Below are 144,179 nucleotides of genomic sequence, written 5' to 3'. Positions count from 1 at the left end.
CACCAAATATATATTATATACTCTACATAAAATATCAATGTCCACCAAATATATATTATCTACTGTACATAAAATATCAAATTTCACCAAATATATATTATATACTGTACATAAAATATCAAATTTCTCCATATATATATTATATACTGTACATAAAATATCAAATTTCATCAAATGTATTATATACTGTACATAAAATATGAAATTACACCAAATATATATTATATACTGTACAGAAAATATGAAAGTACACCAAATATATATTATATATTGTACATAAAATATCAAATTTCACCAAATATATATTATACACTCTACATAAAATATCAATGTCCACCAAATATATATCTACTGTACATAATATATCAAATTTCACCAAATATATTTTATATACTGTACATAAAATATCAAATTTCACCAAATATATATTATATACTCTACATAAAATGTCAATGTAAACCAAATATATATTATCTACTGTACATAAAATATCAAATTTCACCAAATATATATTATATACTGTACATAAAATATCAAATTTCTCCAAATATACATTATATTCTGTACATAAAATATCAAATTTCATCAACTATATCATATACTGTACATAAAATATGAAATTACGCCAAATATATATTGTATACTCTACATAAAAAATTAAAGTCCACCAAATATATATTATGTACTGTACATAAAACATGAAAGTACACCAAATATATATTAAATACTGTACATAAAATATCAAATTTCACCAAATATATATTATATACTCTACATAAAATATCAAAGTCCACCAAATATATTTTATCTACTGTACATAAAATATCAAATTTCACCAAATATATATTATATACCGTACATAAAATATCAAATTTCCCGAAATATATACTATATACTGTTCGTAAAATATCAAATTTCATCACATATATTATATACTGTACATAAAATATGAAAGTACATCAAATATATATTACATACTGTACATAAAATATGAAACTACACCAAATGTATATTATATACTGTATATAAAATATGAAAGTACACCAAATATATATTATACACTGTATATAATATATCAAATTTCACAAAATATATATTATATACTGTGCATAAAATATCAAATTTCACTAAATATATATTATATTCAGTACATAAAATATCAAATTTCATCAAATATATTATATACTGTACATAGAATATGAAATTACACCAAATATATATTAAATACTGTACATAAAATATGAAAGTACACCAAATATATATTATATACTGTACATAAAATATCAAATTTCACCAAATATATATTATATACTCTACATAAAATATCAATGTCCACCAAATATATATTATCTACTGTACATAAAATATCAAATTTCACCAAATATATATTATATACTGTACATAAAATATCAAATTTCTCCATATATATATTATATACTGTACATAAAATATCAAATTTCATCAAATGTATTATATACTGTACATAAAATATGAAATTACACCAAACATATATTATATACTGTACATAAAATATGAAAGTACACCAAATATATATTATATACTGTACATAAAATATCAAATTTCACCAAATATATATTATACACTCTACATAATATATCAATGTCCACCAAATATATATTATCTACTGTACATAAAATATCAAATTTCACCAAATATATATTATATACTGTACATAAAATATCAAATTTCTCTAAATATATATTATATACTGTACATAAAATATCAAATTTCATCAAATATATAATATACTGTACATAAAATATGAAAGTACACCAAATATATATTATATACTGTACATAAAATATGAAAGTACACCAAATATATAATATATACTGTACATAAAATATGAAAGTACACCAAATATATATTATATGCTGTACATAAAATAGCAAATTTCACCAAATATATATTATATACTCTAGATAAAATATCAAAGTCCACCAAATGTATATTTTCTACTGTACATAAAATATCAAATTTCAAAAAATATATATTATATACTGTACATAAAATATCAAATTTCACCAAATATATATTATATACTGCACATAAAATATCAAATTTCATCAAATATATTATATACTGTACATAAAATATGAAATTACACCAAATGTATATTGTATACTGTACATAAAAAATTAAAGTACACCAAACATATATTATGTACCGTACATAAAATATGAAAGTACACCAAATATATATTAAATACTGTACATAAAATATCAAATTTCACCAAATATATATTATATACTCTACATAAAATATCAAAGTCCACCAAATATATTTTATCTACTGTACATAAAATATCAAATTTCACCAAATATATATTATATACCGTACATGAAATATCAAATTTCACGAAATATGTACTATATACTGTACGTAAAATATCAAATTTCATCACATATATTATATACTGTACATAAAATATGAAAGTACATCAAATATATATTATATACTGTACATAAAATATGAAACTACACCAAATACATATTATATACTGAACATAAAATATGAAAGTACACCAAATATATATTATACACTGTATATAATATATCAAATTTCACAAAATATATATTATGTACTGTGCATAAAGTTTCAAATTTCAATAAATATATATTATATTCAGTACAAAAAATATCAAATTTCATCAAATATATTATATACTGTACATAGAATATGAAATTACACCAAATATATATTATATACTGTACATAAAATATGAAAGTACACCAAATATATATTATATACTGTACGTAAAATATGAAATTTCACCAAATATATATTATATACTCTACATAAAATATCAATGTCCACCAAATATATATTATCTACTGTACATAAAATATCAAATTTCACCAAATATATATTATATACTGTACATAAAATATCAAATTTCTCTAAATATATATTATATTCTGTACATAAAATCCCAAATTTCATCAAATATATAATATGCTGTACATAAAATATGAAATTACACCAAATATATATTATACACTGTACATAAAATATGAAAGTATACCGAATATATATGATATACTGTACATAAAATATGAAAGTACACCAAATATATATTATATGCTGTACATAAAATAGCAAATTTCACCAAATATATATTATATACTCTACATAAAATATCAAAGTCCACCAAATATATATTTTCTACAGTACATAAAATATCAAATTTCAAAAAATATATATTATATACTGTACATAAAATATCAAATTTCAGCAAATATATATTATATACTGTACATAAAATATCAAATTTCATCAAATATATTATATACTGTACATAAAATATGAAAGTACATCAAATATATATTATACACTGTATATAATATATCAAATTTCAAAAAATATATATTATATACTGTACATAAAATATCAAGTTTTACCAAATGTATATTATGCACTGTACATAAAATATCAAATTTCATCAAATATATTATATACTGTACATAAAATATGAAATTGCACCAATTACATATTGTATACTGTACATAAAAAATGAAAGTACACCAAATATATATTATATACTGTACATAAAACATGAAAGTACACCAAATATATATTAAATACTGTACATAAAATATCAAATTTCACCAAATATATATTATATACTCTACATAAAATATCAAAGTCCACCAAATATATTTTATCTACTGTACATAAAATATCAAATTTCACCAAATATATATTATATACCGTAAATAAAATATCAAATTTCACGAAATATATACTATATACTGTTCGTAAAATATCAAATTTCATCACATATATTATATAATGTACATAAAATATGAAAGTACATCAAATATATATTATATACTGTACATAAAATATGAAACTACACCAAATATATATTATATACTGTACATAAAATATGAAATTACACCAAATATATATTATATACTGTACATAAAATATGAAAGTACACAAAATATATATTATATACTGTGCATAAAATATCAAATTTCACCAAATATATATTATATACTCTACATAAAATGTCAATGTAAACCAAATATATATTATCTACTGTACATAAAATATCAAATTTCACCAAATATATATTATATACTGTACATAAAATATCAAATTTCTCCAAATATACATTATATTCTGTACATAAAATATCAAATTTCATCAACTATATCATATACTGTACATAAAATATGAAATTACGCCAAATATATATTGTATACTATACATAAAAAATTAAACTCCACCAAATATATATTATGTACTGTACATAAAACATGAAAGTACACCAAATATATATTAAATACTGTACATAAAATATCAAATTTCACCAAATATATATTATATACTCTACATAAAATATCAAAGTCCACCAAATATATTTTATCTACTGTACATAAAATATCAAATTTCACCAAATATATATTATATACCGTACATAAAATATCAAATTTCACGAAATATATACTATATACTGTTTGTAAAATATCAAATTTCATCACATATATTATATACTGTACATAAAATATGAAAGTACATCAAATATATATTACATACTGTACATAAAATATGAAACTACACCAAATGTATATTATATACTGTACATAAAATATGAAAGTACACCAAATATATATTATACACTGTATATAATATATCAAATTTCACAAAATATATATTATATACTGTGCATAAAATATCAAATTTCACTAAATATATATTATATTCAGTACATAAAATATCAAATTTCATCAAATATATTATATACTGTACATAGAATATGAAATTACACCAAATATATATTAAATACTGTACATAAAATATGAAAGTACACCAAATATATATTATATACTGTACATAAAATATCAAATTTCACCAAATATATATTATATACTCTACATAAAATATCAATGTCCACCAAATATATATTATCTACTGTACATAAAATATCAAATTTCACCAAATATATATTATATACTGTACATAAAATATCAAATTTCTCCATATATATATTATATACTCTACATAAAATATCAAAGTCCACCAAATATATATTTTCTACTGTACATAAAATATCAAATTTCAAAAAATATATATATATACTGTACATAAAATATCAAATTTCAGCAAATATATATTATATACTGTACATAAAATATCAAATTTCATCAAATATATTATATACTGTACATAAAATATGAAAGTACATCAAATATATATTATACACTGTATATAATATATCAAATTTCAAAAAATATATATTATATACTGTACATAAAATATCAAATTTTACCAAATGTATATTATACACTGTACATAAAATATCAAATTTCATCAAATATATTATATACTGTACATAAAATATGAAAGTACACCAAATATATAATATATACTGTACATAAAATATGAAAGTACACCAAATATATATTATATGCTGTACATAAAATAGCAAATTTCACCAAATATATATTATACACTCTAGATAAAATATCAAAGTCCACCAAATGTATATTTTCTACTGTACATAAAATATCAAATTTCAAAAAATATATATTATATACTGTACATAAAATATCAAATTTCACCAAATATATATTATATACTGCACATAAAATATCAAATTTCATCAAATATATAATATGCTGTACATAAAATATGAAATTACACCAAATATATATTATACACTGTACATAAAATATGAAAGTACACCGAATATATATGATATAGTGTACATAAAATATGAAAGTACACCAAATATATATTATATGCTGTAGATAAAATAGCAAATTTCACCAAATATATATTATATACTCTACATAAAATATCAAAGTCCACCAAATATATATTTTCTACTGTACATAAAATATCAAATTTCAAAAAATATATATTATATACTGTACATAAAATATCAAATTTCAACAAATATATATTATATACTGTACATAAAATATCAAATTTCATCAAATATATTATATACTGTACATAAAATATGAAAGTACATCAAATATATATTATACACTGTATATAATATATCAAATTTCAAAAAATATATATTATATACTGTAGATAAAGTATCAAATTTTACCAAATGTATATTATACACTGTACATAAAATATCAAATTTCATCAAATATATTATATACTGTACATAAAATATGAAATTGCACCAAATACATATTGTATACTGTACATAAAAAATTAAAGTCCACCAAATATATATTATGTACTGTACATAAAACATGAAAGTACACCAAATATATATTAAATACTGTACATAAAATATCAAATTTCACCAAATATATATTATATACTCTACATAAAATATCAAAGTCCACCAAATATATTTTATCTACTGTACATAAAATATCAAATTTCACCAAATATATATTATATACCGTACATAAAATATCAAATTTCACGAAATATATACTATATACTGTTCGTAAAATATCAAATTTCATCACATATATTATATACTGTACATAAAATATGAAAGTACATCAAATATATATTATATACTGTACATAAAATATGAAACTACACCAAACGTATATTATATACTGTACATAAAATATGAAAGTACACCAAATATATATTATACACTGTATATAATATATCAAATTTCACAAAATATATATTATATACTGTGCATAAAATATCAAATTTCACTAAATATATATTATATTCAGTACATAAAATATCAAATTTCATCAAATATATTATATACTGTACATAGAATATGAAATTACACCAAATATATATTAAATACTGTACATAAAATATGAAAGTACACCCAATATATATTATATACTGTACATAAAATATCAAATTTCACCAAATATATATTATATACTCTACATAAAATATCAATGTCCACCAAATATATATTATCTACTGTACATAAAATATCAAATTTCACCAAATATATATTATATACTGTACATAAAATATCAAATTTCTCCATATATATTATATACTGTACATAAAATATCAAATTTCATCAAATGTATTATATACTGTACATAAAATATGAAATTACACCAAATATATATTATATACTGTACATAAAATATGAAAGTACACCAAATATATATTATATACTGTACATAAAATATCAAATTTCACCAAATATATATTATACACTCTACATAAAATATCAATGTCCACCAAATATATATTATCTACTGTACATAAAATATCAAATTTCACCAAATATATATTATATACTCTACATAAAATATCAATGTCCACCAAATATATATTATCTAGTGTACATAAAATATCAAATTTCACCAAATATAAATTATATACTGTACATAAAATATCAAAGTTCTCCATATATATATTATATACTGTACCTAAAATATCAAATTTCATCAAATGTATTATATACTGTACATAAAATATGAAATTACACCAAATATATATTATATACTGTACATAAAATATGAAAGTACACCAAATATATATTATATATTGTACATAAAATATCAAATTTCACCAAATATATATTATACACTCTACATAAAATATCAATGTCCACCAAATATATATCTACTGTACATAATATATCAAATTTCACCAAATATATATTATCTACTGTACATAAAATATCAAATTTCTCCAAATATACATTATATTCTGTACATAAAATATCAAATTTCATCAACTATATCATATACTGTACATAAAATATGAAATTACGCCAAATATATATTGAATACTCTACATAAAAAATTAAAGTCCACCAAATATATATTATGTACTGTACATAAAACATGAAAGTACACCAAATATATATTAAATACTGTACATAAAATATCAAATTTCACCAAATATATATTATATACTCTACATAAAATATCAAAGTCCACCAAATATATTTTATCTACTGTACATAAAATATCAAATTTCAAAAAATATATATTATATACTGTACATAAAATATCAAATTTCAACAAATATATATTATATACTGTACATAAAATATCAAATTTCATCAAATATATTATATACTGTACATAAAATATGAAAGTACATCAAATATATATTATACACTGTATATAATATATCAAATTTCAAAAAATATATATTATACACTGTAGATAAAGTATCAAATTTTACCAAATGTATATTATACACTGTACATAAAATATCAAATTTCATCAAATATATTATATACTGTACATAAAATATGAAATTGCACCAAATACATATTGTATACTGTACATAAAAAATTAAAGTCCACCAAATATATATTATGTACTGTACATAAAACATGAAATTACACCAAATATATATTAAATACTGTACATAAAATATCAAATTTCACCAAATATATATTATATACTCTACATAAAATATCAAAGTCCACCAAATATATTTTATCTACTGTACATAAAATATCAAATTTCACCAAATATATATTATATACCGTACATAAAATATCAAATTTCACGAAATATATACTATATACTGTTCGTAAAATATCAAATTTCATCACATATATTATATACTGTACATAAAATATGAAAGTACATCAAATATATATTATATACTGTACATAAAATATGAAACTACACCAAATGTATATTATATACTGTACATAAAATATGAAAGTACACCAAATATATATTATACACTGTATATAATATATCAAATTTCACAAAATATATATTATATACTGTGCATAAAATATGAAATTTCACTAAATATATATTATATTCAGTACATAAAATATCAAATTTCATCAAATATATTATATACTGTACATAGAATATGAAATTACACCAAATAAATATTAAATACTGTACATAAAATATGAAAGTACACCAAATATATATTATATACTGTACATAAAATATCAAATTTCACCAAATATATATTATATACTCTACATAAAATATCAATGTCCACCAAATATATGTTATCTACTGTACATAAAATATCAAATTTCACCAAATATATATTATATACTGTACATAAAATATCAAATTTCTCCATATATATATTATATACTGTACATAAAATATCAAATTTCATCAAATGTATTATATACTGTACATAAAATATGAAATTACACCAAATATATATTATATACTGTACATAAAATATGAAAGTACACCAAATATATATTATATATTGTACATAAAATATCAAATTTCACCAAATATATATTATACACTCTACATAAAATATCAATGTCCACCAAATATATATCTACTGTACATAATATATCAAATTTCACCAAATATATTTTATATACTGTACATAAAATATCAAATTTCACCAAATATATATTATATACTCTACATAAAATGTCAATGTAAACCAAATATATATTATCTACTGTACATAAAATATCAAATTTCACCAAATATATATTATATACTGTACATAAAATATCAAATTTCTCCAAATATACATTATATTCTGTACATAAAATATCAAATTTCATCAACTATATCATATACTGTACATAAAATATGAAATTACGCCAAATATATATTGTATACTCTACATAAAAAATTAAAGTCCACCAAATATATATTATGTACTGTACATAAAACATGAAAGTACACCAAATATATATTAAATACTGTACATAAAATATCAAATTTCACCAAATATATATTATATACTCTACATAAAATATCAAAGTCCACCAAATATATTTTATCTACTGTACATAAAATATCAAATTTCACCAAATATATATTATATACCGTACATAAAATATCAAATTTCACGAAATATATACTATATACTGTTCGTAAAATATCAAATTTCATCACATATATTATATACTGTACATAAAATATGAAAGTACATCAAATATATATTACATACTGTACATAAAATATGAAACTACACCAAATGTATATTATATACTGTATATAAAATATGAAAGTACACCAAATATATATTATACACTGTATATAATATATCAAATTTCACAAAATATATATTATATACTGTGCATAAAATATCAAATTTCACTAAATATATATTATATTCAGTACATAAAATATCAAATTTCATCAAATATATTATATACTGTACATAGAATATGAAATTACACCAAATATATATTAAATACTGTACATAAAATATGAAAGTACACCAAATATATATTATATACTGTACATAAAATATCAAATTTCACCAAATATATATTATATACTCTACATAAAATATCAATGTCCACCAAATATATATTATCTACTGTACATAAAATATCAAATTTCACCAAATATATATTATATACTGTACATAAAATATCAAATTTCTCCATATATATATTATATACTGTACATAAAATATCAAATTTCATCAAATGTATTATATACTGTACATAAAATATGAAATTACACCAAACATATATTATATACTGTACATAAAATATGAAAGTACACCAAATATATATTATATACTGTACATAAAATATCAAATTTCACCAAATATATATTATACACTCTACATAAAATATCAATGTCCACCAAATATATATTATCTACTGTACATAAAATATCAAATTTCACCAAATATATATTATATACTGTACATAAAATATCAAATTTCTCTAAATACATATTATATACTGTACATAAAATATCAAATTTCATCAAATATATAATATACTGTACATAAAATATGAAAGTACACCAAATATATATTATATACTGTACATAAAATATGAAAGTACACCAAATATATAATATATACTGTACATAAAATATGAAAGTACACCAAATATATATTATATGCTGTACATAAAATAGCAAATTTCACCAAATATATATTATATACTCTAGATAAAATATCAAAGTCCACCAAATGTATATTTTCTACTGTACATAAAATATCAAATTTCAAAAAATATATATTATATACTGTACATAAAATATCAAATTTCACCAAATATATATTATATACTGCACATAAAATATCAAATTTCATCAAATATATTATATACTGTACATAAAATATGAAATTACACCAAATGTATATTGTATACTGTACATAAAAAATTAAAGTACACCAAACATATATTATGTACCGTACATAAAATATGAAAGTACACCAAATATATATTAAATACTGTACATAAAATATCAAATTTCACCAAATATATATTATATACTCTACATAAAATATCAAAGTCCACCAAATATATTTTATCTACTGTACATAAAATATCAAATTTCACCAAATATATATTATATACCGTACATGAAATATCAAATTTCACGAAATATGTACTATATACTGTACGTAAAATATCAAATTTCATCACATATATTATATACTGTACATAAAATATGAAAGTACATCAAATATATATTATATACTGTACATAAAATATGAAACTACACCAAATACATATTATATACTGAACATAAAATATGAAAGTACACCAAATATATATTATACACTGTATATAATATATCAAATTTCACAAAATATATATTATATACTGTGCATAAAGTTTCAAATTTCAATAAATATATATTATATTCAGTACAAAAAATATCAAATTTCATCAAATATATTATATACTGTACATAGAATATGAAATTACACCAAATATATATTATATACTGTACATAAAATATGAAAGTACACCAAATATATATTATATACTGTACGTAAAATATGAAATTTCACCAAATATATATTATATACTCTACATAAAATATCAATGTCCACCAAATATATATTATCTACTGTACATAAAATATCAAATTTCACCAAATATATATTATATACTGTACATAAAATATCAAATTTCTCTAAATATATATTATATTCTGTACATAAAATCTCAAATTTCATCAAATATATAATATGCTGTACATAAAATATGAAATTACACCAAATATATATTATACACTGTACATAAAATATGAAAGTATACCGAATATATATGATATACTGTACATAAAATATGAAAGTACACCAAATATATATTATATGCTGTACATAAAATAGCAAATTTCACCAAATATATATTATATACTCTACATAAAATATCAAAGTCCACCAAATATATATTTTCTACTGTACATAAAATATCAAATTTAAAAAAATATATATTATATACTGTACATAAAATATCAAATTTCAGCAAATATATATTATATACTGTACATAAAATATCAAATTTCATCAAATATATTATATACTGTACATAAAATATGAAAGTACATCAAATATATATTATACACTGTATATAATATATCAAATTTCAAAAAATATATATTATATACTGTACATAAAATATCAAGTTTTACCAAATGTATATTATACACTGTACATAAAATATCAAATTTCATCAAATATATTATATACTGTACATAAAATATGAAATTGCACCAATTACATATTGTATACTGTACATAAAAAATGAAAGTACACCAAATATATATTATATACTGTACATAAAACATGAAAGTACACCAAATATATATTAAATACTGTACATAAAATATCAAATTTCACCAAATATATATTATATACTCTACATAAAATATCAAAGTCCACCAAATATATTTTATCTACTGTACATAAAATATCAAATTTCACCAAATATATATTATATACCGTAAATAAAATATCAAATTTCACGAAATATATACTATATACTGTTCGTAAAATATCAAATTTCATCACATATATTATAAAATGTACATAAAATATGAAAGTACATCAAATATATATTATATACTGTACATAAAAAATGAAACTACACCAAATATATATTATATACTGTACATAAAATATGAAATTACACCAAATATATATTATATACTGTACATAAAATATGAAAGTACACAAAATATATATTATATACTGTACATAAAATATCAAATTTCACCAAATATATATTATATACTCTACATAAAATGTCAATGTAAACCAAATATATATTATCTACTGTACATAAAATATCAAATTTCACCAAATATATATTATATACTGTACATAAAATATCAAATTTCTCCAAATATACATTATATTCTGTACATAAAATATCAAATTTCATCAACTATATCATATACTGTACATAAAATATGAAATTACGCCAAATATATATTGTATACTCTACATAAAAAATTAAAGTCCACCAAATATATATTATGTACTGTACATAAAACATGAAAGTACACCAAATATATATTAAATACTGTACATAAAATATCAAATTTCACCAAATATATATTATATACTCTACATAAAATATCAAAGTCCACCAAATATATTTTATCTACTGTACATAAAATATCAAATTTCACCAAATATATATTATATACCGTACATAAAATATCAAATTTCACGAAATATATACTATATACTGTTCGTAAAATATCAAATTTCATCACATATATTATATACTGTACATAAAATATGAAAGTACATCAAATATATATTACATACTGTACATAAAATATGAAACTACACCAAATGTATATTATATACTGTACATAAAATATGAAAGTACACCAAATATATATTATACACTGTATATAATATATCAAATTTCACAAAATATATATTATATACTGTGCATAAAATATCAAATTTCACTAAATATATATTATATTCAGTACATAAAATATCAAATTTCATCAAATATATTATATACTGTACATAGAATATGAAATTACACCAAATATATATTAAATACTGTACATAAAATATGAAAGTACACCAAATATATATTATATACTGTACATAAAATATCAAATTTCACCAAATATATATTATATACTCTACATAAAATATCAATGTCCACCAAATATATATTATCTACTGTACATAAAATATCAAATTTCACCAAATATATATTATATACTGTACATAAAATATCAAATTTCTCCATATATATATTATATACTCTACATAAAATATCAAAGTCCACCAAATATATATTTTCTACTGTACATTAAATATCAAATTTCAAAAAATATATATATACTGTACATAAAATATCAAATTTCAGCAAATATATATTATATACTGTACATAAAATATCAAATTTCATCAAATATATTATATACTGTACATAAAATATGAAAGTACATCAAATATATATTATACACTGTATATAATATATCAAATTTCAAAAAATATATATTATATACTGTACATAAAATATCAAATTTTACCAAATGTATATTATACACTGTACATAAAATATCAAATTTCATCAAATATATTATATACTGTACATAAAATATGAAAGTACACCAAATATATAATATATACTGTACATAAAATATGAAGGTACACCAAATATATATTATATGCTGTACATAAAATAGCAAATTTCACCAAATATATATTATACCCTCTAGATAAAATATCAAAGTCCACCAAATGTATATTTTCTACTGTACATAAAATATCAAATTTCAAAAAATATATATTATATACTGTACATAAAATATCAAATTTCACCAAATATATATTATATACTGCACATAAAATATCAAATTTCATCAAATATATTATATACTGTACATAAAATATGAAATTACACCAAATGTATATTGTATACTGTACATAAAAAATTAAAGTACACCAAACAAATTTTATGTACTGTACATAAAATATGAAAGTACACCAAATATATATTAAATACTGTACATAAAATATCAAATTTCACCAAATATATATTATATACCGTAAATAAAATATCAAATTTCACGAAATATATACTATATACTGTTCGTAAAATATCAAATTTCATCACATATATTATATAATGTACATAAAATATGAAAGTACATCAAATATATATTATATACTGTACATAAAATATGAAACTACACCAAATATATATTATATACTGTACATAAAATATGAAATTACACCAAATATATATTATATACTGTACATAAAATATGAAAGTACACAAAATATATATTATATACTGTACATAAAATATCAAATTTCACCAAATATATATTATATACTCTACATAAAATATCAATGTCCACCAAATATATATTATCTACTGTACATAAAATATCAAATTTCTCCAAATATATATTATATACTGTACATAAAATATCAAATTTCATCAAATATATTATATACTGTACATAAAATATGAAATTACACCAAATATATATTCTATACTGTACATAAAATATGAAAGTACACCAAATATATATTATAAACTGTACATAAAATATCAAACTTCACCAAATATATATTATATACTCTACATAAAATATCAATGTCCACCAAATATATATTATCTACTGTACATAAAATATCAAATTTCACCAAATATATATTATATACTGTACATAAAATATCAAATTTCATCAAATATATTATATACTGTACATAAAATATGAAATTACACCAAATATATATTGTATACTGTACATAAAAAATTAAAGTACACGAAATATATATTATGTACTGTACATAAAATATGAAAGTACACCAAATATATATTAAATACTGTACATAAAATATCAAATTACACCAAATATATATTATATACTCTACATAAAATGTTAAAGTCCACCAAATATATTTTATCTACTGTACATAAAATATCAAATTTCACCAAATATATATTATATACCGTACATAAAATATCAAATTTCACGAAATATATACTATATACTGTACGTAAAATATCAAATTTCATCACATATATTATATACTGTACATAAAATATGAACCTACATCAAATATATATCATATACTGTACATAAAATATGAAACTATACCAAATACATATTATATACTGTACATAAAATGTGAAAGTACACCAAATATATATTATACACTGTATATAATATATCAAATTTCACAAAATATATATTATATACTGTGCATAAAATATCAATTTTCACTAAATATATATTATATTCAGTACAAAAAATATCAAATTTCATCAAATATATTATATACTGGACATAGAATATGAAATTACACCAAATATATATTATACACTGTACATAAAATATCAAATTTCACCAAATATATATTATATACTCTACATAAAATATCAATGTCCACCAAATATAGATTATCTACTGCACATAAAATATCAAATTTCACCAAATATATATTATATACAGTACATAAAATATCAAATTTCTCCAAATATATATTATATACTGTACATAAAATATCAAATTTCATCAAATATATTATATACTGTACATAAAATATGAAAGTACATCAAATATATATTATATACTGTACATAAAATATGAAAGTACACCGAATATATATGATATACTGTACATAAAATATGAAAGTACACCAAATATATATTATATGCTGTACATAAAATAGCAAATTTCACCAAATATATATTATATACTCTACACAAAATATCAAAGTCCACCAAATATATATTTTCTACTGTACATAAAATATCAAATTTCATGAAATATATACTATATACTGTTCGCAAAATATCAAATTTCATCACATATAGTATATAATGTACATAAAATATGAAAGTACTTCAAATATATATTATGTCCTGTACATAAAATATGAAAGTACACCAAATATATATTATACACTGTATAAAATATATCAAATTTCACAAAATATATATTATATACTGTGCATAAAATATCAAATTTCACTAAATATATATTATATTCAGTACATAAAATATCAAATTCCATCAAATATATTATATACTGTACATAGAATATGAAATTACACCAAATATATATTATCTACTGTACATAAAATATCAATTTTCACCAAATATATATTATACACTGTACATAAAATATCAAATTTCTCCAAATATATATTATATACTGTACATAAAATATCAAATTTCATCAAATATATTATATACTGTACATAAAATATGAAATTACACCAAATATATATTATATACTGTAGATAAAATATGAAAGTAAACCAAATATATATTATATACTGTACATAAAATATGAAAGTACACCAAATATATATTATACACTGTGTATAATATATCAAATTTCACAAAATATATACTATATACTGTGCATAAAATATCAAATTTCACTAAATATATATTATATACAGTACATAAAATATCAAATTTCATCAAATATATTATATACTGTGCATAGAATATGAAATTACACCAAATATATATTATATACTGTACATAATATATGAAAGTACACCAAATATATATTATATACTGTACATAAAATATCAATGTCCACCAAATATATATTATCTACTGTACATAAAATATCAAATTTCACCAAATATATATTATCTACTGTATATAAAATATCAAATTTCTCAAATATATATTATATACTGTACATATAATATCAAATCTCATCAAATATATTATATACTGTACTTAAAACATGAAATTATACCAAATATATATTGTATACTGTACATAAAATATGAAAGTACACCAAATATATATTATATACTGTACTTAAAATATGAAAGTACACCAAATATATATTATATGCTATACATAAAATAGCAAATTTCTCCAAATATATATTATGTACTCTACATAAAATATCAAAGTCCACCAAATATATATTTTCCACTATACATAAAACATCAAATTTCAAAAAATATATATTATATACTGTACATAAAATATCAAATTTCACCAAATATATATTATATACTGTACATAAAATATCAAATTTCATCAAATATATTATATGCTGTACATAAAATATGAAATTGCACCAAATATATATTGTATCCTGTACATGAAAAATGAAAGTACACCAAATATATATTATATACTGTACATAAAACATGAAAGTACACCAAATATATATTAAATACTGTACATAAAATATCAAATTTCACCAAATAGATATTATATACTCTTCATAAAATATCAAAGTCCACCAAATATATTTTATCTACTGTACATAAAATATCAAATTTCACCAAATATATATTATATACCGTACATAAAATATCAAATTTCACGAAATATATAGTATATACTGTACGTAAAATATCAAATTTCATCACATATATTATATACTGTACATAAAATATGAAACTATACCAAATACATATTATATACTGTACATAAAATGTGAAAGTACACCAAATATATATTATACACTGTATATAATATATCAAATTTCACAAAATATATATTATATACTGTGCATAAAATATCAAATTTCACGAAATATATATTATATTCAGTACAAAAAATATCAAATTTCATCAAATATATTATATACTGGACATAGAATATGAAATTACACCAAATATATATTATATACTGTACATAAAATATCAAATTTCACCAAATATATATTATATACTCTACATAAAATATCAATGTCCACCAAATATAGATTATCTACTGCACATAAAATATCTAATTTCACCAAATATATATTATATACAGTACATAAAATATCAAATTTCTCCAAATATATATTATATACTGTACATAAAATATCAAATTTCATCAAATATATTATATACTGTACATAAAATATGAAAGTACATCAAATATCTATTATATACTGTACATAAAATATGAAAGTACACCGAATATATATGATATACTGTACATAAAATATGAAAGTACACCAAATATATATTATATGCTGTACATAAAATAGCAAATTTCACCAAATATATATTATATACTCTACACAAAATATCAAAGTCCACCAAATATATATTTTCTACTGTACATAAAATATCAAATTTCACGAAATATATACTATATACTGTTCGCAAAATATCAAATTTCATCACATATATTATATAATGTACATAAAATATGAAAGTACTTCAAATATATATTATGTACTGTACATAAAATATGAAACTACACCAAATATATATTATATACTCTACATAAAATATGAAAGTACACCAAATATATATTATACACTGTATATAATATATCAAATTTCACAAAATATATATTATATACTGTGCATAAAATATCAAATTTCACTAAATATATATTATATTCAGTATATAAAATATCAAATTCCATCAAATATATTATATACTGTACATAGAATATGAAATTACACCAAATATATATTATATACTGTACATAAAATATGAAAGTACACCAAATATATATTATATATTGTACATAAAATATCAAATTTCACCAAATATATATTATATACTCTACATTAAATATCAATGTCCACCAAATATATATTATCTACTGTACATAAAATATCAATTTTCACCAAATATATATTATATACTGTACATAAAATATCAAATTTCTCCAAATATATATTATATACTGTACATAAAATATCAAATTTCATCAAATATATTATATACTGTACATAAAATATGAAATTACACCAAATATATATTATATACTGTAGATAAAATATGAAAGTAAACCAAATATATATTATATACTGTACATAAAATATGAAAGTACACCAAATATATATTATACACTGTATATAATATATCAAATTTCACAAAATATATACTATATACTGTGCATAAAATATCAAATTTCACTAAATATATATTATATACAGTACATAAAATATCAAATTTCATCAAATATATTATATACTGTGCATAGAATATTAAATTACACCAAATATATATTATATACTGTACATAAAATATGAAAGTACACCAAATATATATTATATACTGTACATAAAATATCAATGTCCACCAAATATATATTATCTACTGTACATAAAATATCAAATTTCACCAAATATATATTATCTACTGTATATAAAATATCAAATTTCACCAAATAGATATTATATACTGTACATATAATATCAAATTTCATCAAATATATTATATACTGTACTTAAAACATGAAATTATACCAAATATATATTGTATACTGTACATAAAATATGAAAGTACACCAAATATATATTATATACTGTACTTAAAATATGAAAGTACACCAAATATATATTATATGCTGTACATAAAATAGCAAATTTCTCCAAATATATATTATGTACTCTACATAAAATATCAAAGTCCACCAAATATATATTTTCTACTATACATAAAACATCAAATTTCAAAAAATATATATTATATACTGTACATAAAATATCAAATTTCACCAAATATATATTATATACTGTACATAAAATATCAAATTTCATCAAATATATTATATGCTGTACATAAAATATGAAATTGCACCAAATATATATTGTATCCTGTACATAAAAAATGAAAGTACACCAAATATATATTACATACTGTACATAAAACATGAAAGTACAACAAATATATATTAAATACTGTACATAAAATATCAAATTTCACCAAATAGATATTATATACTCTTCATAAAATATCAAAGTCCACCAAATATATTTTATCTACTGTACATAAAATATCAAATTTCACCAAATATATATTATATACCGTACATAAAATATCAAATTTCACGAAATATATAGTATATACTGTACGTAAAATATCAAATTTCATCACATATATTATATACTGTACATAAAATATGAAACTATACCAAATACATATTATATACTGTACATTAAATTTGAAAGTACACCAAATATATATCATACGCTGTATATAATATATCAAATTTCACAAAATATATATTATATACTGTGCATAAAATGTCAAATTTCACTAAATATATATTATATTCAGTACAAAAAATATCAAATTTCATCAAATATATTATATACTGGACATAGAATATGAAATTACACCAAATATATATTATATACTGTACATAAAATATCAAATTTCACCAAATATATATTATATACTCTACATAAAATATCAATGTCCACCAAATATATATTATCTACTGCACATAAAATATCAAATTTCACCAAATATATATTATATACAGTATATAAAATATCAAATTTCTCCAAATATATATTATATACTGTACATAAAATATCAAATTTCATCAAATATATTATATACTGTACATAAAATATGAAAGTACATCAAATATATATTATATACTGTACAAAAAATATGAAAGTACACCGAATATATATGATATACTGTACATAAAATATGAAAGTACACCAAATATATATTATATGCTGTACATAAAATAGCAAATTTCACCAAATATATCTTATATACTCTACATAAAATATCAAAGTCCACCAAATATATATTTTCTACTGTACATAAAATATCAAATTTCACGAAATATATACTATATACTGTTCGTAAAATATCAAATTTCATCACATATATTATATAATGTACATAAAATATGAAAGTACTTCAAATATATATTATGTACTGTACATAAAATATGAAACTACACCAAATATATATTATATACTCTACATAAAATATGAAAGTACACCAAATATATATTATACACTGTATATAATATATCAAATTTCACAAAATATATATTATATACTGTGCATAAAATATCAAATTTCGCTAAATATATATTATATTCAGTACATAAAATATCAAATTCCATCAAATATATTATATACAGTACATAGAATATGAAATTACACCAAATATATATTATATACTGTACATAAAATATGAAAGTACACCAAATATATATTATATATTGTACATAAAATATCAAATTTCACCAAATATATATTATATACTCTACATAAAATATCAATGTCCACCAAATATATATTATCTACTCTACATAAAATATCAATTTTCACCAAATATATATTATATACTGTACATAAAATATCAAATTTCTCCAAATATATATTATATACTGTACATAAAATATCAAATTTCATCAAATATATTATATACTGTACATAAAATATGAAATTACACCAAATATATATTATATACTGTAGATAAAATATGAAAGTAAACCAAATATATATTACATACTGTACATAAAATATGAAAGTACACCAAATATATATTATACACTGTACATAATATATCAAATTTCACAAAATATATACTATATACTGTGCATAAAATATCAAATTTCACTAAATATATATTATATACAGTACATAAAATATCAAATTTCATCAAATATATTATATACTGTACATAGAATACGAAATTACACCAAATATATATTATATACTGTACATAAAATATGAAAGTACACCAAATATATATTATATACTGTACATAAAATATCAATGTCCACCAAATATATATTATCTACTATACATAAAATATCAAATTTCACCAAATATATATTATCTACTGTATATAAAATATCAAATTTCTCCAAATATATATTATATACTGTACATATAATATCAAATTTCATCAAATATATTATATACTGTACTTAAAACATGAAATTATACCAAATATATATTGTATACTGTACATAAAATATGAAAGTACACCGAATATATATGATATACTGTACTTAAAATATGAAAGTACACCAAATATATATTATATGCTGTACATAAAATAGCAAATTTATCCAAATATATATTATGTACTCTACATAAAATATCAAAGTCCACCAAATATATATTTTCTACTATACATAAAATATCAAATTTCAAAAAATATATATTATATACTGTACATAAAATATCAAATTTCACCAAATATATATTATATACTGTACATAAAATATCAAATTTCATCAAATATATTATATACTGTACATAAAATATGAAATTGCACCAAATATATATTGTATCCTGTACATAAAAAATGAAAGTACACCAAATATATATTATATACTGTACATAAAACATGAAAGTACACCAAATATATATTAAATACTGTACATAAAATATCAAATTTCACCAAATAGATATTATATACTCTTCATAAAATATCAAAGTCCACCAAATATATTTTATCTACTGTACATAATATATCAAATTTCACCAAATATATATTATATACCGTACATAAAATATCAAATTTCACGAAATATATACTATATACTGTTCGTAAAATATCAAATTTCATCACATATATTATATAATGTACATAAAATATGAAAGTACATCAAATATATATTATATACTGTACATAAAATATGAAACTACACCAAATATATATTATATACTGTACATAAAATATGAAAGTACACCAAAGATATATTATACACTGTATATAATATATCAAATTTCACAAAATATATATTATATACTGTGTATAAAATATCAAATTTCACAAAATATATATTATATTCAGTACAAAAAATATCAAATTTCATCAAATATATTATATACTGTACATAAAATATGAAATTGCACCAAATATATATTGTATCCTGTACATAAAAAATGAAAGTACACCAAATATATATTATATACTGTACATAAAACATGAAAGTACACAAAATATATATTAAATACTGTACATAAAATATCAAATTTCACCAAATATATATTATATACTCTACATAAAATATCAAAGTCCACCAAATATATTTTATCTACTGTACATAAGATATCAAATTTCACCAAATATATATTATATACCGTACATAAAATATCAAATTTCATGATATATATACTATATACTGTTCGTAAAATATCAAATTTCATCACATACATTATATAATGTACATAAAATATGAAAGTACATCAAATATTTATTATATACTGTACATAAAATATGAAACTACACCAAATATATATTATATACTGTACATAAAGTATGAAAGTACACCAAATATATATTATACACTGTATATAATATATGAAATTTCACAAAATATATATTATATACTGTGCATAAAATATCAAATTTCACAAAATATATATTATATTCAGTACAAAAAATATCAAATTTCATCAAATATATTATATACTGTACATAGAATATGAAATTACACCAAATATATATTATAAACTGTACATAAAATATGAAAGTACACCAAATGTATATTATATACTGTACATAAAATATCAAATTTCACCAAGTATATATTATATACACTACATTAAATATCAATGTCCACCAAATATATATTATCTACTGTACATAAAATATCAAATTTCACCAAATATATATTATATACTGTACATAAAATATCAAATTTCTCCAAATATATATTATATACTGTACATAAAATATCAAATTTCATCAAATATATTATATCATGTACATAAAATATGAAATTACACCAAATATATATTATATATACTGTACATAAAATATGAAAATACATCAAATATATATTATATACTGTACATAAAATATGAAACTACACCAAATAATATATTATATACTGTACATAAAATATGAAAGTACACCAAATAAATATTATACACAGTATATAATATATCAAATTTCACAAAAATATATTATATACTGTGCATAAAATATCAAATTTCACTAAATATATATTATATTCAGTACAAAAAATATCAAATTTCATCAAATATATTATATACTGTTCATAGAATATGAAATTACACCAAATACATATTATAAACTGTACATAAAATATGAAAGTACACCAAATGTACATTATATACTGTACATAAAATATCAAATTTCACCAAATATATATTATATACTCTACATAAAATATCAATGTCCACCAAATATATATTATCTACTGTACATAAAATATCAAATTTCACCAAATATATATTATATACTGTACATAAAATATCAAATTTCTCCAAATATATATTATACACTGTACATAAAATATCAAATTTCATCAAATATATTATATACTGTACATAAAATATGAAATTACACCAAATATATATTGTATACTGTACTTAAAAAATTAAAGTACACCAAATATATATTATGTACTGCACATAAAATATAAAAGTACAACAAATATATATTAAATACTGTACATAAAATATCAAAATTCACCAAATATATATTATATACTCTACATAAAATATCAAAGTCCACCAAATATATTTTATCTACTGTACATAAAATATCAAATTTCACCAAATATATATTATATACCATACATAAAATATCAAATTTCACGAAATATATACTATATACTGTACGTAAAATATCAAATTTCATCACATATATTATATACTGAACATAAAATATGAAAGTACATCAAATATATATTATATACTGTACATAAAATATGAAACTACACCAAATGTATATTATATACTGTATATAAAATACGAAAGTACACCAAATATATATTATACACTGTATATAATATATCAAATTTCACAAAATATATATTATATACTGTGCATAAAATATCAAATTTCACTAAATATATATTATATTCAGTACATAAAATATCAAATTTCATCAAATATATTATATACTGTACATAGAATATGAAATTACACCAAATATATATTAAATACTGTACATAAAATATGAAAGTACACCAAATATATATTATATACTGTACATAAAATATCAAATTTCACCAAATATATATTATATACTCTACATAAAATATCAATGTCCACCAAATATATATTATCTACTGTACATAAAATATCAAATTTCACCAAATATATATTATATACTGTACATAAAATATCAAATTTCTCCATATATATATTATATACTGTACATAAAATATCAAATTTCATCAAATGTATTATATACTGTACATAAAATATGAAATTACACCAAACATATATTATATACTGTACATAAAATATGAAAGTACACCAAATATATATTATATACTGTACATAAAATATCAAATTTCACCAAATATATATTATACACTCTACATAAAATATCAATGTCCACCAAATATATATTATCTACTGTACATAAAATATCAAATTTCACCAAATATATATTATATACTGTACATAAAATATCAAATTTCTCTAAATATATATTATATACTGTACATAAAATATCAAATTTCATCAAATATATAATATACTGTACATAAAATATGAAAGTACACCAAATATATATTATATACTGTACATAAAATATGAAAGTACACCAAATATATAATATATACTGTACATAAAATATGAAAGTACACCAAATATATATTATATGCTGTACATAAAATAGCAAACTTCACCAAATATATATTATATACTCTAGATAAAATATCAAAGTCCACCAAATGTATATTTTCTACTGTACATAAAATATCAAATTTCAAAAAATATATATTATATACTGTACATAAAATATCAAATTTCACCAAATATATATTATATACTGCACATAAAATATCAAATTTCATCAAATATATTATATACTGTACATAAAATATGAAATTACACCAAATGTATATTGTATACTGTACATAAAAAATTAAAGTACACCAAACATATATTATGTACCGTACATAAAATATGAAAGTACACCAAATATATATTAAATACTGTACATAAAATATCAAATTTCACCAAATATATATTATATACTCTACATAAAATATCAAAGTCCACCAAATATATTTTATCTACTGTACATAAAATATCAAATTTCACCAAATATATATTATATACCGTACATGAAATATCAAATTTCACGAAATATGTACTATATACTGTACGTAAAATATCAAATTTCATCACATATATTATATACTGTACATAAAATATGAAAGTACATCAAATATATATTATATACTGTACATAAAATATGAAACTACACCAAATACATATTATATACTGAACATAAAATATGAAAGTACACCAAATATATATTATACACTGTATATAATATATCAAATTTCACAAAATATATATTATATACTGTGCATAAAGTTTCAAATTTCAATAAATATATATTATATTCAGTACAAAAAATATCAAATTTCATCAAATATATTATATACTGTACATAGAATATGAAATTACACCAAATATATATTATATACTGTACATAAAATATGAAAGTACACCAAATATATATTATATACTGTACGTAAAATATGAAATTTCACCAAATATATATTATATACTCTACATAAAATATCAATGTCCACCAAATATATATTATCTACTGTACATAAAATATCAAATTTCACCAAATATATATTATATACTGTACATAAAATATCAAATTTCTCTAAATATATATTATATTCTGTACATAAAATCTCAAATTTCATCAAATATATAATATGCTGTACATAAAATATGAAATTACACCAAATATATATTATGCACTGTACATAAAATATGAAAGTATACCGAATATATATGATATACTGTACATAAAATATGAAAGTACACCAAATATATGTTATATGCTGTACATAAAATAGCAAATTTCACCTAATATATATTATATACTCTACATAAAATATCAAAGTCCACCAAATATATATTTTCTACTGTACATAAAATATCAAATTTCAAAAAATATATATTATATATTGTACTTAAAATATCAAATTTCAGCAAATATATATTATATACTGTACATAAAATATCAAATTTCATCAAATATATTATATACTGTACATAAAATATGAAAGTACATCAAATATATATTATACACTGTATATAATATATCAAATTTCAAAAAATATATATTATATACTGTACATAAAATATCAAGTTTTACCAAATGTATATTATACACTGTACATAAAATATCAAATTTCATCAAATATATTATATACTGTACATAAAATATGAAATTGCACCAATTACATATTGTATACTGTACATAAAAAATGAAAGTACACCAAATATATATTATATACTGTACATAAAACATGAAAGTACACCAAATATATATTAAATACTGTACATAAAATATCAAATTTCACCAAATATATATTATATACTCTACATAAAATATCAAAGTCCACCAAATATATTTTATCTACTGTACATAAAATATCAAATTTCACCAAATATATATTATATACCGTAAATAAAATATCAAATTTCACGAAATATATACTATATACTGTTCGTAAAATATCAAATTTCATCACATATATTATATAATGTACATAAAATATGAAAGTACATCAAATATATATTATATACTGTACATAAAATATGAAACTACACCAAATATATATTATATACTGTACATAAAATATGAAATTACACCAAATATATATTATATACTGTACATAAAATATGAAAGTACACAAAATATATATTATATACTGTACATAAAATATCAAATTTCACCAAATATATATTATATACTCTACATAAAATGTCAATGTAAACCAAATATATATTATCTACTGTACATAAAATATCAAATTTCACCAAATATATATTATATACTGTACATAAAATATCAAATTTCTCCAAATATACATTATATTCTGTACATAAAATATCAAATTTCATCAACTATATCATATACTGTACATAAAATATGAAATTACGCCAAATATATATTGTATACTCTACATAAAAAATTAAAGTCCACCAAATATATATTATGTACTGTACATAAAACATGAAAGTACACCAAATATATATTAAATACTGTACATAAAATATCAAATTTCACCAAATATATATTATATACTCTACATAAAATATCAAAGTCCACCAAATATATTTTATCTACTGTACATAAAATATCAAATTTCACCAAATATATATTATATACCGTACATAAAATATCAAATTTCACGAAATATATACTATATACTGTTCGTAAAATATCAAATTTCATCACATATATTATATACTGTACATAAAATATGAAAGTACATCAAATATATATTACATACTGTACATAAAATATGAAACTACACCAAATGTATATTATATACTGTACATAAAATATGAAAGTACACCAAATATATATTATACACTGTATATAATATATCAAATTTCACAAAATATATATTATATACTGTGCATAAAATATCAAATTTCACTAAATATATATTATATTCAGTACATAAAATATCAAATTTCATCAAATATATTATATACTGTACATAGAATATGAAATTACACCAAGTATATATTAAATACTGTACATAAAATATGAAAGTACACCAAATATATATTATATACTGTACATAAAATATCAAATTTCACCAAATATATATTATATACTCTACATAAAATATCAATGTCCACCAAATATATATTATCTACTGTACATAAAATATCAAATTTCACCAAATATATATTATATACTGTACATAAAATATCAAATTTCTCCATATATATATTATATACTCTACATAAAATATCAAAGTCCACCAAATATATATTTTCTACTGTACATAAAATATCAAATTTCAAAAAATATATATATATACTGTACATAAAATATCAAATTTCAGCAAATATATATTATATACTGTACATAAAATATCAAATTTCATCAAATATATTATATACTGTACATAAAATATGAAAGTACATCAAATATATATTATACACTGTATATAATATATCAAATTTCAAAAAATATATATTATATACTGTACATAAAATATCAAATTTTACCAAATGTATATTATACACTGTACATAAAATATCAAATTTCATCAAATATATTATATACTGTACATAAAATATGAAAGTACACCAAATATATAATATATACTGTACATAAAATATGAAAGTACACCAAATATATATTATATGCTGTACATAAAATAGCAAATTTCACCAAATATATATTATACACTCTAGATAAAATATCAAAGTCCACCAAATGTATATTTTCTACTGTACATAAAATATCAAATTTCAAAAAATATATATTATATACTGTACATAAAATATCAAATTTCACCAAATATATATTATATACTGCACATAAAATATCAAATTTCATCAAATATATTATATACTGTACATAAAATATGAAATTACACCAAATGTATATTGTATACTGTACATAAAAAATTAAAGTACACCAAACAAATTTTATGTACTGTACATAAAATATGAAAGTACACCAAATATATATTAAATACTGTACATAAAATATCAAATTTCACCAAATATATATTATATACCGTAAATAAAATATCAAATTTCACGAAATATATACTATATACTGTTCGTAAAATATCAAATTTCATCACATATATTATATAATGTACATAAAATATGAAAGTACATCAAATATATATTATATACTGTACATAAAATATGAAACTACACCAAATATATATTATATACTGTACATAAAATATGAAATTACACCAAATATATATTATATACTGTACATAAAATATGAAAGTACACAAAATATATATTATATACTGTACATAAAATATCAAATTTCACCAAATATATATTATATACTCTACATAAAATATCAATGTCCACCAAATATATATTATCTACTGTACATAAAATATCAAATTTCTCCAAATATATATTATATACTGTACATAAAATATCAAATTTCATCAAATATATTATATACTGTACATAAAATATGAAATTACACCAAATATATATTCTATACTGTACATAAAATATGAAAGTACACCAAATATATATTATAAACTGTACATAAAATATCAAACTTCACCAAATATATATTATATACTCTACATAAAATATCAATGTCCACCAAATATATATTATCTACTGTACATAAAATATCAAATTTCACCAAATATATATTATATACTGTACATAAAATATCAAATTTCATCAAATATATTATATACTGTACATAAAATATGAAATTACACCAAATATATATTGTATACTGTACATAAAAAATTAAAGTACACGAAATATATATTATGTACTGTACATAAAATATGAAAGTACACCAAATATATATTAAATACTGTACATAAAATATCAAATTACACCAAATATATATTATATACTCTACATAAAATGTTAAAGTCCACCAAATATATTTTATCTACTGTACATAAAATATCAAATTTCACCAAATATATATTATATACCGTACATAAAATATCAAATTTCACGAAATATATACTATATACTGTACGTAAAATATCAAATTTCATCACATATATTATATACTGTACATAAAATATGAACCTACATCAAATATATATCATATACTGTACATAAAATATGAAACTATACCAAATACATATTATATACTGTACATAAAATGTGAAAGTACACCAAATATATATTATACACTGTATATAATATATCAAATTTCACAAAATATATATTATATACTGTGCATAAAATATCAAATTTCACTAAATATATATTATATTCAGTACAAAAAATATCAAATTTCATCAAATATATTATATACTGGACATAGAATATGAAATTACACCAAATATATATTATACACTGTACATAAAATATCAAATTTCACCAAATATATATTATATACTCTACATAAAATATCAATGTCCACCAAATATAGATTATCTACTGCACATAAAATATCAAATTTCACCAAATATATATTATATACAGTACATAAAATATCAAATTTCTCCAAATATATATTATATACTGTACATAAAATATCAAATTTCATCAAATATATTATATACTGTACATAAAATATGAAAGTACATCAAATATATATTATATACTGTACATAAAATATGAAAGTACCCCGAATATATATGATATACTGTACATAAAATATGAAAGTACACCAAATATATATTATATGCTGTACATAAAATAGCAAATTTCACCAAATATATATTATATACTCTACACAAAATATCAAAGTCCACCAAATATATATTTTCTACTGTACATAAAATATCAAATTTCATGAAATATATACTATATACTGTTCGCAAAATATCAAATTTCATCACATATAGTATATAATGTACATAAAATATGAAAGTACTTCAAATATATATTATGTCCTGTACATAAAATATGAAAGTACACCAAATATATATTATACACTGTATAAAATATATCAAATTTCACAAAATATATATTATATACTGTGCATAAAATATCAAATTTCACTAAATATATATTATATTCAGTACATAAAATATCAAATTCCATCAAATATATTATATACTGTACATAGAATATGAAATTACACCAAATATATATTATATACTGTACATAAAATATGAAAGTACACCAAATATACGTTATATATTGTACATAAAATATCAAATTTCACCAAATATATATTATATACTCTACATAAAATATCAATGTCCACCAAATATATATTATCTACTGTACATAAAATATCAAATTTCACCAAATATATATTATATACAGTACATAAAATATCAAATTTCTCCAAATATATATTATATACTGTACATAAAATATCAAATTTCATCAAATATATTATATACTGTACATAAAATATGAAAGTACATCAAATATCTATTATATACTGTACATAAAATATGAAAGTACACCGAATATATATGATATACTGTACATAAAATATGAAAGTACACCAAATATATATTATATGCTGTACATAAAATAGCAAATTTCACCAAATATATATTATATACTCTACACAAAATATCAAAGTCCACCAAATATATATTTTCTACTGTACATAAAATATCAAATTTCACGAAATATATACTATATACTGTTCGCAAAATATCAAATTTCATCACATATATTATATAATGTACATAAAATATGAAAGTACTTCAAATATATATTATGTACTGTACATAAAATATGAAACTACACCAAATATATATTATATACTCTACATAAAATATGAAAGTACACCAAATATATATTATACACTGTATATAATATATCAAATTTCACAAAATATATATTATATACTGTGCATAAAATATCAAATTTCACTAAATATATATTATATTCAGTATATAAAATATCAAATTCCATCAAATATATTATATACTGTACATAGAATATGAAATTACACCAAATATATATTATATACTGTACATAAAATATGAAAGTACACCAAATATATATTATATATTGTACATAAAATATCAAATTTCACCAAATATATATTATATACTCTACATTAAATATCAATGTCCACCAAATATATATTATCTACTGTACATAAAATATCAATTTTCACCAAATATATATTATATACTGTACATAAAATATCAAATTTCTCCAAATATATATTATATACTGTACATAAAATATCAAATTTCATCAAATATATTATATACTGTACATAAAATATGAAATTACACCAAATATATATTATATACTGTAGATAAAATATGAAAGTAAACCAAATATATATTATATACTGTACATAAAATATGAAAGTACACCAAATATATATTATACACTGTATATAATATATCAAATTTCACAAAATATATACTATATACTGTGCATAAAATATCAAATTTCACTAAATATATATTATATACAGTACATAAAATATCAAATTTCATCAAATATATTATATACTGTGCATAGAATATTAAATTACACCAAATATATATTATATACTGTACATAAAATATGAAAGTACACCAAATATATATTATATACTGTACATAAAATATCAATGTCCACCAAATATATATTATCTACTGTACATAAAATATCAAATTTCACCAAATATATATTATCTACTGTATATAAAATATCAAATTTCACCAAATAGATATTATATACTGTACGTATAATATCAAATTTCATCAAATATATTATATACTGTACTTAAAACATGAAATTATACCAAATATATATTGTATACTGTACATAACATATGAAAGTACACCAAATATATATTATATACTGTAATTAAAATATGAAAGTACACCAAATATATATTATATGCTGTACATAAAATAGCAAATTTCTCCAAATATATATTATGTACTCTACATAAAATATCAAAGTCCACCAAATATATATTTTCTACTATACATAAAACATCAAATTTCAAAAAATATATATTATATACTGTACATAAAATATCAAATTTCACCAAATATATATTATATACTGTACATAAAATATCAAATTTCATCAAATATATTATATACTGTACATAAAATATGAAATTGCACCAAATATATATTGTATCCTGTACATAAAAAATGAAAGTACACCAAATATATATTATATACTGTACATAAAACATGAAAGTACACCAAATATATATTAAATACTGTACATAAAATATCAAATTTCACCAAATAGATATTATATACTCTTCATAAAATATCAAAGTCCACCAAATATATTTTATCTACTGTACATAAAATATCAAATTTCACCAAATATATATTATATACCGTACATAAAATATCAAATTTCACGAAATATATAGTATATACTGTACGTAAAATATCAAATTTCATCACATATATTATATACTGTACATAAAATATGAAACTATACCAAATACATATTATATACTGTACATTAAATTTGAAAGTACACCAAATATATATCATACGCTGTATATAATATATCAAATTTCACAAAATATATATTATATACTGTGCATAAAATGTCAAATTTCACTAAATATATATTATATTCAGTACAAAAAATATCAAATTTCATCAAATATATTATATACTGGACATAGAATATGAAATTACACCAAATATATATTATATACTGTACATAAAATATCAAATTTCACCAAATATATATTATATACTCTACATAAAATATCAATGTCCACCAAATATATATTATCTACTGCACATAAAATATCAAATTTCACCAAATATATATTATATACAGTATATAAAATATCAAATTTCTCCAAATATATATTATATACTGTACATAAAATATCAAATTTCATCAAATATATTATATACTGTACATAAAATATGAAAGTACATCAAATATATATTATATACTGTACAAAAAATATGAAAGTACACCGAATATATATGATATACTGTACATAAAATATGAAAGTACACCAAATATATATTATATGCTGTACATAAAATAGCAAATTTCACCAAATATATCTTATATACTCTACATAAAATATCAAAGTCCACCAAATATATATTTTCTACTGTACATAAAATATCAAATTTCACGAAATATATACTATATACTGTTCGTAAAATATCAAATTTCATCACATATATTATATAATGTACATAAAATATGAAAGTACTTCAAATATATATAATGTACTGTACATAAAATATGAAACTACACCAAATATATATTATATACTCTACATAAAATATGAAAGTACACCAAATATATATTATACACTGTATATAATATATCAAATTTCACAAAATATATATTATATACTGTGCATAAAATATCAAATTTCGCTAAATATATATTATATTCAGTACATAAAATATCAAATTCCATCAAATATATTATATACAGTACATAGAATATGAAATTACACCAAATATATATTATATACTGTACATAAAATATGAAAGTACACCAAATATATATTATATATTGTACATAAAATATCAAATTTCACCAAATATATATTATATACTCTACATAAAATATCAATGTCCACCAAATATATATTATCTACTCTACATAAAATATCAATTTTCACCAAATATATATTATATACTGTACATTAAATATCAAATTTCTCCAAATATATATTATATACTGTACATAAAATATCAAATTTCATCAAATATATTATATACTGTACATAAAATATGAAATTACACCAAATATATATTATATACTGTAGATAAAATATGAAAGTAAACCAAATATATATTACATACTGTACATAAAATATGAAAGTACACCAAATATATATTATACACTGTACATAATATATCAAATTTCACAAAATATATACTATATACTGTGCATAAAATATCAAATTTCACTAAATATATATTATATACAGTACATAAAATATCAAATTTCATCAAATATATTATATACTGTACATAGAATATGAAATTACACCAAATATATATTATATAGTGTACATAAAATATGAAAGTACACCAAATATATATTATATACTGTACATAAAATATCAATGTCCACCAAATATATATTATCTACTATACATAAAATATCAAATTTCACCAAATATATATTATCTACTGTATATAAAATATCAAATTTCTCCAAATATATATTATATACTGTACATATAATATCAAATTTCATCAAATATATTATATACTGTACTTAAAACATGAAATTATACCAAATATATATTGTATACTGTACATAAAATATGAAAGTACACCGAATATATATGATATACTGTACTTAAAATATGAAAGTACACCAAATATATATTATATGCTGTACATAAAATAGCAAATTTCTCCAAATATATATTATGTACTCTACATAAAATATCAAAGTCCACCAAATATATATTTTCTACTATACATAAAATATCAAATTTCAAAAAATATATATTATATACTGTACATAAAATATCAAATTTCACCAAATATATATTATATACTGTACATAAAATATCAAATTTCATCAAATATATTATATACTGTACATAAAATATGAAATTGCACCAAATATATATTGTATCCTGTACATAAAAAATGAAAGTACACCAAATATATATTATATACTGTACATAAAACATGAAAGTACACCAAATATATATTAAATACTGTACATAAAATATCAAATTTCACCAAATAGATATTATATACTCTTCATAAAATATCAAAGTCCACCAAATATATTTTATCTACTGTACATAATATATCAAATTTCACCAAATATATATTATATACCGTACATAAAATATCAAATTTCACGAAATATATACTATATACTGTTCGTAAAATATCAAATTTCATCACATATATTATATAATGTACATAAAATATGAAAGTACATCAAATATATATTATATACTGTACATAAAATATGAAACTACACCAAATATATATTATATACTGTACATAAAATATGAAAGTACACCAAAGATATATTATACACTGTATATAATATATCAAATTTCACAAAATATATATTATATACTGTGTATAAAATATCAAATTTCACAAAATATATATTATATTCAGTACAAAAAATATCAAATTTCATCAAATATATTATATACTGTACATAAAATATGAAATTGCACCAAATATATATTGTATCCTGTACATAAAAAATGAAAGTACACCAAATATATATTATATACTGTACATAAAACATGAAAGTACACAAAATATATATTAAATACTGTACATAAAATATCAAATTTCACCAAATATATATTATATACTCTACATAAAATATCAAAGTCCACCAAATATATTTTATCTACTGTACATAAGATATCAAATTTCACCAAATATATATTATATACCGTACATAAAATATCAAATTTCATGATATATATACTATATACTGTTCGTAAAATATCAAATTTCATCACATACATTATATAATGTACATAAAATATGAAAGTACATCAAATATTTATTATATACTGTACATAAAATATGAAACTACACCAAATATATATTATATACTGTACATAAAGTATGAAAGTACACCAAATATATATTATACACTGTATATAATATATGAAATTTCACAAAATATATATTATATACTGTGCATAAAATATCAAATTTCACAAAATATATATTATATTCAGTACAAAAAATATCAAATTTCATCAAATATATTATATACTGTACATAGAATATGAAATTACACCAAATATATATTATAAACTGTACATAAAATATGAAAGTACACCAAATGTATATTATATACTGTACATAAAATATCAAATTTCACCAAGTATATATTATATACACTACATTAAATATCAATGTCCACCAAATATATATTATCTACTGTACATAAAATATCAAATTTCACCAAATATATATTATATACTGTACATAAAATATCAAATTTCTCCAAATATATATTATATACTGTACATAAAATATCAAATTTCATCAAATATATTATATCATGTACATAAAATATGAAATTACACCAAATATATATTATATATACTGTACATAAAATATGAAAATACATCAAATATATATTATATACTGTACATAAAATATGAAACTACACCAAATAATATATTATATACTGTACATAAAATATGAAAGTACACCAAATAAATATTATACACAGTATATAATATATCAAATTTCACAAAAATATATTATATACTGTGCATAAAATATCAAATTTCACTAAATATATATTATATTCAGTACAAAAAATATCAAATTTCATCAAATATATTATATACTGTTCATAGAATATGAAATTACACCAAATACATATTATAAACTGTACATAAAATATGAAAGTACACCAAATGTACATTATATACTGTACATAAAATATCAAATTTCACCAAATATATATTATATACTCTACATAAAATATCAATGTCCACCAAATATATATTATCTACTGTACATAAAATATCAAATTTCACCAAATATATATTATATACTGTACATAAAATATCAAATTTCTCCAAATATATATTATACACTGTACATAAAATATCAAATTTCATCAAATATATTATATACTGTACATAAAATATGAAATTACACCAAATATATATTGTATACTGTACTTAAAAAATTAAAGTACACCAAATATATATTATATACTGTACATAAAACATGAAAGTACACCAAATATATATTAAATACTGTACATAAAATATCAAATTTCACCAAATAGATATTATATACTCTTCATAAAATATCAAAGTCCACCAAATATATTTTATCTACTGTACATAAAATATCAAATTTCACCAAATATATATTATATACCGTACATAAAATATCAAATTTCACGAAATATATAGTATATACTGTACGTAAAATATCAAATTTCATCACATATATTATATACTGTACATAAAATATGAAACTATACCAAATACATATTATATACTGTACATTAAATTTGAAAGTACACCAAATATATATCATACGCTGTATATAATATATCAAATTTCACAAAATATATATTATATACTGTGCATAAAATGTCAAATTTCACTAAATATATATTATATTCAGTACAAAAAATATCAAATTTCATCAAATATATTATATACTGGACATAGAATATGAAATTACACCAAATATATATTATATACTGTACATAAAATATCAAATTTCACCAAATATATATTATATACTCTACATAAAATATCAATGTCCACCAAATATATATTATCTACTGCACATAAAATATCAAATTTCACCAAATATATATTATATACAGTATATAAAATATCAAATTTCTCCAAATATATATTATATACTGTACATAAAATATCAAATTTCATCAAATATATTATATACTGTACATAAAATATGAAAGTACATCAAATATATATTATATACTGTACAAAAAATATGAAAGTACACCGAATATATATGATATACTGTACATAAAATATGAAAGTACACCAAATATATATTATATGCTGTACATAAAATAGCAAATTTCACCAAATATATCTTATATACTCTACATAAAATATCAAAGTCCACCAAATATATATTTTCTACTGTACATAAAATATCAAATTTCACGAAATATATACTATATACTGTTCGTAAAATATCAAATTTCATCACATATATTATATAATGTACATAAAATATGAAAGTACTTCAAATATATATAATGTACTGTACATAAAATATGAAACTACACCAAATATATATTATATACTCTACATAAAATATGAAAGTACACCAAATATATATTATACACTGTATATAATATATCAAATTTCACAAAATATATATTATATACTGTGCATAAAATATCAAATTTCGCTAAATATATATTATATTCAGTACATAAAATATCAAATTCCATCAAATATATTATATACAGTACATAGAATATGAAATTACACCAAATATATATTATATACTGTACATAAAATATGAAAGTACACCAAATATATATTATATATTGTACATAAAATATCAAATTTCACCAAATATATATTATATACTCTACATAAAATATCAATGTCCACCAAATATATATTATCTACTCTACATAAAATATCAATTTTCACCAAATATATATTATATACTGTACATAAAATATCAAATTTCTCCAAATATATATTATATACTGTACATAAAATATCAAATTTCATCAAATATATTATATACTGTACATAAAATATGAAATTACACCAAATATATATTATATACTGTAGATAAAATATGAAAGTAAACCAAATATATATTACATACTGTACATAAAATATGAAAGTACACCAAATATATATTATACACTGTACATAATATATCAAATTTCACAAAATATATACAATATACTGTGCATAAAATATCAAATTTCACTAAATATATATTATATACAGTACATAAAATATCAAATTTCATCAAATATATTATATACTGTACATAGAATATGAAATTACACCAAATATATATTATATAGTGTACATAAAATATGAAAGTACACCAAATATATATTATATACTGTACATAAAATATCAATGTCCACCAAATATATATTATCTACTATACATAAAATATCAAATTTCACCAAATATATATTATCTACTGTATATAAAATATCAAATTTCTCCAAATATATATTATATACTGTACATATAATATCAAATTTCATCAAATATATTATATACTGTACTTAAAACATGAAATTATACCAAATATATATTGTATACTGTACATAAAATATGAAAGTACACCGAATATATATGATATACTGTACTTAAAATATGAAAGTACACCAAATATATATTATATGCTGTACATAAAATAGCAAATTTCTCCAAATATATATTATGTACTCTACATAAAATATCAAAGTCCACCAAATATATATTTTCTACTATACATAAAATATCAAATTTCAAAAAATATATATTATATACTGTACATAAAATATCAAATTTCACCAAATATATATTATATACTGTACATAAAATATCAAATTTCATCAAATATATTATATACTGTACATAAAATATGAAATTGCACCAAATATATATTGTATCCTGTACATAAAAAATGAAAGTACACCAAATATATATTATATACTGTACATAAAACATGAAAGTACACCAAATATATATTAAATACTGTACATAAAATATCAAATTTCACCAAATAGATATTATATACTCTTCATAAAATATCAAAGTCCACCAAATATATTTTATCTACTGTACATAATATATCAAATTTCACCAAATATATATTATATACCGTATATAAAATATCAAATTTCACGAAATATATACTATATACTGTTCGTAAAATATCAAATTTCATCACATATATTATATAATGTACATAAAATATGAAAGTACATCAAATATATATTATATACTGTACATAAAATATGAAACTACACCAAATATATATTATATACTGTACATAAAATATGAAAGTACACCAAAGATATATTATACACTGTATATAATATATCAAATTTCACAAAATATATATTATATACTGTGTATAAAATATCAAATTTCACAAAATATATATTATATTCAGTACAAAAAATATCAAATTTCATCAAATATATTATATACTGTACATAAAATATGAAATTGCACCAAATATATATTGTATCCTGTACATAAAAAATGAAAGTACACCAAATATATATTATATACTGTACATAAAACATGAAAGTACACAAAATATATATTAAATACTGTACATAAAATATCAAATTTCACCAAATATATATTATATACTCTACATAAAATATCAAAGTCCACCAAATATATTTTATCTACTGTACATAAGATATCAAATTTCACCAAATATATATTATATACCGTACATAAAATATCAAATTTCATGATATATATACTATATACTGTTCGTAAAATATCAAATTTCATCACATACATTATATAATGTACATAAAATATGAAAGTACATCAAATATTTATTATATACTGTACATAAAATATGAAACTACACAAATATATATTATATACTGTACATAAAGTATGAAAGTACACCAAATATATATTATACACTGTATATAATATATGAAATTTCACAAAATATATATTATATACTGTGCATAAAATATCAAATTTCACAAAATATATATTATATTCAGTACAAAAAATATCAAATTTCATCAAATATATTATATACTGTACATAGAATATGAAATTACACCAAATATATATTATAAACTGTACATAAAATATGAAAGTACACCAAATGTATATTATATACTGTACATAAAATATCAAATTTCACCAAGTATATATTATATACACTACATTAAATATCAATGTCCACCAAATATATATTATCTACTGTACATAAAATATCAAATTTCACCAAATATATATTATATACTGTACATAAAATATCAAATTTCTCCAAATATATATTATATACTGTACATAAAATATCAAATTTCATCAAATATATTATATCATGTACATAAAATATGAAATTACACCAAATATATATTATATATACTGTACATAAAATATGAAAATACATCAAATATATATTATATACTGTACATAAAATATGAAACTACACCAAATAATATATTATATACTGTACATAAAATATGAAAGTACACCAAATAAATATTATACACAGTATATAATATATCAAATTTCACAAAAATATATTATATACTGTGCATAAAATATCAAATTTCACTAAATATATATTATATTCAGTACAAAAAATATCAAATTTCATCAAATATATTATATACTGTTCATAGAATATGAAATTACACCAAATACATATTATAAACTGTACATAAAATATGAAAGTACACCAAATGTACATTATATACTGTACATAAAATATCAAATTTCACCAAATATATATTATATACTCTACATAAAATATCAATGTCCACCAAATATATATTATCTACTGTACATAAAATATCAAATTTCACCAAATATATATTATATACTGTACATAAAATATCAAATTTCTCCAAATATATATTATACACTGTACATAAAATATCAAATTTCATCAAATATATTATATACTGTACATAAAATATGAAATTACACCAAATATATATTGTATACTGTACTTAAAAAATTAAAGTACACCAAATATATATTATGTACTGCACATAAAATATAAAAGTACAACAAATATATATTAAATACTGTACATAAAATATCAAAATTCACCAAATATATATTATATACTCTACATAAAATATCAAAGTCCACCAAATATATTTTATCTACTGTACATAAAATATCAAATTTCACCAAATATATATTATATACCATACATAAAATATCAAATTTCACGAAATATATACTATATACTGTACGTAAAATATCAAATTTCATCACATATATTATATACTGAACATAAAATATGAAAGTACATCAAATATATATTATATACTGTACATAAAATATGAAACTACACCAAATATATATTATATACTGTACATAAAATATGAAAGTACACCAAATATATATTATACACTGTATATAATATATCAAATTTCACAAAATATATATTATATACTGTGCATAAAATATCAAATTTCACAAAATATATATTATATACAGTACATAAAATATCAAATTTCATCAAATATATTATATACTGTACATAGAATATGGAATTACACCAAATATATATTATATACTGTACATAAAATATGAAAGTACACCAAATATATATTATATACTGTACATAAAATATCAAATTTCACCAAATATATATTATATACTCTACATAAAATATCAATGTCCACCAAATATATATTATCTACTGCACATAAAATATCAAATTTCACCAAATATATATTATCTACTGTACATAAAATATCAAATTTCTCCAAATATATATTATATACTGTACATAAAATATCAAGTTTCATCAAATATATTATATACTGTACATAAAACATGAAATTACACCAAATATATATTATATACTGTACATGAAATATGAAAGTACACCGAATATATATGATGTACTGTACATAAAAATGAAAGTACACCAAATATATATTATATGCTGTACATAAAATAGCAAATTTCACCAAATATATATTATATACTCTACATAAAATATCAAAGTCCACCAAATATATATTTTCTACTGTACATAAAATATCAAATTTCAAAAAATATATATTATATACTGTACATAAAATATCAAATTTTACCAAATATATATTATATACTGTACATAAAATATCAAATTACATCAAATATATTATATACTGTACATAAAATATGAAATTGCACCAAATAAATAGTGTATTCTGTTCATAAAACATGAAAGTACACCAAATATTTATTAAATACTGTACATAAAATATCAAATTTCACCAAATATATATAATATACTCTACATAAAATATCAAAGTCCACCAAATATATATTATATACTGTGCATAAAATATCAAATTTCACCAAATATATATTATATACCGTAAATAAAATATCAAATTTCACAAAATATATACTATATACTGTTCGTAAAATATCAAATTTCATCACATATATTATTTAATGTACATAAAATATGAAAGTACATCAAATATATATTATATACTGTACATAAAATATGAAACTACACCAAATATATATTATATACTGTACATAAAATATGAAAGTACACCAAATATATATTATACACTGTATATAATATATCAAATTTCATAAAATATATATTATATACTGTGCATAAAATATCAAATTTCACTAAATATATATTATATTCAGTACATAAAATATCAAATTTCATCAAATATATTATATACTGTACATAGAATATGAAATTACACCAAATATATATTATATACTGTACATAAAATATCAAATTTCACCAAATATATATTATATACTCTACATAAAATATCAATGTCCACCAAATATATATTATCTACTATACATAAAATATCAAATTTCACCAAACATATATTGTAGAATGTACATAAAATATCAAATTCCTCTAAATATATATTATATACTGTACATAAAATATCAAATTTCATCAAATATATAATATACTGTACATAAAATATGAAATTAAACCAAATATATATTATATACTGTACATAAAATATGAAAGTACAACAAATATATATTATATACTGTACATAAAATATGAAAGTACACCAAATATATTTTATATGCGGTACATAAAATAGCAAATTTCACCAAATATATATTATATACTCTACATAAAATATCAAAGTCCACCAAATATATAGTTTCTACTGTACACAAAATATCAAATTTCAAATAATATATATTATATTCTGTACATAAAATATCAAATTTCACCAAATATATATTATATACTGTACATAAAATATCAAATTTCATCAAATATATTATATACTGTACATAAAATATGAAATTACACCAAATATATATTGTATACTGTACATAAAAAATTAAAGTACATGAAATATATATTATGTACTGTACATAAAATATGAAAGTACACCAAATATATAATAAATACTGTACATAAAATATCAAAATTCACCAAATATATATTACATACTCTACATAAAATATCAAAGTCCACCAAATATATTTCATCTACTGTACATAAAATATCAAATTTCACCAAATATATATTTTATACCATACATAAAATATCAAATTTCACGAAATATATACTATATACTGTACGTAAAATATCAAATTTCATCACATATATTATATACTGAACATAAAATATGAAAGTACATCAAATATACATTATATACTGTACATAAAATATGAAACTATACCAAATATATATTATATACTGTACATAAAATATGAAAGAACCCCAAATATATATTATACACTGTATATATCAAATTTCACAAAATATATATTATACTGTGCATAAAATATCAAATTTCACGAATTATATATTATATTCAGTACATAAAATATCAAATTTCATCAAATATATTATATACTGTACATAGAATATGAAATTACCCCAAATATATATTATATACTGTAAATAAAATATGAAAGTACACCAAATATATATTATATACTGTACATAAAATATCAAATTTCACCAAATATATATTATATACTCTACATAAAATATCAATGTCCACCAAATATATATTATCTACTGCACATAAAATATCAAATTTCATCAAATATATATTATCTACTCTACATAAAATATCAAATTTCTCCAAATATATATTATATACTGTACATAAAATATCAAGTTTCATCAAATATATTATATACTGTTCATAAAACATGAAATTAAACCAAATATATATTATATACTGTACATAAAATATGAAAGTACACCCAATATATATTATATACTGTACATAAAATATCAAATTTCACCAAATATATATTATATACTCTACATAAAATATCAATGTCAACCATATATATATTATCTACTGTACATAAAATATCAAATTTCACCAAATATATATTATATACTGTGCATAAAATATCAAATTTCACAAAATATATATTATATACTGTGCATAAAATATCAAATTTCACAAAATATATATTATATACAGTACATAAAATATCAAATTTCATCAAATATATTATATACTGTAAATAGAATATGAAATTACACCAAATATATATTATATACAGTACATAAAATATGAAAGTACACCAAATATATATTATATACTGTACATAAAATATCAAATTTCACCAAATATATATTATATACTCCACATAAAATATCAATGTGCACCAAATATATATTATCTACTGCACATAAAATATCAAATTTCACCAAATATATATTATCTACTGTACATAAAATATCAAATTTCTCCAAATATACATTATATACTGTACATAAAATATCAAGTTTCATCAAATATATTATATACTGTACATAAAACATGAAATTACACCAAATATAGATTATATACTGTACATAAAATATGAAAGTACACCGAATATATATGATATACTGTACATAAAATATGAAAGTACACCAAATATATATTAAATACTGTACATAAAACATCAAATTTCACCAAATATATATTATATACTCTACATAAAATATCAATGTCCACCAAATATATATTATCTACAGTACATAAAATATCAAATTTCACCAAATATATATTATATACTGTACATAAAATATCAAATTTCTCTAAATAGATATTATATACTGTACATAAAATATCAAATTTCATCAAATACATAATATACTGTACATAAAATATGAAATTACACCAAATATATATTATATACTGTACATAAAATATGAAAGTACACCAAATATATATTATATACTGTACATAAAATATGAAAGTACACCAAATATATATTATATACTGTACATAAAATATGAAAGTACACCAAATATATGTTATACCCTGTATATAATATATCAAATTTCACAAAATATATATTATATACTGTGCATAAAATATCAAATTTCACTAAATATATATTATATTCAGTACAAAAAATATTAAATTTCATCAAATATATTATATACTGCACATAGAATATGAAATTACACCAAATATACATTATGTACTGTTCATAAAATATGAAAGTACACCATATATATATTATTTACTGTACATGAAATATCAAATTTCACCAAATATATATTATATACTCTACATAAAATATCAATGTCCACCAAATATATATAATCTACTGTACATAAAATATCAAATTTCATCAAATATATAATATGCTGTACATAAAATATGAGATTACACCAAATATATATTATACACTGTACATAAAATATGAAAGTACACCAAATATATATTATATACTGTACATAAAATATGAAAGTACACCAAATATATATTATATGCTGTACATAAAATAGCAAATTTCACCAAATATATATTATATACTCTACATAAAATATCAAAGTCCACCAAATATATATTTTCTACTGTACATAAAATATCAAATTTGAAAAAAAATATATTATACACTGTACATAAAATATCAAATTTCACCAAATATATATTATATACTGTACATAAAATATCAAATTTCTCCAAATATATATTATATACTGTACATAAAATATCAAATTTCATCAAATATATTATATACTGTACATAAAATATGAAATTACACCAAATATATATTGTATACTGTACATAAAAAATTAAAGTACACCAAATATATATTTTGTACTGTACAGAAAATATAAAAGTACACCAAATATATATTAAATACTGTACATAAAATATCAAATTTCACCAAATATATATTATATACTCTACATAAAATATAAGAGTCCACCAAATATATTTTATCTACTGTACATAAAATATCAAATTTCACCAAATATATATAATATAACGTACATAAAATATCAAATTTCACGAAATATATACTATATACTGTACGTAAAATATGAAATTTCATCACATATACAATATACTGAACATAAAATATGAAAGTACATCAAATATATATTATATACTTTACATAAAATATGAAACTACACGAAATATATATTATATACTTTACATACAATATGAAAGGACACCAAATATATATTATACACTGTATATAATATATCAAATTTCACAAAATATATATTATATACAGTACATAAAATATCAAATTTCATCAAATATATTATATACTGTACATAGAATATGAAATTACACCAAATATATATTATATACTGTACATAAAATATTAAAGTACACCAAATATATATTATATACTGTACATAAAATATCAAATTTTACCAGATATATATTATATACTCTACATAAAATATCATTGTCCACCAAATATATATTATCTACTGCACATAAAATATCAAATTTCACCAAATATATATTATCTACTGTACATAAAATAACAAATTTCTCCAAATATACATTATATACTGTACATAAAATATCAAGTTTCATCAAATATATTAAATACTGTACATAAAACATGAAATTACACCAAATATATATTATATACTGTACATAAAATATGAAAGTACACCAAATATATATTAAATACTGTACATAAAATATCAAAGTCCACCAAATATATATTTTCTTCTGTACATAAAATATCAAATTTCAAAAAAAATATGTTATATACTGTACATAAAATATCAAATTTCACCAAATATATATTATATACTGTACATAAACTATCAAATTTCATCAAATATATTATATACTGTACATAAAATATGAAATAACACCAAATATATATTGTATACTGTACATAAAAAATTAAAGTACAACAAATATATATTATGTACTGTAGATAAAATATGAAAGTACACCAAATATACATTAAATACTGTGCATAAAATATCAAATTTCACAAAATATATATCATATACTCTACTTAAAATATCAAAGTCCACCAAATATATTTTATCTACTGTACATAAAATACCGAATTTCACCAAATATATATTATATACCGTACATAAAATTTCAAATTTCACGAAATATATACTATATACTGTAGGTAAAATATCAAATTTCATCACATATATTATATATTGTACATAAAATATGAAAGTACAACAAATATATATTATATACTGTACATAAAATATGAAACTGCACCAAATATATATTATACACTGTATATAATATATCAAATTTCACAAAATGTATATTATATACTGTGCATAAAATATCAAATTTCCCTAAATATATATTTTATTCAGTACAAAAAATATCAAATTACATCTAATATATTATATACTGTACATAGAATATGAAATTACACCAAATATATATTATAAACTGTACATAAAATATGAAAGTTCACCAAATATATATTATATACTGTACATAAAATATCAAATTTCACCAAATATATATTATATACTCTACATAAAATATCAATGTCAACCTAATATATATTATCTACTGTACATAAAATATCAAATTTCACCAAATATATATTTTATACTGTACATAAAATATCAAATTTCTCCAAATATATATTATATACTGTACATAAAATATCAAATTTCTCTAAATATATATTATATACTGTACATAAAATATCAAATTTCATCAAATATATAATATACTGTACATAAAATATGAAATTACACCAAATATATATTATATACTGTACATAAAATATGAAAGTACACCAAATATATATTATATACTGTACATAAAATATGAAAGTACACCAAATATATATTATATGCAGTACATAAAATAGCAAATTTCACCAAATATATATTATTTACTCTACATAAAATATCAAAGTCCACCAAATATATATTTTCTACTGTACATAAAATATCAAATTTCAAAAAATATATATTATATACTGTACATAAAATATCAAATTTCACCAAATATGTATTATATACTGCACATAAAATATCAAATTTCATCAAATATATTATATACTGTACATAAAATATGAAATTACACCAAATATATATTGTATACTGTACATAAAAAATTAAAGTACACCAAATATATGTTATGTACTGTACATAAAATATGAAAGTACACCAAATATATATTATATACTGTACATAAAATATCAAATTTCTCTAAATATATATTATATACTGTACATAAAATCTCAAATTTCATCAAATATATAATATGCTGTACATAAAATATGAAATTACACCAAATATATATTATACACTGTACATAAAATATGAAAGTACACCGAATATATATGATATACTGTACATAAAATATGAAACTACACCAAATATATATTATACACTGTATATAATATATCAAATTTCACAAAATATATATTATATACTGTGCATAAAATATCAAATTTCACAAAATATATATTATATACAGTACATAAAATATCAAATTTCATCAAATATATTATATACTGTACATAGAATATGAAATTACACAAATATATATTATATACTGTACATAAAATATGAAAGTACACAAAATATATATTATATACTGTACATAAAATATCAAATTTCACCAAATATATATTATATACTCTACATAAAATATCAATGTCCACCAAATATATATTATCTACTGTACATAAAATATCAAATTTCACCAAATATATATTATATACTGTACATAAAATATCAAATTTCTCCAAATATATATTATATACTGTACATAAAATATCAAATTTAATCAAATATATTATATACTGTACATAAAATATGAAATTACACCAAACATATATTCTATACTGTACATAAAATATGAAAGTACACCAAATATATATTATATACTGTACATAAAATATCAAACTTCACCAAATATATATTATATACTCTACATAAAATATCAATGTCCACCAAATATATATTATCTACTGTACATAAAATATCAAATTTCACCAAATATATATTATATACTCTACATAAAATATCAAATTTCACGAAATATATACTATACACTGTTCGTAAAATATCAAATTTCATCACATATATTATATACTGTACATAAAATATGATAGTACATCAAATATATATTACATACTGTACATAAAATATGAAACTACACCAAATGTATATTATATACTGTACATAAAATATGAAAGTACACCAAATATGTATTATACACTGTATATAATATATCAAATTTCACAAAATATATATTATAAACTGTGCATAAAATATCAAATTTCACTAAATATATATTATATTCAGTACATAAAATATCAAATTTCATCAAATATATTATATACTGTACATAGAATATGAAATTACACCAAACATATATTAAATACTGTACATAAAATATGAAAGTACACCAAATATATATTATATGCTGTACATAAAATATCAAATTTCACCAAATATATATTATATACTCTACATAAAATATCAATGTCCACCAAATATATATTATCTAGTGTGCATAAAATATCAAATTTCACCAAATATAAATTATATACTGTACATAAAATATCAAAGTTCTCCATATATATATTATATACTGTATATAAAATATCAAATTTCATCAAATATATATAATATACTGTACATAAAATATCAAATTTCACCAAATATATATTACGTACAGAACATAAAATATCAAATTTCACCAAATATATATTATATACTGTACATAAAATATCAAACTTCACCAAATATATATTATATACTCTACATAAAATATCAATGTCCACCAAATATATATTATCTACTGTACATAAAATATCAAATTTCACCAAATATATATTATATACTGTACATAAAATATCAAATTTCATCAAATGTATTATATACTGTACATAAAATATGAAATTACACCAAATATATATTATATACTGTACATAAAATATGAAAGTACACCAAATATATATTATATACTGTACATAAAATATCAAATTTCACCAAATATATATTATATACTCTACATAAAATGTCAATGTAAACCAAATATATATTATCTACTGTACATAAAATATCAAATTTCACCAAATATATATTATATACTGTACATAAAATATCAAATTTCTCCAAATATATATTATATTCTGTACATAAAATATCAAATTTCATCAACTATATCATATACTGTACATTAAATATGAAATTACGCCAAATATATATTGTATACTCTACATAAAAAATTAAAGTCCACCAAATATATATTATGTACTGTACATAAAACATGAAAGTACACCAAATATATATTAAATACTGTACATAAAATATCAAATTTCACCAAATATATATTATATACTCTAAGTAAAATATCAAAGTCCACCAAATATATTTTATCTACTGTACATAAAATATCAAATTTCACCAAATATATATTATATACCGTACATAAAATATCAAATTTCACGAAATATATACTATATACTGTTCGTAAAATATCAAATTTCATCACATATATTATATACTGTACATAAAATATGAAAGTACATCAAATATATATTATATACTGTACATAAAATATGAAACTACACCAAATGTATATTATATAGTGTACATAAAATATGAAAGTACACCAAATATATATTATACACTGTATATAATATATCAAATTTCACAAAATATATATTATATACTGTGCATAAAATATCAAATTTCACTAAATATATATTATATTCAGTACATAAAATATCAAATTTCATCAAATATATTATATACTGTACATAGAATATGAAATTACACCAAATATATATTAAATACTGTACATAAAATATGAAAGTACACCAAATATATATTATATACTTTACATAAAATATGAAACTACACGAAATATATATTATATACTTTACATACAATATGAAAGGACACCAAATATATATTATACACTGTATATAATATATCAAATTTCACAAAATATATATTATATACAGTACATAAAATATCAAATTTCATCAAATATATTATATACTGTACATAGAATATGAAATTACACCAAATATATATTATATACTGTACATAAAATATTAAAGTACACCAAATATATATTATATACTGTACATAAAATATCAAATTTTACCAGATATATATTATATACTCTACATAAAATATCATTGTCCACCAAATATATATTATCTACTGCACATAAAATATCAAATTTCACCAAATATATATTATCTACTGTACATAAAATAACAAATTTCTCCAAATATACATTATATACTGTACATAAAATATCAAGTTTCATCAAATATATTAAATACTGTACATAAAACATGAAATTACACCAAATATATATTATATACTGTACATAAAATATGAAAGTACACCAAATATATATTAAATACTGTACATAAAATATCAAAGTCCACCAAATATATATTTTCTTCTGTACATAAAATATCAAATTTCAAAAAAAATATGTTATATACTGTACATAAAATATCAAATTTCACCAAATATATATTATATACTGTACATAAAATATCAAATTTCATCAAATATATTATATACTGTACATAAAATATGAAATTACACCAAATATATATTGTATACTGTACATAAAAAATTAAAGTACAACAAATATATATTATGTACTGTAGATAAAATATGAAAGTACACCAAATATACATTAAATACTGTGCATAAAATATCAAATTTCACAAAATATATATCATATACTCTACTTAAAATATCAAAGTCCACCAAATATATGTTATCTACTGTACATAAAATACCGAATTTCACCAAATATATATTATATACCGTACATAAAATTTCAAATTTCACGAAATATATACTATATACTGTAGGTAAAATATCAAATTTCATCACATATATTATATATTGTACATAAAATATGAAAGTACAACAAATATATATTATATACTGTACATAAAATATGAAACTGCACCAAATATATATTATACACTGTATATAATATATCAAATTTCACAAAATGTATATTATATACTGTGCATAAAATATCAAATTTCCCTAAATATATATTTTATTCAGTACAAAAAATATCAAATTACATCTAATATATTATATACTGTACATAGAATATGAAATTACACCAAATATATATTATAAACTGTACATAAAATATGAAAGTTCACCAAATATATATTATATACTGTACATAAAATATCAAATTTCACCAAATATATATTATATACTCTACATAAAATATCAATGTCCACCTAATATATATTATCTACTGTACATAAAATATCAAATTTCACCAAATATATATTTTATACTGTACATAAAATATCAAATTTCTCCAAATATATATTATATACTGTACATAAAATATCAAATTTCTCTAAATATATATTATATACTGTACATAAAATATCAAATTTCATCAAATATATAATATACTGTACATAAAATATGAAATTACACCAAATATATATTATATACTGTACATAAAATATGAAAGTACACCAAATATATATTATATACTGTACATAAAATATGAAAGTACACCAAATATATATTATATGCAGTACATAAAATAGCAAATTTCACCAAATATATATTATTTACTCTACATAAAATATCAAAGTCCACCAAATATATATTTTCTACTGTACATAAAATATCAAATTTCAAAAAATATATATTATATACTGTACATAAAATATCAAATTTCACCAAATATGTATTATATACTGCACATAAAATATCAAATTTCATCAAATATATTATATACTGTACATAAAATAGGAAATTACACCAAATATATATTGTATACTGTACATAAAAAATTAAAGTACACCAAATATATGTTATGTACTGTACATAAAATATGAAAGTACACCAAATATATATTATATACTGTACATAAAATATCAAATTTCTCTAAATATATATTATATACTGTACATAAAATCTCAAATTTCATCAAATATATAATATGCTGTACATAAAATATGAAATTACACCAAATATATATTATACACTGTACATAAAATATGAAAGTACACCGAATATATATGATATACTGTACATAAAATATGAAACTACACCAAATATATATTATACACTGTATATAATATATCAAATTTCACAAAATATATATTATATACTGTGCATAAAATATCAAATTTCACAAAATATATATTATATACAGTACATAAAATATCAAATTTCATCAAATATATTATATACTGTACATAGAATATGAAATTACACAAATATATATTATATACTGTACATAAAATATGAAAGTACACAAAATATATATTATATACTGTACATAAAATATCAAATTTCACCAAATATATATTATATACTCTACATAAAATATCAATGTCCACCAAATATATATTATCTACTGTACATAAAATATCAAATTTCACCAAATATATATTATATACTGTACATAAAATATCAAATTTCTCCAAATATATATTATATACTGTACATAAAATATCAAATTTAATCAAATATATTATATACTGTACATAAAATATGAAATTACACCAAACATATATTCTATACTGTACATAAAATATGAAAGTACACCAAATATATATTATATACTGTACATAAAATATCAAACTTCACCAAATATATATTATATACTCTACATAAAATATCAATGTCCACCAAATATATATTATCTACTGTACATAAAATATCAAATTTCACCAAATATATATTATATACTCTACATAAAATATCAAATTTCACGAAATATATACTATACACTGTTCGTAAAATATCAAATTTCATCACATATATTATATACTGTACATAAAATATGATAGTACATCAAATATATATTACATACTGTACATAAAATATGAAACTACACCAAATGTATATTATATACTGTACATAAAATATGAAAGTACACCAAATATGTATTATACACTGTATATAATATATCAAATTTCACAAAATATATATTATAAACTGTGCATAAAATATCAAATTTCACTAAATATATATTATATTCAGTACATAAAATATCAAATTTCATCAAATATATTATATACTGTACATAGAATATGAAATTACACCAAACATATATTAAATACTGTACATAAAATATGAAAGTACACCAAATATATATTATATGCTGTACATAAAATATCAAATTTCACCAAATATATATTATATACTCTACATAAAATATCAATGTCCACCAAATATATATTATCTAGTGTGCATAAAATATCAAATTTCACCAAATATAAATTATATACTGTACATAAAATATCAAAGTTCTCCATATATATATTATATACTGTATATAAAATATCAAATTTCATCAAATATATATAATATACTGTACATAAAATATCAAATTTCACCAAATATATATTACGTACAGAACATAAAATATCAAATTTCACCAAATATATATTATATACTGTACATAAAATATCAAACTTCACCAAATATATATTATATACTCTACATAAAATATCAATGTCCACCAAATATATATTATCTACTGTACATAAAATATCAAATTTCACCAAATATATATTATATACTGTACATAAAATATCAAATTTCATCAAATGTATTATATACTGTACATAAAATATGAAATTACACCAAATATATATTATATACTGTACATAAAATATGAAAGTACACCAAATATATATTATATACTGTACATAAAATATCAAATTTCACCAAATATATATTATATACTCTACATAAAATGTCAATGTAAACCAAATATATATTATCTACTGTACATAAAATATCAAATTTCACCAAATATATATTATATACTGTACATAAAATATCAAATTTCTCCAAATATATATTATATTCTGTACATAAAATATCAAATTTCATCAACTATATCATATACTGTACATTAAATATGAAATTACGCCAAATATATATTGTATACTCTACATAAAAAATTAAAGTCCACCAAATATATATTATGTACTGTACATAAAACATGAAAGTACACCAAATATATATTAAATACTGTACATAAAATATCAAATTTCACCAAATATATATTATATACTCTAAGTAAAATATCAAAGTCCACCAAATATATTTTATCTACTGTACATAAAATATCAAATTTCACCAAATATATATTATATACCGTACATAAAATATCAAATTTCACGAAATATATACTATATACTGTTCGTAAAATATCAAATTTCATCACATATATTATATACTGTACATAAAATATGAAAGTACATCAAATATATATTATATACTGTACATAAAATATGAAACTACACCAAATGTATATTATATAGTGTACATAAAATATGAAAGTACACCAAATATATATTATACACTGTATATAATATATGAAATTTCACAAAATATATATTATATACTGTGCATAAAATATCAAATTTCACTAAATATATATTATATTCAGTACATAAAATATCAAATTTCATCAAATATATTATATACTGTACATAGAATATGAAATTACACCAAATATATATTAAATACTGTACATAAAATATGAAAGTACACCAAATATATATTATATACTGTACATAAAATATCAAATTTCACCAAATATATATTATATACTCTACATAAAATATCAATGTCCACCAAATATATATTATCTACTGTACATAAAATATCAAATTTCACCAAATATATATTATATACTGTACATAAAATATCAAATTTCTCCATATATATATTATATACTGTACATAAAATATCAAATTTCATCAAATGTATTATATACTGTACATAAAATATGAAATTACACCAAATATATATTATATACTGTACATAAAATATTAAAGTACACCAAATATATATTATATACTGTATATAAAATATCAAATTTCACCAAATATATATTATACACTCTACATAAAATGTCAATGTCCACCAAATATATATTATCTACTGTACATAAAATATCAAATTTCACCAAATATATATTATATACTGTACATAAAATATCAAATTTCTCTAAATATATATTATATACTGTACATAAAATATCAAATTTCATCAAATATATAATATACTGTACATAAAATATGAAAGTACAACAAATATATATTATATACTGTACATAAAATATGAAAGTACACCAAATATATAATATATACTGTACATAAAATATGAAAGTACACCAAATATATATTATACACTGCATATAATATATCAAATTTCACAAAATATATATTATATACTGTGCATAAAATATCAAATTTCACTAAATATATATTATATTCAGTACAAAAAATATCAAATTTCATCAAATATATTATATACTGTACATACAATATGAAATTACACCAAATATATATTATAATCTGTACATAAAATATGAAAGTACACCAAATATATATTATATACTCTACATAAAATATCAAATTTCACCAAATATATATTATATACTCTACATAAAATATCAATGTAAACCAAATATATATTATCTACTGTACATAAAATATCAAATTTCACCAAATATATATTATATACTGTACTTAAAATATCAAATTTCTCCAAATATATATTATATTCTGTACATAAAATATCAAATTTCATCAACTATATTATATACTGTACATAAAATATGAAATTACACCAAATATATATTGTATACTATACATAAAAAATTAAAGTACACCAAATATATATTATGTACTGTACATAAAACATGAAAGTACACCAAATATATATTAAATACTGTACATAAAATATCAAATTTCACCAAATATATATTATATACTCTACATAAAATATCAAAGTCCACCAAATATATTTTATCTACTGTACATAAAATATCAAATTTCACCAAATATATATTATATACCATACATAAAATATGAAATTTCATGAAATATATACTATATACTGTTCGTAAAATATCAAATTTCATCACATATATTATATACTGTACATAAAATATGAAAGTACATCAAATATATATTATACACTGTATATAATATATCAAATTTCAAAAATATATATTATATACTGTACATAAAATATCAAATTTTACCAAATGTATATTATATACTGTACATAAAATATCAAATTTCATCAAATATATTATATACTGTACATAAAATATGAAATTGCACCAAATACATATTGTATACTGTACATAAAAAATGAAAGTACACCAAATATATATTATATACTGTACATAAAACATGAAAGTACACCAAATATATATTAAATACTGTACATAAAATATCAAATTTCACCAAATATATATTATATACTCTACATAAAATATCAAAGTCCTCCAAATATATTTTATCTACTGTACATAAAATATCAAATTTCACCAATATATATTATATACCATACATAAAATATCACATTTCATGAAATATATACTATATACTGTTCGTAAAATATAAAATTTCATCATATATATTATATACTTTACATAAAATATGAGAGTACATCAAATATATATTATATACTGTACATAAAATATGAAACTACACTAAATATATATTATATACTGTACATAAAATATGAAAGTACATCAAATGTATATTACATACTGTACATAAAATATGAAATTACACCAAATATATATTATACACTGTATATAATATATCAAATTTCACAAAATATATATTATATACTGAGCATAAAATATCAAATTTCACGAAATATATATTATATACAGTACATAAAATAACAAATTTCATCAAATATATTATATACTGTACATAGAATATGAAATTACACCAAATATATATTATATACTGTACCTAAAATATGAAAGTACACCAAATATGCACTACATACTGTACATAAAATATCAAATTTCACCAAATATATATTATATACTCTACATAAAATATCAATGTCCACCAAATATATATTATCTACTGTACATAAAATATCAAATTTCACAAAATATATATTATATACTTTACATAAAATATCAAATTTCTCCAAATATATATTATATACTGTACATAAAATATCAAATTTCAACAAATATATTATATACTGTACATAAAACATGAAATTACACCAAATATATATTATATACTGTACATAAAATATGAAAGTACACCAAATATATATTATATACTGTACATAAAATATGAAAGTACACCAAATATATATTATATGCTGTACATAAAATAGCAAATTTCACCAAATATATATTATATACTCTACATAAAATATCAAAGTCCACCAAATATATATTTTCTACTGTAAATAAAATATCAAATTTCAAAAAATATATATTATATACTGTACATAAAATATCAAATTTCACCAAATATATATTATATACTGTACATAAAATATCGAATTTCATCAAATATATTACATACTGTACATAAAATATGAAATTGCACCAAATATATATTGTATACTGTACATAAAAAATGAAAGTACACCAAATATATATTATATACTGTACATAAAACATGAAAGTACACCAAATATATATTAAATACTGTACATAAAATACCAAATTTCACCAAATATATATTATATACTCTACATAAAATATAAAAGTCCACCAAATATATTTTATCTACTGTACATAAAATATCAAATTTCACCAAATATGTATTATATACCGTACATAAAATATCAAATTTCACGAAATATATACTATATACTGTTCGTAAAATATCAAATTTCATCACATATATTATATAATGTACATAAAATATGAAAGTACATCAAATATATATTACATACAGTACATAAAATATGAAACTACACCAAATATATATTATATACTGTACATAAAATATGAAAGTACACCAAATATATTATACACTGTATATAATATATCAAATTTCACAAAATATATATTATATACTGTGCATAAAATATCAAATTTCTCCAAATATGTATTATATACTGTACATAAAATATCAAATTTCATCAAATATATTATATACTGTACATAAAATATGAAATTACACCAAATATATATTATATACTGTACATAAAATATGAAAGTACACCAAATATATATTATATACTGTACATAAAATTTCAAATTTCACCAAATATATATTATATACTCTACATAAAATATCAATGTCCACCAAACATGTATTATCTACTGTACATAAAATATCAAATTTCACCAAATATATATTATATACTGTACATAAAATATCAAATTTCTCTAAATACATATTATATACTGTACATAAAATATGAAATTACACCAAATATATATTATATACTGTACATAAAATATGAAAGTACACCAAATATATATTATATACTGTACATAAAATATGAAAGTACACCAAATATATATTATATGCTGTACATAAAATAGCAAATTTCACCAAATATATATTATATACTCTACATAAAATGTCAAAGTCCACCAAATATATATTTTCTACTGTACATAAAATATCAAATTTCAAAAAATTTATATTATATACTGTACATAAAATATCAAATTTCACCTAATATATATTATATACTGTACATAAAATATCAAATTTCATCAAATATATTATATACTGTACATAAAATATGAAATTACACCAAATATATATTGTATACTGTACATAAAAAATTAAAGTACACCAAATATATATTATGTACTGTACATAAAATATGAAAGTACACCAAATATATATTAAATACTGTACATGAAAAATCAAATTTCACCAAATATATATTATATACTCTACATAAAATATCAAAGTCCACCAAATATATTTTATCTACTGTACATAAAATATCAAATTTCACCAAATATATATTATATACCGTACATAAAATATCAAATTTCACGAAATATATACTATATACTGTACGTAAAATATCAAATTTCATCACATATATTATATACTGTACATAAAATATGAAAGTACATCAAATATATATTATATACTGTACATAAAATATGAAACTACACCAAATATATATTATATACTGTACATAAAATATGAAAGTACACCAAATATATATTATACACTGCATATAATATATCAAATTTCACAAAATATATATTATATACTGTGCATAAAATATCAAATTTCACTAAATATATATTATATTCAGTACAAAAAATATCAAATTTCATCAAATATATTATATACTGTACATACAATATGAAATTACACCAAATATATATTATAAACTGTACATAAAATATGAAAGTACACCAAATATATATTATATACTCTACATAAAATATCAAATTTCACCAAATGTATATTATATACTCTACATAAAATATCAATGTAAACCAAATATATATTATCTACTGTACATAAAATATCAAATTTCACCAAATATATATTATATACTGTACATAAAATATCAAATTTCTCCAAATATATATTATATTCTGTACATAAAATATCAAATTTCATCAACTATATTATATACTGTACATAAAATATGAAATTACACCAAATATATATTGTATACTATACATAAAAAATTAAAGTACACCAAATATATATTATGTACTGTACATAAAACATGAAAGTACACCAAATATATATTAAATACTGTACATAAAATATCAAATTTCACCAAATATATATTATATACTCTACATAAAATATCAAAGTCCACCAAATATATTTTATATACTGTACATAAAATATCAAATTTCACCAAATATATATTATATACCATACATAAAATATGAAATTTCATGAAATATATACTATATACTGTTCGTAAAATATCAAATTTCATCACATATATTATATACTGTACATAAAATATGAAAGTACATCAAATATATATTATACACTGTATATAATATATCAAATTTCAAAAAATATATATTATATACTGTACATAAAATATCAAATTTTACCAAATGTATATTATATACTGTACATAAAATATCAAATTTCATCAAATATATTATATACTGTACATAAAATATGAAATTGCCCCAAATACATATTGTATACTGTACATAAAAAATGAAAGTACACCAAATATATATTATATACTGTACATAAAACATGAAAGTACACCAAATATATATTAAATACTGTACATAAAATATCAAATTTCACCAAATATATATTATATACTCTACATAAAATATCAAAGTCCTCCAAATATATTTTATCTACTGTACATAAAATATCAAATTTCACCAATATATATTATATACCATACATAAAATATCACATTTCATGAAATATATACTATATACTGTTCGTAAAATATAAAATTTCATCATATATATTATATACTGTACAAAAAATATGAGAGTACATCAAATATATATTATATACTGTACATAAAATATGAAACTACACCAAATATATATTATATACTGTACATAAAATATGAAAGTACACCAAATATATTATACGCTGTATATAATATATCAAATTTCACAAAATATATATTATATACAGTACATAAAATAACAAATTTCATCAAATATATTATATACTGTACATAGAATATTAAATTACACCAAATATATATTATATACTGTACCTAAAATATGAAAGTACACCAAATATGCACTACATACTGTACATAAAATATCAAATTTCACCAAATATATATTATATACTCTACATAAAATATCAATGTCCACCAAATATATATTATCTACTGTACATAAAATATCAAATTTCACAAAATATATATTATATACTTTACATAAAACATCAAATTTCTCCAAATATATATTATATACTGTACATAAAATATCAAATTTCAACAAATATATTATATACTGTACATAAAACATGAAATTGCACCAAATATATATTATATACTGTACATAAAATATGAAAGTACACCGAATATATATGATATACTGTACATAAAATATGAAAGTACACCAAATATATATTATATGCTGTACATAAAATAGCAAATTTCACCAAATATATATTATATACTCTACATAAAATATCAAAATCCACCAAATATATATTTTCTACTGTAAATAAAATATCAAATTTCAAAAAATATATATTATATACTGTACATAAAATATCAAATTTCACCAAATATATATTATATACTGTACATAAAATATCTAATTTCATCAAATAGATTATATACTGTACATAAAATATGAAATTGCACCATATATATATTGTATACTGTACATAAAAAATGAAAGTACACCAAATATATATTATATACTGTACATAAAACATGAAAGTACACCAAATATATATTAAATACTGTACATAAAATACCAAATTTCACCAAATATATATTATATACTCTACATAAAATATAAAAGTCCACCAAATATATTTTATCTACTGTACATAAAATATCAAATTTCACCAAATATGTATTATATACCGTACATAAAATATCAAATTTCACGAAATATATACTATATACTGTTCGTAAAATATCAAATTTCATCACATATATTATATAATGTACATAAAATATGAAAGTACATCAAATATATATTACATACAGTACATAAAATATGAAACTACACCAAATATATATTATATACTGTACATAAAATATGAAAGTACACCAAATATATTATACACTGTATATAATATATCAAATTTCACAAAATATATATTATATACTGTGCATAAAATATCAAATTTCTGAAAATATGTATTATATACTGTACATAAAATATCAAATTTCATCAAATATATTATATACTGTACATAAAATATGAAATTACACCAAATATATATTATATACTGTACATAAAATATGAAAGTACACCAAATATATATTATATACTGTACATAAAATTTCAAATTTCACCAAATATATATTATATACTCTACATAAAATATCAATGTCCACCAAACATGTATTATCTACTGTACATAAAATATCAAATTTCACCAAATATATATTATATACTGTACATAAAATATCAAATTTCTCTAAATACATATTATATACTGTACATAAAATATGAAATTACACCAAATATATATTATATACTGTACATAAAATATGAAAGTACACCAAATATATATTATATACTGTACATAAAATATGAAAGTACACCAAATATATATTATATGCTGTACATAAAATAGCAAATTTCACCAAATATATATTATATACTCTACATAAAATGTCAAAGTCCACCAAATATATATTTTCTACTGTACATAAAATATCAAATTTCAAAAAATTTATATTATATACTGTACATAAAATATCAAATTTCACCTAATATATATTATATACTGTACATAAAATATCAAATTTCATCAAATATATTATATACTGTACATAAAATATGAAATTACACCAAATATATATTGTATACTGTACATAAAAAATTAAAGTACACCAAATATATATTATGTACTGTACATAAAATATGAAAGTACACCAAATATATATTAAATACTGTACATGAAAAATCAAATTTCACCAAATATATATTATATACTCTACATAAAATATCAAAGTCCACCAAATATATTTTATTTACTGTACATAAAATATCAAATTTCACCAAATATATATTATATACCGTACATAAAATATCAAATTTCACGAAATATATACTATATACTGTACGTAAAATATCAAATTTCATCACATATATTATATACTGTACATAAAATATGAAAGTACATCAAATATATATTATATACTGTACATAAAATATGAAACTACACCAAATATATATTATATACTGTACATAAAATATGAAAGTACACCAAATATATATTATACACTGCATATAATATATCAAATTTCACAAAATATATATTATATACAGTGCATAAAATATCAAATTTCACTAAATATATATTATATTCAGTACAAAAAATATCAAATTTCATCAAATATATTATATACTGTACATACAATATGAAATTGCACCAAATATATATTATAAACTGTACATAAAATATGAAAGTACACCAAATATATATTATATACTCTACTTAAAATATCAAATTTCACCAAATGTATATTATATACTCTACATAAAATATCAATGTAAACCAAATATATATTATCTACTGTACATAAAATATCAAATTTCACCAAATATATATTATATACTGTACATAAAATATCAAATTTCTCCAAATATATATTATATTCTGTACATAAAATATCAAATTTCATCAACTATATTATATACTGTACATAAAATATGAAATTACACCAAATATAAATTGTATACTATACATAAAAAATTAAAGTACACCAAATATATATTATGTACTGTAGATAAAACATGAAAGTACACCAAATATATATTAAATACTGTACATAAAATATCAAATTTCACCAAATATATATTATATACTCTACATAAAATATCAAAGTCCACCAAATATATTTTATCTACTGTACATAAAATATCAAATTTCACCAAATATATATTATATACCATACATAAAATATGAAATTTCATGAAATATATACTATATACTGTTCGTAAAATATCAAATTTCATCACATATATTATATACTGTACATAAAATATGAAAGTACATCAAATATATATTATACACTGTAAATAATATATCAAATTTCAAAAAATATATATTATATACTTTACATAAAATATCAAATTTTACCAAATGTATATTATATACTGTACATAAAATATCAAATTTCATCAAATATATTATATACTGTACATAAAATATGAAATTGCACAAAATACATATTGTATACTGTACATAAAAAATGAAAGTACACCAAATATATATTATATACTGTACATAAAACATGAAAGTACACCAAATATATATTAAATACTGTACATAAAATATCAAATTTCACCAAATATATATTATATACTCTACATAAAATATCAAAGTCCTCCAAATATATTTTATCTACTGTACATAAAATATCAAATTTCACCAATATATATTATATACCATACATAAAATATCACATTTCATGAAATATGTACTATATACTGTTCGTAAAATATAAAATTTCATCATATATATTATATACTGTACAAAAAATATGAGAGTACATCAAATATATATTATATACTGTACATAAAATATGAAACTACACCAAATATATATGATATACTGTACATAAAATATGAAAGTACACCAAATATATTATACACTGTATATAATATATCAAATTTCACGAAATATATATTATATACAGTACATAAAATAACAAATTTCATCAAATATATTATATACTGTACATAGAATATGAAATTACACCAAATATATATTATATACTGTACCTAAAATATGAAAGTACACCAAATATGCACTACATACTGTACATAAAATATCAAATTTCACCAAATATATATTATATACTCTACATAAAATATCAATGTCCACCAAATATATATTATCTACTGTACATAAAATATCAAATTTCACAAAATATATATTATATACTTTACATAAAATATCAAATTTCTCCAAATATATATTATATACTGTACATAAAATATCAAATTTCAACAAATATATTATATACTGTACATAAAACATGAAATTACAACAAATATATATTATATACTGTACATAAAATATGAAAGTACACCGAATATATATGATATACTGTACATAAAATATGAAAGTACACCAAATATATATTATATGCTGTACATAAAATAGCAAATTTCACCAAATATATATTATATACTCTACATAAAATATCAAAGTCCACCAAATATATATTTTCTACTGTAAATAAAATATCAAATTTCAAAAAATATATATTATATACTGTACATAAAATATCAAATTTCACCAAATATATATTATATACTGTACATAAAATATCGAATTTCATCAAATATATTACATACTGTACATAAAATATGAAATTGCACCAAATATATATTGTATACTGTACATAAAAAATGAAAGTACACCAAATAAATATTATATACTGTACATAAAACATGAAAGTACAGCAAATATATATTAAATACTGTACATAAAATATCAAATTTCACCAAATATATATTATATACTCTACATAAAATATAAAAGTCCACCAAATATATTTTATCTACTGTACATAAAATATCAAATTTCACCAAATATGTATTATATACCGTACATAAAATATCAAGTTTCACGAAATATATACTATATACTGTTCGTAAAATATCAAATTTCATCACATATATTATATAATGTAAATAAAATATGAAAGTACATCAAATATATATTACATACTGTACATAAAATATGAAACTACACCAAATATATATTATATACTGTACATAAAATATGAAAGTACACCAAATATATTATACACTGTATATAATATATCAAATTTCACAAAATATATATTATATACTGTGCATAAAATATCAAATTTCTCCAAATATGTATTATATACTGTACATAAAATATCAAATTTCATCAAATATATTATATACTGTACATAAAATATGAAATTACACCAAATATATATTATATACTGTACATAAAATATGAAAGTACACCAAATATATATTATATACTGTACATAAAATTTCAAATTTCACCAAATATATATTATATACTCTACATAAAATATCAATGTCCACCAAACATGTATTATCTACTGTACATAAAATATCAAATTTCACCAAATATATATTATATACTGTACATAAAATATCAAATTTCTCTAAATACATATTATATACTGTACATAAAATATGAAATTACACCAAATATATATTATATACTGTACATAAAATATGAAAGTACACCAAATATATATTATATACTGTACATAAAATATGAAAGAACACCAAATATATATTATATGCTGTACATAAAATAGCAAATTTCACCAAATATATATTATATACTCTACATAAAATGTCAAAGTCCACCAAATATATATTTTCTACTGTACATAAAATATCAAATTTCAAAAAATTTATATTATATACTGTACATAAAATATCAAATTTCACCTAATATATATTATATACTGTACATAAAATATCATATTTCATCAAATATATTATATACTGTACATAAAATATGAAATTACACCAAATATATATTGTATACTGTACATGAAAAATTAAAGTACACCAAATATATATTATGTACTGTACATAAAATATGAAAGTACACCAAATATATATTAAATACTGTACATGAAAAATCAAATTTCTCCAAATGTATATTATATACTCTACATAAAATATCAAAGTTCACCAAATATATTTTATCTACTGTACATAAAATATCAAATTTCACCAAATATATATTATATACCGTACATAAAATATCAAATTTCACGAAATGTATACTATATACTGTACGTAAAATATCAAATTTCATCACATATATTATATACTGCACATAAAATATGAAAGTACATCAAATATATATTATATACTGTACATAAAATATGAAACTACACCAAATATATATTATATACTGTACATAAAATATGAAAGTACACCAAATATATATTACACACTGCATATAATATATCAAATTTCACAAAATATATATTATATACAGTGCATAAAATATCAAATTTCACTAAATATATATTATATTCAGTACAAAAAATATCAAATTTCATCAAATATATTATATACTGTACATACAATATGAAATTACACCAAATATATATTATAAACTGTACATAAAATATGAAAGTACACCAAATATATATTATATACTCTACATAATATATCAAATTTCACGAAATATATATTATATACTCTACATAAAATATCAATGGAAACCAAATATATATTATCTACTGTACATAAAATATCAAATTTCACCAAATATATATTATATACTGTACATAAAATATCAAATTTCTCCAAATATATATTATATTCTGTAAATAAAATATCAAATTTCATCAACTATATTATATACTGTACATAAAATATGAAATTACACCAAATATATATTGTATACTATACATAAAAAATTAAAGTACACCAAATATATATTATGTACTGTACATAAAATATGAAAGTACACCAAATATATATTAAATACTGTACATAAAATATCAAATTTCACCAAATATATATTATATACTCTACATAAAATATCAAAGTCCACCAAATATATTTTATCTACTGTACATAAAATATCAAATTTCACCAAATATATATTATATACCATACATAAAATATGAAATTTCATGAAATATATACTATATACTGTTCGTAAAATATCAAATTTCATCACATATATTATATACTGTACATAAAATATGAAAGTACATCAAATATATATTATACACTGTATATAATATATCAAATTTCAAAAAATATATATTATATACTGTACATAAAATACCAAATTTTACCAAATGTATATTATATACTGTACATAAAATATCAAATTTCATCAAATATATTATATACTGTACATAAAATATGAAATTGCACCAACTACATATTGTATACTGTACATAAAAAATGAAAGTACACCAAATATATATTATATACTGTACATAAAACATGAAAGTACACCAAATATATATTAAATACTGTACAAAAAATATCAAATTTCACCAAATATACATAATATACTCTACATAAAATATCAAAGTCCACCAAATATATTTTATCTACTGTACATAAAATATCAAATTTCACCAAATATATATTATATACCATAAATAAAATATCAAATTTCACGAAATATATACTATATACTGTTCGTAAAATATCAAAGTTCATCACATATATTATATAATGTACATAAAATATGAAAGTACATCAAATATATATTATATACTGTACATAAAATATGAAACTACACCAAATATATATTATATACTGTACATAAAATATGAAAGTACACCAAATATATATTATACACTGTATATAATATATCAAATTTCACAAAATATATATTATATACTGTGCATAAAATATCAAATTTCACAATATATATATTATATACAGTACATAAAATATAAAATTTCATCAAATATATTATATACTGTACATAGAATATGAAATTACACCAAATATATATTATATACTGTACATAAAATATGAAAGTACACAAAATATATATTATATACTGTACATAAAATATTAAATTTCACCAAATATATATTTTATACTCTACATAAAATATCAATGTCCACCAAATATATATTATCTACTGTACATAAAATATCAAATTTCACCAAATATATATTATATACTGTACATAAAATATCAAATTTCTCCAAATATATATTATATACTGTACATAAAATATCAAATTTCATCAAATATATTATATACTGTACATAAAATATGAAATTACACCAAATATATATTCTATACTGTACATAAAATATGAAAGTACACCAAATATATGTTATATACTGTACATAAAATATCAAACTTCACCAAATATATATTATATACTCTACATAAAATATCAATGTCCACCAAATATATATTATCTATTGTACATAAAATATCAAATTTCACCAAATATATATTATATACTGTACATAAAATATCAAATTCCTCTTAATATATATTATATACTGTACATAAAATATCAAATTTCATCAAATATATAATATACTGTACATAAAATATGAAATTACACCAAATATATATTATATACTGTACATAAAATATGAAAGTACAACAAATATATATTATATACTGTACATAAAATATGAAAGTACACCAAATATATATTATATGCTGTACATAAAATATCAAATTTCTCCAAATAAATATTATATACTGTACATAAAATATCAAACTTCACCAAATATATATTATATGCTCTACATAAAATATCAAAGTCCACCAAATATATATTATCTACTGTACATAAAATATCAAAGTTCACCAAATATATATTATATACTGTACATAAAATATCAAATTTCATCAAATATATTATATACTGTACATAAAATATGAAATTACACCAAATATATATTGTATACTGTACATAAAAAATTAAAGTACACGAAATATATATTATGTACTGTACATAAAATATGAAAGTATGCCAAATATATATTAAATACTGTACATAAAATATCAAATTACACCAAATATATATTATATACTGTACATAAAATATCAAATTTCTCCAAATATATATTATATACTGTACATAAAATATCAAACTTCACCAAATATATATTGCATACTCTACATAAAATATCAATGTCCACCAAATATATATTATGTACTGTACATAAAATATCAAATTTCACCAAATATATATTATATACTGTACATAAAATATCAAATTTCATCAAATATATTATATACTGTACATAAAATATGAAATTACACCAAATATATATTGTATACTGTACATAAAAAATTAAAGTACACGAAATATATATTATGTACTGTACATAAAATATGAAAGTACACCAAATATATATTAAATACTGTACATAAAATATCAAATTACACCAAATATATATTATATACTATAAATAAAATGTTAAAGTCCACCAATTATAATTTATCTACTGTACATAAAATATCAAATTTCACCAAATATATATTATATACCGTACATAAAATATCAAATTTCACGAAATATATACTATATACTGTACGTAAAATATCAAATTTCATCACATATATTATATACTGTACATAAAATATGAACCTACATCAAATATATATTTTATACTGTACATAAAATATGAACCTACACCAAATATATATTATATACTGTACATAAAATATGAAAGTACACCAAATATATATTATACACTGTATATAATATATCAAATTTCACAAAATATATATTATATACTGTGCATAAAATATCAAATTTCACTAATTATATATTATATTCAGTACAAAAAATATCAAATTTCATCAAATATATTATATACAGTACATAGAATATGAAATTACACCAAATATATATTATAAACTGTACATAAAATATGAAAGTACACCAAATATATATTAAATACTGTACATAAAATATCAAATTTCACCAAATATATATTATATACTCTACATAAAATATCAAAGTCCTCCAAATATATTTTATCTACTGTACATAAAATATCAAATTTCACCAATATATATTATATACCATACATAAAATATCACATTTCATGAAATATATACTATATACTGTTCGTAAAATATAAAATTTCATCATATATATTATATACTGTACAAAAAATATGAGAGTACATCAAATATATATTATATACTGTACATAAAATATGAAACTACACCAAATATATATTATATACTGTACATAAAATATGAAAGTACACCAAATATATTATACACTGTATATAATATATCAAATTTCACAAAATATATATTATATGCTGTGCATAAAATATCAAATTTCTCCAAATATGTATTATATACTGTACATAAAATATCAAATTTCATCAAATATATTATATACTGTACATAAAATATGAAATTGCACCAAATATATATTATATACTGTACATAAAATATGAAAGTACACCAAATATATATTATATACTGTACATAAAATTTCAAATTTCACCAAATATATATTATATACTCTACATAAAATATCAATGTCCACCAAACATGTATTATCTACTGTACATAAAATATCAAATTTCACCAAATATATATTATATACTGTACATAAAATATCAAATTTCTCTAAATACATATTATATACTGTACATAAAATATGAAATTACACCAAATATATATTATATACTGTACATAAAATATGAAAGTACACCAAATATATATTATATACTGTACATAAAATATGAAAATACACCAAATATATATTATATGCTGTACATAAAATAGCAAATTTCACCAAATATATATTATATACTCTACATAAAATATCAAAGTCCACCAAATATATTTTATCTACTGTACATAAAATATCAAATTTCACCAAATATATATTATATACCGTACATAAAATATCAAATTTCACGAAATATATACTATATACTGTACGTAAAATATCAAATTTCATCACATATATTATATACTGTACATAAAATATGAAAGTACACCAAATATATATTATACACTGTATATAATATATCAAATTTCACAAAATATATATTATATACTGTGCATAAAATATCAAATTTCACTAAATATATATTATATTCAGTACAAAAAATATCAAATTTCATCAAATATATTATATACTGTACATGTAATATGAAATTACACCAAATATATATTATAAACTGTACATAAAATATGAAAGTACACCAAATATATATGATATACTCTACATAAAATATCAAATTTCGCCAAATATATATTATATACTCTACATAAAATATCAATGTCCACCAAATATATATTATCTACTGTACATAAAATATCAAATTTCACCAAATATATATTATATACTGTACATAAAATATCAAATTTCTCCATAATATATATTATATTCTGTACATAAAATATCAAATTTCATCAACTATATTATATACTGTACATAAAATATGAAATTACACCAAATATATATTGTATACTCTACATAAAAAATTAAAGTACACCAAAGATATATTATATGCTGTACATAAAATAGCAAATTTCACCAAATATATATTATATACTCTACATAAAATATCAATGTCCACCAAATATGTATTATCTACTGTACATAAAATATCATATTTCACCAAATATATATTATATACTGTACATAAAATATCAAATTTCTCTAAATACATATTATATACTGTACATAAAATATGAAATTACACCAAATATATATTATATACTGTACATAAAATATGAAAGTACACCAAATATATATTATATACTGTACATAAAATATGAAAGTACACAAAATATATATTATATGCTGTACATAAAATAGCAAATTTCACCAAATATATATTATATACTCTACATAAAATGTCAAAGTCCACCAAATATATATTTTCTACTGTACATAAAATATCAAATTTCAAAAAATTTATATTATATACTGTACATAAAATATCAAATTTCACCAAATATATATTATATACTGTACATAAAATATCAAATTTCATCAAATATATTATATACTGTACATAAAATATGAAATTACACCAAATATACATTGTATACTGTACATAAAAAATTAAAGTACACCAAATATATATTATGTACTGTACATAAAATATGAAAGTACACCAAATATATATTAAATACTGTACATGAAAAATCAAACTTCACCAAATATATATTATATACTCTACATAAAATATCAAAGTCCACCAAATATATTTTATCTACTGTACATAAAATATCAAATTTCACCAAATATATATTATATACCGTATATAAAATATCAAATTTCACGAAATATATACTATATACTGTACGCAAAATATCAAATTTCATCACATATATTATATACTGTACATAAAATATGAAAGTACATCAAATATATATTATATACTGTACATAAAATATGAAACTACACCAAATATATATTATATACTGTACATAAAATATGAAAGTACACCAAATATATATTATACACTGTATATAATATATCAAATTTCACAAAATATATATTATATACTGTGCATAAAATATCAAATTTCACTAAATATATATTATATTCAGTACAAAAAATATCAAATGTCATCAAATATATTATATAGTGTACATAGAATATGAAATTACACCAAATATATATTATAAACTGTACATAAAATATGAAAGTACACCAAATATATATGATATACTGTACACAAAATATCAAATTTCACCAAATATATATTATATACTCTACATAAAATATCAATGTCCACCAAATATATATTATCTACTGTACATAAAATATCAAATTTCACCAAATATATATTATATACTGTACATAAAATATCAAATTTCTCCAAATATATATTATATACTGTACATAAAATATGAAATTACACCAAATATATATTATATATACTCTACATAAAATATGAATGTACATCAAATGTATATTATATACTGTACATAAAATATGAAACTACACCAAATATATATTATATACTGTACATAAAATATGAAAGTACACCAAATATATATTATACACTGTATATAATATATCAAATTTCACAAAATATATATTATATACTGTGCATAAAATATAAAATTTCACAAAATATATATTATATACAGTACATAAAATATCAAATTTCATCAAATATATTATATACTGTACATAGAATATGAAATTACACCAAATATATATTATATACTGTACATAAAATATGAAAGTACACCAAATATGCACTACATACTGTGCATAAAATATCAAATTTCACCAAATAAATATTATATACTCTACATAAAATATCAAAGTCCACCAAATATATATTATCTACTGTACATAAAATATCAAATTTCACAAAATATATATTAGATACTGTACATAAAATATCAAATTTCTCCAAATATATATTATATACTGCATAAAATATCAAATTTCATCAAATATATTACATACTGTACATAAAATATGAAATTGCACCAAATATATATTGTATACTGTACATAAAAAATGAAAGTACACCAAATATATATTATATACTGTACATAAAATATGAAACTACACCAAATATATATTATATACTGTACATAAAAAATGAAAGTACACCAAATATATATTATACCCTGTATATAATATATAAAATTTCACAAAATATATATTATATACTGTGCATAAAATATCAAATTTCTCCAAATATGTATTATATACTGTACATAAAATATCAAATTTCATCAAATATATTATATACTGTACATAGAATATGAAATTACACCAAATATATATTATATACTGTACATAAAATATGAAAGTACACCAAATATATATTATATCCGGTACATAAAATATCAAATTTCACCAAATATATATTATATACTCTACATAAAATATTAATGTCCAACAAATATATATTATCCACTGTACATAAAATATCAAATTTCACCAAATATATATTATATACTGTACATAAAATATCAAATTTCTCCAAATATATATTATATACTGTAAATAAAATATCAAATTTCAACAAATATATTATATACTGTACATAAAATATGAAATTACACCAATAATATATTATATACTGTACATAAAATATGAAAGTACACCAAATATATATTATATACTGTACATAAAATTTCAAATGTTACCAAATACATATTATATACTCTACATAAAATATCAATGTCCACCAAATATATATTATCTACTGTACATAAAATATCAAATTTCACCAAATATATATTATATACTGTACATAAAATATCAAATTTCTCTAAATATATATTATATACTGTTCATAAAATATGAAATTTAATCAAATATATAAAATACTGTACATAAAATATGAAATTACACCAAATATATATTATATACTGTACATAAAATATGAAAGTACACCACATATATATTATATACTGTACATAAAATATGAAAGTACACCAAATATATATTATATGCTGTACATAAAATAGCAAATTTCACCAAATATATATTATAACTCTACATAAAATATCAAAGTCCACCAAATATATATTTTTAACTGTACATAAAATATCAAATTTCAAAAAAAATATATTATATACTGTACATAAAACATGAAACTACACCAAATATATATTATATACTGTACATAAAATATGAAAGTACACCAAATATATATTATACACTGTATATAATATATCAAATTTCATAAAATATATATTATATACTGTGCATAAAATATCAAATTTCACTAAATATATATTATATTCAGTACATAAAATATCAAATTTCATCAAATATATTATATACTGTACATAGAATATGAAATTACACCAAATATATATTGTATACTGTACATAAAAAATTAAAGCACACCAAATATATATTATGTACTGTACATACAATATGAAAGTACACCAAATATATATTATATACTGTACATAAAATAGCAAATTTCACCAAGTATATATTATATACTCTACATAAAATACCAAAGTCCACCAAATATATATTTTCTACTGTACATAAAATATCAAATTTCTCCAAGTATATATTATATACTGTACATAAAATATGAAAGTACACCGAATATATATGATATACTGTACATAAAATATGAAAGTACACCAAATATATATTATATACTGTACATAAAATATGAAAGTACACCAAATATATATTATATACTGTACATAAAATTTCAAATTTCACCAAATACATATTATATACTCTACATAAAATATCAATGTCCACCAAAGATATATTATCTACTGTACATAAAATATCAAATTTCACCAAATATATATTATATACTGTACATAAAATATCAAATTTTGACAAATATATATTATATACCGTACATAAAATATCAAATTTCATAACATATCAAATTTCACCAAATATATATTATATACTGTTCATAAAATATCAAATTTCACCAAATATATACTCTACTGTACATAAAATATGAAAGTAAATATCAAAGTAAATCAAATATAAATTATATATTGTAAATACAATATCAAATTTCACCAAATATATATTATATACCGTACACAAAATATAAAATTTCACCAAATATATATTATATACTGTACATAAAATATCAAATTTCACCAAATATATATTGTATACCGTATATAAAATATAAAAGTACAACAAATGTATATTATATTCTGTACATAAAATATCAAATTTCACCAAATATATATTATATACTGTACTTAAAATATAAAATTTCACCAAATATATATTACATACTGTACAAAACATATGAAATTTCCCCATATATATTATATAGTGTACATAAAATATCAAATTTCACCAAATATATATTATGTAGTGTACATAAAATATCAAATTTCACCAAATGTATATTATATTCTGTACATAAAATATGAAAGTACACCAAACATATCTTATTTACTGTATGTAAAATATCAAATTTCACGAAATATATATCATATACTGTACATAAAATATCAAATTTCACCAAATATATATAATATACTGTACATAAAATATCAAATTTCCCCAAATATAGATCATATAGTTTGCATAAAATATCAAATTTCACGAAATATATACTATATACTGTATACAAAACATCAAATTTCACGAAATAACTATTATATACTGTTCATAACATATCAAATTTCACCAAATATATAATGTATTGTACATAAAATATGAAAGTACACGAAATATATATTATATTCGGTACATAAAATATCAAATTTCACCAAATATATACTATATACTGTACATGAAATATCAAATTTCACCAGATATATATTATATACTCTACATAAAATATCCAATTTCACCAAATGCATATTATTTTCTGTACATAAAATATCAAATTTCGCCAAATATATATTATATACTGTACATAAAATATCAAATTTCACCAAATGTCTATTATATACTGTACAAAACATACCAAATTTCACCATATATATTATATACTGTACATAAAATATCGAATTTCCTCAAATATATATTATATACTGTACATAAAATATCAAAATTCACCAAATATATATTATGTTCTGTATATAAAATATCAAATTTCACCAAATACATAATATATACTGTACATAAAATATCCAATTTCACCAAGTATATATTACATACTGTACACAAAATACCAAATTTCACCAGATATATATAACATACTGCACATAAAATACCAAACTACTCCAAATATATATTATATACTGTACACAAAATATCAAAGTTGACTAAATATATATTACATACTGTGCATAAAATATGAAAGGACATCAAATATATATGAGATACTGCACATAAAATATCAAATTTCACCAAATATAGATGACATACTGTACATAAAAAATCAAATTTCACCAAATATATATTATATTCTGTACATAAAATATGAAAGTACACCAAATATATGTTATATACTGTACATAAAATATGAAATTTCACCAAATATGAAATATCAAATTTCACCAAATATATACTATATACTGCACATAACATATGAACGTGCACCAAATACATATTATATACTGTACATAAAATATCAAATTTCACCAAATATATAATATACTGCACATAAAATATGAAAGTACACCAAATATATACTATATACTGTGTATAAAATATCAAATTTCACCAAATATATATTATATACTGCACATAAAATATCAAAATTCAGCAGATATATATTTTATACTGTACATAAAGTATCAAATTTAACCAAATATATATTTTATACTCTATATAAAATATAAAAGTACACCAAATATATATTATATTCTGTACCAAAAATATCAAATTTCACCAAGTATATATTATATACTGTACATAAAATAACAAATTTCACCAAATATATATTATATGCTATACAAAACCTATCAAATTTCACCATATATATTATATACTGCACATAAAATATCGAATTTCCCAAAATATATATTATGTACTGCACATAAAATATCAAATTTGACCAAATATATATTATATACTGTACACAAAATATCAAATTTCACCAAATATATATTATATACTGTGCATAAAATATGAAAGGACATCAAATATATATGAGATTCTGCACATAAAATATCAAATTTCACCAAATATATATGATATACTGTACATAAAATGTCAAATTTCACCAAATATATTTTATATACCGTACATAAAATATCAAAGTAAATCAAACATATATACTGTACATAAAATTTCAAAGTAAACCCAATATATATTATATACTGTACATAAAATATCAAAGTATACCAAATAAATATTATATACTCTAAATAAAATATCAAACTTCACCAAATATATATTATATGCTGTACAGAAAATATCAAATTTCACGAAATATATATTATGTACTGTACATAAAATATCAAATTTTGCCAAATATATATTATATACCGTACATAAAATATCAAATTTCACCAAATATATACTGTAAACTGTATATAAAATATAAAAGTACACCAAATATATATTATATACTGTACATAAAATATGCAATTTCATAAAATATCAAATTTTACCCAATATATATTATATACTGCACATAAAATATCAAACTACACCAAATATATATCATATACTGTACATAAAATATGAAAGCAAATATCAAAGTAAATCAAATATATATTATATAATGTACATACAATATGAAATTTCATAAAACATCAAATTTCATAAAATATCAAACTTCACCAAATATATATTATATACTGTACATAAAATATTAAATTTCACAAAGCATATATTATGTACTGTACATAAAATATCAAATTTCTTAAAATATATAATATACTGTAAATAAAATATCAAATTTCACCAAATATATACTATATAATGTACATAAAATATAAAACTACACCAAATGTATATTATATAATGTACAGAAAATGTCAAAATGCAACAAATACATATTATATACTGTACATAAAATATCAAATTACACCAAATATATATTATATGCTGTACATAAAATATCAAATTTCACGAAATGTATATTATGTACTGTACATTAAATATCAAATTTCGCCAAATATATATTATATACCGTACATAAAATATCAAATTTCACCGAATATATATTATATACTGTACATAAAATATCAAATTTCACCAAATATATACTGTAAACTGTATATAAAATATAAAAGTACCCCAAATATATGTTATATACTGTACATAAAACATCCAAATTCATAAAATATGAAATTTTATCAAATATATATTATATACTATACAGAAAATATCAAATTTCACCAAATATATACAGTACTGTACATAAAATATGAAAGTAAATATCAGTGTAAATCAAATATATATTATATAATGTACATAAAATATCAAATTTCACCAAATGTATATTGTATACGGTACATAAAATAACAAATTTCACAAAATATATATTATGTACTGTACATAAAATATCAAATTTCTCCAAATATATAATATACTGTACATAAAATATGAAAGTACACCAAATATATATTATATACTCTACATAAAATATCAAATATCACCAGATATATAGTATATAGAGTGTTTAAAATATCAAACTTCACCAAATATATACTATATACTGTACATAAAATATCAAATTTCAACAAATATATAATATATACTGTACATAAAATATGAAATTTCACCAAATATATATTATATACTGCACATAAAATATCAAATTCCACCAATTATATACTATGTACTGTACATAAAATATCAAATTTCACCAAAAATACATTATATACTGTACATAAAATATCAAATTTCTCCAAATATATATTATATACTGTACATAATATATCAAATTACACCAAATATATATTATATACTAAACATAAAATATCAAATTTCAGCAAATAAGTATTAAATAGTGTACGTAAAATACAAAAGTATAACGAATACATATCATATACTATAGATAAAATATCAAACTTCACCAAATGTATACTGTATACTGTACATAAAATATCAAATTTCAACACGTATATATTATACACTGTATATAAAATATCAAAGTACACCAAATATATATTATATACTGTGCATAAAATATAAAAGTATAACAAATATATATCATATATTGTAGATAAAATATCAAACTTCACCAAATATATACCATATGCTGTACACAAAATATCAAATTTCAACAAATATATATTATATACTGTACAAAATATATCAAAGTACAGCAAATATTTATGATATACTGTACATAAAATATCAAATTTCACAAAATATATATTATATACTGTACATAAAATATCAAATTTCACCAAATATATTATATACTGCACATAAAATATGAAAGTACACCAAATATATACTATATGCTGTACATAAAATATCAAATTTCTCCAAATATATACTATATACTGTATATAAAATATGAAATTTCACCAAATATATATTATATACTGTACCTAAAATATCAAATTTCACCAAATGTAAACTATATACTATATATAAAATATAAAACTACACCAAATATATATTTTATACTGTACAAAAAACGTCAAAATGCAACAAATACATATTATATACAGAACATAAAAGACCAAATTTCACCAAATATATATATACTGTACGTTAAATATGAAACTTCACGAAATATATAATATTCTGTACATAAAATATCAAACTTCACCAAATATATATTACATACTGTACATAAAACATCAAATTTCACAAAATTTTTATTATTTACTGTACATAAAATGTCAAATTTCACAAAATATATATAAAGTACTGTACATAAAATATCAAATTTCGCCAAATATATATTATATACTGTACATAGAATATGAAATTTCACCAAATATATAAAATACTGTACATAAAATATGAAAGTAAATATCAAAGTAAATCAAATATATATTATATAATGTACATAAAATATCAAATTTCATAAAAAAAAAATTTCATAACATATCAAATTTCACCAAACATATATTATATACTGTACATAAAATATCAAATTTAACCAAACATATAAAATACTGTACATAAAATATGAAAGTACACAAAATATATATTATATACTCTACATAAAATATCAAATTTCAAGAAATATATACTATATACTGTATATAAAATATCAAACTTCACCAAATATATATCATATACTGTACATAAAATATCAAATTTAACCAAATATATACTATATACTGTACATAAAATATAAAACTACACCAAATATATATTATACACTGTACATAAAATATCGAATTTCACCAAATATATACTGTAAACTGTATATAAAATATAAAAGTACACCAAATATATATTATATACTGTACATGAAATATTCAATTTCATAAAATATCAAATTTCACCAAATATATATTATATTCAGTACATAAAGTATCAAATTTCACCTAATATGTATTATATACTGTACATAAAATATCAAATTTCACAAAATATGTATTATGTACTGTACATAAAATATAAAATTTCTCCAAATATATAATATACTGTACATAAAATATAAAATTTCACCAAATATATACTATATACTGTACATAAAATATAAAACTGCATGAAATATATATTATATAAATTACATAAAATGTCAAAATGCAACCAATACATATTATATACTGTACATAAAATATCAAATTTCACCAAATATATATTATATGCTGTACAGAAAATATCAAATTTCACGAAATATATATTATGTACTGTACATAAAATATCAAATTTTGCCAAATATATCTTATATACCGTACATAAAATATCAAATTTCACCAAATATATACTGTAAACTGTATATAAAATATAAAAGTACACCAAATATATATTATATACTGTACATAAAATATGCAATTTCATAAAATATCAAATTTTACCCAATATATATTATATACTGCACATAAAATATCAAACTACACCAAATATATATCATATACTGTACATAAAATATGAAAGCAAATATCAAAGTAAATCAAATATATATTATATAATGTACATACAATATGAAATTTCATAAAACATCAAATTTCATAAAATATCAAACTTCACCAAATATATATTATATACTGTACATAAAATATTAAATTTCACAAAACATATATTATGTACTGTACATAAAATATCAAATTTCTTAAAATATATAATATACTGTAGATAAAATATCAAATTTCACCAAATATATACTATATAATGTACATAAAATATAAAACTACACCAAATGTATATTATATAATGTACAGAAAATGTCAAAATGCAACAAATACATATTATATACTGTACATAAAATATCAAATTACACCAAATATATATTATATGCTGTACATAAAATACCAAATTTCATGAAATGTATATTATGTACTGTACATTAAATATCAAATTTCGCCAAATATATATTATATACCGTACATAAAATATCAAATTTCACCGAATAAATATTATAAACTGTACATAAAATATCAAATTTCACCAAATATATACTGTAAACTGTATATAAAATATAAAAGTACCCCAAATATATATTATATACTGTACATAAAACATCCAAATTCAAAAAATATGAAATTTTATCAAATATATATTATATACTATACAGAAAATATCAAATTTCACCAAATATATACAGTACTGTACATAAAATATGAAAGTAAATATCAGTGTAAATCAAATACATATTATATAATGTACATAAAATATCAAATTTCGTCAAATGTATATTGTATACGGTACATAAAATAACAAATTTCACAAAATATATATTATGTACTGTACATAAAATATCAAATTTCTCCAAATATATACTATACTGTACATAAAATATGAAATTACACCAAATATATATTGTATACTGTACTTAAAAAATTAAAGTACACCAAATATATATTATGTACTGCACATAAAATATAAAAGTACACCAAATATATATTAAATACTGTACATAAAATATCAAAATTCAACAAATATATATTATATACTCTACATAAAATATCAAAGTCCACCAAATATATTTTTTCTACTGTACATAAAATATCAAATTTCACCAAATATATATAATATGCCGTACATAAAATATCAAATTTCACGAAATATATACTATATTCTGTACGTAAAATATGAAATTTCATCACATATACAATATACTGAACATAAAATATGAAAGTACATCAAATATATATTATATACTGTACATAAAATATGAAACTACACGAAATATATATTATATACTTTACATACAATATGAAAGGACACCAAATATATATTATAGACTGTAAATAATATATCAAATTTCACAAAATATATATTATATACTGTGCATAAAATATCAAATTTCACAAAATATATATTATATACAGTACATAAAATATCAAATTTCATCAAATATATTATATACTGTACATAGAATATGAAATTACACCAAATATATATTATATACTGTACATAAAATATGAACGTACACCAAATATATATTATATACTGTACATAAAATATCAAATTTTACCAGATATATATTATATACTCTACATAAAATATCAATGTCCACCAAATATATATTATCTACTGCACATAAAATATCAAATTTCACCAAATATATATTATCTACTGTACATAAAATAACAAATTTCTCCAAATATACATTATATACTGTACATAAAATATCAAGTTTCATCAAATATATTAAATACTGTACATAAAACATGAAATTACACCAAATATATATTATATACTGTACATAAAATATGAAAGTACACCAAATATATATAAAATACTGTACATAAAATATCAAAGTCCACCAAATATATATTTTCTTCTGTACATAAAATATCAAATTTCAAAAAAAATATGTTATATACTGTACATAAAATATCAAATTTCACCAAATATATATTATATACTGTACATAAAATATCAAATTTTATCAAATATATTATATACTGTACATAAAATATGAAATTACACCAAATATATATTGTATACTGTACATAAAAAATTAAAGTACAACAAATATATATTATGTAATGTAGAAAAATATGAAAGTACACCAAATATATATTAAATACTGTGCATAAAATATCAAATTTCACAAAATATATATTATATACTCTACATAAAATATCAAAGTCCACCAAATATATTTTATCTACTGTACATAAAATACCGAATTTCACCAAATATATATTATATACCGTACATAAAATTTCAAATTTCACGAAATATATACTATATACTGTAGGTAAAATAACAAATTTCATCACATATATTATATATTGCACATAAAATATGAAAGTACAACAAATATATATTATATACTGTAGATAAAATATGAAACTGCACCAAATATATATTATACACTGTATATAATATATCAAATTTCACAAAATGTATATTATATACTGTGCATAAAATATCAAATTTCCCTAAATATATATTATATTCAATACAAAAAATATCAAATTTCATCTAATATATTATATACTGTACATAGAATATGAAATTACACCAAATATATATTATAAACTGTACATAAAATATGAAAATTCACCAAATATATATTATATACTGTACATAAAATATCAAATTTCACCAAATATATATTATATACTCTACATAAAATATCAATGTCCACCTAATATATATTATCTACTGTACATAAAATATCAAATTTCACCAAATATATATTATATACTGTACATAAAATATCAAATTTCTCCAAATATATATTATATACTGTACATAAAATATCAAATTTCTCTAAATATATATTATATACTGTACATAAAATATCAAATTTCATCAAATATATAATATACTGTACATAAAATATGAAATTACACCAAATATATATTATATACTGTACATAAAATATGAAAGTACACCAAATATATATTATATACTGTACATAAAATATGAAAGTACACCAAATATATATTATATGCAGTACATAAAATAGCAAATTTCACCAAATATATATTATATACTCTACATAAAATATCAACGTCCACCAAATATATATTTTCTACTGTACATAAAATATCAAATTTCAAAAAATATATATTATATACTGTACATAAAATATCAAATTTCACCAAATATATCTTATATACTGCACATAAAATATCAAATTTCATCAAATATATTATATACTGTACATAAAATATGAAATTACACCAAATATATATTGTATACTGTACATAAAAAATTAAAGTACACCAAATATATATTATGTACTGTACATAAAATATGAAAGTACACCAAATATATATTATATACTGTACATAAAATATCAAATTTCTCTAAATATATATTATATACTGTACATAAAATCTCAAATTTCATCAAATATATAATATGCTGTACATAAAATATGAAATTACACCAAATATATATTATACACTGTACATAAAATATGAAAGTACACCGAATATATATGATATAGTGTACATAAAATATGAAAGTACACCAAATATATATTATATGCTGTAGATAAAATAGCAAATTTCACCAAATATATATTATATACTCTACATAAAATATCAAAGTCCACCAAATATATATTTTCTACTGTACATAAAATATCAAATTTCAAAAAATATATATTATATACTGTACATAAAATATCAAATTTCAACAAATATATATTATATACTGTACATAAAATATCAAATTTCATCAAATATATTATATACTGTACATAAAATATGAAAGTACATCAAATATATATTATACACTGTATATAATATATCAAATTTCAAAAAATATATATTATATACTGTAGATAAAGTATCAAATTTTACCAAATGTATATTATACACTGTACATAAAATATCAAATTTCATCAAATATATTATATACTGTACATAAAATATGAAATTGCACCAAATACATATTGTATACTGTACATAAAAAATTAAAGTCCACCAAATATATATTATGTACTGTACATAAAACATGAAAGTACACCAAATATATATTAAATACTGTACATAAAATATCAAATTTCACCAAATATATATTATATACTCTACATAAAATATCAAAGTCCACCAAATATATTTTATCTACTGTACATAAAATATCAAATTTCACCAAATATATATTATATACCGTACATAAAATATCAAATTTCACGAAATATATACTATATACTGTTCGTAAAATATCAAATTTCATCACATATATTATATACTGTACATAAAATATGAAAGTACATCAAATATATATTATATACTGTACATAAAATATGAAACTACACCAAACGTATATTATATACTGTACATAAAATATGAAAGTACACCAAATATATATTATACACTGTATATAATATATCAAATTTCACAAAATATATATTATATACTGTGCATAAAATATCAAATTTCACTAAATATATATTATATTCAGTACATAAAATATCAAATTTCATCAAATATATTATATACTGTACATAGAATATGAAATTACACCAAATATATATTAAATACTGTACATAAAATATGAAAGTACACCAAATATATATTATATACTGTACATAAAATATCAAATTTCACCAAATATATATTATATACTCTACATAAAATATCAATGTCCACCAAATATATATTATCTACTGTACATAAAATATCAAATTTCACCAAATATATATTATATACTGTACATAAAATATCAAATTTCTCCATATATATATTATATACTGTACATAAAATATCAAATTTCATCAAATGTATTATATACTGTACATAAAATATGAAATTACACCAAATATATATTATATACTGTACATAAAATATGAAAGTACACCAAATATATATTATATACTGTACATAAAATATCAAATTTCAGCAAATATATATTATACACTCTACATAAAATATCAATGTCCACCAAATATATATTATCTACTGTACATAAAATATCAAATTTCACCAAATATATATTATATACTCTACATAAAATATCAATGTCCACCAAATATATATTATCTAGTGTACATAAAATATCAAATTTCACCAAATATAAATTATATACTGTACATAAAATATCAAAGTTTTCCATATATATATTATATACTGTACATAAAATATCAAATTTCATCAAATGTATTATATACTGTACATAAAATATGAAATTACACCAAATATATATTATATACTGTACATAAAATATGAAAGTACACCAAATATATATTATATATTGTACATAAAATATCAAATTTCACCAAATATATATTATACACTCTACATAAAATATCAATGTCCACCAAATATATATTATCTACTGTACATAAAATATCAAATTTCACCAAATATATATTATATACTGTACATAAAATATCAAATTTCTCCAAATATACATTATATTCTGTACATAAAATATCAAATTTCATCAACTATATCATATACTGTACATAAAATATGAAATTATGCCAAATATATATTGTATACTCTACATAAAAAATTAAAGTCCACCAAATATATATTATGTACTGTACATAAAACATGAAAGTACACCAAATATATATTAAATACTGTACATAAAATATCAAATTTCACCAAATATATATTATATACTCTACATAAAATATCAAAGTCCACCAAATATATTTTATCTACTGTACATAAAATATCAAATTTCAAAAAATATATATTATATACTGTACATAAAATATCAAATTTCAACAAATATATATTATATACTGTACATAAAATATCAAATTTCATCAAATATATTATATACTGTACATAAAATATGAAAGTACATCAAATATATATTATACACTGTATATAATATATCAAATTTCAAAAAATATATATTATATACTGTAGATAAAGTATCAAATTTTACCAAATGTATATTATACACTGTACATAAAATATCAAATTTCATCAAATATATTATATACTGTACATAAAATATGAAATTGCACCAAATACATATTGTATACTGTACATAAAAAATTAAAGTCCACCAAATATATATTATGTACTGTACATAAAACATGAAAGTACACCAAATATATATTAAATACTGTACATAAAATATCAAATTTCACCAAATATATATTATATACTCTACATAAAATATCAAAGTCCACCAAATATATTTTATCTACTGTACATAAAATATCAAATTTCACCAAATATATATTATATACCGTACATAAAATATCAAATTTCACGAAATATATACTATATACTGTTCGTAAAATATCAAATTTCATCACATATATTATATACTGTACATAAAATATGAAAGTACATCAAATATATATTATATACTGTACATAAAATATGAAACTACACCAAATGTATATTATATACTGTACATAAAATATGAAAGTACACCAAATATATATTATACACTGTATATAATATATCAAATTTCACAAAATATATATTATATACTGTGCATAAAATATCAAATTTCACTAAATATATATTGTATTCAGTACATAAAATATCAAATTTCATCAAATATATTATATACTGTACATAGAATATGAAATTACACCAAATATATATTAAATACTGTACATAAAATATGAAAGTACACCAAATATATATTATATACTGTACATAAAATATCAAATTTCACCAAATATATATTATATACTCTACATAAAATATCAATGTCCACCAAATATATATTATCTACTGTACATAAAATATCAAATTTCACCAAATATATATTATATACTGTACATAAAATATCAAATTTCTCCATATATATATTATATACTGTACATAAAATATCAAATTTCATCAAATGTATTATATACTGTACATAAAATATGAAATTACACCAAATATATTATATAATGTACATAAAATATGAAAGTACACCAAATATATATTATGTATTGTACATAAAATATCAAATTTCACCAAATATATATTATACACTCTACATAAAATATCAATGTCCACCTAATATATATCTACTGTACATAATATATCAAATTTCACCAAATATATTTTATATACTGTACATAAAATATCAAATTTCACCAAATATATATTATATACTCTACATAAAATGTCAACGTAAACCAAATATATATTATCTACTGTACATAAAATATCAAATTTCACCAAATATATATTATATACTGTACATAAAATATCAAATTTCTCCAAATATACATTATATTCTGTACATAAAATATCAAATTTCATCAACTATATCATATACTGTACATAAAATATGAAATTACGCCAAATATATATTGTATACTCTACATAAAAAATTAAAGTCCACCAAATATATATTATGTACTGTACATAAAACATGAAAGTACACCAAATATATATTAAATACTGTACATAAAATATCAAATTTCACCAAATATATATTATATACTCTACATAAAATATCAAAGTCCACCAAATATATTTTATCTACTGTACATAAAATATCAAATTTCACCAAATATATATTATATACCGTACATAAAATATCAAATTTCACGAAATATATACTATATACTGTTCGTAAAATATCAAATTTCATCACATATATTATATACTGTACATAAAATATGAAAGTACATCAAATATATATTACATACTGTACATAAAATATGAAACTACACCAAATGTATATTATATACTGTACATAAAATATGAAAGTACACCAAATAAATATTATACACTGTATATAATATATCAAATTTCACAAAATATATATTATATACTGTGCATAAAATATCAAATTTCACTAAATATATATTATATTCAGTACATAAAATATCAAATTTCATCAAATATATTATATACTGTAGATAGAATATGAAATTACACCAAATATATATTAAATACTGTACATAAAATATGAAAGTACACCAAATATATATTATATACTGTACATAAAATATCAAATTTCACCAAATATATATTATATACTCTACATAAAATATCAATGTCCACCAAATATATATTATCTACTGTACATAAAATATCAAATTTCACCAAATATATATTATATACTGTACATAAAATATCAAATTTCTCCATATATATTATATACTGTACATAAAATATCAAATTTCATCAAATGTATTATATACTGTACATAAAATATGAAATTACACCAAACATATATTATATACTGTACATAAAATATGAAAGTACACCAAATATATATTATATACTGTACGTAAAATATGAAATTTCACCAAATATATATTATATACTCTACATAAAATATCAATGTCCACCAAATATATATTATCTACTGTACATAAAATATCAAATTTCACCAAATATATATTATATACTGTACATAAAATATCAAATTTCTCTAAATATATATTATATTCTGTACATAAAATCTCAAATTTCATCAAATATATAATATGCTGTACATAAAATATGAAATTACACCAAATATATATTATACACTGTACATAAAATATGAAAGTATACCGAATATATATGATATACTGTACATAAAATATCAAAGTCCACCAAATATATATTTTCTACTGTACATAAAATATCAAATTTCAAAAAATATATATTATATACTGTACATAAAATATCAAATTTCAGCAAATATATATTATATACTGTACATAAAATATCAAATTTCATCAAATATATTATATACTGTACATAAAATATGAAAGTACATCAAATATATATTATACACTGTATATAATATATCAAATTTCAAAAAATATATATTATATACTGTACATAAAATATCAAATTTTACCAAATGTATATTATACACTGTACATAAAATATCAAATTTCATCAAATATATTATATACTGTACATAAAATATGAAATTGCACCAATTACATATTGTATACTGTACATAAAAAATGAAAGTACACCAAATATATATTATATACTGTACATAAAACATGAAAGTACACCAAATATATATTAAATACTGTACATAAAATATCAAATTTCACCAAATATATATTATATACTCTACATAAAATATCAAAGTCCACCAAATATATTTTATCTACTGTACATAAAATATCAAATTTCACCAAATATATATTATATACCGTAAATAAAATATCAAATTTCACGAAATATATACTATATACTGTTCGTAAAATATCAAATTTCATCACATATATTATATAATGTACATAAAATATGAAAGTACATCAAATATATATTATATACTGTACATAAAATATGAAACTACACCAAATATATATTATATACTGTACATAAAATATGAAAGTACACAAAATATATATTATATACTGTACATAAAATATCAAATATCACCAAATATATATTATATACTCTACATAAAATATCAATGTCCACCAAATATATATTATCTACTGTACATAAAATATCAAATTTCAGCAAATATATATTATATACTGTACATAAAATATCAAATTTCTCCAAATATATATTATATACTGTACATAAAATATCAAATTTCATCAAATATATTATATACTGTACATAAAATATGAAATTACACCAAATAAATATTCTATACTGTACATAAAATATGAAAGTACACCAAATATATATTATATACTGTACATAAAATATCAAACTTCACCAAATATATATTATATACTGTACATAAAATATCAATGTCCACCAAATATATATTATCTACTGTACATAAAATATCAAATTTCTCCAAATATATATTATATACTGTACATAAAATATGAAATTACACCAAATATATATTATATACTGTACATAAAATATGAAAGTACACCAAATATATATTATATGCTGTACATAAAATAGCAAATTTCACCAAATATATATTATATACTCTACATAAAATGTCAAAGTCCACCAAATATATATTTTCTACTGTACATAAAATATCAAATTTCAAAAAATTTATATTATATACTGTACATAAAATATCAAATTTCACCTAATATATATTATATACTGTACATAAAATATCAAATTTCATCAAATATATTATATACTGTACATAAAATATGAAATTACACCAAATATATATTGTATACTGTACATAAAAAATTAAAGTACACCAAATATATATTATGTACTGTACATAAAATATGAAAGTACACCAAATATATATTAAATACTGTACATGAAAAATCAAATTTCACCAAATATATATTATATACTCTACATAAAATATCAAAGTTCACCAAATATATTTTATCTACTGTACATAAAATATCAAATTTCACCAAATATATATTATATACCGTACATAAAATATCAAATTTCACGAAATATATACTATATACTGTACGTAAAATATCAAATTTCATCACATATATTATATACTGTACATAAAATATGAAAGTACATCAAATATATATTATATACTGTACATAAAATATGAAACTACACCAAATATATATTATATACTGTACATAAAATATGAAAGTACACCAAATATATATTATACACTGCATATAATATATCAAATTTCACAAAATATATATTATATACTGTGCATATAATATCAAATTTCACTAAATATATATTATATTCAGTACAAAAAATATCAAATTTCATCAAATATATTATATACTGTACATACAACATGAAATTACAACAAATATATATTATAAACTGTACATAAAATATGAAAGTACACCAAATATATATTATATACTCTACATAAAATATCAAATTTCACCAAATATATATATATACTCTACATAAAATATCAATGTCCACCAAATATATATTATCTACTGTACATAAAATATCAAATTTCACCAAATATATATTATATACTGTACATAAAATATCAAATTTCTCTAAATATATATTATATTCTGTACATAAAATCTCAAATTTCATCAAATATATAATATGCTGTACATAAAATATGAAATTACACCAAATATATATTATACACTGTACATAAAATATGAAAGTATACCGAATATATATGATATACTGTACATAAAATATGAAAGTACACCAAATATATATTATATGCTGTACATAAAATAGCAAATTTCACCAAATATATATTATATACTCTACATAAAATATCAAAGTCCACCAAATATATATTTTCTACTGTACATAAAATATCAAATTTCAAAAAATATATATTATATACTGTACATAAAATATCAAATTTCAGCAAATATATATTATATACTGTACATAAAATATCAAATTTCATCAAATATATTATATACTGTACATAAAATATGAAAGTACATCAAATATATATTATACACTGTATATAATATATCAAATTTCAAAAAATATATATTATATACTGTACATAAAATATCAAATTTAACCAAATGTATATTATACACTGTACATAAAATATCAAATTTCATCAAATATATTATATACTGTACATAAAATATGAAATTGCACCAATTACATATTGTATACTGTACATAAAAAATGAAAGTACACCACATATATATTATATACTGTACATAAAACATGAAAGTACACCAAATATATATTAAATACTGTACATAAAATATCAAATTTCACCAAATATATATTATATACTCTACATAAAATATCAAAGTCCACCAAATATATTTTATCTACTGTACATAAAATATCAAATTTCACCAAATATATATTATATACCGTAAATAAAATATCAAATTTCACGAAATATATACTATATACTGTTCGTAAAATATCAAATTTAATCACATATATTATATAATGTACATAAAATATGAAAGTACATCAAATATATATTATATACTGTACATAAAATATGAAACTACACCAAATATATATTATATACTGTACATAAAATATGAAATTACACCAAATATATATTATATACTGTACATAAAATATGAAAGTACACAAAATATATATTATATACTGTACATAAAATATCAAATTTCACCAAATATATATTATATACTCTACATAAAATATCAATGTCCACCAAATATATATTATCTACTGTACATAAAATATCAAATTTCAGCAAATATATATTATATACTGTACATAAAATATCAAATTTCTCCAAATATATATTATATACTGTACATAAAATATCAAATTTCATCAAATATATTATATACTGTACATAAAATATGAAATTACACCAAATATATATTCTATACTGTACATAAAATATGAAAGTACACCAAATATATATTATATACTGTACATAAAATATCAAACTTCACCAAATTAATATTATATACTCTACATAAAATATCAATGTCCACCAAATATATATTATCTACTGTACATAAAATATCAAATTTCTCCAAATATATATTATATACTGTACATAAAATATGAAATTACACCAAATATATATTATATACTGTACATAAAATATGAAAGTACACCAAATATATATTATATGCTGTACATAAAATAGCAAATTTCACCAAATATATATTATATACTCTACATAAAATGTCAAAGTCCACCAAATATATATTTTCTACAGTACATAAAATATCAAATTTCAAAAAATTTATATTATATACTGTACATAAAATATCAAATTTCACCTAATATATATTATATACTGTACATAAAATATCAAATTTCATCAAATATATTATATTCTGTACATAAAATATGAAATTACACCAAATATATATTGTATACTGTACATAAAAAATTAAAGTACACCAAATATATATTATGTACTGTACATAAAATATGAAAGTACACCAAACATATATTTAATACTGTACATGAAAAATCAAATTTCACCAAATATATATTATATACTCTACATAAAATATCAAAGTCCACCAAATATATTTTATCTACTGTACATAAAATATCAAATTTCACCAAATATATATTATATACCGTACATAAAATATCAAATTTCACGAAATATATACTATATACTGTACGTAAAATATCAAATTTCATCACATATATTATATACTGTACATAAAATATGAAAGTACATCAAATATATATTATATACTGTACATAAAATATGAAACTACACCAAATATATATTATATACTGTACATAAAATATGAAAGTACACCAAATATATATTATACACTGCATATAATATATCAAATTTCACAAAATATATATTATATACTGTGCATATAATATCAAATTTCACTAAATATATATTATATTCAGTACAAAAAATATCAAATTTCATCAAATATATTATATACTGTACATACAACATGAAATTACACCAAATATATATTATAAACTGTACATAAAATATGAAAGTACACCAAATATATATTATATACTCTACATAAAATATCAAATTTCACCAAATATATATTATATACTCTACATAAAATATCAATGTAAACCAAATATATATTATCTACTGTACATAAAATATCAAATTTCACCAAATATATATTATATACTGTACTTAAAATATCAAATTTCTCCAAATATATATTATATTCTGTACATAAAATATCAAATTTCATCAACTATATTATATACTGTACATAAAATATGAAATTACACCAAATATATATTGTATACTATACATAAAAAATTAAAGTACACCAAATATATATTATGTACTGTACATAAAACATGAAAGTACACCAATATATATTAAATACTGTACATAAAATATCAAATTTCACCAAATATATATTATATACTCTACATAAAATATCAAATTCCACCAAATATATTTTATCTACTGTACATAAAATATCAAATTTCACCAAATATATATTATATACCATACATAAAATATGAAATTTCATGAAATATATACTATATACTGTTCGTAAAATATCAAATTTCATCACATATATTATATACTGTACATAAAATATGAAAGTACATCAAATATATATTATACACTGTATATAATATATCAAATTTCAAAAAATATATATTATATACTGTACATAAAATATCAAATTTTACCAAATGTATAATATATACTGTACATAAAATATCAAATTTCATCAAATATATTATATACTGTACATAAAATATGAAATTGCACCAAATACATATTGTATGCTGTACATAAAAAATGAAAGTACACCAAATATATATTATATACTGTACATAAAACATGAAAGTACACCAAATATATATTAAATACTGTACATAAAATATCAAATTTCACCAAATATATATTATATACTCTACATAAAATATCAAAGTCCTCCAAATATATTTTATCTAATGTACATAAAATATCAAACTTCACCAATATATATTATATACCATACATAAAATATCACATTTCATGAAATATATACTATATACTGTTCGTAAAATATAAAATTTCATCATATATATTATATACTGTACATAAAATATGAGAGTACATCAAATATATATTATATACTATACATAAAATATGAAACTACACCAAATATATATTATCTACTGTACATAAAATATCACATTTCACCAAATATATATTATATACTGTACATAAAATATCAAATTTCTCCATATATATATTATATACTCTACATAAAATATCAAAGTCCACCAAATATATATTTTCTACTGTACATAAAATATCAAATTTCAAAAAATATATATATATACTGTACATAAAATATCAAATTTCAGCAAATATATATTATATACTGTACATAAAATATCAAATTTCATCAAATATATTATATACTGTACATAAAATATGAAAGTACATCAAATATATATTATACACTGTATATAATATATCAAATTTCAAAAAATATGTATTATATACTGTACATAAAATATCAAATTTTACCAAATGTATATTATACACTGTACATAAAATATCAAATTTCATCAAATATATTATATACTGTACATAAAATATGAAAGTACACCAAATATATAATATATACTGTACATAAAATATGAAAGTACACCAAATATATATTATATGCTGTACATAAAATAGCAAATTTCACCAAATATATATTATACACTCTAGATAAAATATCAAAGTCCACCAAATGTATATTTTCTACTGTACATAAAATATCAAATTTCAAAAAATATATATTATATACTGTACATAAAATATCAAATTTCACCAAATATATATTATATACTGCACATAAAATATCAAATTTCATCAAATATATTATATACTGTACATAAAATATGAAATTACACCAAATGTATATTGTGTACTGTACATAAAAAATTAAAGTACACCAAACAAATTTTATGTACTGTACATAAAATATGAAAGTACACCAAATATATATTAAATACTGTACATAAAATATCAAATTTCACCAAATATATATTATATACCGTAAATAAAATATCAAATTTCACGAAATATATACTATATACTGTTCGTAAAATATCAAATTTCATCACATATATTATATAATGTACATAAAATATGAAAGTACATCAAATATATATTATATACTGTACATAAAATATGAAACTACACCAAATATATATTATATACTGTACATAAAATATGAAATTACACCAAATATATATTATATACTGTACATAAAATATGAAAGTACACAAAATATATATTATATACTGTACATAAAATATCAAATTTCACCAAATATATATTATATACTCTACATAAAATATCAATGTCCACCAAATATATATTATCTACTGTACATAAAATATCAAATTTCTCCAAATATATATTATATACTGTACATAAAATATCAAATTTCATCAAATATATTATATACTGTACATAAAATATGAAATTACACCAAATATATATTCTATACTGTACATAAAATATGAAAGTACACCAAATATATATTATAAACTGTACATAAAATATCAAACTTCACCAAATATATATTATATACTCTACATAAAATATCAATGTCCACCAAATATATATTATCTACTGTACATAAAATATCAAATTTCACCAAATATATATTATATACTGTACATAAAATATCAAATTTCATCAAATATATTATATACTGTACATAAAATATGAAATTACACCAAATATATATTGTATACTGTACATAAAAAATTAAAGTACACGAAATATATATTATGTACTGTACATAAAATATGAAAGTACACCAAATATATATTAAATACTGTACATAAAATATCAAATTACACCAAATATATATTATATACTCTACATAAAATGTTAAAGTCCACCAAATATATTTTATCTACTGTACATAAAATATCAAATTTCACCAAATATATATTATATACCGTAAATAAAATATCAAATTTCACGAAATATATACTATATACTGTACGTAAAATATCAAATTTCATCACATATATTATATACTGTACATAAAATATGAACCTACATCAAATATATATCATATACTGTACATAAAATATGAAACTATACCAAATACATATTATATACTGTACATAAAATGTGAAAGTACACCAAATATATATTATACACTGTATATAATATATCAAATTTCACAAAATATATATTATATACTGTGCATAAAATATCAAATTTCACTAAATATATATTATATTCAGTACAAAAAATATCAAATTTCATCAAATATATTATATACTGGACATAGAATATGAAATTACACCAAATATATATTATACACTGTACATAAAATATCAAGTTTCACCAAATATATATTATATACTCTACATAAAATATCAATGTCCACCAAATATAGATTATCTACTGCACATAAAATATCAAATTTCACCAAATATATATTATATACAGTACATAAAATATCAAATTTCTCCAAATATATATTATATACTGTACATAAAATATCAAATTTCATCAAATATATTATATACTGTACATAAAATATGAAAGTACATCAAATATATATTATATACTGTACATAAAATATGAAAGTACACCGAATATATATGATATACTGTACATAAAATATGAAAGTACACCAAATATATATTATATGCTGTACATAAAATAGCAAATTTCACCAAATATATATTATATACTCTACACAAAATATCAAAGTCCACCAAATATATATTTTCTACTGTACATAAAATATCAAATTTCATGAAATATATACTATATACTGTTCGCAAAATATCAAATTTCATCACATATAGTATATAATGTACATAAAATATGAAAGTACTTCAAATATATATTATGTCCTGTACATAAAATATGAAAGTACACCAAATATATATTATACACTGTATAAAATATATCAAATTTCACAAAATATATATTATATACTGTGCATAAAATATCAAATTTCACTAAATATATATTATATTCAGTACATAAAATATCAAATTCCATCAAATATATTATATACTGTACATAGAATATGAAATTACACCAAATATATATTATATACTGTACATAAAATATGAAAGTACACCAAATATATATTATATATTGTACATAAAATATCAAATTTCACCAAATATATATTATATACTCTACATAAAATATCAATGTCCACCAAATATATATTATCTACTGTACATAAAATATCAATTTTCACCAAATATATATTATATACTGTACATAAAATATCAAATTTCTCCAAATATATATTATATACTGTACATAAAATATCAAATTTCATCAAATATATTATATACTGTACATAAAATATGAAATTACACCAAATATATATTATATACTGTAGATAAAATATGAAAGTAAACCAAATATATATTATATACTGTACATAAAATATGAAAGTACACCAAATATATATTATACACTGTGTATAATATATCAAATTTCACAAAATATATACTATATACTGTGCATAAAATATCAAATTTCACTAAATATATATTATATACAGTACATAAAATATCAAATTTCATCAAATATATTATATACTGTGCATAGAATATGAAATTACACCAAATATATATTATATACTGTACATAATATATGAAAGTACACCAAATATATATTATATACTGTACATAAAATATCAATGTCCACCAAATATATATTATCTACTGTACATAAAATATCAAATTTCACCAAATATATATTATCTACTGTATATAAAATATCAAATTTCTCAAATATATATTATATACTGTACATATAATATCAAATCTCATCAAATATATTATATACTGTACTTAAAACATGAAATTATACCAAATATATATTGTATACTGTACATAAAATATGAAAGTACACCAAATATATATTATATACTGTACTTAAAATATGAAAGTACACCAAATATATATTATATGCTATACATAAAATAGCAAATTTCTCCAAATATATATTATGTACTCTACATAAAATATCAAAGTCCACCAAATATATATTTTCCACTATACATAAAACATCAAATTTCAAAAAATATATATTATATACTGTACATAAAATATCAAATTTCACCAAATATATATTATATACTGTACATAAAATATCAAATTTCATCAAATATATTATATGCTGTACATAAAATATGAAATTGCACCAAATATATATTGTATCCTGTACATGAAAAATGAAAGTACACCAAATATATATTATATACTGTACATAAAACATGAAAGTACACCAAATATATATTAAATACTGTGCATAAAATATCAAATTTCACCAAATAGATATTATATACTCTTCATAAAATATCAAAGTCCACCAAATATATTTTATCTACTGTACATAAAATATCAAATTTCACCAAATATATATTATATACCGTACATAAAATATCAAATTTCACGAAATATATAGTATATACTGTACGTAAAATATCAAATTTCATCACATATATTATATACTGTACATAAAATATGAAACTATACCAAATACATATTATATACTGTACATAAAATGTGAAAGTACACCAAATATATATTATACACTGTATATAATATATCAAATTTCACAAAATATATATTATATACTGTGCATAAAATATCAAATTTCACGAAATATATATTATATTCAGTTCAAAAAATATCAAATTTCATCAAATATATTATATACTGGACATAGAATATGAAATTACACCAAATATATATTATATACTGTACATAAAATATCAAATTTCACCAAATATATATTATATACTCTACATAAAATATCAATGTCCACCAAATATAGATTATCTACTGCACATAAAATATCAAATTTCACCAAATATATATTATATACAGTACATAAAATATCAAATTTCTCCAAATATATATTATATACTGTACATAAAATATCAAATTTCATCAAATATATTATATACTGTACATAAAATATGAAAGTACATCAAATATCTATTATATACTGTACATAAAATATGAAAGTACACCGAATATATATGATATACTGTACATAAAATATGAAAGTACACCAAATATATATTATATGCTGTACATAAAATAGCAAATTTCACCAAATATATATTATATACTCTACACAAAATATCAAAGTCCACCAAATATATATTTTCTACTGTACATAAAATATCAAATTTCACGAAATATATACTATATACTGTTCGCAAAATATCAAATTTCATCACATATATTATATAATGTACATAAAATATGAAAGTACTTCAAATATATATTATGTACTGTACATAAAATATGAAACTACACCAAATATATATTATATACTCTACATAAAATATGAAAGTACACCAAATATATATTATACACTGTATATAATATATCAAATTTCACAAAATATATATTATGTACTGTGCATAAAATATCAAATTTCACTAAATATATATTATATTCAGTATATAAAATATCAAATTCCATCAAATATATTATATACTGTACATAGAATATGAAATTACACCAAATATATATTATATACTGTACATAAAATATGAAAGTACACCAAATATATATTATATATTGTACATAAAATATCAAATTTCACCAAATATATATTATATACTCTACATTAAATATCAATGTCCACCAAATATATATTATCTACTGTACATAAAATATCAATTTTCACCAAATATATATTATATACTGTACATAAAATATCAAATTTCTCCAAATATATATTATATACTGTACATAAAATATCAAATTTCATCAAATATATTATATACTGTACATAAAATATGAAATTACACCAAATATATATTATATACTGTAGATAAAATATGAAAGTAAACCAAATATATATTATATACTGTACATAAAATATGAAAGTACACCAAATATATATTATACACTGTATATAATATATCAAATTTCACAAAATATATACTATATACTGTGCATAAAATATCAAATTTCACTAAATATATATTATATACAGTACATAAAATATCAAATTTCATCAAATATATTATATACTGTGCATAGAATATTAAATTACACCAAATATATATTATATACTGTACATAAAATATGAAAGTACACCAAATATATATTATATACTGTACATAAAATATCAATGTCCACCAAATATATATTATCTACTGTACATAAAATATCAAATTTCACCAAATATATATTATCTACTGTATATAAAATATCAAATTTCACCAAATAGATATTATATACTGTACATATAATATCAAATTTCATCAAATATATTATATACTGTACTTAAAACATGAAATTATACCAAATATATATTGTATACTGTACATAAAATATGAAAGTACACCAAATATATATTATATACTGTACTTAAAATATGAAAGTACACCAAATATATATTATATGCTGTACATAAAATAGCAAATTTCTCCAAATATATATTATGTACTCTACATAAAATATCAAAGTCCACCAAATATATATTTTCTACTATACATAAAACATCAAATTTCAAAAAATATATATTATATACTGTACATAAAATATCAAATTTCACCAAATATATATTATATACTGTACATAAAATATCAAATTTCATCAAATATATTATATGCTGTACATAAAATATGAAATTGCACCAAATATATATTGTATCCTGTACATAAAAAATGAAAGTACACCAAATATATATTACATACTGTACATAAAACATGAAAGTACAACAAATATATATTAAATACTGTACATAAAATATCAAATTTCACCAAATAGATATTATATACTCTTCATAAAATATCAAAGTCCACCAAATATATTTTATCTACTGTACATAAAATATCAAATTTCACCAAATATATATTATATACCGTACATAAAATATCAAATTTCACGAAATATATAGTATATACTGTACGTAAAATATCAAATTTCATCACATATATTATATACTGTACATAAAATATGAAACTATACCAAATACATATTATATACTGTACATTAAATTTGAAAGTACACCAAATATATATCATACGCTGTATATAATATATCAAATTTCACAAAATATATATTATATACTGTGCATAAAATGTCAAATTTCACTAAATATATATTATATTCAGTACAAAAAATATCAAATTTCATCAAATATATTATATACTGGACATAGAATATGAAATTACACCAAATATATATTATATACTGTACATAAAATATCAAATTTCACCAAATATATATTATATACTCTACATAAAATATCAATGTCCACCAAATATATATTATCTACTGCACATAAAATATCAAATTTCACCAAATATATATTATATACAGTATATAAAATATCAAATTTCTCCAAATATATATTATATACTGTACATAAAATATCAAATTTCATCAAATATATTATATACTCTACATAAAATATGAAAGTACATCAAATATATATTATATACTGTACAAAAAATATGAAAGTACACCGAATATATATGATATACTGTACATAAAATATGAAAGTACACCAAATATATATTATATGCTGTACATAAAATAGCAAATTTCACCAAATATATCTTATATACTCTACATAAAATATCAAAGTCCACCAAATATATATTTTCTACTGTACATAAAATATCAAATTTTATCAAATATATTATATACTGTACATAAAATATGAAAGTACAGTAAACATATATTATATACTGTACATAAAATATCAAATTTCACCAAATATATATTATACACTGTACATGAAATATGAAACTACACCAAAGATATATTATACACTGTATATAATATATCAAATTTCACAAAATATATATTATATACTGTGTATAAAATATCAAATTTCACAAAATATATATTATATTCAGTACAAAAAATATCAAATTTCATCAAATATATTATATACTGTACATAAAATATGAAATTGCACCAAATATATATTGTATCCTGTACATAAAAAATGAAAGTACACCAAATATATATTATATACTGTACATAAAACATGAAAGTACACAAAATATATATTAAATACTGTACATAAAATATCAAATTTCACCAAATATATATTATATACTCTACATAAAATATCAAAGTCCACCAAATATATTTTATCTACTGTACATAAGATATCAAATTTCACCAAATATATATTATATACCGTACATAAAATATCAAATTTCATGATATATATACTATATACTGTTCGTAAAATATCAAATTTCATCACATACATTATATAATGTACATAAAATATGAAAGTACATCAAATATTTATTATATACTGTACATAAAATATGAAACTACACCAAATATATATTATATACTGTACATAAAGTATGAAAGTACACCAAATATATATTATACACTGTATATAATATATGAAATTTCACAAAATATATATTATATACTGTGCATAAAATATCAAATTTCACAAAATATATATTATATTCAGTACAAAAAATATCAAATTTCATCAAATATATTATATACTGTACATAGAATATGAAATTACACCAAATATATATTATAAACTGTACATAAAATATGAAAGTACACCAAATGTATATTATATACTGTACATAAAATATCAAATTTCACCAAGTATATATTATATACACTACATTAAATATCAATGTCCACCAAATATATATTATCTACTGTACATAAAATATCAAATTTCACCAAATATATATTATATACTGTACATAAAATATCAAATTTCTCCAAATATATATTATATACTGTACATAAAATATCAAATTTCATCAAATATATTATATCATGTACATAAAATATGATATTACACCAAATATATATTATATATACTGTACATAAAATATGAAAATACATCAAATATATATTATATACTGTACATAAAATATGAAACTACACCAAATAATATATTATATACTGTACATAAAATATGAAAGTACACCAAATAAATATTATACACAGTATATAATATATCAAATTTCACAAAAATATATTATATACTGTGCATAAAATATCAAATTTCACTAAATATATATTATATTCAGTACAAAAATTATCAAATTTCATCAAATATATTATATACTGTTCATAGAATATGAAATTACACCAAATACATATTATAAACTGTACATAAAATATGAAAGTACACCAAATGTACATTATATACTGTACATAAAATATCAAATTTCACCAAATATATATTATATACTCTACATAAAATATCAATGTCCACCAAATATATATTATCTACTGTACATAAAATATCAAATTTCACCAAATATATATTATATACTGTACATAAAATATCAAATTTCTCCAAATATATATTATACACTGTACATAAAATATCAAATTTCATCAAATATATTATATACTGTACATAAAATATGAAATTACACCAAATATATATTGTATACTGTACTTAAAAAATTAAAGTACACCAAATATATATTATGTACTGCACATAAAATATAAAAGTACAACAAATATATATTAAATACTGTACATAAAATATCAAAATTCACCAAATATATATTATATACTCTACATAAAATATCAAAGTCCACCAAATATATTTTATCTACTGTACATAAAGTATCAAATTTCACCAAATATATATTATATACCATACATAAAATATCAAATTTCATGAAATATATACTATATACTGTACGTAAAATATCAAATTTCATCACATATATTATATACTGAACATAAAATATGAAAGTACATCAAATATATATTATATACTGTACATAAAATATGAAACTACACCAAATGTATATTATATACTGTATATAAAATATGAAAGTACACCAAATATATATTATACACTGTATATAATATATCAAATTTCACAAAATATATATTATATACTGTGCATAAAATATCAAATTTCACAATATATATATTATATACAGTACATAAAATATAAAATTTCATCAAATATATTATATATTGTACATAGAATATGAAATTACACCAAATATATATTATATACTGTACATAAAATATGAAAGTACACAAAATATATATTATATACTGTACATAAAATATCAAATTTCACCAAATATATATTTTATACTCTACATAAAATATCAATGTCCGCCAAATATATATTATCTACTGTACATAAAATATCAAATTTCACCAAATATATATTATATACTGTACATAAAATATCAAATTTCTCCAAATATATATTATATACTGTACATAAAATATCAAATTTCATCAAATATATTATATACTGTACATAAAATATGAAATTACACCAAATATATATTCTATACTGTACATAAAATATGAAAGTACACCAAATATATGTTATATACTGTACATAAAATATCAAACTTCACCAAATATATATTATATACTCTACATAAAATATCAATGTCCACCAAATATATATTATCTATTGTACATAAAATATCAAATTTCACCAAATATATATTATATACTGTACATAAAATATCAAATTCCTCTTAATATATATTATATACTGTACATAAAATATCAAATTTCATCAAATATATAATATACTGTACATAAAATATGAAATTACACCAAATATATATTATATACTGTACATAAAATATGAAAGTACAACAAATATATATTATATACTGTACATAAAATATGAAAGTACACCAAATATATATTATATGCTGTACATAAAATATCAAATTTCTCCAAATAAATATTATATACTGTACATAAAATATCAAACTTCACCAAATATATATTATATACTCAACATAAAATATCAAAGTCCACCAAATATATATTATCTACTGTACATAAAATATCAAAGTTCACCAAATATATATTATATACTGTACATAAAATATCAAATTTCATCAAATATATTATATACTGTACATAAAATATGAAATTACACCAAATATATATTGTATACTGTACATAAAAAATTAAAGTACACGAAATATATATTATGTACTGTACATAAAATATGAAAGTACGCCAAATATATATTAAATACTGTACATAAAATATCAAATTACACCAAATATATATTATATACTGTACATAAAATATCAAATTTCTCCAAATATATATTATATACTGTACATAAAATATCAAACTTCACCAAATATATATTACATACTCTACATAAAATATCAATGTCCACCAAATATATATTATGTACTGTACATAAAATATCAAATTTCACCAAATATATATTATATACTGTACATAAAATATGAAATTACTCCCAATATATGGTGTATACTGTACATAAAAAATTAAAGTACACCAAATATATATTATGTACTGTACATAAAATATGAAAGTACACCAAATATATATTAAATACTGTACATAAAATATCAAATTACACCAAATATATATTATATACTATAAATAAAATGTTAAAGTCCACCAAATATATTTTATCTACTGTACATAAAATATCAAATTTCACCAAATATATATTATATACCGTACATAAAATAACAAATTTCACGAAATATATACTATATACTGTACGTAAAATATCAAATTTCATCACATATATTATATACTGTACATAAAATATGAACCTACATCAAATATATATTTTATACTGTACATAAAATATGAACCTACACCAAATATATATTATATACTGTACATAAAATATGAAAGTACACCAAATATATATTATACACTGTATATAATATATCAAATTTCACAAAATATATATTATATACTGTGCATAAAATATCAAATTTCACTAATTATATATTATATTCAGTACAAAAAATATCAAATTTCATCAAATATATTATATACAGTACATAGAATATGAAATTACACCAAATATATATTATAAACTGTACATAAAATATGAAAGTACACCAAATATATATGATATACTGTACATAAAATATCAAATTTCACCAAATATATATTATATACTCTACATAAAATATCAATGTCCACCAAATATATATTATCTACTGTACATAAAATATCAAATTTCACCAAATATATATTATATACTGTACATAAAATATCAAATTTCTCCAAATATATATTATCTACTGTAGATAAAATATGAAATTACACCAAATATATATTATATATACTGTACATAAAATATGAAAGTACATCAAATGTATATTATATACTGTACATAAAATATGAAACTACACCAAATATATATTATATACTGTACATAAAATATGAAAGTACACCAAATATATATTATACACTGTATATAATATATCAAATTTCACAAAATATATATTATATACTGTGCATAAAATATCAAATTTCACGAAATATATATTATATACAGTACATAAAATATCAAATTTCATCAAATATATTATATACTGTACATAGAATATGAAATTACACCAAATATACATTATATACTGCACATAAAATATGAAAGTACACCAAATATGCACTACATACTGTACATAAAATATCAAATTTCACCAAATATATATTATATACTCTACATAAAATATCAATGTCCACCAAATATATATTATCTACTGTACATAAAATATCAAATTTCACAAAATATATATTATATATTGTACATAAAATATCAAATTTCTCCAAATATATATTATATACTGTACATAAAATATCCAATTTCAACAAATATATTATATACTGTACATAAAACATGAAATTACACCAAATATATATTATATACTGTACATAAAATATGAAAGTACACCGAATATATATGATATACTGTACATAAAATATGAAAGTACACCAAATATATATTATATGCTGTATATAAAATAGCAAATTTCACCAAATATATATTATATACTCTACATAAAATATCAAAGTCCACCAAATATATATTTTCTACTGTAAATAAAATATCAAATTTCAAAAAATATATATTATATACTGTACATAAAATATCAAATTTCACCAAATATATATTATATACTGTACATAAAATATCAAATTTCATCAAATATATTACATACTGTACATAAAATATGAAATTGCACCAAATATATATTGTATACTGTACATAAAAAATGAAAGTACACCAAATATATATTATATACTGTACATAAAACATGAAAGTACACCAAATATATATTAAATACTGTACATAAAATATCAAATTTCACCAAATATATATTATATACTCTACATAAAATATAAAAGTCCACCAAATATATTTTATCTACTGTACATAAAATATCAAATTTCACCAAATATGTATTATATACCGTACATAAAATATCAAATTTCACGAAATATATACTATATACTGTTCGTAAAATATCAAATTTCATCACATATATTATATAACGTACATAAAATATGAAAGTACATCAAATATATATTACATACTGTACATAAAATATGAAACTACACCAAATGTATATTATATGCTGTACATAAAATATGCAAGTACACCAAATATATATTATACACTGTATATAATATATCAAATTTTACAAAATATATATTATATACTGTGCATAAAATATCAAATTTCACTAAATATATATTATATTCAGTACATAAAATATCAAATTTCATCAAATATATTATATACTGTACATAGAATATGAAATTACACCAAATATATATTAAATACTGTACATAAAATATGAAAGTACACCAAATATATATTATATACTGTACATAAAATATCAAATTTCACCAAATATATATTATATACTCTACATAAAATATCAAAGTCCTCCAAATATATTTTATCTACTGTACATAAAATATCAAATTTCACCAAATATATATTATATACCATACATAAAATATCAAATTTCATGAAATATATACTATATACTGTTCGTAAAATATCAAATTTCATCACATATATTATATACTGTACATAAAATATGAAAGTACATCAAATATATATTATATACTGTACATAAAATATGAAACTACACCAAATATATATTATATACTGTACATAAAATATGAAAGTACACCAAATATATATTATACACTGTATATAATATATCAAATTTCACAAAATATATATTATATACTGTGCATAAAATATCAAATTTCTCCAAATATGTATTATATACTGTACATAAAATATCAAATTTCATCAAATATATTATATACTGTACATAAAATATGAAATTACACCGATAATATATTATATACTGTACATAAAATATGAAAGTACACCAAATATATATTATATACTGTACATAAAATTTCAAATGTCACCAAATACATATTATATACTCTACATAAAATATCAATGTCCACCAAATATATATTATCTACTGTACATAAAATATCAAATTTCACCAAATATATATTATATACTGTACATAAAATATCAAATTTCTCTAAATATATATTATATACTGTTCATAAAATATGAAATTTCATCAAATATATAAAATACTGTACATAAAATATGAAATTACACCAAATATATATTATATACTGTACATAAAATATGAAAGTACACCACATATATATTATATACTGTACATAAAATATGAAAGTACACCAAATATATATTATATGCTGTACATAAAATAGCAAATTTCACCAAATATATATTATAACTCTACATAAAATATCAAAGTCCACCAAATATATATTTTTAACTGTACATAAAATATCAAATTTCAAAAAAAATATATTATATACTGTACATAAAACATGAAACTACACCAAATATATATTATATACTGTACATAAAATATGAAAGTACACCAAATATATATTATACACTGTATATAATATATCAAATTTCATAAAATATATATTATATACTGTGCATAAAATATCAAATTTCACTAAATATATATTATATTCAGTACATAAAATATCAAATTTCATCAAATATATTATATACTGTACATAGAATATGAAATTACACCAAATATATATTGTATACTGTACATAAAAAATTAAAGCACACCAAATATATATTATGTACTGTACATACAATATGAAAGTACACCAAATATATATTATATAATGTACATAAAATAGCAAATTTCACCAAGTATATATTATATACTCTACATAAAATACCAAAGTACACCAAATATATATTTTCTACTGTACATAAAATATCAAATTTCTCCAAATATATATTATATACTGTACATAAAATATGAAAGTACACCGAATATATATGATATACTGTACATAAAATATGAAAGTACACCAAATATATATTATATACTGTACATAAAATATGAAAGTACACCAAATATATATTATATACTGTACATAAAATTTCAAATTTCACCAAATACATATTATATACTCTACATAAAATATCAATGTCCACCAAAGATATATTATCTACTGTACATAAAATATCAAATTTCACCAAATATATATTATATACTGTACATAAAATATCAAATTTTGACAAATATATATTATATACCGTACATAAAATATCAAATTTCATAACATATCAAATTTCACCAAATATATATTATATACTGTTCATAAAATATCAAATTTCACCAAATATATACTCTACTGTACATAAAATATGAAAGTAAATATCAAAGTAAATCAAATATAAATTATATATTGTAAATACAATATCAAATTTCACCAAATATATATTATATACCGTACACAAAATATAAAATTTCACCAAATATATAATATATACTGTACATAAAATATCAAATTTCACGAAATATATATTATGTACTGTACATGAAATATCAAATTTCTCCAAACATATAATATACTGTACATAAAATATGAAAGTACAACAAATATATATTACATACTCTACATAAAATATCAAATTTCACCTAATATGTACTATATACTCTATATAAAATACCAAACTTCAACAAATATATACCATATACTGTACATAAAATATCAAATTTCACCAAATAGGTACTATACACTGTACATAAAATATAAAACTACACCAAATATACATTATATAATGTACATAAAATATCAAAATGCAACAAATACGTACTATGTACTGTACATAAAATAACAAATTTCACCAAATATATATGATATACTGTATATTTAATATGAAACTTCACCAAATATATAATACACTGTACATAAAATATCAAACTTCACCAAATATATATTATATACGGTACATAAAATATCAAATTTCACCAAATATATATTATATACTGTACATAAAATATCAAATTTCACCAAATATATACTAAACTATACATAAAATGTGAAAGTAAGTATCAAAGTAAATCACATGTATATTATATATTGTACTTAAAATATCAAATTTCACCAAATATATACTATATTGTACATAAAATATCAAATTTCACGAAATATATATTATGTACTGTACATAAAATAATAAATTTCGCCAAATATATATTATATACCGTACATAAAATATCAAATTTCACCTAATAAATATTATATACTGTGCATAAAATATTAAATTTATGCAAATATATAATATACTGTACATAAAATATGAAAGTACACCAAATATATATTATATACTCTACATAAAATATCAAATTTCAACAAATATATGCTATATACTGTATATAAAATATCAAACTTCACCAAATATATATCATATACTGTACATAAAATATCAAATGTCACCAAATGGGTACTGTACACTGTACATAAAATATAAAACTACACCAAATATACATTATATAATGTACATAAAATATCAAAATGCAACAAATACATATTATGTACTGTACATAAAATAACAAATTTCACCTAATATATATTATATACTGTATATTAAATATGAAACTTCACCAAATATATAATACACTGTACATAAAATATCAAACTTCACCAAATATATATTATATACGCTACATAAAATATCAAATTTCACCAAATATATATTATATACTGTACATAAAATATCAAATTTCACCAAATATATACTAAACTATACATAAAATGTGAAAGTAAGTATCAAAGTGAATCACATGTATATTATATATTGTACTTAAAATATCAAATTTCACCAAATATATACTATACTGTACATAAAATATCAAATTTCACGAAATATATATTATGTACTCTACATAAAATATCACATTTCGCCAAATATATATTATATACCGTACATAAAATATCAAATTTCACCTAATAAATATTATATACTGTGCATGAAATATTAAATTTATGCAAATATATAATATACTGTACATAAAATATGAAAGTACACCAAATATATATTATATACTCTACATAAAATATCAAATTTAACCAAATATATACTATATACTATATATAAATATCAAACTTCACCAAATATATATCATATACTGTACATAAAATATCAAATTTCACCAAATGGGTACTGTACACTGTATATAAAACATAAAACTACACCAAATATACATTATATAATGTACATAAAATATCAAAATGCAACAAATACATATTATGTACTGTACATAAAATAACAAATTTCACCTAATATATATTATATACTGTATATTAAATATGAAACTTCACCAAATATATAATACACTGTACATAAAATATGAAACTTCACCAAATATATATTATATACTGTACATAAAATATCAAATTTCACCAAATATATATTATATACAGTACATAAAATATCAAATTTCACCAAATATATACTATACTGTACATAAAATATGAAAGTAAATTTCAAAGTAAATCAAATGTATATTATATATTGTACATAAAATATCAAATTTCACCAAATATATACTATACTGTACATAAAATATCGAATTTCACCAAATAGGTACTGTACACTGTACATAAAATATAAAACTACACCAAATATACATTATATAATGTACGTAAAATATCAAAATGCAACAAATACATATTATGTACTGTACATATAATAACAAATTTCACCAACTATATATTATATACGGTATATTAAATATGAAACTTCACCAAATATATAATACACTGTACGTAAAATATCAAACTTCATCAAATATATATTATATACTGTACATAAAATATCAAATTTCACCAAATATATATTATATACTGTACATAAAAAATCAAATTTCAGAAAATATATATTATGTACCGTACATAAAATATCAAATTCCTCCAAATATATAATATACTGTACATAAAATATGAAAGTACACCAAATATATATTATATACTCTACATGAAATATCAAATGTCAAGAAATATATACTATATACCGTATATAAAATATCAAACTTCACCAAATATATATTATATACTGTACGTAAAATATCAAATTTCACCAAATATATACTATATACTTTACATAAAATATAAAACTACACCAAATATATATTATATACTGTACATAAAATATCAAATTTCACCAAATATATACTGTAAACTGTATATAAAATATCAAAGTACACCAAATATATATTATATACTGTACATAAAATGTAAAAGTATAGCAAATATATATTATATACTGTAGATAAATACCAAACTTCACCAAATATATACCACTTACTGTACATAAAATATCAAATTTCAACAAATATATACTATATAATGTACATAAAATATCAAATTTCATAACATATCAAATTTCACCAGATATATATTATATACTGTACATAGAATATCAAATTTCATCAAATATATAACATACTGTACATAAAATATGAAAGTAATAACAAAGTAAATCAAATATATATTATATACTGTACATAAAATATCAAATTTCACACAATATATATTATGTACTGTACATAAAATATCAAATTTCGACAAATAAATATTATATACCATACATAAAATATCAAATTTCATAACATATGAAATTTCACCAAATATATATTTTACACTGTTCATAAAATATCAAATTTCACCAAATATATACTATACTGTACATAAAATATGAAAGTAAATATCAAAGTAAATCAAATATAAATTATATATTATACATAAAATATCATATTTCACCAAATATATATTATATACGGTACATAAAATATAAAACTACAACAAATATATATTACATACTCTACATAAAATATCAAATTTCACCTAATATGTACTATATACTCTATATAAAATACCAAACTTCAACAAATATATACCATATACTGTACATAAAATATCAAATTTCACCAAATAGGTACTATACACTGTACATAAAATATAAAACTACACCAAATATACATTATATAATGTACATAAAATATCAAAATGCAACAAATACGTACTATGTACTGTACATAAAATAACAAATTTCACCAAATATATATGATATACTGTATATTTAATATGAAACTTCACCAAATATATAATACACTGTACATAAAATATCAAACTTCACCAAATATATATTATATACGGTACATAAAATATCAAATTTCACCAAATATATATTATATACTGTACATAAAATATCAAATTTCACCAAATATATACTAAACTATACATAAAATGTGAAAGTAAGTATCAAAGTAAATCACATGTATCTTATATATTGTATTTAAATTATCAAATTTCACCAAATATATACTATATTGTACATAAAATATCAAATTTCACGAAATATATATTATGTACTGTACATAAAATAATAAATTTCGCCAAATATATATTATATACCGTACATAAAATATCAAATTTCACCTAATAAATATTATATACTGTGCATAAAATATTAAATTTATGCAAATATATAATATACTGTACATAAAATATGAAAGTACACCAAATATATATTATATACTCTACATAAAATATCAAATTTCAACAAATATATGCTATATACTGTATATAAAATATCAAACTTCACCAAATACATACCACTTACTGTACATAAAATATCAAATTTCAACAAATATACACTATATAATGTACATAAAATATCAAATTTCATAACATATCAAATTTCACCAGATATATATTATATACTCTACATAGAATATCAAATTTCATCAAATATATAACATACTGTACATAAAATATGAAAGTAATAACAAAGTAAATCAAATATATATTATATACTGTACATAAAATATCAAATTTCATAACATATGAAATTTCACCAAATACATATTATACACTGTTCATAAAATATCAAATTTCACCAAATATATACTATACTGTACATAAAATATGAAAGTAAATATCAAAGTAAATCAAATATAAATTATATATTGTACATAAAATATCAAATTTCACCAAATATATATTATATACCGTACACAAAATATCATATTTCACCAAATATATAATATATACTGTACAAAAAATATCAAATTTCACGAAATATATATTATGTACTGTACATGAAACATCAAATTTCTCCAAATATATAATATACTATACATAAAATATGAAAGTACAACAAATATATATTACATACTCCACATAAAATATCAAATTTCACCAAATATGTACTATATACTCTATATAAAATACCAAACTTCACCAAATATATAACATATACTGTACATAAAATATCAAATTTCACCAAATAGGTACTATACACTGTACATAAAATATAAAACTACACCAAATATATATTATATAATGGACATAAAATATCAAAATGCAACAAATACATATTATGTACTGTACATAAAATAACAAATTTCACCAAATATATATTATATACTGTATATTAAATATGAAACTTCACCAAATATATAATACACTGTACATAAAATATCAAACTTCACCAAATATGTATTATATACTGTACATAAAATATCAAATTTCACCAAATATATATTATATACTGTACATAAAATATCAAATTTCACCAAATATATACTATACTGTACATAAAATATGAAAGTAAATATTAAAGTAAATAAAATGTATATTATATATTGTACATAAAATATCAAATTTCACCAAATATATAGTAAATTGTACATAAAATATCAAATTTCACGAAATATATATTATGTACTGTACATACAATATCAAATTTCGCAAAATATATATTTAATACCATACATAAAATATCAAATTTCACCAAATATATACTATACTGTTCATAAAATATGAAAGTAAATATCAAAGTAAATCAAATATATGTTATATAATGTACACAAAATATCAAACTTCATCAAATATATATTATATACTGTACATAAAATATCAAAGTACACCAAATATATATTATATACTGTACATAAAATGTAAAAGTATAGCAAATATATATTATATACTCTAGATAAAATATCAAACTTCACCAAATGTATACCACTTACAGTACATAAAATATCAAATTTCCACAAATATATATTATATACTGTACATAAAATATCAAATTTCCCCAAATATATACTATACTGTACATAAAATATGAAAGTAAATATCAAAGTAAATCAAACATATATTATATAATGTACATAAAATATCAAATTTAATCAAATATACATTATATACTGTACATAATATATGAAAGTACACCAAATATATGTTATATACAGTAAATAAAATATAAAAGAATAGCAAATATATATTATATACTGTAGATAAAATATCAAACTTCACCAAAAATATACCACATACTGTACATAAAATATCAAATTTCAATAAATATAAATTATATACTGTACATAAAATACTAAATTTCATAACATATCAAATTTCACCAAATATATATTATATATTGTACATAGAATATCAAATTTCACCAAATATATAACATACTGTACATAAAATATGAAAGTAAATATCAAAGTAAATCAAATATATATTATATACTGTACATAAAATATCAAATTTCATAAAATATCAAATTTCACCAAATAAATATTATATACTGTACATAAAATATTATATTTCTGCAAATATATAATATACTGTACATAAAATATTAAAGTACACCATATATATATTATATACTCTACATAAAATATCAAATTTCACCATATATACTATATACTGTACATAAAATATCCAATTTCACCAAATATATATTACATACTGTACATAAAATATGAAATTTCACAAAGTATATATTATATTCTCTTCAAAAAATATCGAATTTCAGCAAATATATACTATGTACTAAACATAAAATGTCAAATTTCACCTAATATGTATCATATAGCGTACATAAAATAGCAAATTTCACCAAATATATATTAAATACTGTAGATAAAGTATCAAAGTATACCAAATAAATATTATATACAGTAGATAAAATATCAAACTTCACCAGAAAAATACTCTATACTGTACATAAAATATCAAATTTCACCAAATATATATTACATACTGTAAATAAAATATCAAATTTCCCCAAATATATATTATATACTGTACATAAAATATCCAATTTCACCAAATATATATTACATACTGTACATAAAATATGAAATTTCACAAAGTATATATTATATTCTCTTCATAAAATATCGAATTTCACCAAATATATACTATGTACTAAACATAAAATGTCAAATTTCACCAAATATGTATCATATAGCGTACATAAAATAGCAAATTTCACCAAATATATATTAAATACTGTAGATAAAGTATCAAAGTATACCAAATAAATATTATATACAGTAGATTAAATATCAAACTTCACCAGAAATATACTCTATACTGCACATAAAATATCAAATTTCACCAAATATATATTACATACTGTACATAAAATATCAAATTTCACCAAATATATATTATATACTGTACATAAAATATCAAATTTCACCAAATATATATTGTATACCGTATATAAAATATAAAAGTACAACAAATGTATATTATATTCTGTACATAAAATATCAAATTTCACCAAATATATATTATATACTGTACTTAAAATATAAAATTTCACCAAATATATATTACATACTGTACAAAACATATGAAATTTCCCCATATATATTATATAGTGTACATAAAATATCAAATTTCACCAAATATATATTATGTAGTGTACATAAAATATCAAATTTCACCAAATGTATATTATATTCTGTACATAAAATATGAAAGTACACCAAATATATCTTATTTACTGTATGTAAAATATCAAATTTCACGAAATATGTATCATATACTGTACATAAAATATCAAATTTCACCAAATATATATAATATACTGTACATAAAATATCAAATTTCCCCAAATATAGATCATATAGTTTGCATAAAATATCAAATTTCACGAAATATATACTATATACTGTATACAAAACATCAAATTTCACGAAATAACTATTATATACTGTTCATAACATATCAAATTTCACCAAATATATAATGTATTGTACATAAAATATGAAAGTACACGAAATATATATTATATTCGGTACATAAAATATCAAATTTCACCAAATATATACTATATACTGTACATGAAATATCAAATTTCACCAGATATATATTATATACTCTACATAAAATATCCAATTTCACCAAATGCATATTATTTTCTGTACATAAAATATCAAATTTCGCCAAATATATATTATATACTGTACATAAAATATCAAATTTCACCCAATGTCTATTATATACTGTACAAAACATACCAAATTTCACCATATATATTATATACTGTACATAAAATATCGAATTTCCTCAAATATATATTATATACTGTACATAAAATATCAAAATTCACCAAATATATATTATGTTCTGTATATAAAATATCAAATTTCACCAAATACATAATATGTACTGTACATAAAATATCCAATTTCACCAAGTATATATTACATACTGTACACAAAATACCAAATTTCACCAGATATATATAACATACTGCACATAAAATACCAAACTACTCCAAATATATATTATATACTGTACACAAAATATCAAAGTTGACTAAATATATATTACATACTGTGCATAAAATATGAAAGGACATCAAATATATATGAGATACTGCACATAAAATATCAAATTTCACCAAATATAGATGACATACTGTACATAAAAAATCAAATTTCACCAAATATATATTATATTCTGTACATAAAATATGAAAGTACACCAAATATATGTTATATACTGTACATAAAATATGAAATTTCACCAAATATGAAATATCAAATTTCACCAAATATATACTATATACTGCACATAACATATGAACGTGCACCAAATACATATTATATACTGTACATAAAATATCAAATTTCACCAAATATATAATATACTGCACATAAAATATGAAAGTACACCAAATATATACTATATACTGTGTATAAAATATCAAATTTCACCAAATATATATTATATACTGCACATAAAATATCAAAATTCAGCAGATATATATTTTATACTGTACATAAAGTATCAAATTTAACCAAATATATATTTTATACTCTATATAAAATATAAAAGTACACCAAATATATATTATATTCTGTACCAAAAATATCAAATTTCACCAAGTATATATTATATACTGTACATAAAATAACAAATTTCACCAAATATATATTGTATGCTATACAAAACCTATCAAATTTCACCATATATATTATATACTGCACATAAAATATCGAATTTCCCAAAATATATATTATGTACTGCACATAAAATATCAAATTTGACCAAATATATATTATATACTGTACACAAAATATCAAATTTCACCAAATATATATTATATACTGTGCATAAAATATGAAAGGACATCAAATATATATGAGATTCTGCACATAAAATATCAAATTTCACCAAATATATATGATATACTGTACATAAAATGTCAAATTTCACCAAATATATTTTATATACCGTACATAAAATATCAAAGTAAATCAAACATATATACTGTACATAAAATTTCAAAGTAAACCCAATATATATTATATACTGTACATAAAATATCAAAGTATACCAAATAAATATTATATACTCTAAATAAAATATCAAACTTCACCAAATATATATTATATGCTGTACAGAAAATATCAAATTTCACGAAATATATATTATGTACTGTACATAAAATATCAAATTTTGCCAAATATATATTATATACCGTACATAAAATATCAAATTTCACCAAATATATACTGTAAACTGTATATAAAATATAAAAGTACACCAAATATATATTATATACTGTACATAAAATATGCAATTTCATAAAATATCAAATTTTACCCAATATATATTATATACTGCACATAAAATATCAAACTACACCAAATATATATCATATACTGTACATAAAATATGAAAGCAAATATCAAAGTAAATCAAATATATATTATATAATGTACATACAATATGAAATTTCATAAAACATCAAATTTCATAAAATATCAAACTTCACCAAATATATATTATATACTGTACATAAAATATTAAATTTCACAAAGCATATATTATGTACTGTACATAAAATATCAAATTCCTTAAAATATATAATATACTGTAAATAAAATATCAAATTTCACCAAATATATACTATATAATGTACATAAAATATAAAACTACACCAAATGTATATTATATAATGTACAGAAAATGTCAAAATGCAACAAATACATATTATATACTGTACATAAAATATCAAATTACACCAAATATATATTATATGCTGTACATAAAATATCAAATTTCACGAAATGTATATTATGTACTGTACATTAAATATCAAATTTCGCCAAATATATATTATATACCGTACATAAAATATCAAATTTCACCGAATATATATTATATACTGTACATAAAATATCAAATTTCACCAAATATATACTGTAAACTGTATATAAAATATAAAAGTACCCCAAATATATGTTATATACTGTACATAAAACATCCAAATTCATAAAATATGAAATTTTATCAAATATATATTATATACTATACAGAAAATATCAAATTTCACCAAATATATACAGTACTGTACATAAAATATGAAAGTAAATATCAGTGTAAATCAAATATATATTATATAATGTACATAAAATATCAAATTTCACCAAATGTATATTGTATACGGTACATAAAATAACAAATTTCACAAAATATATATTATGTACTGTACATAAAATATCAAATTTCTCCAAATATATAATATACTGTACATAAAATATGAAAGTACACCAAATATATATTATATACTCTACATAAAATATCAAATATCACCAGATATATAGTATATAGAGTGTTTAAAATATCAAACTTCACCAAATATATACTATATACTGTACATAAAATATCAAATTTCAACAAATATATAATATATACTGTACATAAAATATGAAATTTCACCAAATATATATTATATACTGCACATAAAATATCAAATTCCACCAATTATATACTATGTACTGTACATAAAATATCAAATTTCACCAAAAATACATTATATACTGTACATAAAATATCAAATTTCTCCAAATATATATTATATACTGTACATAATATATCAAATTACACCAAATATATATTATATACTAAACATAAAATATCAAATTTCAGCAAATAAGTATTAAATAGTGTACGTAAAATACAAAAGTATAACGAATACATATCATATACTATAGATAAAATATCAAACTTCACCAAATGTATACTGTATACTGTACATAAAATATCAAATTTCAACACGTATATATTATACACTGTATATAAAATATCAAAGTACACCAAATATATATTATATACTGTGCATAAAATATAAAAGTATAACAAATATATATCATATATTGTAGATAAAATATCAAACTTCACCAAATATATACCATATGCTGTACACAAAATATCAAATTTCAACAAATATATATTATATACTGTACAAAATATATCAAAGTACAGCAAATATTTATGATATACTGTACATAAAATATCAAATTTCACAAAATATATATTATATACTGTACATAAAATATCAAATTTCACCAAATATATTATATACTGCACATAAAATATGAAAGTACACCAAATATATACTATATGCTGTACATAAAATATCAAATTTCTCCAAATATATACTATATACTGTATATAAAATATGAAATTTCACCAAATATATATTATATACTGTACCTAAAATATCAAATTTCACCAAATGTAAACTATATACTATATATAAAATATAAAACTACACCAAATATATATTTTATACTGTACAAAAAACGTCAAAATGCAACAAATACATATTATATACAGAACATAAAAGACCAAATTTCACCAAATATATATATACTGTACGTTAAATATGAAACTTCACGAAATATATAATATTCTGTACATAAAATATCAAACTTCACCAAATATATATTACATACTGTACATAAAACATCAAATTTCACAAAATTTTTATTATTTACTGTACATAAAATGTCAAATTTCACAAAATATATATAAAGTACTGTACATAAAATATCAAATTTCGCCAAATATATATTATATACTGTACATAGAATATGAAATTTCACAAAATATATAAAATACTGTACATAAAATATGAAAGTAAATATCAAAGTAAATCAAATATATATTATATAATGTACATAAAATATCAAATTTCATAAAAAAAAATTTCATAACATATCAAATTTCACCAAACATATATTATATACTGTACATAAAATATCAAATTTAACCAAACATATAAAATACTGTACATAAAATATGAAAGTACACAAAATATATATTATATACTCTACATAAAATATCAAATTTCAAGAAATATATACTATATACTGTATATAAAATATCAAACTTCACCAAATATATATCATATACTGTACATAAAATATCAAATTTAACCAAATATATACTATATACTGTACATAAAATATAAAACTACACCAAATATATATTATACACTGTACATAAAATATCGAATTTCACCAAATATATACTGTAAACTGTATATAAAATATAAAAGTACACCAAATATATATTATATACTGTACATGAAATATTCAATTTCATAAAATATCAAATTTCACCAAATATATATTATATTCAGTACATAAAGTATCAAATTTCACCTAATATGTATTATATACTGTACATAAAATATCAAATTTCACAAAATATGTATTATGTACTGTACATAAAATATAAAATTTCTCCAAATATATAATATACTGTACATAAAATATAAAATTTCACCAAATATATACTATATACTGTACATAAAATATAAAACTGCACGAAATATATATTATATAAATTACATAAAATGTCAAAATGCAACCAATACATATTATATACTGTACATAAAATATCAAATTTCACCAAATATATATTATATGCTGTACAGAAAATATCAAATTTCACGAAATATATATTATGTACTGTACATAAAATATCAAATTTTGCCAAATATATCTTATATACCGTACATAAAATATCAAATTTCACCAAATATATACTGTAAACTGTATATAAAATATAAAAGTACACCAAATATATATTATATACTGTACATAAAATATGCAATTTCATAAAATATCAAATTTTACCCAATATATATTATATACTGCACATAAAATATCAAACTACACCAAATATATATCATATACTGTACATAAAATATGAAAGCAAATATCAAAGTAAATCAAATATATATTATATAATGTACATACAATATGAAATTTCATAAAACATCAAATTTCATAAAATATCAAACTTCACCAAATATATATTATATACTGTACATAAAATATTAAATTTCACAAAACATATATTATGTACTGTACATAAAATATCAAATTTCTTAAAATATATAATATACTGTAGATAAAATATCAAATTTCACCAAATATATACTATATAATGTACATAAAATATAAAACTACACCAAATGTATATTATATAATGTACAGAAAATGTCAAAATGCAACAAATACATATTATATACTGTACATAAAATATCAAATTACACCAAATATATATTATATGCTGTACATAAAATACCAAATTTCATGAAATGTATATTATGTACTGTACATTAAATATCAAATTTCGCCAAATATATATTATATACCGTACATAAAATATCAAATTTCACCGAATAAATATTATAAACTGTACATAAAATATCAAATTTCACCAAATATATACTGTAAACTGTATATAAAATATAAAAGTACCCCAAATATATATTATATACTGTACATAAAACATCCAAATTCAAAAAATATGAAATTTTATCAAATATATATTATATACTATACAGAAAATATCAAATTTCACCAAATATATACAGTACTGTACATAAAATATGAAAGTAAATATCAGTGTAAATCAAATACATATTATATAATGTACATAAAATATCAAATTTCGTCAAATGTATATTGTATACGGTACATAAAATAACAAATTTCACAAAATATATATTATGTACTGTACATAAAATATCAAATTTCTCCAAATATATACTATACTGTACATAAAATATGAAATTACACCAAATATATATTGTATACTGTACTTAAAAAATTAAAGTACACCAAATATATATTATGTACTGCATATAAAATATAAAAGTACACCAAATATATATTAAATACTGTACATAAAATATCAAAATTCAACAAATATATATTATATACTCTACATAAAATATCAAAGTCCACCAAATATATTTTTTCTACTGTACATAAAATATCAAATTTCACCAAATATATATAATATACCGTACATAAAATATCAAATTTCACGAAATATATACTATATTCTGTACGTAAAATATGAAATTTCATCACATATACAATATACTGAACATAAAATATGAAAGTACATCAAATATATATTATATACTGTACATAAAATATGAAACTACACGAAATATATATTATATACTTTACATACAATATGAAAGGACACCAAATATATATTATAGACTGTAAATAATATATCAAATTTCACAAAATATATATTATATACTGTGCATAAAATATCAAATTTCACAAAATATATATTATATACAGTACATAAAATATCAAATTTCATCAAATATATTATATACTGTACATAGAATATGAAATTACACCAAATATATATTATATACTGTACATAAAATATGAACGTACACCAAATATATATTATATACTGTACATAAAATATCAAATTTTACCAGATATATATTATATACTCTACATAAAATATCAATGTCCACCAAATATATATTATCTACTGCACATAAAATATCAAATTTCACCAAATATATATTATCTACTGTACATAAAATAACAAATTTCTCCAAATATACATTATATACTGTACATAAAATATCAAGTTTCATCAAATATATTAAATACTGTACATAAAACATGAAATTACACCAAATATATATTATATACTGTACATAAAATATGAAAGTACACCAAATATATATAAAATACTGTACATAAAATATCAAAGTCCACCAAATATATATTTTCTTCTGTACATAAAATATCAAATTTCAAAAAAAATATGTTATATACTGTACATAAAATATCAAATTTCACCAAATATATATTATATACTGTACATAAAATATCAAATTTTATCAAATATATTATATACTGTACATAAAATATGAAATTACACCAAATATATATTGTATACTGTACATAAAAAATTAAAGTACAACAAATATATATTATGTAATGTAGATAAAATATGAAAGTACACCAAATATATATTAAATACTGTGCATAAAATATCAAATTTCACAAAATATATATTATATACTCTACATAAAATATCAAAGTCCACCAAATATATTTTATCTACTGTACATAAAATACCGAATTTCACCAAATATATATTATATACCGTACATAAAATTTCAAATTTCACGAAATATATACTATATACTGTAGGTAAAATAACAAATTTCATCACATATATTATATATTGCACATAAAATATGAAAGTACAACAAATATATATTATATACTGTAGATAAAATATGAAACTGCACCAAATATATATTATACACTGTATATAATATATCAAATTTCACAAAATGTATATTATATACTGTGCATAAAATATCAAATTTCCCTAAATATATATTATATTCAATACAAAAAATATCAAATTTCATCTAATATATTATATACTGTACATAGAATATGAAATTACACCAAATATATATTATAAACTGTACATAAAATATGAAAATTCACCAAATATATATTATATACTGTACATAAAATATCAAATTTCACCAAATATATATTATATACTCTACATAAAATATCAATGTCCACCTAATATATATTATCTACTGTACATAAAATATCAAATTTCACCAAATATATATTATATACTGTACATAAAATATCAAATTTCTCCAAATATATATTATATACTGTACATAAAATATCAAATTTCTCTAAATATATATTATATACTGTACATAAAATATCAAATTTCATCAAATATATAATATACTGTACATAAAATATGAAATTACACCAAATATATATTATATACTGTACATAAAATATGAAAGTACACCAAATATATATTATATACTGTACATAAAATATGAAAGTACACCAAATATATATTATATGCAGTACATAAAATAGCAAATTTCACCAAATATATATTATATACTCTACATAAAATATCAACGTCCACCAAATATATATTTTCTACTGTACATAAAATATCAAATTTCAAAAAATATATATTATATACTGTACATAAAATATCAAATTTCACCAAATATATATTATATACTGCACATAAAATATCAAATTTCATCAAATATATTATATACTGTACATAAAATATGAAATTACACCAAATATATATTGTATACTGTACATAAAAAATTAAAGTACACCAAATATATATTATGTACTGTACATAAAATATGAAAGTACACCAAATATATATTATATACTGTACATAAAATATCAAATTTCTCTAAATATATATTATATACTGTACATAAAATCTCAAATTTCATCAAATATATAATATGCTGTACATAAAATATGAAATTACACCAAATATATATTATACACTGTACATAAAATATGAAAGTACACCGAATATATATGATATAGTGTACATAAAATATGAAAGTACACCAAATATATATTATATGCTGTAGATAAAATAGCAAATTTCACCAAATATATATTATATACTCTACATAAAATATCAAAGTCCACCAAATATATATTTTCTACTGTACATAAAATATCAAATTTCAAAAAATATATATTATATACTGTACATAAAATATCAAATTTCAACAAATATATATTATATACTGTACATAAAATATCAAATTTCATCAAATATATTATATACTGTACATAAAATATGAAAGTACATCAAATATATATTATACACTGTATATAATATATCAAATTTCAAAAAATATATATTATATACTGTAGATAAAGTATCAAATTTTACCAAATATATATTATACACTGTACATAAAATATCAAATTTCATCAAATATATTATATACTGTACATAAAATATGAAATTGCACCAAATACATATTGTATACTGTACATAAAAAATTAAAGTCCACCAAATATATATTATGTACTGTACATAAAACATGAAAGTACACCAAATATATATTAAATACTGTACATAAAATATCAAATTTCACCAAATATATATTATATACTCTACATAAAATATCAAAGTCCACCAAATATATTTTATCTACTGTACATAAAATATCAAATTTCACCAAATATATATTATATACCGTACATAAAATATCAAATTTCACGAAATATATACTATATACTGTTCGTAAAATATCAAATTTCATCACATATATTATATACTGTACATAAAATATGAAAGTACATCAAATATATATTATATACTGTACATAAAATATGAAACTACACCAAACGTATATTATATACTGTACATAAAATATGAAAGTACACCAAATATATATTATACACTGTATATAATATATCAAATTTCACAATATATATATTATATACTGTGCATAAAATATCAAATTTCACTAAATATATATTATATTCAGTACATAAAATATCAAATTTCATCAAATATATTATATACTGTACATAGAATATGAAATTACACCAAATATATATTAAATACTGTACATAAAATATGAAAGTACACCAAATATATATTATATACTGTACATAAAATATCAAATTTCACCAAATATATATTATATACTCTACATAAAATATCAATGTCCACCAAATATATATTATCTACTGTACATAAAATATCAAATTTCACCAAATATATATTATATACTGTACATAAAATATCAAATTTCTCCATATATATATTATATACTGTACATAAAATATCAAATTTCATCAAATGTATTATATACTGTACATAAAATATGAAATTACACCAAATATATATTATATACTGTACATAAAATATGAAAGTACACCAAATATATATTATATACTGTACATAAAATATCAAATTTCACCAAATATATATTATACACTCTACATAAAATATCAATGTCCACCAAATATATATTATCTACTGTACATAAAATATCAAATTTCACCAAATATATATTATATACTCTACATAAAATATCAATGTCCACCAAATATATATTATCTAGTGTACATAAAATATCAAATTTCACCAAATATAAATTATATACTGTACATAAAATAACAAAGTTTTCCATATATATATTATATACTGTACATAAAATATCAAATTTCATCAAATGTATTATATACTGTACATAAAATATGAAATTACACCAAATATATATTATATACTGTACATAAAATATGAAAGTACACCAAATATATATTATATATTGTACATAAAATATCAAATTTCACCAAATATATATTATACACTCTACATAAAATATCAATGTCCACCAAATATATATTATCTACTGTACATAAAATATCAAATTTCACCAAATATATATTATATACTGTACATAAAATATCAAATTTCTCCAAATATACATTATATTCTGTACATAAAATATCAAATTTCATCAACTATATCATATACTGTACATAAAATATGAAATTATGCCAAATATATATTGTATACTCTACATAAAAAATTAAAGTCCACCAAATATATATTATGTACTGTACATAAAACATGAAAGTACACCAAATATATATTAAATACTGTACATAAAATATCAAATTTCAAGAAATATATATTATATACTCTACATAAAATATCAAAGTCCACCAAATATATTTTATCTACTGTACATAAAATATCAAATTTCAAAAAATATATATTATATACTGTACATAAAATATCAAATTTCAACAAATATATATTATATACTGTACATAAAATATCAAATTTCATCAAATATATTATATACTGTACATAAAATATGAAAGTACATCAAATATATATTATACACTGTATATAATATATCAAATTTCAAAAAATATATATTATATACTGTAGATAAAGTATCAAATTTTACCAAATGTATATTATACACTGTACATAAAATATCAAATTTCATCAAATATATTATATACTGTACATAAAATATGAAATTGCACCAAATACATATTGTATACTGTACATAAAAAATTAAAGTCCACCAAATATATATTATGTACAGTACATAAAACATGAAAGTGAACCAAATATATATTAAATACTGTACATAAAATATCAAATTTCACCAAATATATATTATATACTCTACATAAAATATCAAAGTCCACCAAATATATTTTATCTACTGTACATAAAATATCAAATTTCACCAAATATATATTATATACCGTACATAAAATATCAAATTTCACGAAATATATACTATATACTGTTCGTAAAATATCAAATTTCATCACATATATTATATACTGTACATAAAATATGAAAGTACATCAAATATATATTATATACTGTACATAAAATATGAAACTACACCAAATGTATATTATATACTGTACATAAAATATGAAAGTACACCAAATATATATTATACACTGTATATAATATATCAAATTTCACAAAGTATATATTATATACTGTGCATAAAATATCAAATTTCACTAAATATATATTGTATTCAGTACATAAAATATCAAATTTCATCAAATATATTATATACTGTACATAGAATATGAAATTACACCAAATATATATTAAATACTGTACATAAAATATGAAAGTACACCAAATATATATTATATACTGTACATAAAATATCAAATTTCACCAAATATATATTATATACTCTACATAAAATATCAATGTCCACCAAATATATATTATCTACTGTACATAAAATATCAAATTTCACCAAATATATATTATATACTGTACATAAAATATCAAATTTCTCCATATATATATTATATACTGTACATAAAATATCAAATTTCATCAAATGTATTATATACTGTACATAAAATATGAAATTACACCAAATATATTATATAATGTACATAAAATATGAAAGTACACCAAATATATATTATATATTGTACATAAAATATCAAATTTCACCAAATATATATTATACACTCTACATAAAATATCAATGTCCACCAAATATATATCTACTGTACATAATATATCAAATTTCACCAAATATATTTTATATACTGTACATAAAATATCAAATTTCACCAAATATATATTATATACTCTACATAAAATGTCAATGTAAACCAAATATATATTATCTACTGTACATAAAATATCAAATTTCACCAAATATATATTATATACTGTACATAAAATATCAAATTTCTCCAAATATACATTATATTCTGTACATAAAATATCAAATTTCATCAACTATATCATATACTGTACATAAAATATGAAATTACGCCAAATATATATTGTATACTCTACATAAAAAATTAAAGTCCACCAAATATATATTATGTACTGTACATAAAACATGAAAGTACACCAAATATATATTAAATACTGTACATAAAATATCAAATTTCACCAAATATATATTATATACTCTACATAAAATATCAAAGTCCACCAAATATATTTTATCTACTGTACATAAAATATCAAATTTCACCAAATATATATTATATACCGTACATAAAATATCAAATTTCACGAAATATATACTATATACTGTTCGTAAAATATCAAATTTCATCACATATATTATATACTGTACATAAAATATGAAAGTACATCAAATATATATTACATACTGTACATAAAATATGAAACTACACCAAATGTATATTATATACTGTACATAAAATATGAAAGTACACCAAATATATATTATACACTGTATATAATATATCAAATTTCACAAAATATATATTATATACTGTGCATAAAATATCAAATTTCACTAAATATATATTATATTCAGTACATAAAATATCAAATTTCATCAAATATATTATATACTGTACATAGAATATGAAATTACACCAAATATATATTAAATACTGTACATAAAATATGAAAGTACACCAAATATATATTATATACTGTACATAAAATATCAAATTTCACCAAATATATATTATATACTCTACATAAAATATCAATGTCCACCAAATATATATTATCTACTGTACATAAAATATCAAATTTCACCAAATATATATTATATACTGTACATAAAATATCAAATTTCTCCATATATATATTATATACTGTACATAAAATATCAAATTTCATCAAATGTATTATATACTGTACATAAAATATGAAATTACACCAAACATATATTATATACTGTACATAAAATATGAAAGTACACCAAATATATATTATATACTGTACGTAAAATATGAAATTTCACCAAATATATATTATATACTCTACATAAAATATCAATGTCCACCAAATATATATTATCTACTGTACATAAAATATCAAATTTCACCAAATATATATTATATACTGTACATAAAATATCAAATTTCTCTAAATATATATTATATTCTGTACATAAAATCTCAAATTTCATCAAATATATAATATGCTGTACATAAAATATGAAATTACACCAAATATATATTATACACTGTACATAAAATATGAAAGTATACCGAATATATATGATATACTGTACATAAAATATGAAAGTACACCAAATATATATTATATGCTGTACATAAAATAGCAAATTTCACCAAATATATATTATATACTCTACATAAAATATCAAAGTCCACCAAATATATATTTTCTACTGTACATAAAATATCAAATTTCAAAAAATATATATTATATACTGTACATAAAATATCAAATTTCAGCAAATATATATTATATACTGTACATAAAATATCAAATTTCATCAAATATATTATATACTGTACATAAAATATGAAAGTACATCAAATATATATTATACACTGTATATAATATATCAAATTTCAAAAAATATATATTATATACTGTACATAAAATATCAAATTTTACCAAATGTATATTATACACTGTACATAAAATATCAAATTTCATCAAATATATTATATACTGTACATAAAATATGAAATTGCACCAATTACATATTGTATACTGTACATAAAAAATGAAAGTACACCAAATATATATTATATACTGTACATAAAACATGAAAGTACACCAAATATATATTAAATACTGTACATAAAATATCAAATTTCACCAAATATATATTATATACTCTACATAAAATATCAAAGTCCACCAAATATATTTTATCTACTGTACATAAAATATCAAATTTCACCAAATATATATTATATACTCTACATAAAATATCAATGTCCACCAAATATATATTATCTACTGTACATAAAATATCAAATTTCACCAAATATATATTATATACTGTACATAAAATATCAAATTTCTCCATATATATATTATATACTGTCCATAAAATATCAAATTTCATCAAATGTATTATATACTGTACATAAAATATGAAATTACACCAAATATATTATATAATGTACATAAAATATGAAAGTACACCAAATATATATTATATATTGTACATAAAATATCAAATTTCACCAAATATATATTATACACTCTACATAAAATATCAATGTCCACCAAATATATATCTACTGTACATAATATATCAAATTTCACCATATATATTTTATATACTGTACATAAAATATCAAATTTCACCAAATATATATTATATACTCTACATAAAATGTCAATGTAAACCAAATATATATTATCTACTGTACATAAAATATCAAATTTCACCAAATATATATTATATACTGTACATAAAATATCAAATTTCTCCAAATATACATTATATTCTGTACATAAAATATCAAATTTCATCAACTATATCATATACTGTACATAAAATATGAAATTACGCCAAATATATATTGTATACTCTACATAAAAAATTAAAGTCCACCAAATATATATTATGTACTGTACATAAAACATGAAAGTACACCAAATATATATTAAATACTGTACATAAAATATCAAATTTCACCAAATATATATTATATACTCTACATAAAATATCAAAGTCCACCAAATATATTTTATCTACTGTACATAAAATATCAAATTTCACCAAATATATATTATATACCGTACATAAAATATCAAATTTCACGAAATATATACTATATACTGTTCGTAAAATATCAAATTTCATCACATATATTATATACTGTACATAAAATATGAAAGTACATCAAATATATATTATATACTGTACATAAAATATGAAAGTACACCAAATATATATTATATGCTGTACATAAAATAGCAAATTAAACCAAATATATATTATATACTCTACATAAAATGTCAAAGTCCACCAAATATATATTTTCTACTGTACATAAAATATCAAATTTCAAAAAATTTATATTATATACTGTACATAAAATATCAAATTTCACCTAATATATATTATATACTGTACATAAAATATCAAATTTCATCAAATATATTATATACTGTACATAAAATATGAAATTACACCAAATATATATTGTATACTGTACATAAAAAATTAAAGTACACCAAATATATATTATGTACTGTACATAAAATATGAAAGTACACCAAATATATATTAAATACTGTACATGAAAAATCAAATTTCACCAAATATATATTATATACTCTACATAAAATATCAAAGTTCACCAAATATATTTTATCTACTGTACATAAAATATCAAATTTCACCAAATATATATTATATACCGTACATAAAATATCAAATTTCACGAAATATATACTATATACTGTACGTAAAATATCAAATTTCATCACATATATTATATACTGTACATAAAATATGAAAGTACATCAAATATATATTATATACTGTACATAAAATATGAAACTACACCAAATATATATTATATACTGTACATAAAATATGAAAGTACACCAAATATATATTATACACTGCATATAATATATCAAATTTCACAAAATATATATTATATACTGTGCATATAATATCAAATTTCACTAAATATATATTATATTCAGTACAAAAAATATCAAATTTCATCAAATATATTATATACTGTACATACAACATGAAATTACACCAAATATATATTATAAACTGTACATAAAATATGAAAGTACACCAAATATATATTATATACTCTACATAAAACATCAAATTTCACCAAATATATATATATACTCTACATAAAATATCAATGTCCACCAAATATATATTATCTACTGTACATAAAATATCAAATTTCACCAAATATATATTATATACTGTACATAAAATATCAAATTTCTCTAAATATATATTATATTCTGTACATAAAATCTCAAATTTCATCAAATATATAATATGCTGTACATAAAATATGAAATTACACCAAATATATATTATACACTGTACATAAAATATGAAAGTATACCGAATATATATGATATACTGTACATAAAATATGAAAGTACACCAAATATATATTATATGCTGTACATAAAATAGCAAATTTCACCAAATATATATTATATACTCTACATAAAATATCAAAGTCCACCAAATATATATTTTCTACTGTACATAAAATATCAAATTTCAAAAAATATATATTATATACTGTACATAAAATATCAAATTTCAGCAAATATATATTATATACTGTACATAAAATATCAAATTTCATCAAATATATTATATACTGTACATAAAATATGAAAGTACATCAAATATATATTATACACTGTATATAATATATCAAATTTCAAAAAATATATATTATATACTGTACATAAAATATCAAATTTAACCAAATGTATATTATACACTGTACATAAAATATCAAATTTCATCAAATATATTATATACTGTACATAAAATATGAAATTGCACCAATTACATATTGTATACTGTACATAAAAAATGAAAGTACACCACATATATATTATATACTGTACATAAAACATGAAAGTACACCAAATATATATTAAATACTGTACATAAAATATCAAATTTCACCAAATAGATATTATATACTCTACATAAAATATCAAAGTCCACCAAATATATTTTATCTACTGTACATAAAATATCAAATTTCACCAAATATATATTATATACCGTAAATAAAATATCAAATTTCACGAAATATATACTATATACTGTTCGTAAAATATCAAATTTCATCACATATATTATATAATGTACATAAAATATGAAAGTACATCAAATATATATTATATACTGTACATAAAATATGAAACTACACCAAATATATATTATATACTGTACATAAAATATGAAATTACACCAAATATATATTATATACTGTACATAAAATATGAAAGTACACAAAATATATATTATATACTGTACATAAAATATCAAATTTCACCAAATATATATTATATACTCTACATAAAATATCAATGTCCACCAAATATATATTATCTACTGTACATAAAATATCAAATTTCAGCAAATATATATTATATACTGTACATAAAATATCAAATTTCTCCAAATATATATTATATACTGTACATAAAATATCAAATTTCATCAAATATATTATATACTGTACATAAAATATGAAATTACACCAAATATATATTCTATACTGTACATAAGAAAGTACACCAAATATATATTATATACTGTACATAAAATATCAAACTTCACCAAATTAATATTATATACTCTACATAAAATATCAATGTCCACCAAATATATATTATCTACTGTACATAAAATATCAAATTTCTCCAAATATATATTATATACTGTACATAAAATATGAAATTACACCAAATATATATTATATACTGTACATAAAATATTAAAGTACACCAAATATATATTATATGCTGTACATAAAATAGCAAATTTCACCAAATATATATTATATACTCTACATAAAATGTCAAAGTCCACCAAATATATATTTTCTACAGTACATAAAATATCAAATTTCAAAAAATTTATATTATATACTGTACATAAAATATCAAATTTCACCTAATATATATTATATACTGTACATAAAATATCAAATTTCATCAAATATATTATATTCTGTACATAAAATATGAAATTACACCAAATATATATTGTATACTGTACATAAAAAATTAAAGTACACCAAATATATATTATGTACTGTACATAAAATATGAAAGTACACCAAACATATATTAAATACTGTAGATGAAAAATCAAATTTCACCAAATATATATTATATACTCTACATAAAATATCAAAGTCCACCAAATATATTTTATCTACTGTACATAAAATATCAAATTTCACCAAATATATATTATATACCGTACATAAAATATGAAATTTCACGAAATATATACTATATACTGTACGTAAAATATCAAATTTCATCACATATATTATATACTGTACATAAAATATGAAAGTACATCAAATATATATTATATACTGTACATAAAATATGAAACTACACCAAATATATATTATATACTGTACATAAAATATGAAAGTACACCAAATATATATTATACACTGCATATAATATATCAAATTTCACAAAATATATATTATATACTGTGCATATAATATCAAATTTCACTAAATATATATTATATTCAGTACAAAAAATATCAAATTTCATCAAATATATTATATACTGTACATACAACATGAAATTACACCAAATATATATTATAAACTGTACATAAAATATGAAAGTACACCAAATATATATTATATACTCTACATAAAATATCAAATTTCACCAAATATATATTATATACTCTACATAAAATATCAATGTAAACCAAATATATATTATCTACTGTACATAAAATATCAAATTTCACCAAATATATATTATATACTGTACTTAAAATATCAAATTTCTCCAAATATATATTATATTCTGTACATAAAATATCAAATTTCATCAACTATATTATATACTGTACATAAAATATGAAATTACACCAAATATATATTGTATACTATACATAAAAAATTAAAGTACACCAAATATATATTATGTACTGTACATAAAACATGAAAGTACACCAATATATATTAAATACTGTACATAAAATATCAAATTTCACCAAATATATATTATATACTCTACATAAAATATCAAATTCCACCAAATATATTTTATCTACTGTACATAAAATATCAAATTTCACCAAATATATATTATATACCATACATAAAATATGAAATTTCATGAAATATATACTATATACTGTTCGTAAAATATCAAATTTCATCACATATATTATATACTGTACATAAAATATGAAAGTACATCAAATATATATTATACACTGTATATAATATATCAAATTTCAAAAAATATATATTATATACTGTACATAAAATATCAAATTTTACCAAATGTATATTATATACTGTACATAAAATATCAAATTTCATCAAATATATTATATACTGTACATAAAATATGAAATTGCACCAAATACATATTGTATACTGTACATAAAAAATGAAAGTACACCAAATATATATTATATACTGTACATAAAACATGAAAGTACACCAAATATATATTAAATACTGTACATAAAATATCAAATTTCACCAAATATATATTATATACTCTACATAAAATATCAAAGTCCTCCAAATATATTTTATCTAATGTACATAAAATATCAAACTTCACCAATATATATTATATACCATACATAAAATATCACATTTCATGAAATATATACTATATACTGTTCGTAAAATATAAAATTTCATCATATATATTATATACTGTACATAAAATATGAGAGTACATCAAATATATATTATATACTATACATAAAATATGAAACTACACCAAATATATATTATATACTGTACATAAAATATGAAAGTACATCAAATGTATATTATATACTGTACATACAATATGAAAGTACACCAAATATATATTATACACTGTATATAATATATCAAATTTCACAAAATATATATTATATACTGTGCATAAAATATCAAATTTCACGAAATATATATTATATACAGTACATAAAATAACAAATTTCATCAAATATATTATATACTGTACATAGAATATGAAATTACACCAAATATATATTATATACTGTACCTAAAATATGAAAGTACACCAAATATGCACTACATACTGTACATAAAATATCAAATTTCACCAAATATATATTATATACTCTACATAAAATGTCAATGTCCACCAAATATATATTATCTACTGTACATAAAATATCAAATTTCACAAAATATATATTATATACTTTACATAAAATATCAAATTTCTCCAAATATATATTATATACTGTACATAAAATATCAAATTTCAACAAATATATTATATACTGTACATAAAACATGAAATTACACCAAATATATATTATATACTGTACATAAAATATGAAAGTACACCGAATATATATGATATACTGTACATAAAATATGAAAGTACACCAAATATATATTATATGCTGTACATAAAATAGCAAATTTCACCAAATATATATTATATACTCTACATAAAATATCAAAGTCCACCAAATATATATTTTCTACTGTAAATAAAATATCAAATTTCAAAAAATATATATTATATACTGTACATAAAATATCAAATTTCACCAAATATATATTATATACTGTACATAAAATATCGAATTTCATCAAATATATTACATACTGTACATAAAATATGAAATTGCACCAAATATATATTGTATACTGTACATAAAAAATGAAAGTACACCAAATATATATTATATACTGTACATAAAACATGAAAGTACACCAAATATATATTAAATACTGTACATAAAATATCAAATTTCACCAAATATATATTATATACTCTACATAAAATATAAAAGTCCACCAAATATATTTTATCTACTGTACATAAAATATCAAATTTCACCAAATATGTATTATATACCGTACATAAAATATCAAATTTCACGAAATATATACTATATACTGTTCGTAAAATATCAAATTTCATCACATATATTATATAATGTACATAAAATATGAAAGTACATCAAATATATATTACATACTGTACATAAAATATGAAACTACACCAAATATATATTATATACTGTACATAAAATATGAAAGTACACCAAATATATTATACACTGTATATAATATATCAAATTTCACAAAATATATATTATATACTGTGCATAAAATATCAAATTTCTCCAAATATGTATTATATACTGTACATAAAATATCAAATTTCATCAAATATATTATATACTGTACATAAAATATGAAATTACACCAAATATATATTATATACTGTACGTAAAATATTAAAGTACACCAAATATATATTATATACTGTACATAAAATTTCAAATGTCACCAAATATATATTATATACTCTACATAAAATATCAATGTCCACCAAACATGTATTATCTACTGTACATAAAATATCAAATTTCACCAAATATATATTATATACTGTACATAAAATATCAAATTTCTCTAAATACATATTATATACTGTACATAAACTATGAAATTACACCAAATATATATTATAAACTGTACATAAAATATGAAAGTACACCAAATATATATTATATACTGTACATAAAATATGAAAGTACACCAAATATATATTATATGCTGTACATAAAATAGCAAATTTCACCAAATATATATTATATACTCTACATAAAATGTCAAAGTCCACCAAATATATATTTTCTACTGTACATAAAATATCAAATTTCAAAAAATTTATATTATATACTGTACATAAAATATCAAATTTCACGTAATATATATTATATACTGTACATAAAATATCAAATTTCATCAAATATATTATATACTGTACATAAAATATGAAATTACACCAAATATATATTGTATACTGTACATAAAAAATTAAAGTACACCAAATATATATTATGTACTGTACATAAAATATGAAAGTACACCAAATATATATTAAATACTGTACATGAAAAATCAAATTTCACCAAATGTATATTTTATACTCTACATAAAATATCAAAGTCCACCAAATATATTTTATCTACTGTACATAAAATATCAAATTTCACCAAATATATATTATATACCGTACATAAAATATCAAATTTCATGAAATATATACTATATACTGTACGTAAAATATCAAATTTCATCACATATATTATATACTGTA

The sequence above is a fragment of the Gorilla gorilla genome, chromosome 16 (assembly GCF_029281585.2).
Source record: "Gorilla gorilla gorilla isolate KB3781 chromosome 16, NHGRI_mGorGor1-v2.1_pri, whole genome shotgun sequence".
NCBI lineage: Eukaryota > Metazoa > Chordata > Mammalia > Primates > Hominidae > Gorilla > Gorilla gorilla.
This window is presented reverse-complemented; position numbering follows the sequence as displayed.